Consider the following 144,179-nt stretch of genomic DNA (forward strand, 5'->3'; position numbering starts at 1 on the left):
TTTCATGTTTTGAATGGCTTGTTCAATTTCTTGGCATGTTATTTTACTGTTCAGGAGAGATCTATTTTCTTGTGACAACTTTTTGAGTCCATTTTTCTCCAAAAATTGTTTAATCTCGACCTCATTCTGCGGCCCTTGGGTGTATAATTTTTTGAAATATTTCCAAAAACACTTTCTAATCTCCGTGGGGTTCTGAATATTTCTTCCTTCAATTTCCAAATTTGTAACTGTATTCAATTTTTGTCTCTTCTTCAACTGCCAGGCTAGCAGTTTCCCACATTTATTTGCCGATTCAAAGGTTTTTTGTTTCATTAATTTAATCTTCCACTCTATTTCCTGATTTATCAGTTTAGAGTACTGTGCTTGATAGAGTTTGATTTCTCTCAAGATCGGCAGGGACTTCGGGTTTGATCTTAGCTTCTTCTCTAATTCTTTTATTTTCTCCAATATCTTATCTTTTCTGTCATTTTGTGTCCTCTTCCTTGCAGCATTCTGTTGTATCAAGAACCCCCTCATCACAGCTTTACTTGCATCCCAAATAGTTCTTTTTTCCACCGTAGTGTTCATATTTATCTCAAAGTAGTCCTTCAATGCTTTCTGGGCCTTCTTAATAATCTCCTGATCTCTGAACAAGTTGTCATTCATCTTCCATCTAAAGGATCCAGTTGGTAATAGTATCATGTCCATTTTCAGTGCATTATGGTCGGAGCAGGTTTTTGGGCAGATTTCCACCTTTCTGACCTTCGGTGCCAGACCTCTAGTTATCCATATTTGGTCGATTCTTGTCCAAGTCAGCTGAGCTTCAGAGAAGAATGTTCCTTCTTTTCCCAAGGGGTTCTTCGTTCTCCAAATGTCAATCCAGTCCATATTGTCAGTCAGTTCAAAAAAGGTCTTTGGTAGTCTGCCATCTTTTGTAACATTCTGGCTTTGTGACTTATCCATGTTAGTTGATACGACCCCGTTCATGTCTCCCATCATGATGATGTTGTCATAATCCAGATGTTCCAGCATAGTCTCATGCAACTTCTTGAAAAATTCCGACTTCCCTTCATTTGGTGCATAAATTCCTAATATCAAAATCTTTTCTCCTTGATGTTGTATTTCAATAGCCAAAATTCTTCCATATTCATCTTTAAATAAGAATTTAGGTGACAGGCTCTCTTTTGCATATATCACCACGCCTCTCTTCTTTACTTTGTCTGAAGATATAAATTCCTGACCAAGTCTTTTGTTTATTAATACTTTCCTGTGGAGCCTAGTCACATGTGTTTCTTGTAAGCAAATAATGTCCAATTGTTCCTTTTTCAATATATGAAAAATTTTCCTTCTTTTTTCCGGAATGTTACAGCCATTTATATTCCAACTCAAAAGTTGCAGAGACATCCTGGATAAGTCTGGTTATTTTTCTGGGGGTAGTACCTTGTTCGCTGGGTCTTCAGAATCCGAGGGTGCAGGCACCTCTGGTACTACAGGCCCCGAGGGTAGTTCCAATCCTTTTTGGAGGTCCTCTCCGTGCGCAGTCAGAAATTTGTCTCTATCTTCCAGTGATCTGATTTTAATCTTCTTCCCTCTAAAAGTAAAAGATAATCCTTGAGGAAAATCCCACCTGAAGATAATTGTATTGCTCCTTAACAATCTTGCTAGTTCCAAATAGTCAGATCCAAGGTCCAACAGTTGTTTAGGAATATCCTTAAAAATTTCGATTCTTTTGTCCAGAATATCCAGTGACTTTCCGTAATGTAGACCCAAAATCTTGTCCCTTTCCTCCTTTGATCTCAGTATTATTAAACAATCTCTGGGCTTCTCTCTCTTTATAAGTCTTCCAAGTCTGAAGGCTGATACAATTTTAAAGTCTTTTTCCTCTAAGTTCCAAAACTTGGAAAATTCTTTGGTCAGGAACTCAGCTAGGTTGCCTTCTTCCACCTCTGGTACCGACCTTATCCTTAAATTGGTCTGTCTATTCTGTAGTTCTAACATAGAAAGATAGGTCTGATGTTCACCTACTTGTTTACTGAGTGGTCTTACCTCTTTCTCTAAATTTCCCAATCTTTGGCTGGTATCTTCAGCCAATTTCCGATTTTCACCTGCAGTCTCCTTCAGTTCTCCAATTGCTTGCACATTCTGTGCAACTTGTCCAGTTAGTCTATTTAGACATTCAGTATTATGATCAATTTTAGCTGTTTGCTGATCAGCTTTTTTATCCAAAGATTCCACTTTTTTATCCAAAGATTCCAATTTTTCAAGAATTTTCTCTAAAGTGGAACTGATTTCTCCTGAGGCCATCTCTTCCGATTGAAATTCCTCAGTTTCTGCCCGTGGCAGAGAAGCAGCTTCTTTCTCAGAAGTCAGAGTAGGCAAAGTAAGCACAGTAGGCACGGATGATCTGCGTGATCTCCTCTTCCATTATTACCCAACCTCTCATCTTCCTCTGAGCTGTGACCTCCCTCAAACCCCTGCTGTAATTCTGAACTGTTTTTTTCTTCTCTGGAAGGGCTCAGGCTGGGGAGGCGGTCTCCACCATTCCTCCTCTGCCTAGTCCCTGACACCACCCCAGTGGTCAGGTTCCCTGCCTGATCAGCCATATACCACCCTCTGCCCTCAAAAGGGACTAGTGGACCTCACCTATACACAGCTGCAAGGCTCCACCTCCTGAGTCTGAAGGGGGTGGGGCTCTTGGAGTGAGTTCTTAATCCTTGAAGGACAGGTAGCAACTGGCTAACTGTTGTGGAGGTGCTGTCCATCCCACAAGAGCTCAGGGTTGGGCTGTGGACCCTAAGGCAATAGATAACTTACGCTCCAAATCAAAAGCTACTAATAAAGCAGAAGATAGAATTTTATTTATCATATGCACCTCTCATAACTTTATTTTATTACAGTTACGAATTTCCTATAAAACAACTCAAAACGATTTAACAATAAAAACAATCTCATGTTTGGTGCCTCAGTGAAACCTGTTTGATTTATGTGGCACAATGGCTCTTGTCATTGAAAGACCTTTTTAGTATTTATCATGAAACATCTTTATAAGACACTTAGTGGAGGGGCAGGCAGAGGGATGAATTAAAACGTCTGGTCGTCGTCCCCCTCCAGTATGCTGCACAAGTAAATATTGTCAGTATACACAGTACTAATTTTTGCTGGAATTACTGACAGAAAACTAGTCAGAGATTAATCAGTCAATCGGTACTACAAAATAGAAAACACCTTATACACTGAGTCACTTGTCACATATTTCTACTGTAGGGTAGAAAGAATAGTTTAAGCAAAAAAATATACAGCATTCTAAATCCACTAAGAATGCTTGTTTTCAATATACTGATATAAAAACACAACATAAATTATGAAGTTAAACCTGTACCATGCTCATCCTAAAACTGAAAAAGACCCATTCTTGTCTTCTTCATATATACAGCTTATCTTAATCATTGCTTCAAATTATGGTGCACTTTAATAGCAGCAAATTTGGGAATTATTATGTAAAATATATTGAGGAGACCGAACTGGTTTTATAGCAGGATGTAATATGTGAATTAATATCAAACGATTGATAAATATTATAGAAAACTTCCAATGAAATAAGAAAAAAACACTAGTCTGTGTTTAGATGCCGGAAAGGCTTTTGACAGAATTGAATGTCAATTCGGTGGAAATATATTACAAGCTTTTGGTACTTAGGTAAGCTTCATAAACTGAGTCAGAAGAATTTATAATGCCCTGTGTACAAAGATATTAGTAAATGGAAATATCTCTGATCCAGTTACTTTAAGCCAAGGAGCTAGGCAAGGTTGTTCCCTCACCATTACTATCTACACAAAACCCCTCAGTACAACAGTTAGAATTAATATGCATATCAAGGGTATAATCTTGGGTCAATGTAAAAGAAAAAATCTTTATGCAGATGATGTGACCATCACCTTACTTCAGTCTGAAAGTTCTATATCTGGTGTTTGGTTTTTTTTTTTACTTGTATAAGATAAAAGTTATAAAAACACAATGGATGAACTTGCAATCTTTGGAAATAGAAACCTTACAGGATAGAATCCCTAGTACAGAATTTTTCTTGATATAACTCAGAAGTTTCCCAATTCTGAGACTAAACAGGACATGGGTGCTTTAATTCCTAGAGATGAGTGGATTCGAATTTATTAAAATGTTAAAACCTACTACCAATTAAAATGAAATAAATGATTATAAAATACAGTATTAGTGAAAAAAATTGCAATCGCCAACAGGATATACTGGTATGTGAGATATATTGGAATTCAGTTGCATTCATATATTTTGGCATCGTACACAAATCAAGCCCTTTCAGCAGGAGATGTTAAATAAAACAAATGGCATAACTGGATGTAATATAGCTTTAAATCCAAAGCAAATCCTCCTTGGCTGCCTAAAAGGAGCTGTTAATGACAGAGACCTAGAACTAAACAATGGTGTTATTAATAGCCAAGAAACTAGTAAGAGCAGATAACTGGAAATCTCCTGGTAGACCAGATAAAAAGCAACGGCATATGGAAATCTGGTATATAACTTTCTTTTTCTTCTTCTTACTAAATTAATATGTTATAGAAGGAGGAAAGATGGATGTGCTGATAGCGTATGTATGGAGAGCTTATCCATTAATTACTGGACCTTAAAATGTCACAATAATATTCAATCACATGTTTCGTTTTATATAATTTGATATTTGAAGTGTGAGATCTCACAATGGCTGGAGTGACGCAGTACATTGATTGATGCATTAACAGGAAGTTACTGAAGGATTGTTAAGGTAAACAGTGGAAATGGTTTTTCTTTTTTCTCAAAAAAGCACAACATCCTGAATTTGCTCAGTACATTCAACTGAGATTTTTAAAAATAAACTACATAATGATTATAAATAAATAAATAAAACAGAACATTTTCCTGCTGCTTTATCACATCTTTAATAAAAAGGACTGGTGGGTGGGGGATCAGGAATCGCAGAAAACACTCTGTTCATCTATTGCACATGTCTGGTTTTTTTGCTGCTCGGCTGCGAGAAGCAATACCGCTTTTTTGACGGCATCTAGCAACCACAGGGACACGGGTGGCGCTGTGGGTTAAACCACAGAGCCTAGGGCTTGCCGTTCAGAAGGTCGGTGTTTCGAATCCTTGTGATGGGTGAGCTCCCATTGCTCGGTCCCTGCTCCTGCCAACCTAGCAGTTCAAAAGCACATCAAAGTGCAAGTAGATAAATAGGTACCGCTCTGGCGGGAAGGTAAACGGCGTTTCCATGTGCTGCTCTGGCTCGCCAGAAGCGGCTTAGTCATGCTGGCCACATGACCCGGAAGCTGTACGCCGGCTCCCTCGGCCAATAAAGCGAGATGAGATGAGCGCCACAACTCCAGAGTCATCCGTGACTGGACGTAACGGTCAGGGGTCCCTTTACCCTTTACCTAGCAACCACAGATCAGCTTAACACAAACCAGACTACTGCAAATGCATTGCACCCACAAAGCAATAAAAAAAGTTGCATGTATAGGTGATGGAATCATTCTGCAGGCAGACCAGAGGAATGTGGGTATGGCTTGACGCAACTTTATTTTTCAGACCTTCCTAAGGCAAATTTGTGCAGCGGCCTTCAGGCCTTTGGAACTGCCTTGTCCTATGACGTTAGGGCAAGTCCTCAAGGTACCAAGTTCTTAATACGAAGGAACTATCCCTAAATGATAAACACAGTCTTTACAGGTGACTTTTCCCTTTCCACCTCACATTCCTTATCCCTTTCTGCCTCATGGCACTATCCTTGCACCCTGTGCTTTTCTTCCTTCTGTTCTTCATTACAAGGTAGTGATGGCAACAGCAGATTCCAAGGGTGGCCTTGGAGGAGGAAGGTGGCCAACAGTGGCATGGACCAGCCTGGAGATCTGGAGGCTGGCAGCTTTAGGAGTCCTGGCTGTCCCTCTGCAATTCACCTGGGATGCCCACTTGTGACCTCTGTAGTCTGCAGCACTGCCTGTCAGCAGCCAAGCAAACTACAGCGTGACAACAACCTTACTTTTTATTATATAGAAAGATATAGCAGCTATTCGACACTCTTCTGAGTTGACATGTGTATGTGTCATTTTGAAACTGAGGACTTGATCCCAGCATGGATTATTGAGGGAGCGCTCTAACTGAAACCCACAAGCTCTACCCCTTGACCTCCCCTCCTCCCAGTTTTAGCCAAATCATGACTTTCTGAGAACAGTTGCTAAGAAGCCACCATCCCTCTGCCCTCTTCCCACCCCCACAAGCAATTTGAACACTTCTTGAGAATTTCACCTCATTTTCTAACACGGTTCTGGATTAATTTAGCTCTTTGTGTTGCCTCAGTGCGCTCAGTTAATTACTTTGAAGGTTGTTCCATTCTGCCTTCACCTTAATTACTCCTGGGACCACACGAGCCTCTTGCTTGTGTTTCTCTAATATGGATTGAGTTTTTGATATGCCTCCCATGTGGGATGCTGCTCCTTGCAGTTTACCGTGTCATGGATACACAGACAGGGCCCTGATGTAATTTTAGTTCCTGCTGACCTTACACAGCTTTACATAATTGGCTGGTGTTCAGCAGGGAACGTGGTGCATTTGGGGAGTAACCAGCTGCAACTTGCATCTATCTGAGCCAAAAGCAGCGACTTAGTGTGGTCTCCCATAGGCTTGCCAGTTTGACTGTCCCAGACAGGAAGCAAAACGAAGAGGGGCCACCTTCTTTTTTCAGTCCCAAGGGTGCTATTAACGGTCAGCCACCCCTACTAGGGAGAAGTAGCCAATGTAAATGAATGTGCCCACGCACATAAAGACCTTCTTTTATACCCAACAGATCACTCCTGCCTTCTGAAGGAGAGGGCATCCTGCAGATACCATTTTATTAGGAGATTCATTCCACACCATATCAGAACTGGTCCTTTAGGGTGCTGGAACCTGCCTTTTAGAACTGCTTCCCATTCTGTGTTCCTCCTCTATTGTCTTTTTGGAACCTGCTACAGATGTTCCTCTTTCAACAAGCCTTCTAAATGGAGATTTGCATTGGATTCACAGTGATTTTATTTACGTGTGTTGTTGTTTTATTTATTTATTTTTTAATAATTTTTATTAACTGGCCAATCACATCAAATTAAATCACATCGCATAAATTCCAAATTACAAAGCCAAATTTTTAAATTTTGTTGGGGGAACCCATACTTCAAGATCCAAAGGGGGATTCAGATCATCTTCTTATTACTGTGTTAATGTCCATACGTGTGTTGTTGTTTTAAACTGTTTTCACACACATCGGGTGTTTTATTTGTTTTTTGTTTTAAATGTTTTTATATATGCAGATATATCTGTTTTCAGATATGTTATATGTTATATATATGCAGCTATATCTGTTTTCAGATATGTTACTGTTATGGATTCGTTTTTATTATATTGCAAATTGCTCCAGGGTGCCTTACGGAAGGCGATTTGTAAGCACACAAATAAACGAATAAAAGACATGCAATATACTTACAGCACACAAGCACACGTGCAGATTCCCCCGCCCCCAGCATTTTAAGCCACTCATTGCAGTGCAGGAATTGGGTTAGCTGGGAACACTGCCTTTTGCTCTGTAGAGAACAGGGTGTTTGGGCTAGCATCTGGGAGACCAGGGTTTGAACCCCTACTCAGCATTGAAGTTCACTGGGTGGCCTTGGGGTGGCGTCTCTCTCTCTCTGTCTCTCCTACCTCACAATGTAGTTGTGAAGATGAAATGGAGAAACAGAGAACTATGTATGCCACCTTGATCTTCTTGGGGCAAAGAAGAAGAGTTTGGATTTGATATCCCGCCTTTCACTCCCTTTAAGGAGTCTCAAAGCGGCTAACATTCTCCTTTCCCTTCCTCCCCCACAACAAACACTCTGTGAGGTGAGTGGGGCTGAGAGACTTCAAAGAAGTGTGACTGGCCCAAGGTCACCCAGCAGCTGCATGTGGAGGAGTGGAGATGCAAACCCGATTCCCCAGATAACAAGACTACCGTTCTTAACCACTACACCATACTGGCTCTCAAAGGTGGGATATAAATATGTTTTGAAGCTCAACATCACAAAACCCGAAGATCATGGCCACTGGTGCCATCACCTGCTGGCAAATAGAAGGGGAAGAAATGGAGGCAGTGAGAGATTTTACTTTCTTGGGCTCCATGATCATTGCAGATGGTGACAGCAGCCACGAAATTAAAAGACGCCTGCTCCTTGGGAGAAAAGCAATGACAAACCTAGACAGCATCTTAAAAAGCAGAGACATCACCTTGCCAACAAAGGTCCGTATAGTTAAAGCTATGGTTTTCCCAGTAGTGATGTATGGAAGTGAGAGCTGGACCATCAAGAAGGCTGATCGCCAAAGAATTGATGCTTTTGAATTATGGTGCTGGAGGAGACTCTTGAGAGTCCCATGGACTGCAAGAAGATCCAACCTATTCATTCTGAAGGAAATCAGCCCTGAGTGCTCACTGGAAGGACAGATCCCGAAGCTGAGGCTCCAGTACTTTGGCCACCTCATGAGAAGAGAAGACTCCCTGGAAGAGACCCTGATGTTGGGAAAGATGGAGGGCACAAGGAGAAGGGGACGGCAGAGGACGAGATGGTTGGACAGTGTTCTCGAAGCTACCAACATGAGTTTGACCAAACTGCGGGAAGCAGTGGAAGACAGGAGTGCCTGGCGTGCTCTGGTCCATGGGGTCAGGAAGAGTCGGACACGACTAAATGACTAAACAACAACAACAAATGTGATGACGATGAGGAGGATGACTTGGGATGTTTTGGTGGGTCAAAATTAAAACCACGACCAGCTTCTATTCAAGCCCCGCCCCCATCTTGCTGAACATGTAGCATGACACTAGCATGGGCTGCACGCATGTCATCTGGGAACCTAATCTATCCACCCCTTGTTTCAAGAATGTTATTTCTGTCCCTCTGTTCTGGTGGCTGTGAGCTGCACAGCCAGATCCTATGTACGACCGCTCTGCACTCAGCTGGTTCCGTTATCAGACGTTAGTCCATGTTAGCACCTGCAGCAGAGAAACTGTTAGGAGCCCAGAGCTACAAATTACAATGTTACCTATGGAGAGGTGTATCATCATACATGTGCAATTTCATCCTCCTACAATAACCAGAAGTGGGTCAGGGGAAATCATCATTATCATTATTATCATCATCATTATTAATTAATTTCAGCATAACAAATTATCAAAACATATCATCTTCATTATTTCCCCCTGTTTTTCCCCCTCCTCCCTTGCCAAGAAAAACCCTCCCCCCCGACTTCCCTCAGCTCCTTTCTCTGATTTTTCAATACATGTTATTCTCTGCATATTGTAAAACTGTAAAGATACTTAAATTATCTGTCTGTTATGTTAACAATCAATAAATTTGTGTATGTTTATTCAAAACCTGCCAAGGAGTCCAATTCATTTTGTTGTTTTTTTAAAGTAGTTTGTAAAAAGGTTCCCATTCTACTTTAAAGTCACAGTTGTCCTCATCTCGCAGTTTGTATGTCAATTTCGCCAATTCTGCATAATCCACCAATTTCTCTTGCCACTGTTCTTTTGTCGGGATTTCCTCATTCTTCCATAGGGGAAATCTTTAATGAGTGACCCTCGTACCTTTCCTCAAAACCAAGCCCTGCTGAGTTCAATAGGACTTTTATTCCCAGGGAAACACGGTGGGATAGCTGCCCTGGCCTAAGCAGCTTGCCAGTCCCCCCCTGCCAGCCCCCCTTGTTTCTCTGCCGTTGACCCAGAAGTTGTAACCGTGAATCTCTTTGTCTTTGTCCTGTGGGAGGCACCTGTCAAAACTGCAAGGTGACCTTCCTTCTTGTATCTGAGCCAAGGCTATATAGCGTGAGCCTTGAAACTCAATGACATGGTTCTCGCGATGGGCCAAATTGCCTTTCCTCTCATTATTCAAACCTAACGCTCCCTTGTGAAAGATTGTTTCCTGGATGAGCTTAAACAAACTTGGACGGGAACAACGAGCAGGGAGGCGGTGGAGGTGGAGGTGCTACCTGCTTCTTGTGCTTTGCTGAGTGTGTTTCTGGAATGTTCTACAGCTAGAGCATGGGCGGAAATGACACTAACTTCGGTGAGCAAAAAGATTCCTGCACTGCAGGGGGTTGGACTAGATAACCCTCGTGGTCCCTTTCAACACTACAGTTCTATGATTCTATGATTGCAGATGCTGCCTGCTGAAAGCGAGACGCTCCGGGAGTGGGGGAGTATTTCACCCCAGCTTTTAGGATGAGCTTAAGTTGGGGAGACAGCAGTAGAGGCGAGAGTGCTATTGCTTCCTACAAAAGCATACAGTGGTACTTCTGGATGTGAACTGGATCCGTTCCGGAGCCCCGTTCGCATCCTGAAGCAAACGCAACCCACGTCCGCGCGTCTGCGCAGGTCGCGATTCGCCGCTTCTGTGCATGCGCACGACGTCATTTTGAGCTTCTGCGCATGTGTGAGTGGTGAAACCCGGAAATAACGCGCTCCGTTACTTCTGGGTCGCCGCGGAGTGCAACCTGAAAATTCTTAACCTGAAGCTACTTCAACCCGAGGTATGACTGTACTGCATATTTGGTGGGGAGGGGGGACAACTGGTTGTATTCCTGTATTTTGGATCTGCTCGTGGTTATCGTGGCACCCATATATTAGTTGTTTCAGTTTATGATGATGTCTTAAGAGGGTGTATAATCGATCTGTACTGCTTTAAAATATGGATTTGTAAATTGTATTTATTTGTGGTGTTTTTACGATGCCGTAAACCACTCAGAGATTTGTTGGAAATATTCTTATTAATTTATTAACCACCTTCCTCAAGAGCCCCAAGGTGAAGACAAGATGCAGTAAAAACAGCCCAGTAACCCACACCAAAAATAACAGCATATAAATTTAAAAAGAATACTGAGCAGAGACCAATTTGTCTAGCTGGGAAAGTTTACCGGAACAAAAAAGTCTTTAGTTGTTTCCGGAAGGTGCCAATAGTGGATGCCTGTCCTGTCTCAAAATATGAAAGACGAGGAACAAAACCAGTCTGTTTCCCAGACTACCATTTGGGGAATAGTACTGAACCGATCTTTTGAGATGTGATATGGGCTTCTGGGAAAGCACACTCCTTATCACCAGGACTACAATTTCAGACTCTAAGGGACTTCCTGAGGGTGGGGAGAGGGTCTCTCTTTAAATGGTAATGTGCAGAAGTACAGGGTTCAGATCACGGGAAGTAATAGTCCCGCTCTATGTTGCCTTGGTATAGTCCATGCCTGGCGTTCTGTGTCCAGTTCTGGGCACCACAATTTAAGAAGGGTTTTGACAAGGTGGAATGTGTGCAGAGGAGGGCGACCAAGATGATCAAGAGTCTGGAAACCAAGCCTGATGAAGAACAGTTGAAGGAGCTGGGTACATTTAGCCTGGAAAAGAGGAGATATGATAACCATCTTCAAATATGTTAAGGGCTATCATATGGAAGATGGAGCAAGCTTGTTTTCTCCTGCCTCAAACCAGTGGCTTTAAGTTACAAGAAAAGAGATTCTGACTCAACATCAGGAAGAGCTTTCTGAAAAGTAGGATCTGTTCGACAGTGGAGAGGACTCCCTGGGGAGGTTGCAGACTCTCCATTCTTGGAGGTTTTTAAGCAGAGGTTGGATGACCACCTGTCATGTATGATCTTGTTGAGATTCCTGCATTACCAGGGGGTAGATATGACCTTTGGGGTCCCTTCCAATTCTATGATTCTGTGATTACTTCCCTTCCTTCAACATGCGGCAAGCTAGCCTTGCTCGGTCTGGAGGTCCTCCTGTTTATTCTGCTTAGCAGGACACGAGACATGTGCCCTAAAGATTTACCCTGGCAATGCCATCGCTACACCTTTCCCCATCATTGCCTTCTTCCCAGGCAATGATTTGGGTTGATTCAACCTGCATTCACGTGAGCCAGTGTGGTGTAGTGGTTAAGAGCGGTGGACTCGTAATCTGGTGAACTGGGTTCGCGTCTCCGCTCCTCCACATGCAGCTGCTGGGTGACCTTGGGCCAGTCACACTTCTTTGAAGTCTCTCAGCCCCACTCACCTCACAGAGTGTTTGTTGTGGGGGAGGAAGGGAAAGGAGGATGTTAGCCGCTTTGAGACTTTTTGGGTAGTGATAAAGCGGGATATCAAATCCAAACTCTTCTTCTTCACGTGGTATGTAATTTTTTATCATCTGTTTCCAATGTGCAAATAGTTTTGTTTAAGTGGTATGTAAATCTTGGTAACTAAATATATTACATTCACTGTTTCTAAAGCCTGCTTTGAACAATGTTTTATATCATTCTATGTAAACAGAAGACCCTGGAAAAGACCCTGATGTTGGGAAAGATGGAGGGCACAAGGAGAAGGGGACGACAGAGGATGAGATGGTTGGATAATGTTCTCGAAGCTACCAGCATGAGTTTGACCAAACTGCGGGAGGCAGTGGAAGACGGGAGTGCCTGGTGTGCTCTGGTCCATGGGGTCACGAAGAGTCGGACACGACTAAATGACTAAACAACAGCAACATGTAAAGAGAGACAGTGCACGGTAGTGGTTAGAGTGTTGGACTGGGACCTGGGAGGTAAAGGTAAAGGGACCCCTGACCATTAGGTCCAGTCGTGACCGACTCTGGGGTTGCGGCGCTCATCTCGCTTTAATGGCCGAGGGAGCTGGTGTACAGCTTCCGGGTCATGTGGCCAGCATGACTAAGCCACTTCTGGCAAACCAGAGCAGTGCCCGGAAACGCCGTTTACCTTCCCGCCAGAGTGGTACCTATTTATCTACTTGCACTTGGACATGCTTTTGAACTGCTAGGTTGGCAGGAGCAGGGACAAAGCAACGGGAGCTCACCCCATCATGGGGATTCGAACCGCCGACCTTCCAATCGGCAAGCCCAAGAGGCTCAGTGGTTTAGACCACAGCGCCACCTGCATCCCTTGGGACCTGGGAGACCAGGGTTCAAATCCTCACTCAGTCATGAAGCTCACTGGGTAACCTTGGGCCAGTGACTGCCTCTCTGCCTAACCTACCTCGCAGTGTTGTTGTGGTGAACAAATGAGGATTGGGAGAACCATGTATGCCAAGTTAAGCTCCTGGGGGGGGGGGGAGGAAGGTAGGATATGAAAGCAATATAAAAAACAAACTGCTTTGGAATTATTATTATTATGCAATATATATATGTAAATAAGCATATAATGTCTGCTATTTTAAAGTCTGTTTTAACTGCTTTTAAAAGTGTATGACATTTTATGATAACCACTTAGATATTTTTTTAAAAAATATATATGCAGTATATAAATCTTACTAGAAAAATATAATGGGCGGAAATCGGAATGCAGTGTTGCACTCTTCTAATCATTCCCTCTGCGCAAGCATTTCAGCTTTCCAGATCCAACGATTTTCTCTCTCCTCCCTGCACTGTGTTCCTGTTTCTGGGGGTTGTCCTCACCCCGTCGCAGCCGATTTCAGGGGACTCAGGGAGCACGTGGTTGGATGCGAGGGGTGTTCGTGCAAAGCTAAGTTGGACGAGCAGAAATCCTTGCTCAGGGTATCTGCTGATGGGGCTGGTCATGTGAATTCCACCCATTACGTCTCCTATTTTCAAAGCTTTCTTGCTATTTTAAGAATAATTTTGAAAATACCAATTTCATGTAAACAGGATTTTAAAAAAAATAATATTGGTAGATAAATCTGTTAAATAAATAAATGTGAGGAAAAATAAATACACCTGAACACATCCACCCGCCCATCGTAATGCCCTCTCCCCCTTTCCTTATTCCACAAGCCAAGCCAAGCCCACTTTTCCTGCATTACCAGGGTTGGACTGGATGACCTTTGGGAGACCCTTTCTACTGGTTCTGCCTCGCTGGCTCCATCCCCACAACTAACCAGCCCCTCCCCTCCCTCCCGCCTCCCACCGTTTCTGCGCTCCCACTGGGCTGGGGGCCGAGTGTGCTCCCCCCTAAAAAAAACCTCCTTCCCCACCTCTCGAGCATCTCAGCAGGACATTCGGCGAGGGCCCTCTCGAGCCGCTCCGGAGATGCTGCGAGAGCGTCACCGCCTCTTAGCAACTCGCCTAGCAACGAGCCCAACATCTTTTCCCTCTGGACCAATCCGGGAAGGAAGGGAACATCTGGGCGACCGCCTCCCTGCTTCTGGGGAGAGAGGGAGGCGATGAGCTCGACAGTGACTGGAGGGACCCGCAGGAGCTGGGCTGTCTTGTTGCAGCCACGGGAGAGGCTATTTTTTTGCCGAAGGGAGCGTGGGAAATAGGAGGCAACCGCCCCAGCCAGCACCCCGCACCTCTTTGGCATGTGCGCTCCTACAGCGACTGGGAAGGTAAACCGGGCGATCCCGATTCCTTTTCTCCCCGTTTTCTTGTTCTGAGCTTTAGGCTAGGACTTTGCCTGCTCAGTCCTCACCAGGACCGAGTCTCCTCCGTCTGCTTCCTCCTGCGCCCCCGGAGCTCGGCGCTGGCGAGGGTGCTTCTGAGCATGCACAGAGAGACTTCCCCAAGCTCCGCCGAGGAAGCGCGCAACGCGGGGCAAAGCTTCCAGGCGCCCGAGGGTGGGGAAAGTATGGAGGCGAAGAAATGGAGCTAGTTTGTGCCTAACTGGGCTACTGGACTGCTCAAACCCAGTTTGGGCTCACTCAGTTTAGCGACCCTTTACCCTGGTACCTGATATCTGTTAGGATAGGATAGGGACCGAACCTGGGACAGGTGTGTGCTCTTCTCCTCACCAAGGCCGAAGCATCCCCCAGCTAAGAACAGGGGGGCTTCATCAGTCCAATAACCTCTCAGAGTCATTGTCCAAGGATGTATCTTCAAGTCAGCTTTGACCAGGGCTAGCCCATGCATGAGGCCAGGTGAGCAACCGCCTCGGGAGGCAGATCCCCAGGGGCAGCAGATCACAGTGTTGATCTCCCTCCTGCCTTCTCCCTGATGCCAATCTTCTCTCACCCCTTCTTCCCTAGCAGAGAGGGGGGTGCACCCCAATTTGGGCTTTGCCTTGGGTGCCGGAATGTCTTGGGTCAGCGCTGGCTATGACACCCTGTTACCAGCATCTCAGTCAAAATGAAACCCCTCTTGACAATTGCGGTGGCATTGGTTTTCTCCCTCGTTTTAACCTTGTGGTCTTCCTGTATATGTTTGCTGGAGGGTGTTTGCTTGTTTAAGGATACCACATTTTTTTCAATGAATCCAGGGACACTTTTCAACTTCAGTAGGAATGATAGGATTTTGTATGGGGACTGATTTGTAAATCCGGGGACTGTCCCTGGGAAAGGGGGAGATCTGGTAACCTTATGCTTGATGGCTTGGAGGAAGTTTCCCTCTTTGCCCCCCCCCCCCCCCCGATAGATCCAGTCATATGGGGAAGAAGAACAAGAGGGGTGGTGGCAAGGAGAAGACCAGATTTCAGGAAGAGAAGTGTGTGTGTGTGTGTGTGTGTGTGTGTGTGTAAATTCATACTCACTCCGGAGCCAATTTGCAGCTCCTCACTCACCCCACCCGGATACTCATATTTTTTGTTCTGGAGAATCCCCAACACAACCCCACCTTGTAAGCCTCGAGTGTTCGAAACTCTGAAAAGTAACCATAGAAACACTACTAAAAGTTCTCCTCCATGTGAACCAGCCTCCTCCCTGGATGAAATAACTGTCTATATATAGAGAGCTCATATACGTGCCAATATGGAGGGATTAGGCGCAGATCAAAATACCCGTTTTGTGACTGGAGCTGAGGCTCATTCTCTGGCATTGTTTAGAGATGATGTCTATTATCCAAGCAGTGCGTTCGGTTCCTTAATATTTAATCTTTTATTTTATAATTTTAGATTCCACTCATTTCCACTGCGGTCATTTGTTGCCGTTGTCCTTGCTTTGCTGCACATGCCACTTTTAAAATATATATATAAACTAGAAAGGTTCGCCATAACACTTTGCAGCGAATTAATGAAAAATAAGCTGTCTGTCTGCAGTTTTTCTCTTGGCGCCTTTGAATCGACACTATCCAGTGTTTCTGTGCTTTCTCCATTCAGCAGACATTCTCCGCACTTGTACATAATGATCTATCTATACCTACACGAGAAATTAGATAGATAGAGCAATTGTGATTTAGTGCCTTAGAGTGTGTGACTTATCGGGGAACGGCTGTAGCTTAGCAAAAAAGCATCTGTGTTGATGCAGAAGGTTCTAACTTCAGTCCTGGGCATCTTCAGGTGGGACTGGGAATGCCTGGGAGAGCCACTGCCAGTGTACAAAATAATAAGCTAGATGGACCCAATGGTTTGACATGGTATAAGACAGCTTCCTATGAGCTAGGAAGTCCCCTCAGCAATTAATCATAGAACTGTAGAGTTGGAAGGGACCCCAAGGGTCATCTAGTCCAACCCCCGGCAATGCAGGAATCTCAACTTAGCCAAACCTTCATTCCTCAGACCCTCATTTGCAATAGGAGAATAATGCTAACCTACCTTGCAGTGTTCTTGTGAGGATTACTGAAGATAATGCATGTGAAGTGCTTTAAACATTCAATTTCATCAATATTGCTTTTTGATCAGTTGATTAAGCAATAGTTAATCAATTATACACAAAATGCAAAGGCTGGGTGTGAGCAATCCATCAAGACCTTCTGCAGCATGGTGCATGAATAAAATCATTCAAAAACTCAGCAAATTTTCCAAGTTATCATTCATCTTTTGCCGCTGGAGTCCTTCATTGGTGCCTCTTAATTGTTTTGAATTTTGGCAGGTATCAATTATGAAGTTTCATCAGGTGTCAAATGCAAAATGCCATTCTATTTTGTGTGATAAATACTGTCAGATACTAAATTCTACTGCAAACCATCAATCAAAAACAAAATGCACCTGCATTTTGACTCTCGGAGGCAATCAGAAATAAAATATGCTGTGATTTCAATCTTCACATCCTATCAAGTTTCAAATGTTGAAATAAAAACAAACCATCTTAGCAAATGCAGATATCTGGGGCTTGATCCCGCTAGGGCAGGGTTCAGCAAGCTTTTTCAGCCGTGGGCTGGTCCACTATCCCTCAGACCATGTGGTGGGCCGGACTATATTTTGAAGGAAAAAAACAAACGCATTCCTATGCCCCACAAATAACCCAGAGATGCATTTTAAATAAAAGGACACATTCTGCTCATGGAAAAACACGCTGATTCCCGGACTGTCTGCGGGCCAGATTTAGAAGGCGATTGGGCTGCATCCGGCCCCTGGGCCTTAGGTTGCCTACCCCTGCTCTAGGGGCATAGTTTTGACATGCTTATCTGTAGCTGCATGGATGAGAGGCTGCATGCACAACTAAATGTTGTTTGGCATGCAACCAACAGTGTGGGACTCCTTATGAAAAACACTCAAATCCCACTGTTGGGTTGCTGGAGGAGGCTGGGGGTGGGGAGTGTCTGGATTCAGCCCTTCCCATTCTCCTTTCCTGAGCAAACAGCTGATTGGCAGGATTTTAAGCATTTAAAAATGGGCTCGTCATTAGCAGCATGCGCCAATTGGGATGATCAGGTTTCCTGAGTATATCCAGCAATTTCTCCAAAAGTGAAGAGGGTGCCTGCCCTGTGCTCCACATCAAAGTTTGCAGAGGGTAGAATTCCGATGTATTTTTAAGCAGAGGTTGGACAGCCATCTGTCGTGGATGCTTTAGCTGAGATTCCTGCACTGCAGGGGGTTGGCCTAGATGACCCTCAGGGTCCCCTCCCAACTCTACCATTCTATGATTCTGTGAGATACTTTGGAAGGAAATGTGCCTTGGCAATCAATGTACAGAGCGGCTTCATTGTGAAGGCATGCTGGTGCGCTTAAGAAATCCAGACTTTTAAATATTGTTTTAAGAGACCGTGCTAGTAAAGGAAAACACGTTGCGATGCTTTTGTCTGGATGGTCAATGCAGGGAATCAGCTGAGGGTCTTATATTAGCCTGGCAGAGATCAGTAGGCCCATCAACCAGCTCATCACAGAATAATATAACTGTAAGGTCTGCGACTGGACTTAACTGTCAGGCGTCCTTTACCTTTTACCTTTAAGGCTGGAAATATCCCCCATACCTGTCTGAGGGGAAAGTGCATTTGGCAGCACCACATCTCAGAGCACCCAGATCTTTTTTTTAAAAAATATTTTTTATTAGGGATTTCAACATAACAGTTTATCAAAAACATATCATCCTCATTTCCCTCCATATTTTTCCCTTGCCCTTCCCCAAGAGAAAAACAACAACCCCTCCCCCCCAGACTTCCTTCAGCTCCTCTCTCTGGTTTTTCAGCACGTGTTATTCTCTGCGTATTATAAAATTGTAAAGATCCTTAATTTATCTATCTATATGTTACCAATAATAAATTTGTGTATGTTTATTCAAAACCTGCCAGTTCATTTTGTCGTTTCTTCAAGTACTTTGTAAAAGGTTCCCATTCTTCTTTAAAGTCACAGTTGCCCTTATCACGTAGTTTGTGTGTCAATTTCGCCAATTCTGCATAGTCCATCGGTTTCTCTTGCCACAGTTCTTTGGTCGGGATTTCTTCATTCCTCCATCCTTGTGCTATCAAGACTCTTGCCACCTTTGTCGCGTACATGAAAATGTTTTTTAATAGAGCACCCAGATCTTTAATCCATCTTCTGACAATGTCTCCTGAACACGAGTGGCGGCACTATGGTCCTCATCCGATACTTTGGAGGTGTTTAATAGACTCCCCCAAATTGTCCTCTCCAGCAGAAGAACAAGAGATGGATTGTGGAGCAGGGTCTTCCAGGGCCCTCTGCAATTAGGATTAATTATGCATATGCAGCATTCTGCCCCCCCCGCCCCCAGCTGATTTCCTAACCACACTTAAGTGGTGCCATCGAAATCAATGGGACTTCCTTTCAGATCAATAGGTTTGAGGTTGAAGAGTTCATCCGCCAAGCACTTTTGCAAAGCTCCCTTTGCACAGTTACCCTGTGAGGGACCAGGCCCGGCTATGCTCCCTTTTAGAGCTGGGGTCGGGTGGGGTGGGGTTTGGGGTTTAGGAGACCTGCCTGAGGCCGATTCCTGCCTGAGGTCACATTTGAACCCAGGTCCAGGTTTGTAAAAGAGTCGTGCCGGGGTGTAGTGAGGGAGAGAAATCAACGCTGAAGACCAGTGTGAAGTTTGGGATGCACCATGTCGAAAACACCCTGCTCTTCCTGTTTGGAACTTGGTCAACTGATGGGTTTGGGGGCTTGTCTGGTTTGGCAAATGTAAGGGAGTTTTTGAGCATCTCTCGGGCCAGATGGGGCCAGCTTTGTATGCAAACACAGCCTTCGTATCTTGAAAGATACCTGTCCTTATGAACCCGAAATGGCACGTCCCATGCAGAAGATGAAGGTTTTAGAGGAACCCTGTGGGTTGCAGAGAAAATGGATGAATACTGGGCATGCTCAGTAGCCACGGAATGCTGAGCATGGGGGTGGAAAATGGGGGGAGGAAGTGGAATGCAATGGAGTATCTTGAGCCAGGGCATGGCTGGCTGGCGCTAGAGTAATTGCATGCCCTGCTTTGCGGAGGACACTTCTTTCTCTGAAAGAATCCTGTATTTGAAAGGCTGTCTACTATGAGTTTGGCTTAAGCCGATAGGGAAAAAGAAACCAAAGGAGTGAGAAATGGGGGCAGGGACTTGAACTTGCCTATTAACAGTTAGCAGCACCCGGAGAGGTGAGTTGAATTGTGTTGCTATTTATTTATTTATTTTAATATAATTTTTTTATTAGTTTTTTTGACATATCGTTTTCAACAGTAATTAAACATACTTTCATATCTTACACCATTTTTTTTTACTTCCATCAATCACATCTGAAAATTTTCCAATTTATTCAATAAATATACATTTCTTACTTCCACAATTACATTTAACTCATAACTAATATCTCTATTCTTTCTCTACTTTGCAATGCTTCATACATTTCTCCTTACAAAACTTCTTGCCGTCCTACTAGCGTAATTTGTTGATATTACAGTTGCTATCCAAATAGTTCATATATTTCTTCCAATCTTCTGTAAATCTCTGGTCCTGCAGGTTTCAAATCCTTCCTGTCATTTTATCTAATTCTGCGTAGTCCATTAACTTTGTCTGCCATTCTTCTTTCGTCGGAATTGCATTGCATTGCCATTTAAATCCTAGAACCCCTGTTTCTAAATTTGCATCCAAATGCATAAATTAGCACAGGCAGCCTCCATAGAATCACAGAACTGTAGGGTTGGAAAGGACCCACCAGGGGTCATTTAGTCCAGATTCCTGCAATGTAGAATCACTGCTAAAGAATCCCTGACAGATGGACACCCAAGCCTCTGTTTATAAACTTCCAATGAAACAGGGTCCACCACTTTCCAAGGTTATCCGTTCCACTGTCAAACAGTTCTTGCTGTCAGGAAGATCTTCCTAATGTTGAGTCAGAATCTCCTTTCTCATCACTGGACTCCTTTGAGTCGGGCCCTACCCTCCAGAGCAGTTGAAAACCAGCTTGCTCCATCTCCCATGGGACAGCCCTTGAGATATTTGAGATAGGCTATCCTATCGCCTCTCAGTGCCCTCTTTCCCAGGCTAAACACACCCAGCTCCTTCAACAGTTCCTCATAGGGCTTGGTCTCCAGACCCTTGATCGTCTTGGGTTCCAGCTTGTCAACTTTTTGCCAATTAGAATCATAGAATCATAGAAGAGTTGGAAGAGACCACAAGGGCCATCAAGTCCAACCCCCTGCCAAGCAGGAAACACCATCAGAGCACTCCTGACATATGGTTGTCAAGCCTCTGCTTAAAGACCTCCAAAGAAGGAGACTCCACCACACTCCTTGGCAGCAAATTCCACTGTTGAACAGCTCTTACTGTCAGGAAGTTCTTCCTAATGTTTAGGTGGAATCTTCTTTCTTGTAGTTTGGATCCATTGCTCCGTGTCCGCTTCTCTGGAGCAGCAGAAAACAACCTTTCTCCCTTCTCTATGTGACATCCTTTTATATATTTGAACATGGCTATCATATCACCCCTTAACCTCCTCTTCTCCAGGCTAAACATGCCCAGCTCCCTTAGCCGTTCCTCATAAGGCATCGTTTCCAGGCCTTTGACCATTTTGGTTGCCCTCCTCTGGACACGTTCCAGTTTGTCCGTGTCCTTCTTGAACTGTGGTGCCCAGAACTGGACACAGTACTCCAGGTGAGGTCTGACCAGAGCAGAATACAGTGGCACTATTACTTCCCTTGATCTAGATGCTATACTCCTATTGATGCAGCCCAGAATTGCATTGGCTTTTTTAGCTGCTGGAAGACTCTTCTGGTTCCTATACGTGGCAAGCATTTCTCTCTCTCTCGGCCTCATTTTGCCATTTTTGTGGGAGAGTTGGAGTTTTAGAAACTCCTGTGCACTCTAATTACTTGGGGTTCTGCCCCATGGCCTGGGACTTGAGAAGCTAAATCGCCAGGTGAGCTAAATCTTCGCGAACTTCGACAGCAGTCTTGAAACTTGCATGTCTGATGATGGAGAACTTCCCGTCACACATAAACCGCATGGGATTCTTCAGTTTTCTTCTGAGACTTGAATGCCATGCAGAGGTGCCACCAAAAGCCAACCCTGAAGGCTCCAGGGACAGTGTGGCTTCTGGACCATCCTAGAAGAAGAAGAAGAAGAAGAAGAAGAAGAAGAAGAAGAAGAAGAAGAGGAGTTTGGATTTGATATCCCGCCTTTCACTCCCCTTCAGGAGTCTCAAAGCGGCTCACATTCTCCTTTCCCTTCCTCCCCGACAACAAACACTCTGTGAGGTGAGTGGGGCTGAGAGACTTCAGAGAAGTGTGACTGGCCCAAGGTCACCCAGCAGCTGCATGTGGAGGAGCGGAGATGCGAACCTGGTTCCCCAGATTACGAGTCTACCGCTCTTAACCACTACACCACACTGGCTCTCATACAGGCCCACAGCTGAAGTTCTTCTACTGTTTCAAAGAAAGATCTCCACAATTCCTAAACTAGCCTGCGCTGGCAAGGGGAAAGCTTGAGGGCAGTACATTTTTAATCCAGCGCATAGAACTATGGAATTTGCACCTGCAAGATGAAGGGCTGGCTATCAGGTTGGATGGCTTTAAAAGCAGATGGGGCAAATTCACGGAGAAAAAGGCTATCAATGGCTACTAGCCACAATGGCTGTGCTCCACTGCTGGAGGCAGGATGCTCTTAAAGGCGCAGACACCTGAATAGCAGGCATTTTCAGGGTATTTCTTTCCAGAATGTGGCAGCCAGACTGGTGACTGGAAGCGGCCGCCAGGACCATAAAACACCAGTCCTGAAAGACCTACATTGGCTCCCAGTACGTTTCCAAGCACAATTCAAAGTGTTTGTGCTGACCTTCACAGCCCTAAATGGCCTCAGCCCAGTATACCTGAAGGAGCGTCTCCACCCCATTGTTCAGCCTGGACACTGAGGTCCACCTCCGAGGGCCTTCTGGCGGTTCCCTCACTGCAAAAATTGAAATTACAGGGAACCAGGCAGAGGGCTTTCTTGGCAGTGGCGCCCGCCCTGTGGAACGCCCTTCCACCAGATGTCCAGGAAATAAACAACTACAATGGTACCTCAGGTTACAGACGCTTCAGGTTACAGACTCCGCTAGCCCAGAAATAGTACCTCGGGTTAAGAACTTTGCTTCAGAATGAGAACCGAAATTGTGCGGCAATGATGTAGCGGCAGCAGGAGGACCCAGTAGCTAAAGTGGAACCTCAGGTTAAGAATAGTTTCTAGTTAAGAACAGACCTCCAGAATGAATTAAGCCCTTAACCCGAGGTACCACTGTATCTGACTTTTAGAAGACATCTGAAGGCAGCCCGTTTGATGTTTTATCGTGCTTTTAATATTCTTTTGGAAGCCGCCCAGAGTAGCTGGGGAGACCTGGCCAGATAGGCTGAGTATGTAATAAATTATTATTATTATTATTATTATTATTATTATTATTATTATTACAAAGACAAGAGTTTGTTCTGGGCTGATGCAACACATCCAGGTGTGTGCTCTGACATGCTTCCGTCTCTTTCTCTCCTTCTCCCCTTTCTATCCTCTCCCCTGCTTCTCCCTCTCTCCTCGATTCAATCGAACAGGTGTTTGTTCAGCAGAACTGCGTGGGAAGCGATGCGAGCAGAGCCTGTGTGGAGGGAGAAACTCATCAGGGCTGCTGAAAACACCGTAGAGAGGCCCTCTGTGGACTGATTCGGCATTACGAGGTACGACAAATTGCTTTAATGAAAGCGCAACGCTGCAGAGCGACAACACTGTAACCAGCTGTGCTGTAGACAAGACTCCAGTCTCAGGCCTCAGCTTCCACATGATGGTCTCATCTCAGCTGCTCTGCAGTGCCACCACTGCAGATGGGCACACGGTGGTACTGCAGGCTGTACCCCAGCTGTGATCAAGTGACGCAGGAGAGCCAATAAGGTGCCACCCGCCCCTTTAACGTGACCGACTCTATCCTGGCTCCTCAGTTTGTAGGGCTTGTTTGTATATTTATAAACACTTTCTTACTTACAACACAGGAAACTGCTGCCTTGTGTCCAGTCAGAGCATTAGCCTATCTTGCTTAGTAGTCTCCACTTTTAAATTAATATTATATTCAATGCTCCAATAAGCTATGAAAAAGTGCCAACTATTAATTGAATTGGTTTTTCTCAGTCGTCCTCCCCAAAGTTCACAAATAAATCACGGCGGTTTAGCTTAAATTCAGAGCATCCCGAAGCCTTCTGAACCCACTCCTATAAAAAGGCCCTCTTCCGCTGCCAATTTTTGTGGTGGTGACGTGATTAGGTTAAAAATAGTTCAGATATCCTTGCATGCCACCCCTTTTAAAATCTGGATAGAAAGAGCAAGTCAGGGAAACAGCCCACCGCCAGACCAATCTTAGGCATTTCTGCTCAGACATAAACCCACGCCGAGCTGTTGTGGTGGTTCTTTTTGTTAAAATTTGTATTTCGATAGATCTCGGGGTGGTTCACAAAATGAAATTACAACATAGGAAGCTCAAAATACATAATAAGGAACAAAAAACAAACAAATAATCCCCCCTCCCACAAAACATTTGAAAGGGCATTGGCTGTCAACCAGACAAATATCTGGTTGAAGAGGAATGTTTTTGTCTAGAGCCTAAAGGTTTGCGTGGCAAGTTCCTGCCCCCCACCAGGATAAATAAAGACACGAGACACCATAATTAAGATTAATTGGGCGAATTAGGCCACAACTTTATTGAATTCAGGATTGAGAGGCATTGGCTTAGGCGTTGGTCCTATCGACTATCCGGCTCCAGCCCATTTGCTGGAGACACAGGGAAGGGTTAACAGTTTATCGGGGGAGTCTCCTGCCAAGGCACGTCGACTAGGAGCTCCCACGGGTCACCGCTCGGGGGCGTGCCTTTGGCCCACACCTCCATAGGCTTCGGACAGGGCCGCGCCCCCCAGAGTCCTTTAACGGACCACCCTTCGCTCACTGGGGGGAGGTGATGGCGTTCCTCCCCCCCCACATCCTCTTAACCCCTTCTTACCAATGCCTACCGCCAATGCCGAAAAGTTGTGACGAGTTGCTACGAGGTAGGCGAAAAACCAAGAGGCTATAAATTGCCAATTGCGAAAAATTCCTACCATGCCCCTTGCGGCGACAGGCCGAAGTCCATAGCAAAGTCAAAGACCTACCTAAAGCATACCTAAAGGGAGGGAGGGAGGGTGGGAAAACGTGAGGGCTAGCCGGTGAAAAGAGGGCGAGCCCCCTCTGCACTGGCCCTAAATAGAGCAGACGTGGCCGGGATTCCCCTGTTCTTGCGGGGGCTGAAACCAGCCCCTGCTCACGTGGGGGTGGGCATGAAGCCCGCAACCCCACCTCCTGGGCAGGCCGGAAGTGGCTTTATAATGAAGGTGCCAGGTGAGCTGCCTTAAGGAGAACATTCCACAAATGGGGAGCCACCATAGAAGATGCCCATTCTTGTGTTGCCAACATCTGGACCTCTTGCAGAGGAGACACACAAAGAAGGGCTTCAGAGGATGATCTCAGGGCCCATGTAGGTTCATATGAAGAGAGGCAGTCCTTCGTATGGACCTACCTGGTTCAATGGGGCTCGCTCCCAGAATATAGCAGGGTGAATGGCTGTTATGTACTGAGTTGAATAGGATCCAAAAAGCAGCGGTCTGATCGGTCCTAGAAAAATAGGATTCAGAATGCAGCAGTCTAATTGGCCCTAGAACAATAGGATTCAGAATGCAACAGTCTGATTGGTCCACAGGAGCCACCCAATCCAGCTCCAGGTGGAAGTGAATCCGCAACCTGATTGGCCTACAGGAGAATCCTGGAATTAGCCAATCATGTGGGGCCCATTGTGTAAATAACGTATATAAAGCAGACATTCTGGGGGAACTTCCATTCCTCCTCACCACTATGAGCTGAATAAAGAGCATGAAATCCACTCTCAACTCCGAGTATATTTCAGTGGCAGAGGCAGGTTAGACTCTGTTGCCCTGTAGATGTTGTTGGACTACAATCTCCCATCTTCCCTGGTCATTGACCATGCTGGTTGGGTCTGATAGGAGTCAAAGTTTTCCTCCCATTCTCCTACTCCCTGCTGAGTTCTTCAAGGGGCAACACAGAGACCAAGGAGGAAGAAGCTGGCAGCCTGTGTCAGACTGGTCCAGACTGGTTATCAGAAGGCAGACAGGCTGGGGCATGCTAAAGATGGTGGGGCCATTTCCTGTTTGCGCTACTAGATCAGCCTTCATTACCAGGGCTGGATCTAGACAGATATAAAAAAACACTATCAAAGGTCCCAGAGCAATTTACCATTCACTTTGGATTCCAGCTCTACAGCGCCATCTTGTGTCACATTTTTATAACGCAGTTATAACATTATAATTGACCCGTGTAGCTGAGTCCCAGATGTCTCAGGACCACAATACCTCAAGGACCACCTCTTTCCATATGAACCTACCCAGACCCTGAGATCATCTTCTGAGGCCCTTCTTCATGTGCCTCCTCCTCAAGAGGCCCAGAGGGTGGCAACATGAGAACAGGGCCTTCTCTGCAGTGGCTCCCTGTCTGTGGAATGCTCTTCTCAGGGAAGTTTGCTTGGTGCCTTCACTATACCCCTTTAGGCACCAGGCAAAAGCATTCCTTTTTAACCAGGGCTTTGGTTGATCTGATTGACATCCTATGCCCTTTTAAAATGTGGCTTTTTGTGGGGGGGGGGGAGGGAGGGAGGGCTATTGGGTTGTTGCTTTTATTTTTATTATGTATTTTGTGGTTTTATCTTTTGCTTTTATTTTGGGAACTGCCCTGAGACCCCTGGGTATAGGGCGGTATATTATTATTATTATTATTATTATTATTATTAATAATGTGTGTGTGTGTGCCTCACACAGTTCAAATATTAATGGTAAAGGAAAACGTTTGTTGACTTTTCCTTCAAAAATCTGGCTTCTGCACATGGATTCTGACAAGAGGCCCTGAGGCCAAATGAGCAAAGACAGAAAATAGAACCCCAGTCCAACCATTTTAACCCTGGTCATTTGGCAACCTTACTGTTCATGCATCAGAGCAGGTTTCATCTTTGCTCTATACCTCCCGCCCCAAGGGAGACTGAAAATGCAGAAGTGTAACAAAGACGGATGGCTGGCAACAGATTCGACGGCAAGGGCACACTCTGTAAGTGCACACACTTCACTTTAGGTTATGAAGCTTAGGCTGCCAAGAACATCACCATATATCCCATGATGTCAGCCTTGTTTTGCCTCCTGAAAATCAATGTCAATTTCAGCTTGGCTCCAAGCCCTCCGGATTTGGTTTGTAAGAAGCTGCCTCTCGCTTCTTCGCTCCACCTTATCTGGTTGCATATTGATTGTTTTTAAAGACAGAGATAGTAAAAACGAAAACAAAAAAACAAAAACAAAACAGGAGATAGTTGCCTTGGCCTTTCTAGGAATCCCAAAAAAACAGAGAGCGAGATAGCAAGCAAATTCCATTTCTGGAACTCTGTTGGGGGGTGGGAGAAAAATCCCAATAAAGACAGATTTATTATTGCAGAGTGTCAGGTGCTTCAGAAATGCAGCACAAAGCACTTTGCAAGACTTAATCTTGGCGCCTGGGAAGACAGAGCTGTTCCACCTGGCCTTTGGTTTGGACTCAGTCTGACCCTTATGTTTCCCTCCCCTTATGGTTTTGATCTATGGGCTACTTTTTAAACGAGGCTGCATTTTAAATTGCATTTTAACTTGTATTTTAAATTGGTTTCCCCCCCTATTATGATTTTACTGGAATTTTACTGGTATTAGCCGCCCTGAGCCCAGCTCTGGCTGGGGAGGGTGGGGTATAAATAAAATTTATTATTATTATTATTATTATTATTATTGAGTACTTTGCATGATGCTTCCCAGTGCCCCATAACCAGCTGATTGTCTGGTGTTTTTTTTCGGGGGAAGTGTCACACAAGAGGCTTTTCAAACCCCCATTGTCAGCACATCCCTTAAGCAGTAAAAGGGACCCCTGACCATTAGGTCCAGTCATGGCCGGCTCTGGGGTTGCGGCGCGCATCTTGCTTTATTGGCTGAGGGAGCTGGTGTACAGCTTCCGGGTCATGTGGCCAGCATGACTAAGCCGCTTTCTAGAGCAGCGCACGGAAACGCCGTTTACCTTCCCGCCGGAGATGCAACAGATCAATAAAGACCAAGCTTACTAGCCGCTTTGCTTCTCTATATTCTCTGGTTGGCCTCTGTTATTTTCTCCTACCAACAGGGAACCTATGTAAGGACTCTATATGGGCTCTTGGATACCCCATAAGGGGAAAAGGGCAGATTTTGTTTACAACCTACCCCCTGGCCCCAGGTAAAGGTAAAGGTAAAGGGACCCCTGACCATTAGGTCTAGTTGTGACCGACTCTGGGGTTGCGGCGCTCATCTCGCTTTATTGGCCGAGGAAGCCGGCGTACAGCTTCCGGGTCATGTGGCGAGCATGACTAAGCCGCTTCTGGCAAACCAAAGCAGCGCATGGAAACGCCGTTTACCTTCCCGCCGGAGCGGTACCTATTTATTTACTTGCACTTTGACGTGCTTTTGAAGTGCTAGGTTGGCAGGAGCAGGGACCGAGCAACGGGAGCTCACCCCATCGCGGGGATTCGAACCGCCGACCTTCTGATTGGCAAGTCCTAGGCTCTGTGGTTTAACCCGCAGCACCACCCACATCCCTTAAGCAGAGGCTTCTCAAATGCTCGACAACCAGCTTCCGAAAGCACTCTGAGACTAGGATCTGCTCCCATCTCTGAGATGCTATGCTCCTTTGCTGCCATTGTATTGAGAAAATTCTGCTCAAAAGGACAAAAGGAAGCACCGTTGAATGCTAAATGTTTTATTGAATTTTTAAAATAAAAAAATAAAGTAGCTAAACTCAATGTGACCTCGAGAGAAAATACTTTTATTTTGGTTTTGGATGGAACAGCTACTTAGGTTTTTCAGTGTGTCAACACTGCCACCTTGTGCCGAAAGGGAAATCTATCTTTTAAAACCTACAGCTGTGAGGTAAGTCATCTGTGCATCCCATAATTGCATTGCCTGAGGTGGGTTTTTGGTGATTCTGCTTTCCTGGCGATAGCATGGTCCTCTCTCCTGTTGCCTCCCAATCCTTTCTTCTCCTCTCTTCCCCTCCCCAGCATTAGACAGGGCAGTACTAGTGGTTTCTCGCCCGACACCTCCCCCTCCTTTTTGCTTTTATATATCCATTTCTTACATTAATATGTCACCTTTTTTTCCTCCAAGGAGCTTAGAGCAGTAGACAGTGGTACCTTGGTTCTCAAACTTAATCTCTTCTGGAAGTCCATTCCAAAACCAAAGCGTTACGAAACCAAGATGCGCTTTCCTACAGAAAGTAATGCAAAAATGGATTGGTCTATTCCAGACTTTTAAAAACAACCCCTAAAACAGCAATTTAACATGAATTTTACTATCCAACAAGACCACCGGTCCATAAAATGAAAGCAATAAACAATGTACTGCAGTCACACAATCAGTCAATCAGTAGCTGAACTGACTGGGTTCCACACAGCCACAAAAACAAAGCAAAGCAAAACAAAACAAAATGAGCCGCAAAAACAAAAACGCAAAATAAATAGTGAAAAGAGACAGACCTCAGCGTAATACTCAAAACGGAAGCGTAGCACTCAAAATGGAGCATGTTCGGCTTCCGAAAAATGTTCACAAACCAGACCACTTATTTCTGGGGTTGGAGTGTTTGGGTTCCAAGTTGTTTGAGTACCAAGGCTTTTGAGAACCAAGGTTCTCAATGTACCAAGGTACATTGTTCTTCCCTTTCTCTGTTTAATCCCCCCAACAAGCCTGTGAGAGGGCGGGGGGGGGGGGCGGTCTTGTTAATTCCCCCAGTGCTCCAGCAGATGACATTCCATTTCCTCTGGAAAAAGACCTGGGGTGGAACTCCCGTAATATATACCGTATTTTTTGCTCTATAAGACACACTTTTTCCCTCCTAAAAAGTAAAGGGAAATGTGTATGCGTCTTATGGAGCGAATGCAGGCTGCGCAGCTATCCCAGAAGCCAGAACAGCAAGAGGGATTGCTGCTTTCACTGCGCAGCAATCCCTCTTGCTGTTCTGGCCTCTGAGATTCAGAATATTTTTTTTCTTGTTTTCCTCCTCCAAAAACTAGGTGCGTTTTGTGGTCTGGTGCGTCTTATAGAGCGAAAAATACGGTACTTCCTCCACTGTTCTGCTGGGCTCCATACATAGAGCTGATCATGGTGCAATTGCTTGCAAATGGATGTCATGTGACTGTAGAAAATTGCAGCCAAATGCAACAAAAATTGATTTTACTTCTGAAAACAAAAACAAACCATATTTCTTTCTTTAGAATATCTATAACCTTCTTTATCAAAAATGTTTCCTAACACAATAAAGCTGGGAATAAAACACAACTGAAGTCGACAGTCCAATGGAATCAGGCATACGGAAAGCCAACAGCATGATTCCTAATGACAACTCCTCCTTGTTTGCACAGCAGGTCCCAGCCAAGTATCAACAAATACCTTAACAACGTCGAAAGTAGCCTATTTTAAGAGGAAATATGCAGAAGAAGAAGAAGATTTACATCAGGATTACCAGGGGTATTTTCCAAAAGTGAGTATGCTTCTGAGATCAAAAAGAATTGACCTCCCCTCCCCCGCCCCTGAAAAATAATAACTCTCTGATAATAGATTTTGACAAACAAACAAAGAGAGCCAGTGTGGTGTAGTGGTTAAGAGCGGTAGTCTTGTAATCAGGTGAACCGGGTTCGCGTCTCCGCTCCTCCACATGCAGCTGCTGGGTGACCTTGGGCCAGTCACACTTCTTTGAAGTCTCTCAGCCCCACTCACCTCACAGAATGTTTGTTGTGGGGGAGGAAGGGAAAGGAGAATGTTAGCCGCTTTGAGACTCCTTAAAGGGAGTGAAAGGCGGGATATCAAATCCAAACTCTTCTTCTTCTAACTTACGACATTGCTGTAGAGACCTAATTTCAATCCAATAGGTAAAGGTAAAGGGACCCCTGACCATTAGGTCCAATTGTGACCAACTCTGGGGTTGCGGCGCTCATCTCGCTTTATTGGCTGAGGGAGCCGGCGTACAACTTCCGGGTCATGTGGCCAGCATGACTAAGCCGCTTCTGGCGAACCAGAGCAGCGCACGAAAACACTGTTTACCTTCTCGCTGGAGTGGTACCTATTTATCTACTTGCACTTTGTGCTTTCGAACTGCTAGGTTGGCAGGAGCAGGGACCGAGTAACGGGATTCGAACCGCCGACCTTCTGATCAGCAAGTCCTAGGCTCTTGCTGATCAGCGTCGCTTCAATCCAATACAGAGGCCAAATTTATTTATTTATTTGATGCTTTTATATACTATTTTCTGTCACAAAGTGACCTCTAAGTGGTTTGCACAGAGCAGGCAAAACAATAAAAACACAAGTTCTGAAATGCCTTTGTTACTCATAGCATTTGTTTCCCAGTGAATTCAGAAGGGCCCCGTTTGCTTTAATTTTTCATTCCGTCTGAAGTCGAAATCCAAAGTCCCATGGCCTTTCCCAAGCCGGTGCCCTCTAGAAGTTGTAGAACTTTATCTCCTATCATCCTCATTCCACCTGCCCAGTGATCAGGGATGATGGGAGATTCGGAGTAGGGCAACCAAAATGATTAAGGAGGTGGGTCAACTCTCCTACATGGAAAGGTTGCAGCATTTTGGGCCTTTGTGGTTTAGAGAAAATGGTGACACGGTGAAAGTTTGTAAAATTAGGCATGGCATGTAGAATGTGGATGGGAGCAATGGTTTCTTCCTCTCTCATAACACTAAAACTCATGGAAACCAGAGAGGCTGAATATTGGAAGCCTCAGGACAGAGAAAAGGAAGGTTTTTGGGCCAGATAACCCTAACGGTCCTTTCCATCTCATGAGGCAGTTCAACGGAGGGAGAATCGGGTGCAACTTTGGCCCACCTTTGTACAGGTTTTGAATCCAGTCTTCTTCACCATCTTGCAGGAATGTTGTGGGTAGCAGGAGAGGATATATTGATGAAATATTATCCTTCCTAACTCACACTAGTGAGTTTATTCATATAGCAGAGTACATTCCCCTCTCCACACAGCAGGAAGCTAGTTGCAGATTGGTTAGAATCTCTTAAGTTCTATTATCCCTGGTAAGACCCCTTTGATCCCTCCCTAAAAGAAAACAGACACAACAGTCTTCTTTTAAAAGTAATAAGACATTTACTCACATTCAGTTCACAGTTGGATCCCTGAAGGCAGCCTTTAGCTTAGAGTTACAGAAGAGGGTTTGAGTTAATCCCATATGGGAACTCATCCCACATGCAGTCCAAGACAAGAAAAGGCATCAAAAGAGGAAGGTGGCAGCATGACTGGACCTTTTGTTAGGTCTGGAAGGGTCACGCCAACCTACCTGGTCACATGCAAAGGACGGATGCTCCATACCAGGTGTAACAGGAAGTTCAACTGGCTGGACCAACATTCCCCTGCATGTCCACTCTAGGCAAACAGGAAATGTTGTATTTGACTGCTTATGTTGCATCCCACACACCTGATATTTCTGTTATGTACTAAACCAGTTTTCTGCACTGTTCTCTATTTATCCTTTGAACTCACCTCAGCACCTGATCCTGCCCGAAGACCGGACTTGTATCTTGAAACTTTCTCTGCAGAAGCTCCAGTTCCTTGAGGATCCTGAGATCTACCTCCGCCGGTCCGTCTTGATCAACAACCTGCTGCGGAAGATTCACCTGGAAACGGAGAGGGAACGCTATGAATACTTTAAGGGGAGTCCGTGCTGCCGGACTGCCTATGCGGATGCACGAAAACGGCTGAAGTTCATGGTCCAAGAATGCCGTTCTCAATCCCTTTATTACGAAGAGCTGCATTCGTATCATATCGTGCCTTACCCTACGGAGAATGCCATTTATGGAGTGGGCTACACAAGTGGCCATCTGGAGCAGAATTCTCAGTTGCTTATTTATAAGATGGAGTAAAGGCCGTGCTTTCTTTTCTTGTAGACCTGCCGGTTGTTTTGCTTCTGAGCGGCTAGGAGGGCTTCTTAGCCTGCTACGGCGAGGCGCTAGCTGCAACCGTAGGGAGAGGTCCAAGGTTAGTGCGTCATCTTAGGCTGCAATGATGGTTGCTCTGGGCGAGCTTTGGCCAGCTTGGTTGCAAACATTGCTTGGAACTGGTGCAATAGGGAGGTTCCTCAGAAGCAGAGAGAGATCTTGTGCTCAGCGATCAGTGGCTTTTCAATTTGTCCGTTATGTATATAGATGAATTAACATTAGCAGCTTAACTAGACCACCCTTGCTTAGGAAACGTAAACTGGCGACAGGAGACTAATCCGTTAGTGAGGTTTTTGGTGAGAATCAGAAAGGGTGGGTGGGATTGACTTCTCAGAAGGGTCAAGAAACAAGCTTTCATTTTAAGGGAGTCCTTCGGCACCGAAGGGTTCTCTGCCGTTACAAATATCGATTCCTTTTCATGCTTTTTTTTGCTTAGGATATTCCACGCTATTAACTGTTCTGAGATTGTTCTGCTTAGCCATTCATTTGCTGACTCGCTGACTTTGCCAGCACGCATGGTTCTTTGTTTTGGTTGGCACTTCTGACTTTGTGTAACTTCAGTGAATTTGGTGAGCCGGAAAAACGCATTCGCCCCGTGATGTCTGCTTTCTAAGCGATCCTCTTTGAGTTCCTGTCAAACTGATACGACGGTTCAGTGGCAGGGTGCTTATCAGTATTAATGCTTTGGCAGGTCATTGTGTTTGTGTGTGTGTGTGTGTGTGTGTGATTTGGGGGACAAATATATGTTTGATTCAGTGAACCATACGAGGCAGTTGTCCCAGTGTTCACAGTTGATGAAGGCCTCCAGCTGAAGCTTAGGAAATGTCTTCTACGACCCTTGAGCATGTCACGCAAAGGAAGATGGCTAATAGATCAACAAAGTTTGGTGAGAATGCCATTGCTGCCCATGTTGTGTGGTGAAATTGCCAAAGAGAAGTATTAGATAGGAGGGTGCAGGAGGCCGCAGAACCCAAATCGAGGAATGCACCAAGTCCCGATTGACACTACAAGCTCATGGCAGATTTGTACCAATTTTTACTCTGGACTTCTGCTAAAGTATCTTGGGAACTATAGTTTGCTGAGGTTTTTGCTATCAGTTCCTACTACAATTCCCGCAGTTCCCTAGGGAGGCAGAGTCAGTAGGAGGCGGTAACAGAACCTTTCCTTTGGGCTTACATCAAAATTAAACTTGGAGAAGAAGTGAAGGCCAAATCCACACCACAAATTTAAAGCGCATTTATACCACTTTAACAGTCCCAAGAAATCCTGGGAAGTGTAGTTTGTTAAGGGTGCTGCGAGTTCCTAGGAGGCCCTTGTTTCCCCCTGCAGAGTTATAAATCCCATAGTTCCCTGGGAAGAGGGCTTGACGGTTAAACCACTCAGGGAATTGCAGTTCAGAATAGGGGTCTCAGTACCTTCAGCAAACTACACTTCCCAAGATTCCTTTGGGGAAAGCTGTGGCTGTTCAAAGAGATCTGAGAGTGCTTTAAATGTGTGGTGCAGATGTGGCCTACACCTGCAGTTTGGGTGTGCCTTCCAATCTAGGGAAGCTTCTATTTGAACCTTTGAAAGTTGCATCATTCAGCATTAAACGACACAACATTTTCCTGAAGATGCACTGCCGAGATGAAGTCCGTATTGTGCTGTTCCGTGGCTCCTACTGAATTTCCTTCGTATTTAGGTGGGAGAACAATCCAAAGGGTTGGGCCCTAATGGGATGCCATCATTTGCAAGCATTTGGATCTCTTTGTTTGCATTTGTACATTGTAACTTTATTTTATTTTTATTTTAAAGAAAGCTTAAGTTCAAGAAGGACTAATGCTGACAGATGTTATACGAGGGTGTCCTCTTAACTTCCGCAAGCAAAGCCATCGTTCTTATGCAAGGGGCAGTTAAAGCCGTCTCTGAATGTTTCTTTTCTAGGGGGACAAGTAAGAAAAATCTTTCGCGAAGTCTAGCAAAGGGGTGGGGAGGGAGGGGACCATCATTCTGAGCCAACTTAAAATGCCTCGTTTTTGCCTGTGTTTTTGCTCGTTTTTGCACACACATCACTGCTAACTCTAGCAGTGCTTGTGAGGATTCCCAGCTGATCATGCGAATGGACCTCATTGTGTGTCTCTGGTGCTTGGCGATGTGGAAATCCTATTTTGTGATGCTCGCTCACACCTGAATGCTACAGCCAGCGAAGGATGAATGTGCTTGAGTACCAGGGCTGGCGCCGACCCACGCACTTGCGTATTGCTTGTTTCACAACATTTGTATGGCACTCGGTTGTAAGAAAACTCCAAAGCAGTTTGCAAATGTCGAGGTCCATTGAGAGCCAGGGGCAGAATCATAGAATTGTAGAGTTGGAAGGGGCCCTGAGGATCATCTAGTCCAACCCCCTGAAAATACAGGAATATGCAGCTGTACCATCGTCAGCACCATGCTCTAACCAACGGAGCTCTCCAGGGTAGCCAACTCCAGATACTGGCTCCTCTGTGCACTGTTAGCCTTAACTGACCTTAGATTTCTCGTGCTTTGATGCCGCCTCGTGAGAATAGCTTTGCACAGAGGCTGCCTCTGTACTGCCTCTGCACAACTCAATAATAATGTTGCGCACCGCGCTTTAGGCATCTGAGAGTGTATAAACAGTTTGCCATCTCGGCTGGGGGCATTGGAGACTGACGTGTGCCTAGGAGGAAAGTGGCTATTTAGCGTTCAGTGGAATGTTGCATGTTTTTCCTGCTTTTTTTTTTTAAAAAAATAATGACTTGTAAATAAGAAATTTGAGGACATCAGCCTTTTTCCTACTGATCACAATGTGTTTGGAATATTGGTAATCCCAATGTAGTTACAGTCAGCAGTCAAATTCACGGTGGCAGCAATCAGCCCTGGTGGTTTCCCTTTTTACCACTGAATCAGCAGAGGCTGGTTTACTTAGGGCAAATGGGGCACTGCCCCACCAACCTTAGAGAGCCCACAGCCAACCCCCACCAGCCTGCCTTCTTGCCTACAACCAGTCTAGGGGGGTGGCTCTGGCTTTCTGCTTCCTCCTCTGTGTTGCTCCTTCTTCAGCTCAGCAGACAGGAGGAGGGGGACAAAACATAGAATGGCTCTGCCTGCCATTGGCTCTGGCGCCACCTGCTGTTAGTCTCCTTGCCTTCCGCCCTACCAGTCCCAATGGACATCAGCCATCATTGCATTGAATGTATCTGTTGGCAGCTCTGGCACATTCCAAGGAAAATTAAATGAAGTGTCCCAAGTTGTTCGGCTTACATTGCTATTACCGTTGTTTTCATCCCAGTTCCCAACTGGTGAGAGATTCCAGGGGTTCCAATGCTTACCCAGGTTTCGGTTTCCTTGGAATGAAGGTCCATGGAGGTGATGATGTCTTTGGGATGAATGGCTTTATTTACACATATATACAACCTGTGCATGGCATGGAACAGCTCACAGCAGCAACAACCCAGCATATCTTGCTCCTCCATTAGGTTTCCAGGGAGCCGTGAGCCACAGCTTTGGGACCAGCACAGATCAAGACAAGTCTCTGTGTCTCCAGCTTCCAGCATCAGCCAAAACTCTGTCCTGATCCACAGGCCCAACAGAGGGACTGTGTGCATGGTTTGGTGCAGGGATGTCAAAGAAGGCTATCGAAAACACCAGAAGGGTCAATTCTAGTGCTTTATTATAAGAGGTCTAAACCGACAACACAGCCTGCAAAGTCTCGCTGCTGTTACAGACACAGGGCAAGCACCAGAGCAGTAAGAGGCCATCATGAATTGTCTGCAAAGTTAAGTATTATTTATACACAAAGCAAGCTATGTAGGCTGGCATCAATAGCCCTATTAACTCACCCCTGGCTTAGAGGACCCTTCCACCTCTCAGATAAAGGAGTAGCCAGCTTGAGAAGCTCCATTATCACCACTAACTGAACGAAACAAAGGCTCCCAAGCTCCCAAGCAGATAAGCATTTGTGAGATATTCTTGCAGCAAATAACAGTTAGTCCCCAGCTTAGCTTGACTACCAAGATGGTGTTTGCAGACCTTCTGACACAGATTCCCCAGTGGTCCTACCCAAACTCACAAGCAGAAACACATGGTCACCCTTCGCCTATTGTTCTCCCTTCTAGAAGGATGTGGCATCCAATTAGGTGATGTGGGAAAACACTCACCCATTCATGGAAGCAGGGCAGCCACTTTGGACATGTAAATGGAGGTACTTAACTGGCCAGATAAGCTCCTTAACAAAGGAGCAGGTTTGGCTGGTTCAGCAGGTTTCCTGTTACTCTTTCTGACCTTACAGGTCACAGGTTTGGAAGGGACCTGCAGGTGTCATTCATACCCCACAAACCTATTATTATTAAGCAACTTGAAGCCATTTCACTATACAATAAAACATACATAAAACAATTGCGAATATAAAAACAGCTGGACCAACTGCATAGCCACCTCCTCTCTCCAATCATTATAAGATAACCCTTTAGAGTGGCTATCCATCCCAAGTTGTTGTGAATGGGTAGCACGTTGCCATCAGAATTGCATCCAAAATAAAATAGTCTGGCAGAACAGTTAAGGGTTCCAGCCAACATTAATCCTACTCACTGAAATCAATGGGCGCGGCTAACTTAGGTACATGGATTTCAGTGGGTCTACTCTGAGTATAAATCATAGTCTCATGGAATGCCTAAAAAACTAGGTGCAATTTCTCAGAGGGGTGTTTGCATGCCTGCAGGATGTCATCTGCAATGGAACTTGAAGCCCTTCTGGCAGTTCTTCCTTAGGGGAAACATCTGAAGAGCTTCAAGGAAAGCAAAAATAGTTTCAAGAGGACTAGTGACATGTCTCCTTAGGGTAGTGCTAGGTTTTCTTCCAAGTTGCCATTCTACAGCTCTCTTTAGCATTGCCATCTTAGAGTGCTGGTCTGTGGGTTAGTCAAAAAGCAGTAACCTGTTCACAGGGAGTTTGGCCCCAGCTCACATCACCTTGAGCAGGGGTGGGAACCTCTGGTCCTCCAGAGGTTGCTGAACTACAACTCCCATCAGCCCCAGCATGCATGGCCAATGGTCAGGGGTGATGGGAATTGTAGAGGTAGGAGATTGCAGTTTCCCTTACTTTGTGTGAGAAGAGGCATGGATTTTCCCTAAGGGTGACTATTACACAGACCAAAGTCCATTCTTTGGTCCACAGAAGTTGAGACTACCAGGACATTTTGGGGGAGGGGAGAAGACACATGCCAAATTTGCCAGTTTGGAAAGGTGGACGCTATCAACATATCTGCTTTGCTCTGTGGCAATGCAAAAGTCGTCAGTGTGGTGAATCTTGTTACGCCTCAGTTTCAGGTTGGAAGCTATGAATGAGCTGTTATTCTAGAAAACCTGTATCTTACTCACTCTTTTTTTTCTTTCTTTCGCTCTTTGCTGTGGTTGCTGAATGTGTGTGGTTGAGTATATGGAATATTGTGCCTTAAAGTTCCCTTATCATGTGAGCCTTCAATTCTTCTCTGTGATAACTGTAAAAAGCGTGCTACAGCCGAGGATGATTTGATGCTCTGTGAAGATCCATGCTTGGTCCTTGGGTCTACCCTAAAAAGCCATTGTTCTGTACAAAACTCTGATAGGACTTCAGACTGTAATCAGAGCAGACCTGGACCCAAAACTCCGCATACATATTGAGACCTAGGCCACATTCACACCATGCCTGGATTATGATACTGCTTTAAACAGTCACTGCTTTCCCCAAATAATTCTGGGAGCTGTGGTTCGTTAAGGGTGCTGAGAACTGTTAGGAGACCCCTGTTCCCTTCGTGGATCTACAGTTCCCAGAGTGGTTTCGCAATCAATCCCTCTTCCCAGGGAATTGTAGCTCTGGGAGTGGAATTGAGGTCTCGTGACAACTGTCAGCAGCCTTAGGAAATGACAGCTCCCAGAATTCCTTGGGGGAAGCCATGTTTGTTTAAAATGGTCTCATAGTGCTTTAAATTTATGGTTTGAGTGTGGCCCTATTCTGTTTTACTTTTTGCATTTCTGCTACCATTTTGCAACTTCAGCTGTAGCTGTAGCTTCCACGTACAATGGGCAAGAACTGAAATTTAATTTGGCCAGGAAACACAGGATCTGCTTTATGTTCCTTTTCTTTTATGAGCTGCTTGCATTCATGGGAACTGTGTCTGTTTGCCTGTACCTTTGCCAGAGCCACTGATTCCTGGAGATTAAAATGGTTATCTCATTTTTAAATCTCCTAGGTGTTGCCCCTTCCTCACCACAAACCACAGCTGCAGAAAACAGCCTTTGTAAGCGGTGTCAAAGATATCACCGGCAATTTGATAGGAGTCGGGCTGTGGATAATGCCACAAACAAACATCTTAGCCTCTAAGGTGCCACAAGGCTCCTGCTAAAATGGCTTGTGACCCCGTTTGTCAATCAATCACCCCGTTAGCTTATTAAGAAGTTGCAGCCCTGGATGGTATCAGAAATGCAATAATGTACTTGCTAGTTAACAGAAAGAATAGGCCTTGAATTCAGATGTCGAGGAGGTGTGGGTTGGGTTTGATTTTTTTATGGCACTTTGCTGGAGTGACTTTTTGTGTGTGTTGTACAATCAACATTTTGGACCTACTTGAGATCTACCGGAAAGGTTTTTATGCTTTTCTTCTTATTTTCTCTCTCTCTCTCTCTCTTTTTTAAGTGAACGGTGGGGTGGGGGGAAATAGATGTATTTTAAAATATAAATAAATAAATGAATATATATAAATACATGTATATGTGCATGGTCTTACTAATAAAGTTCTATTTCTATTGAAACAAGTGCGTGTTCATTATGCATTTCATTTAAAATGTTGGACTCTGTTTCTCTTTATCAATGTGGCTGACTCTCTCTAATAGATAAAAGAACAATGACGCTGTGCAAAAGGCAATGGGTCACATGACATCTACCTGCGAACCCACCAACTGGAGGGATTTCCTTTCCCTCTTCCTCTTCTCCATCCTGCAACCTCACATGCAGTCCCCTCCAAAAAATAGAGCAGCCCTCTGGAGCCAATTTGAGGTAGGGAGGAGACGAAAGGAGTGAGAAGCCCTGTTGCTGCAGCAGAAGTCTCCCCAGAAGCATGATTAAAGATACCCACAGTTTAAGAAACATAGGATCAGTCCAATGGCCCATTTAGGCCAGCATCACCGAGAAGAGAGGGAGTTCCATCAATGGGATGCCACCACAGAGGAGGCCCTGTCAACCCAGAAGCTGGAATGGAACGGAAACCACGCTGCATGCAAATGTATACAAGGAAGAATGGAACAGAAAACAGAGGGAGCAAAAGTTCAGGAAGGCAGGATAAAAGCACTGGGTTGCATCCCATGTATAGTGGTACCTTGGGTTAAGTACTTAATTTGCTCCGGAGGTCCGTTCTTAACCTGAAACTGTTCTTAACCTGAAGCACCACTTTAGCTAATGGGGCCTCCCACTGCTGCCACACCGCCGGAGCACAATTTCTGTTCTCATCCTGAAGCAAAGTTCTTAACCCGAGGTACTATTTCTGGGTTAGCAGAGTCTGTAACCTGAAGCGTCTGTAACCTGAAGCGTATGTCATGTATGTATTGCTAAGGTGAATGTTCCACCAATACAAGGTTTTCTCCTTGTGCAACAGAATATTCTAGCCCTCTCCTCCCTCCTGTGCTACCCTAAATACCGGTATGTTCTGGAGGTTTTCCCAATCCTCTGGAGCAGATTTAGGGACCATCTTGGGTGTGCACAGGAGGAGAAAGAGATAGAGATAGATAAATAATGTGGCACTATAGGGGAATGACAGGGGCTCAGGGAGAGTGGCAGCTACCTTGCTTAATGCTAGGACTGGCTCTGGCCAAATGAAATTTCTGCTTATCTTAGAAAGGTGTTCATACAAAATGGCCACAGGTATTTGAAACCATAAATCTATGCCAGTTTATTGTGATGCAGCTGTTTACAGTAACTATGGATGTAAGAAGGCAGCTTTTTCGATTATGTCCGGCGCTTGTCACATGCATCGCTGTTTCCGTTCTGCTGTTCGCCTTCTGCCAAAACCGGCGTTATTTCTCACGCCATCCACTGTGGCAAAAATGATGTAACTTATGTAATTAATTACTCAAATAACATTGCCAATACACTACTCCACCCCATTCATGTCAATGCAAAGGAAATGCAATGCACACTGAATTGTAGAGTTGGAAAAGGAGCACGAGGGTAATCTAATTCTACCCCCAGTGATGCTGGAAGAGTCTCATGCCCTACTGACTGAGCTATCCCAGCTACGATGGGGCAGGGGGAGCAATCAGTTATGTACAGTGCCGGATTTACGTATAAGCTAAACAAGCTATAGATCAGGGCCTCACTCTCTTGGGGCCCCCCAAAAAATGTAAAGGGAAAAAACACCTGGATGTACATTTCCAAAATATATGGTAAAAGGTAAAGGGACTCCTGACCATTAGGTCCAGTCATGGCCGACTCTGGGGTTGTGGGACTCATCTCGCTTTAGTGGCCGAGGGAGCTGGCGTACAGCTTCCGGGTCATGTGGCCAGCATGACTAAGCCGCTTCTGGTGAACCAGAGCAGCGCATGGAAACGCTGTTTACCTTCCCACTGGAGCGGTGCCTATTTATCTACTTGCACTTTGATGTGCTTTTGAACTGCTAGGTTGGCAGGAGCAGGGACCGAGCAACGGGAGCTCACCCCGTGGCGGGGATTCAAACCGCCGACCTTTTGATCGGCAAGCCCAAGAGGCTCAGTGATTTAACCCACAGCGCCACCTGCATCCCATATGATAAAAAACAAATAAAATAAAACCTACATACAACAACAGTGTTTTGTGTTGTGTAGGCTCCTATGATGTAAATAATGGGCCCTGCCTGCTAGCCTGCTCCTAATATATCACTGGTTTGCTCATTTCTATATATAGGGTGCCTACATTCTGCATGGACTGGTTGCACAGCAACATGTGCCAATGGCTTTAGATCCCTATTAGGGTCATAAATTACCATATAGCATATATTCAACACAAAAAAACAGCGACAATTTGTTGTTGACAAAGGGCAGCTGGACATGTAAAGGGTGCCATTACCTTCAGTAGCTTAGGGCCTCATCAAACCTCAATCCGGCCCTGGTTATGTATCATTTGCAGACTGAAAGCAAGAACCACATTAAACACCAAACACATTCACCACATCAATTTCTGCTCCAGAGACGGGATAAATAAGCGAACCTCAGCAACTTCCAAGCCCATTTCCATTTCTGATGAATTCCCTTTAAAGCGAAACACTCCCCTCCGCACAATTGCATTGAGTCAAAATCCCCTTTCCGCACCTTCCTTGCTGTAGATGGAGCTGTTGCACCAGGAGGCTTCGAGAACTCAGACTGTGAATCCTTTCGTTCATGGCACTAAATGCTGTGCGCTTTCGCTTTCCTCTCCAGGGGACAAAAAAAGGCAGTGTGCGACTGACTGTCCGCGGACTGTGAGGAAGAGAAAACTCATCATTGTTAGCTAACCGTAAAGCCTCTTAAAGTTTTTTCGCTCCAGGCATGGCTGCAAGGGCAACAGTTCCTGGCCTTTATGCCAGCAGAACTCGCCTTGCCACTCAGCTGTCGCAGGTGGTCATCCAAGGTTGCATTTCAAGGGATTAGTAGTTCTTCTACAGCAGGAGATGGAAGGGACTTTTCCTACTAATATTTATTTCTCCAGTTTACAAAACTCTAAACTATGGAATCTGCAAAATGCAAGAGGTAGAAAAAGAGAAGCACAGAAGGACTGGGGAGCAGGAGGGTGGAAAGCACTCAGTGAGGTCAGTTACAAAATTGGAAGCTGCAGTTAGTGCCAAATGCTGCAGCATGATCGCTGCCAGAGGCAGGCTTAGCCAGCATAAAACACCCATGCTCTTTTATTGTTGTTGTTGTTTAGTCGTTTAGTCGTGTCCGACTCTTCGTGACCCCATGGACCAGAGCACGCCAGGCACTCCTGTCTTCCACTGCCTCCCGCAGTTTGGTCAAACTCATGCTGGTAGCTTCGAGAACACTGTCCAGCCATCTCAGCCTCTGTCGTCCCCTTCTCCTTGTGCCCTCCATCTTTCCCAACATCAGGGTCTTTTCCAGGGAGTCTTCTCTTCTCATGAGGTGGCCAAAGTATTGGAGCCTCAGCTTCAGGATCTGTCCTTCCAGTGAGCACTCAGGGCTGATTTCCTTAAGAATGGATAAGTTTGATCTTCTTGCAGTCCATGGGACTCTTCAAGAGTCTCCTCCAGCACCATTCTTTCCCTTTAAAGGTACAGGTAAAGGGACCCCTGACCATTAGGTCCAGTCATGGCCGACTCTGGGGTTGCGGCACTCATCTCGCTTTATTGGCCAAGGGAGCTGGAGTACAGCTTCCGTGTCATGTGGACAGCATGACTAAGCCGCTCCTGGCGAACCAAAGCAGCACATGGAAATGCCGTTTACCTTCCCACCGGTGTGGTACCTATTTATCTACTTGTACTTTGTGCTTTTGAACTGCTAGGTTGGCAGGATCCAACCTAGAAAGGATCCAACCTAGATCCAACCTAGAAAGAAATCGCTTCTTTCCCTTTAGGTGGCAGCAAAGCTCAGGACATAAAAACGCATAATAGGTCCTAATTCCAATATTAGCTTTTTGCCTGCGGCAAGTCCAAGTTGTACGTAGTAATTACTAGAGCTGTCACCCAATTAAAGAAATCTTAGCCAATTAATCATGCGATTTTTTAAAATAGCACAATCCTAGCAGCAGTGTTAGCTGGTAAAATGCGGGCTGGCTGATGCGACCATTAGGTGGATTTGTGGCTGGTTGGTTGCTTCCATCTAGTCTGTCCACATTTTGCGGGAGCGATTCAAGCATGCACTGGCCGGCGCTTTGGGCTTGTGCAATTAGTGCATTAAAGTGCTCTGCTATCCTAGCTCAACATCAATTAATCGACCCGATTGACTAAATGTTGCTCTTCTAATAATTACTAATGTTCTTCCATCTTGTTTATTCTCTGGCCATCGTCTTCTAGAAAGCTAAACACAAACAATTCTAATTAGATCAGCAGCAAAAAAAAATCAAAAAAAAAAAAATCTGGGAAACAATAAATGCTCTGATCTTGCAAATGGGACATAAACTTCAACGTAAAATTTGCCAATTTAGCAACGTTTTGTAAATGGTTAATATGAATGAAATTAGTAAATGGTTAATATGAATGAAATTAGTATGAAATTAGCACAATATTTTAGATGTGCCCCATTTGCGAGCTGTGAAGGATGTGATACACTTTCAGCCCATTCCAGGGTGGGGTTGGGGGCTTAAATATTTCCTCCAGACAGGCAGGTTTATTTTTGCAGGGCCCCAGTATCATTCAGAGCTTTCTTCTTTTAAGATGGTCTCACTCTTTTGGTCTTGCTTGTAAACACGTGTTCTTCCCCACAGGGCTATTTCTCTGGAGAAAGAGGTGCCAGAACTCACCATGAACTCATCCCTTGCAAACCTTTGTCCTGGGTCATCCTCCTCTCTCCTGCATGTGAGGGGAGCACCCTGTTGCAACTGTTTTAATAAAGATCAGGCTTACCATGCCCAACCATGGGCATGGTCGGCCAATTGGTGCAAAGGGAGGATAGAACTTTTTTTATGTACGCTACAACAGCAGCAAGAATACTCATCGCAAAGTATTGGAAGACACAAGAATTACCCACCTGAGAAGAATGGCAGACGAAAGTGATGGACTATATGGAATTGGCTGAGATGACTGGCAGAATCCGGGACCAAGGAGAAGAGTCGGTGGAAGAAGATTGGAAAAAATTTAAAGTATATCTTCAAAAATATTGTAAAATTAAGGACTGTTAGAAAGATGTTGGAAAAAGAAAATTAGGTGGTTTTGGTAGAAATAACATAAAGGATTAAGTAAAAATGAGTTGATGAAATTGATGAAAGAGAGGACATTAAATTAAATTAAATTAAATTAAATTAAATTAAATTAAAATGAAAATAAGGTTGGAAGGATTTGCTGAAATAACGATTTGAACTAGAATACAAAATTGGGAGGTGTGAGGAGGTCAAGAAAATAAGTAAAGGAAGAAAGTTATGTAAAGGTTTAATCTGTTTTTTTTTTCTTTTTTAAGTGAATGTATTTTTATATTTTTTTTCTGTTGCTGTTGTATTCTTTTTGTTTTTTGTTTTTTGTATTGTTCTTTTTTCTTTTTGTAACTTTTAAACTCCGAATAAATATTATTTAAAAAAAAATAAAAAAATATAGATCAGGCTTACTAGCTGCTTTGCTTCTCAATATTCTCTGGTTGGCCTTTGTTATTTTCTCCTACTGATAGGGAACCCACTTAAGGACTCTATACAGGCTCTTGGGTACCCCATAAGGGAAAAAGGGCAGATTTTGTTTACAACATCTTTATGAGTAGGTTTTGGGTGCAGTTCTTGCTTGTCTGTTTCTCCCTCACCTCATGAAACCAAAACCAAATGCTAGTCGAGAGTTTTACTATTATTATTATCTGTTAAATTTGTATGCCACCCTTCACCTGAAGATCACAGGGCTGTTCCCAACATAAAAACACAAAACAAGAACACAAAATACGTAATAAAACAAGAACAAACCACTATCCCTCGGCCCACAAACGCATTTAGAAGGCCATAAAATGACAATCAACCAAACAACTGGTTGAAGAGAAAGGAACGGTATGTAATAAAGGTTCCAGGAGAGCCTAAACTTCAGTGACAAAAATTGGTTATACACCCCCATTTTATTGGGTGTTCTGTTTGCATGGTGATTGAATAGGACAGAGAGGAGAGTAAAATCCTACATGTTGAGGTCTAGAAACTTTACAGGATTTCATCTCTCCTGAATGAAATGGCACTTTTTGCATGCAGAACAGGTGATCTTCCGCTGAGCTTTTCTGTTGAAAACAAGAAGCCGGATTCAATGGATTTTTGGTCTGATCCACCAGGAATCTCCTGATTCTCACTTGCCCCCTCATATGATGTGTATGCAAAGAAATAAAATCCAATATTTGCTGGCATCTGACCCCAGCGCTGCGCTTAAGGAGCCTTCCCTTTTCAGAAGCGCTGGCCTTCCAGACCTTTCTTTCTCTCTCATCCTTGTCAAAGGGAAAGGAATCTGCCTTGCCAGGGGTGGAAACACTGGAATGAAAGAGGCTTCTGACAATGCGTGTGGGGAGAGAGGATGTATTTCCGAGGGCATCTTAGCTGCTGTTTTGAAGCTGCCGGTTCTCTGCCCTGCAGTGAGTGACTAACGCTTTCCCCATTGCTCACTTACAATACCAGCAGCCCCAAAGCAGGAATAAAAAGGCACAAGGATGGGGGTGGCAATGGTTAGCAATGAAAACAGTGTACTCCACCTGGAGGGCATTGCTTATGTGTATGTGTGCGTGTGCGCGCACTCAGGCACACTACAGGATATTGATCGCTATAGCATCTTTGAGCTTTGTTTTCGCATCCTGCACCCTCCCCTTCTAAAAAAACCAAGTGCTGCCAATTCATTGAGGCTTCATTCAGCTGTGATGGTCCTTTAGTGTCTCACTGCCATTGCAAAACCTTTCTGCCCAAGTTGTGTCTGAATGGCTCTCTCTCTCTCTCTCTCTCTCTCTCTCTCTCTCTCTCTCTCAGTGTTTGAACTCTTTGGCGTTATGTAAAGGCAGCATGGCCAGTTGCTGGAAGTTGCCCTTCCAGATGATGAGAAAAGCTGGAGGATGTGTTTTGCGTGCGTGTAATGCGATGGATTCACCTTAAGACACATTGTGCAGCAGCCCACCGTTCCTTTCTACCTCCTTGCCTTGTTTACTGAAGGTGACTGGGAAAGAAACAGCAAGCTGAAGACAGGAGGAAATATACTGAGCGACGAATTGCTGGAATATTTACAGGGCACAGAGTACGCAATCCCACTCCTGGCAATATCAATAATTCAGCTGTCTTGTTGGTTTTCTGACTGCAAGCTGAGTGTCCTGGTTTTAAGAAACATCCTAACAGATGGGTTTAATATTGCTGCTGCTTTTGTGCAGAAGTTTTTTTTTTGTGTGTGTGTGTGATCCAAAGAAGAGGTAGTTTTTTTGTACATTTAAAAAACAGCAATTCTACTTTCCTGTTCCCTTTATTTATTTATTTTAAAATCTTTATTAATTTTCACATAGACCAATATACATAACATATAATACAAAAAAGGGTACGAAAGAATAAAAACAATAGAGTAAGAAAAGATAAAGAAACAAACAAGTACACTATATTACATTTACATAACAAATTAAAATATGTAACTTCCAGTAATTCTCATTATGCTACTTATATTATCTGTATTCCTTGCACAGATTCATATTATTTTATTTTGTATATAGATATACAATCCACTATTATATTTTTATTAATTCTTCTTATCAGTATCTCTCTATATCTGCAAGCATCTTATTGTTCGTACAATACATTTTCGAATATTCTTTAAATATTTTCCATTCCCTAAGTCCCTTTTGGTTTGATATTGACTCTAATTGACTGGAAAATTTCCTGTTCCCTTTAAGTTAAGAACAGAAGAATGTGAGCAGAGCCTGCTGGATCAGGGCCCTGGACCGTCTAGTCCAGCACCCTGTTCTTGCAGTGGACAGCCAGAACCCTTCAAGCAGGATTTGAGCACAAGAGAAATTCTCTCCTTCTGTGGTTTACAGCAGCTTTCATTCAGAAGCATCCCTGGCTCCAATGGCAGAGGCAGAGCTGAGCCCCCATGGCTAGCAGCCTTCAATGGCGCTGTCAGGCAAAGAATGTCCTGAGAGAGGAATTAACTCTTTATTGTCAAGAGTTACGCTTCATTTACATTCAGTATAAGGGACACGGGTGGCGCTGTTGGTTAAACCACAGAGCCTAGGACGCTGATCAGAAGGTTGGCGGTTTGAATCCCCGCAACGGGATAAGCTCCCTTTGTTCGGTCCCTGCTCCTGCCAACCTAGCAGTTTGAAAGCACGTCAAAGTGCAAGTAGATAAATAGGTACCGCTCTGGCGGGAAGGTAAACGGCGTTTCCGTGTGCTGCTCTGGTTTGCCAGAAGCGGCTTAGTCATGCTGGCCACATGACCTGGAAGCTGTACGCTGGCTCCCTTGGCCAATAAAGCGAGATGAGCACCGCAACCCCAGAGTCGGTCACAACTGGACCTAATGGTCAGGGGTCCCTTTACCTTTTTACATTCAGTATGAGACACTGTTGTCATATGCATTGTGGGGTTGGGGGGGGGAAGGGAGAGGAGACAAAGAGGAGGGGAGAGAGATGCAAGGGGAGCAATAATGATCTTTCATTCTATTGCATAGGTTTTTTTTGCAGGGTTTTTTTTTTTAAAAAAAATTTTATTAACCGGCCAATCAAATCAAATCAAATCACATCACATCACATAAATTCCAAATTACAAAGCCGAATTTTAAATTTTGTTGAGGGGACCCATATTTCAAGATCCGAAGGGGGATTCTGATCATCTTCTTGCTACTGCGTTAATGTCCAAATCAGTCCAAACAAAGTTCATAATTCTATCCAGTCTTATCTTGCTGTTTCCACATCACATCTTGTTCATATATTTTCTCTTTTTTCTTTATGATCTCTTCTGATAGTCTCCTTAAACCGATAAACACCAATAATAATCCTGTGTGAATTTTTCTGTTCTTCCAATCCTCAAATCGAGATGGTTTCCATATATCATCGCCTTCATAGATAACATCGCTCTTTCCATCATTAATTACAGAACTGTTGCTCTTAAGTCCCTCTGAGGAGTTTCACCCACAATATAAAAACAGCTCTATTTCTCTATTTCTCCTCCCAGACTTAAGTCCTCCGACAGAACGTCCCAATATGGTGACGGCACTTTTAACTGTGTCATTCCAAAGCCCTTATACATTCCACGCTCTTTTTAAAACATGCTTTGGTTCAAAAGTTTATCTCCACACAGCCTTAAATCCACAGCTTAAGTCCTTAAAACGACATTTCTGACTTGTGTTGGGGGGGGGGATTCTTGTTTAATCACATAAAGGAAAGAAAGGAAAGTTTTCCCCCCTCCCCCATCAGTCCCTTTGCCATACCGAGTCTTGGCGTATCTTCTCATGATTTATACTTGTTCCTCCGACTCGTCTTGTTTTATCAGAGATCTCTTCTGTTAGCAGTCTTTACTCCCCCTCCTTCCTTGAAATATGTGCATTCGCTTCATCCAAATTGTTTCTTTTGAAGTTCTTGCAGCTAGTGGCACGGATCAGAGACGGCGTCCAGGAGTGCCGAAATCCCACAGGAGGGCATTGTGCCTAGTGCCCCCATCCCCACAAATTCGGGGGTGGTATAGGGCACAGCAGGCAAGGGCAGTCCTCCCCCACAATCCTGGGGGGGGGGTAGGGAGGCTATTTACTCCCATCACAGCCTCCAAATTACCTCGTGTGGGTCGGAGAGATGTTATTGTCAGCCATCTTCTGATGCGCCCCTAGTGGCCCCTCTTTTTTGCAGGGTTTTTGTGTCAGTCCTTTACTCTCTCTCTCTTTCATATATATCTATGTCAGGAGTTCGGCCTACACTCGAGTAGGACCCTGGCACAGACACATGTCCGACTGGCATGTTCTCTCCCTCCTGCTCAATCATTCAGGAGCTTCGAAAGCTTTCTTCATCCCGAACATCACAGCGACCGATGCCAACCGACACTGGCACAGTTAGGGATCCACAGAGTTTGCGCAGTTGCGTAACAGACCTCAGCAACTCAGCATTTTGGCTAATCTACTTTATTTACATATAAACACACACGGAGCACTGCAACATGGCTCCCTCTCTGTCTAGCATCAGACAGCAAAGAGAAAAAGAACAAAGGACAATAGTCCCACTTCATGGAACACAGTAATACAAACATCCTGTCTCCTTCACATCCCATTCTGTCATGTGAAAGATAACAACACCATGACTGCAAGCATGGAACAGGAATTCTAACTATATATATATATATATATATATATATATATATATAGGCATTGCGAGAGATTGGAGGGTCCAGACCTTGGCTGGTTGCATTCAGTTGGTTGCAGTGGGGTTCAAGGGGGAGGGCCTAGGTTGTTGGATCAGCTTAGCCATATTGATTTGGGTGCTGTTGGAGCGAATACGTTTTTGTCCTGTTTTGCTGCATATGTGATTAAGGGGGAAACACACCAGGGTAAAGTCACCCTCCTTTGCTTGTCCCTGTGCTAGTTTAAATTTGCTGGTTAACTTTTCTAATAGGGCGGTTTTCCATATTTTTTGGTACCGGTGATCTATATTCACCCGGGATAGGCCTTTCCAGGGTCTAGTTATCATGTTTTTAGCTGCTGGGTGTAAGTGGCTTATTAATTCTTTGCCGTGTGAATGTGTGTTGTTTTCCTGGAAGACTCTAGGGCTGGATCTACACACAGGGAAAAAACCACCACTATAAATAAGTCCTAAATTAGATCATTATAACAAAAGAAAAAAAAACCTTTGTAAAATCGCATAGACCAAGTTTTTTGCTCTACAGCACCATCTGGTGTTGCATCTTTATAACAGAGTTACAGCGATATAACTGAGTGTAGCTGAAAGTGGAGATGCTATATGCACTTTTCTTGTTTCTTTGTTACTCAAGAAAATCCTTAATTATAAACTAATTTTTTAAAAGTCCACCTACAAGCTAAAAAATGCATGTCCACCAGTCCTGCATTTCTCAGCTACTCCTAGGTGTGCACCCAATGAGGCAGTTGCCACAACAGAGAGACCTCAGCTTACGTATCTGTCAGGCTTCGGGGAATCAGATCTCTCCCCCCGGTGGCAGCCCAGAATAAGAGAAACGACAAAAGTTCTTACCAATCAATTTATTCAGTAATTCACAGAGAATGATGAAGGAATGCAGCCTTCCCTAATAATGGTGTTGCTCCAAGTAAAGTCCCACTCCTCTATGTCCCCCTTATTCGAAGTCACTCCTGCGTCGGTGAATCTGAGCTTTCTGCCTCTGAGCTCTCTGTTCTGATACCCTCAATGCCCTCTTGGTCCTGGGAGGGGTGGGTCAGGAATGCTTTCCAAGGACACTGAGTCTGTCAGCTGTCTCTCCCCTGGTGCTTCTTCTTCTTCCTGCTGTTCCTCTTCCAATATTTCCCAGCTTCTGCCCTTTACAGCCTCTGAACTGTGCCCTTCTGCAAACCACTGTTCTAAATCTATACTGTCCTCCTGTTCAGGGATGGTCCAGGGGAAGGGGGAGGGAACTGTCCCCACCATTCCTCCTCAGTCCAGCCCTTGAGAGTATCTCCTCCACAGGAGCTGCATGCCAGCAGGCGTAGACTCTCCCTGCATGCAACCTGCTTCTGCTCCTCCGTCTTCCATCTTCTTCTGGTCCTGGGAGACAGTGGAGCAGGAGAGGTTGGGGAAGAAGGAAGAGGTGTGGAAGCCCTTGACTCCACACAAGCCCAACTTCTCCCTCCTTCCTCATGCTCTTGTTCTCCTGTCAGGAATGAGCCAGATCCAAGAGAAGTTATGCAGCCAACTGCATAAAGCAGCCAGGAACAGAGAGACTTTAGTCATACAGGGGAGAGCTGACAGATGCAGACTCTGCCTCTGCCTGACCTTGACATGCCGGCTGATGAAGCAGTGGATGAGAGCAGACTGGAACAAAGCCAAAGTTCTCTGGAAGAGCAAATAAGCACAAACAGACACACAGAGAGATTATCGGAAACGGAAGGGGTTGGAGACCCCTTCAGTCCAAGAAGTCCAAGAAGTCGGCGAATGGGAGGGCTTCTAGACAGGAAGCAAAACAAAAGGCGTAAGGTGAGAAAGTTCAATATATTCTGTAGACACAGGAAGCAGTCTTCAGAAGGGTCATCTTGAGTGATAATGCCGCCGGCTGCGTTAGAGATGTCCGGAGCTATCTGTTTGTTTTTGCACAAATCCTCACTTTTAATTACCTATGCTTACTGTGTTATCAAGCGGGGAACTTGGTCTCCTGACATCTCCACTCTCCAGTCCTGCAGTTTCTCCTGCCTCTGACGCTCATCTCCCAGCTGTTACAGGATCCCCCAGACAACTGACAGCTTCTTCCAAGTCAGTCTCCAACCCCCATCTGCTTTAGATGTCTGGTGTGGATCTGATACCCCGATACCAAGGAGGAGGAAGCTGTGAGGGAGTCTCAGTTCCTGGATTGGTTGTAAGGAAGCAAGTGGGGTGAGGGGGCTGGCTGGCTGGGATTGGTGAAGGAGTGCCTCATTTGCCCAGATGGACCAGCCATCCCTGCTGCCTCTTCCATTTGCCTACAAACAGGCCTTCTTGCCAGAGGCAAAGCAGAACCCAAGGTCAGGAGAAGTTTAGGTGAGTTGCAGACATGTCCCCGGGAGTACAGCAAGTTGAAGCTTTCATTTATTCCAGCAGCAGGCTCCCATCAAGCATGAAATAAACCCAAGTACATCTGCCTTGATCTGGTGGAATAAAGCAATGAAGAGGAGAGGAAATGATCAACTGCTTTAGACAGGCATTATATGTATTACTGAGCCTGCAATTGTACGGCCGCTTACCTGAGAGTAAATCCTGCAAAATTCAGCAAGAACTACTTCTAACTAAGCATGCTTAGAAGCTGATCGCCGAAGAATTGATGCTTTTGAATTATGGTGCTGGAGGGGACTCTTGAGAGTCCCATGGACTGCAAGAAGATCAAACCTATCCATTCTTAGGGAAATCAGCCCTGAGTGCTCACTGGAAGGACAGATTGTGAAGCTAAGGCTCCAATACTTTGGCCACCTCATGAGAAGAGAAGACTCCCTGGAAAAGACCCTGATGTTGGGAAAAATTGGAGGGCACAAGGAGAAGGGGACGACAGAGGACGAGATGGTTGGATAGTGTTCTCAAAGCTACCAGCATGAGTTTGACCAAACTGCGGGAGGCAGTGGAAGACAGGAGTGCCTGGCGTGCTCTGGTCCATGGGGTCATGAACTAAACAACTAAACAACAACAAAGCATGCTTAGGGACGTGGGTGGCGCTGTGGGTTAAACCACAGAGCCTAGGACTTGCCAATCAGAAGGTCGGCAGTTCCAATCCCTGCGATGGGGTGAGCTCCCGTTGCTCAGTCCCTGCTCCTGCCAACCTAGCAGTTTGAAAGCACGTCCAAGTGCAAGTAGATAAATAGGTACCACTCCGGCGGGAAGGTAAACGGCATTTCCGTGTGCTGCTCTGGTTTGACAGAAGCGGCTTAGTCATGCTAGCCACATGACCCAGAAGCTGTACGCTGGCTCTCTCGGCCAATAAGGCGAGATGAGCGCCGCAACCCCAGAGTCGGCCATGACTGGACCTAATGGTCAGGGGTCCCTTTACCTTTACAAGCATGCTTAAGGACTGAAGTGTTGGGCTGAAATCCTTTGCGTCTGTACCAGGGAGTAAGCACCGTTGAGCAAAATGGGGTTTACCTCCAAAACTTGGGTTGTCTTCCAGAATGCAGCAGTGACTGTGACTGTGAGTGGCCCCTGAGACCATATAACACCAGTCCTGAAAGACCTACATTGGCTCCCAATACGTTTCCGAGCACAATTCAAAGTGTTGGTGATGACCCTTAAAGCCCTAAACGACCTCGGCCCAGTATACCTGAAGGAGCATCTCCACCCCCATTGTTCAGCCAGGACACTGAGGTCCAGCTCTGAGGGCCTTCTGGCGGTTCCCTCACTGCAAAAAGCGAAACTACAGGGAACTACAGGGTTTGGCCCAGGCAATCCTTCAGACAGAAAAGTCATTCAAATCAGGCCATGCATAAGAGGCCTTGGCAAGGCCACCTAAAAAATATTCAGAGCAGGCCAGGTGGGTTCACCTCTTGGCCGCTCCAATAGACATGTGGACAATTCTGAGGCAAGTTATGGGATGTGCAGTCGCTTCTTTCCCAAAGTATATTTTTTTGCTGCTGGGCTGCAGCTGAGCCTGGCTGTTCTGTTTCCACATTCCCAACACAGCTCCCGTTTTTCTTCTGACATGCACCACTAGAAATGTTTTCTTCTTCCAGTAATCTCGTTGCCTGACATTTTGTCTGATAACCGTGGAGCGCTGTTGAGCCCCAAGATTAAAAGGTTTGCATTGTGTTCCTGTCAGTAACATGAGGAGGGTTTCCCAGAGCCAAACAGCCTCGGCTCATTATTTCTGCTCTCCTCTTTTTTTTTGCCTCTTGTCATAATATTGCCTCAAAAGACTCACTTTAATCCCAGCACCGCCAACATATTACAAGGCTGCAGACTTTGATCGAAGATCTTCTCTCAAGTGGGCATCCCATGCTGGAACAACCAACCTACCGTTCATGCTAGAAGACATCTTATCCTCATAAAAATTATGAGATTCCTCCCTTTTCCTTGACCTCCCTTCCGTTAAAAGAAGATGGTCACTATGCAGAATTTTTGCATAACTCCATACGGTCCAACATTTCTCCGATGAAAACAGGGACGTCCTAAGGAAAAGCGGGACATTCTGGGATCAAATCAGAAACCAGGACGGCTTCTGTAAATCCGGAAAATAAGGGCACTAGGAGGGTCTGGATAAGTCAATAAAATGAATTTGCACACATTTTTCTCATGCATGCAAACATATCCAGAAACAATGGAAATGTCTAAATGATTATTTATATAGACAAGGATTAAATGTAAGGTATTGGTTGTGTTTAGAATAGATTTATGAAAGATTTAGAAAACTTATTGATTAGAATATTTGTGTGAGATTGTATGGGAAAAATACGGAATAACAGATATGATCTTGCTTAAAATGTATATAGGAAGTGCAGTGTAAGAGATGGAAGTCAATCAATGAAATTTTATATTATTTTCATATTGAGATATTTGTAGAATCAATCTGGAAGAAATTCTTCCAGCTTTTCTTCTTCTTCTTCTTCTTTTCGCTTTAGTTTTTCTTCTTGTTTTGTCTTTTGTTCCTTTTTTCATATGTTGTTGTTGTTGTTTAGTCGTTTAGTCGTGTCCGACTCTTCGTGACCCCATGGACCAGAGAAAGCCAGGCACTCCTGTCCTCCACTGCCCCCCGCAGCTTGGTCAGACTCATGCTGGTAACCTCGAAAACACTATCCAACCATCTCATCCTCTGTCGCCCCCTTCTCCTTGTGCCCTCCATCTTTCCCAACATCAGGGTCTTCTCCAGGGAGTCTTCTCTTCTCATGAGGTGGCCAAAGTACTGGAGCCTCAGCTTCACAATCTGTCCTTCCAGTGAGCACTCAGGGCTGATTTCCTTCAGAATGGAGAGGTTTGATCTTCTTGCAGTCCATGGGACTCTCAAGAGTCTCCTCCAGCACCATAATTCAAAAGCATCAATTCTTCGGCGATCAGCCTTCTTTATGGTCCAGCTCTCACTTCCATACATCACTACTGGGAAAACCATAGCTTTAACTATACGGACCTTTGTTGGCAAGGTGATGTCTCTACTTCTCAAGATGCTGTCTAGGCCTGTCATTGCCCTTCTCCCAAGAAGCAGGCGTCTTTTAATTTCGTGGCTGCTGTCACCATCTGCAGTGATCATGGAGCCCAAGAAAGTAAAATCTCTCACTGCCTCCATTTCTTCCCCTTCTATTTGCCAGGAGGTGATGGGACCAGTAGCCATGATCTTCGTTTTTTTGATGTTGAGCTTCAGACCATATTTTGCACTCTCCTCTTTCACCCTCAATAAAAGGTTCTTTAATTCCTCCTCACTTTCTGCCATCAATGTTGTGTCATCTGCATATCTGAGGTTGTTGATATTTCTTCCGGCAATCTTAATATCGGCTAGGGATTCATCCAGCCCAGCCTTTCGCATGATGAATTCTGCATATAAGTTAAATAAGCAGGGAGACAAAATGCAGCCTTGCCGTACTCCTTTCCCAATTTTGAACCAGTCAGTTGTTCCATATCCAGTTCTAACTGTAGCTTCTTGTCCCACATAGAGATTTCTCAGGAGACAGATGAGGTGATCAGGCACTCCCATTTCTTTAAGAACTTGCCATAGTTTGCCATGGTCGACACAGTCAAAGGCTTTTGCATAGTCAATGAAGCAGAAGTAAATGTCTTTCTGGAACTCTCTAGCTTTCTCCATAATCCAGCGCATGTTTGCAATTTGGTCTCTGGTTCCTCTGCCTCTTCTAAATCCAGCTTGCACTTCTGGGAGTTCTCGGTCCACATACTGCTTGAGCCTTCCTTGTAGAATTTTAAGCATAACCTTGCTAGCGTGAGAAATTAGTGCAATTGTGCGATAGTTGGAGCATTCTTTGGCACTGCCCTTCTTTGGGATTGGGATGTAGACTGATCTTCTCCAATCTTCTGGCCACTGCTGAGTTTTCCAAACTTGCTGGCATATTGAGTGGCATATTGAGTGTTTTTCATATATATGTGCTTATTTGAAATATATATGTATGTATGTATGTATGTATTTGCAATATTTTGCTTATATTTTGTAACAATTATGTTAAATAAATTAATTTTTTTTAAAAAAATATATACTGTTAGCTTCATTTGGAGAGTTGGCATCAGGTTTTAAGCAGTCCTGGTTTATCAGAGATTGCATCTCTAGGAAAAGGTAAAAGGTAAAGGACCCCTGGATGGTTAAGTCCAGTCAAAAGCCACTATGGGGCACGGCACTCATCTCACTTTCAGGCCGAGGGAGCTGGTGTTTGTCCACAGACAGCTTTCCGGATCATGTGGCCAGCATGACTAAACTGCTTCTGGCGCAACAGAACACCGTGATGGAAGCCAAAGCGCACGGAAATGCTGTTTCCCTTCCCGCTACAGTGGTACCTATTTATCTACTTGCACTGGCATGCTTTCGAACTGCTAGGTTGGCAGGAGCTAGGACAGAGCAATAGGAGCTCACTCAGTAGTGGGGATTCGAACCGCCGTCCTTCTGATCAGCAAGCCCAAGAGGCTCAGTGGTTTAGACCACAGTACCACTTGTGTCCCTATGTCTCTAGGAATATAAGATGTGCACTCACACCACTGGCCCACCAAGCTCAGGGTTGTCTACTCTGACTTACAGCAGCTCTTCCAGATTTCTGACAGGGGGGTACTCCCAGTCCCACCTGGAGATTCTGGGGCTTGATCCTGGCACCTTCTGCATGCAAAGGAGATGCCGTGCCCCTGAGCAAAAGCCCTCCCCCATGTTCCTCACTGGCAGTGGCTGGGGAAACCTTCCACCAACTGGAGTTCCCAGTAAATAAAAGGAAAGTAGCAGCAGAACTGAGTCAAGGCTCTTTGGTGGGCAGGTGGATATGTGTAAGATTTGCTAGAAACAAAATAAATGAAAGACTTTGAGGTTGGGATACCACTGGAGGCATCTCCTGATGGTTGCTTTATCCAAGGCTGGAGAGCCTTACTTCTTTCCTGAGATGCAAACTTCCACGAAAGGGGAAATCATACAGTAAGTGGGATGTAATAATAATAATAATAATAATAATAATAATAATAATAATAATAATTTATTATTTATACCCCGCCCATCTGGCTGGGCTTCCCAGACTTATTCAGGGACAGCCCCATGGAGGCCATGCTTTCCACGAAGTCCCGAGCAGCCCCTTGTAAGGTCGTGTCGGCATGGATATTAAAATCCCCTAGGACAACCAAACTAGGTGTCTCCAGGAGAACAGTAAGAGCTGTTCGACAGTGGAATTTGCTGCCAAGGAGTGTGGTGGAGTCTCCTTCTTTGGAGGTCTTTAAGCAGAGGCTTGACAACTATATGTCAGGAGTGCTCTGATGGTGTTTCCTGCTTGGCAGGGGGTTGGACTTGATGGCCCTTGTGGTCTCTTCCAACTCTATGATTCTATGATTCTATGATCCACCATGACCTGAAGCAGCTCGGGCAGGGAATCCTTGGTGCAGCGGGGAGGTCGTTACACCAAAAGGAATCCTGTACTGCCCCTATTGCCCAACTCCCAGAACATGCACTCAGAGAACTGGGTCTTCCCAATAGGACGCCTGGTGCAAACTAATGACTTCCTAAAAATCACTGCAACCCCCCCTCCCCGCCCACAAGGCCTGGGTTGCTGTGCGTAAGAGAAACCTGGTGGACAAGCAGCGGCAAGGACAGGCCCATTTGCTTCATCCAACCAAGTCTCTGTTACACATGCCATGTTAATGCTGAATGCTGAATGCTGACATAATGAAATGTGGACGATGTCTGCTGTTCCTGCTCTTCCCAGGTGCAAACCCTGTGAGAATTGGCTGGCCTGGGAATCTCCCAGGAAACCCTTGCTAACTTTTTTTTTAGAGTAAGCATTCACAATATTACCAAGGCTAGTTTGGGAAAGAGAGAGAAAGGCTCATAAAATCTCCCATCTCATCAACTAATAGCAGGTGAAATTATCGAAGCAGAAAGCTTGGGACATTTCCCAAGCTAATCATTCTGCAAAAAAGAAATCATTTCTTGTATGCAAGTGTGAGATTTATAGTGTAATGCCATATAAAGATTTAAAGGTGGTTATTGCATCTGCACAGTTCCCAGCATGCTAATGCAACCCAATGGTTGAATGTCCAGAGAATGCATCAAATCTAAGCATGATACTTCAAGTTAGGAGCGAGCCAGCAGTAAATCACAATGTATAAGTTGGAGTTAACATTTTATTAGTGAAAGCATGATTGACACAGGCGTGTCAGGCCAAATGAGCATAGCAACTCATCCCCAATAGGTCTTCCCCCGTGGATCAGTTGCCGAGACTGAAAGTCCCTGCCTCTCCACAGCCATCTAAGACTCCTCCTCTCCAGGGTTTCCCCAAGAAGTCAGAGACTGTGTGTGATGGCCTGGGATTCGGACTCAGAGGCTGAACCTGAGGGATCCCAGCCTGCACAGGATTCTCCGCCTCCAGAACCAGCTGAGCCGGGGCTGGGGCCTGAGCCTGAAGGGTCCTCACCTGTGCTGGATCCTCAGGTGCAGGCACCAGCTGAGTCTGCTCTGGCTCCTGAGGTGATGGAGGACCCATTGCCTGCAGGTGCTCCACTCTCAGCCCCGTCAGAGGAAGCTGAGGTTGCCTCTGGGTCCGGGGACCCTCCAGCCTCTCCTGAGCTGCAGAGGCTCAGGGCAGAGAGGCAGAGGGAACTAAGTTCCCACAGGAGGAGTGCTCGCCTCCAGGCCAGGAGAGGTGAGTCACCAGAGGATCGGGGCTGCCCTATGCCTCAGGGCAGATAAAAGCTGGCCAGCCTGAGCCCCAAGTTGTGGGAGCAACATTGTTGGTTGCTAGTTCCTGCCTGAACTCTGTCCTGCTTCCCTGCCTGAGCTCCTGACCCGCCCTGGCTCCCTGCTTGCATGCCTGTTCCTGACTCCCTGCCCTGCACCCAGCTTCAGCTACTATGGACTGCCTCCACGTTGCACCTTTGACCATGGACTGGACTTGGACCTCGCCTCTCGGGTAACCCACGGGACCAGCACACTGTGTCTGTGTGTCGCCAATTTCTCCTCCCTCTCTTCATGCCTCTTCTGGTTCTGGGAGACAATGTGGATGGAAGCTTGTTGCAGCAGAAGAGGAGACCCTCATCACTCTTCACCAGGCTGACTCATCTCTGCCTCTTGGTCTCCCTCCTCTCCTGCTTCAGCTTCTGACTCTGATTCTGGACTCCTCTCTGCCACAGACTCTCCCAGCTCACAAAGACCTGTTACCTCTTCAGTTTCTAACACCACCTCCTCTCAGTCTGCCCCCTCTTCTCCCTCGAACCACTCATCATCGTCCCACCACCAATCCCCTGGCTCTGAGCTTTCTTCCCCTGTCTGCTCCCTTCCACTGGTCCTCTGCACCCAGCCAGTCTATGACAGTCAGGGACCTCAATTGTGTGAAGTTTTCACCTTGCAAACATGAGTAGAAGCCCCCCTGCAGACCTTCCAGTGCAGAGAGCCAGTGTGGTGTAGTGGTTAAGAGCAGTGGACTTGTAATCTGGTGAACCGGGTTTGATTCCCTGCTCCTCCACATGCAGCTGCTGGGTGACCTTGGGCTAGTCACGCTTCTCTGAAGTCTCTCAGCCTCACTCACCTCACAGAGTGTTTGTTGTGGGGGAGGAAGGGAAAGGAGATTGTTAGCCGCTTTGAGACTCCTTAAAGGTAAAGGTAAAGGGACCCCTGACCCTTAGGTCCAATCGTGGCCGACTCTGGGGTTGCGGCGCTCATCTCACTTTATTGGTTGAGGGAGTCTGTGTACAGCTTCTGGGTCATGTGGCCAGCATGACTAAGCCGCTTCTGGTGAACAAGAGCAGCGCACGGAAACACCGTTTACCTTCCCACCGGTGTGGTACCTATTTATCTACTTGCACTTTGACGTGCTTTCGAACTGCTAAGTTGGCAGGAGTAGGGACCGAGCAACAGGAGCTCACCCTGTCGCGGGGATTCGAATCGCCGACCTTCTGATCGGCAAGTCCTAGGCTCTGTGGTTTAACCCACAGCGCCACCCGCCAGTGGCGTAGCATGGGTTGTCAGCACCCGGGGCAAGGCAAGTAATTTGCGCCCCCTAACCCGTGGATTTGCGCCCCCTAACCCTACCCCTACCCCTAACCCCCAGATGTTGCGCCCAGTGCGGCTGGCCCCCCTGCACCCCCCACGCCACGCCACTGCCTCCCGCGTCCCCTTGAGACTCCTTAGGGGAGTGATAAAATGGGATATCCTTAGGGGAGTGATAAAATGGGATATCAAATCCACACTCCTCCTCCTCCTCCTCCTCCTCCTCCTCCTCCTCCTCTTCTGTGATCAAGATGGTGATGATCAAGGACTGAGGGTGTGTGTGACATAATTCTTGAGGACATCGTGAGGTGTGGCTTGTGTGCCTGCCCATGTTCCTCTGTACATTTGGAACCTTTGCATGTTCAGGCAAACATCTGAACACACCTCCCGCCCCTCTGTAACTCACCCACACACCCAAACTTTCTCACTCTCTCATGGTACATGATGATGGTCATGTCTTTAAGAAAGAAATTTCCCCAGTTAATCAGCACTGAGTGCGCAAAGCACATTTATCTGAGAAGGAAGCACAAGTTCTGCATCTCCTGCAGACAGGAAGTTGTTATCTCCAATCAATAGACATTATTTCCTCCCCACATGAAACTGTCGCTGCCAATTCAGCAGATACATATGATCATTAGTGCATCCTGCTCTTCTTACCGGCTTGAAGTTATATGTCAATTAAGAAAACTGTTTTAAAAACAGTAGATGGATTGACTCCATGGTTTCAGTCTCAAGGCACTCTGTACAACAGTTTATATTGCTGTTTGAGAGAATTTTTATTGCACCCCCCACCCACATTTGACGTTTATCTGTGATATTTTTAGTGTGTTGTAAAGTGCTCGTGGATTCCTTTGAAATAGGAAGAAGACTCATAAAATCATAGAATTGTAGAGTTGGACGGGACCCTGAGGGTCATCTAGCCCAACCCCCTGCAAGGCAGGAATCTCAGCTAAAGTCATCCAGCTTTGCTTCATCACTTTTATAGTCAGTAGGCAGAACTGGCTATAAAAGAGTGCTTTACAATACGTTTTCCACCACCCACATTTTCTCATTATTATAATTTTTATGAAATTTTATTTTATATTTTAGAATATTCACTGAAGCAACCTTAAAATATCAATGACTTCCCTCCCTCTCTTTCCATGGTTCATTTTGCACAACATAAATCCCCACATATTTTATATAAACTGAACCATTCTGTATTCCATGATAACATCCATCAAAACTTATTTACACTGTTGAATTTATCTGCTGGTGCTGGAGGAGACTCTTGAGAGTCCCAAGAAGATCCAACCTATCCATTCTGAAGGAAATCAGCCCTGAGTGCTCACTGGAAGGACAGATCCTGAAGCTGAGACTCCAAGACTTTGGCCACCTCATGAGAAGAGAAGACTCCCTGGAAAAGACCCTGATGTTGGGGAAGATGGAGGGCACAAGGAGAAGGGGACGACAGAGGACGAGATGGTTGGACAGTGTTCTCAAAGCTACCAGCATGAGTTTGACCAAACTGTGGGAGGCAGTGGAAGACAGGAGTGCCTGGTGTGCTCTGGTCCATGGGGTCACGAAGAGTCGGACACAACTAAACGACTGAACAACAACAACGTGGATTAAAATAGCACGCAAAACAGTCAAAGATCAGAACATCTGGAGTGATATTATTTCTTTGCGTTCTGACACAATGGGTCCAAAGCTTTTGGAGTATCTTGACAACACAAACATGGATGGAGTTCATAGAAGCCACAGAAATCCCCCAGCCGGCCTAAGAAAGGGAAGCTTGGCAGCTGGAGGCTGGATCTATTTTTTTGTTTCGTGTTGGTGCTTGACAGGTTCAGCCTCATCAGGTAGCTGAAGGTTTGCGCCTTGGAGGGAAGCTGTTGATTTCTTGCAATGTGCACAGCCTGCGGAATCAGACGGAGCAAGGAAACGGACTTTAAGCCTGAATCAACATGGCGTAGGGCAGAGGACTCAGCTACACTACTTAAAAAGCAGCATTTTAAATGCATTATGCAACACCAGATGGCGCTGTAGAGCACAAAACCTTTCTATGAGATTTTATATAACGTTTCCCCCCATTTGTTATAACAATTTAATTTCTGTCTTATTTATAGTGACTTTTTCTCTCCACTGTGTGTAGATCCATCCAGAGTGGGAACTGATATAATACTGGATGGAATCCTTCCTGGTGCCATCTCCAGAATTTTGAGAGGTTTTCGGGAAAGGCATTCCCAACCCCTTAAATGTAAAAATGGAGGAATGCAAGCCATGTTGCCTTCAACCTTTTTGAGTGCAAAATGAGAATACCTGTTAGCAAAATCACTTCAATAACAGAGTCCAGAGAGAAAGGAAATCCTGATAACATTTTACTGAGGAAATGAAAACAGTACAGTGGAACCTCGGTTTTTGAACATCTTGGAAGTTGAACGTTTTGGCTTTTGAATGCCGAAAACCCAGAAGTAAATGCTTTGGTTTTTGAATGCTTTTTGGAAGTCGAACATGCCACTCAGCTTCTGTATTGAGTTTTTCGGATGTAAATGCTTCTGGAAATGCATGTTTGGATTTCAAATGTTTTGAAAGTTGAATGGTCTTCTGGAACGGATTACGTTTGAAAACCGAGGTACCACTGTACATCATTTGAAGAGGAAGGATCAGAAAGGTTTTGCCTTCCTTTGCCCTTGTTCATAGCAGGGAGACATACAACCAAAGATATAGAAGAAAACTCCCTCAGAACTACACAGGGCATCAGATCGCATGGTACCTCAGCAAAGATCATACCACCTAGCCTGGTTGCTAAGCAACGCCCCCTCCCAGTTTGCTGTCTTACTGAATACATAATTAACTCTTCAGTTACACAATGAATGATCTCTGCTGTTAAACTTTCAGCAGTACCATTAGGGCAGAAATTCCCCATCAATGATAAGAGAGGCCATAGCTCAGTAGCAGAGCACTTGCTGTGCAGGCACAGGGTCCCAGGTCCAATTCCTGGTATCTCAAAAGGATCAAGTAGCAGGAGATGGGAAAGACATCTTCTGCCTGCGATCCCAGACAACCGTTGATAGCTGCAAAATGTCTTGGGTCAGCTTAGAGGCTATTCCAGAAATGCTGGAAGGTTTCACTCATATTCGAGGTGTATTGCTAAAGCTACAGATACTTAAGGTAAAGGTAAAGGGACCCCTGACCATTAGGTCCAGTCGTGGCCGACTCTGGGGTTGCGTTGCTTATCTCGCTTTATTGGCCAAGGGAGCCGGCGTACAGCTTCCGGGTCATGTGGCCAGCATGACTAAGCTGCTTCTGGCGAACCAGAGCAGCGCATGGAAACGCCGTTTACCTTCCCGCTGGAGTGCTACCTGTTTATCTACTTGCACTTTGATGTGCTTCCAAACTGCTAGGTTGGCAGGAGCTGGGACCGAGCAACGGAAGCTCACCCTGTCACGGGGATTCAAACTGCCAACCTTCTGATCGGCAAGTCCTAGGCTCTGTGGTTTAACCCACAGCGCCACCTGCGTCCCAACAGATACTTTCCATACCATTATTGTGTCAGATCCATTCTGGGCAGGTGACACTGGAACAAAGCATAATGACTTCGGGTTTCTGTTGTTACATAATATGGGACAGGTTGGGGTTAATGATGCCAAGCAAGCCATTTGTCTCTTGGAGCACACTGAACAGCATGAAGTCTCAGTGACACAACTTTGCTCGCATGAAGACTGTGAAATGCTTTGCTTGTTCAAACACAAGCTGCTTTTATTAAATTTGCATTAACATTGATGGGGGGGGGAGGGAATGTAAATCTCTGCTATTATTAATGGAAGCAAAAGAAAACCTATCTAATTGCTTCTAGTGTATAATTGAGCTGAGCAAAAATGCCCCCCTCTGTCATTTGACATGTCTTTTGCAAATTTGGGGTATGGCATTCCACTGGCTCTTTTTAAAAGAGAAAAAAACAACGGAAACAGTTCATAAGTTTTGGTGACACAGCAATGCAATCTGGTTCACTCAAGTCCTCTAGGCAATTATTAATCTGGCAGCAGTTAACAAATGGGAAATAAGATTGTTATTAGGTATTCCTTGGCATTTCTTAAAGGAAAACAATATAAGAGTGCTATTTTGGGGCCTGACTGGACCAGGTATTTCATAATCTGGTTTATGGTCTGAATCCCCCCCCCCCCAGGTAATAATCTTTGGACAGCACCACCACATGTGTCACAGTGATTCAGGAAGTGTGCAGTCTTGCCAGCATAATGGAGAGCTATTTTGCCTGATTTTATGCAAATTTGCAGGGTGCAGGTACCACTGGTGTACCACCGGTGTACATCCCCTACAGCAGTGATGGCCAAACTTGGCCCTCCAGCTGTTTTGGGACTACAACTCCCATCATCCCTAGCTAACAGGACCCAGTGGTCAGGGATGATGGGAACCGTAGTCCCAAAACAACTGGAGGGCCAAGTTTGGCCATCACTGCCCTACAGGGTTTAAGTCAAGCTTCCTCAACCTCATCCCTCCAGATGTTTTTAGGCTACAGTTCCCATCATCCCTGACCACTGGTCCTGCTAGCATGGGAGTTGTAGGCCAAAAACATCTGGAGGGCCGAGGCTGAGGAAGCCTGGTTTAAGTCCTACTGAACACCTGTGATTTTTTCCTGAGTAGACCTTCTGAGGACTGTGAAATGGGATAGAGGGTGCTTCCATATTAATGGTTTTTTGTGTGGATTGGGGGCTTGGATGTTTTCCACAATGCCCACATGGCATCATTGGCCCTAAATGGCCTTGGCCCAGTATACCTAAAGGAGCATCTCCACCCACATCATTCAGCCTAGACACTTGAGGTCCTCCTCTGAGGGCCTTCTGGTGGTTCCCTCATTGCGAGATGTGAGGTTACAGGGAACTAGGCAGAGGGCCTTCTCGGTGGTGGTGCCCTCCCTGTGGAAAACCCTCCCTTTAGGTGTCAAGGAAATAAACAACTCTCTGACTTTTAGAAGACACCCGAAGGCAGCCCTTAGGGAAATTTTTAATGTTTGATGTTTTATTGTATTGCGGGGTATAAATAATAATAATAATAATAATAATAATAATAATAATAATAATGTTATTAAAATGCCAAACTGTTTATTTTTTGCATCCAGATTTCCCCTTGCCACGGAAAAAAAGATCAGTAAAAATAATCCTATACATCTGTGGAAGCTCCTTAACACATTTGTGTTTGTGTGTGTGTGTGTGTGTGTGTGTGTTAGTGGCGGTCTGACAGTGAAGTCATCCACAGAAATGCCACACCTGAAGGCTCAAGGCAGGTAATGAGTGGATAATCAGCAAGGCAGAATTTGCTTCCATCTCACTTGCCAGCAGTTCCCCTGACCCTTTCCCAGAAATCCTGAGCTTCCACAGCCAGCTGAAACTTCTCTCCCCAAAGATGCTCAAGTCTGGGCTTGGAGAAGTAGAAAGGAGATCCATAACAAAGGTATCCCTTCGTGTCCCACCTGATTTAACCTCATGCAGAGATGGCATATTTTAAAGCCAAGTCCTTGGTTATTACGATGCTGCGTCTTAAGGGAGTGGATACGATGTGCTGTCCTTTTCATTACTTCATGGCATACCTGAGGTGTGTCAAGCTCAGGTTAGAAGGCTGCCATTTCTTATTTCTTAATTGCATAGCCAGAGGCACGGCTGACTTTAAGGATACTCTTTACTCCTAGCCAGAATACATCTTTAATCTTGTCAGAACAAATGCATCTCGCAGCCCAAATGGGAAGCTTGAACCAACCTGTCATTTTGTTCCCCTAATGAGCCCTGGGCTTCAGTCAATTTAGCTGATTCTTCAGCAGCCCAAATTTTGTGGAGATAATTTCATATCTATGGTGTTAGTTTGCATTGGGACTGAACAGAAACTACTATTTCTCTCTCTCTCTCTCTCTCTCTCTCTCTCTCTCTCTCTCTCTCTCTCTCTCTCACACACACACACACACACACACACACTTTACATGGGTTAAAAAAAAATTTTCCCAACAATTTTTGGACACCCTGTGCAAAAACAGAGTTGTTTACTTTGTCCCCACTTGCACTCACTTTCACTTGCTTCCTCTCATCCTGGCTAGATCGACACTGCTATAAAAAATGCTTTGAATACGCCCTGCAAAAAACAAACAAACAAAAAACCCGCCGTAAAGCTCACAATTGAAAATACAGTGGAAACTTGGTTTTTGAACGTAATCCATTCCAGAAGACCGTTTGACTTCCGCAACATTTGAAAACTGAGGATCAATGGGCGGTTGGCAAAATCCACTGAAAAAATGGAGAACTGTGCCTCAGAAGCCATTCGCCTTCTGAGGCGCATTCGAAGATGGAAGCAATTACTTCTGGGCTTTTGGCGTTCGGGTTCCGAATTGTTCAGCTTCCAAGACGCTTCAAAACCGAGGTTCCACTGTATCATTGAGTTGCGATTTCGGCTCTACAGCGCCCTTTGGTATCACAGTGCTATAACGCATTTATAACGCTGTATTTTGACTAATGTAGCTGAGTCCCCTATTGAGATATCACCTCGTCTATACTTCTTCCTCTTCCAAATAACCAGTGACGGCCCACCCATGAGACAGACTGAAGCAGCTGCCTCGGGAGGCAGAACGCCCCTGGGGTGCTACTCCCTCGGGCGACCCACCTGCTGCCACCGCCACTGCAACGTTGGCTTCCAAGTTCTGGGAAGATCTTGCTGGAACCCAGAAGCTGCTACTGCATCTCTTGTGATGGTGGAGCCCCCACCGGTGGAACCAGGAGGCTCCAGTATTTGTGGGGTGGGGGAGCCTTTGGCTAGGGATGAGTGGCCGAGGCAGCAGTGGCTGGGTGTGGCAGCTCCTCAGGTGGCAAAATGGGACGCACTGCCACTGCAACAAACAGCAATGAAAGTGCTTCTTTGATTAAGGTTACCAGATTTTTTTCAAAGAATCCAGGGACACTTTTTTTTTTTTTGAAAAGATTATATATATATATATATATATATATATATATATATGAAGTAATATCTTCTCTTCTGTGGTCTCTGTCGTGCGGCCTTCCTCTGGGCCCCAGCCTGCCCTCTTGGAGTGCTAGCCGCCATGGAGTAAGCTCGGGTCGGGCCTGGGCTTGGCCACGTGTCCTTGCCCTCCCGGTGCTCTCCTACCTCTCCTCCTCAGTGGCAGCAGTACGGCAAGGTCAGGGCGCCCCTTTTTTTTCTCCTTCCTCTTCCTCTCTCTTCCTTTTCCTTCTCCTCTCCTCCTTCTCCCTGCATTGGCTCTGGGGTTTTTACTGGCCCCGGAGCGCTGCTGGCACTCTGCTGCAGGCACTCTTGCTCCTGGTTTGATTTGGGTCACAGGGCGGGAGGTGTGTGTCCGTGGTTTCTCCACGCGCCAGGCACCCCCGGTTCCCCTGTGGCGGTGGTGACAGCGGCAGTCTCAGCAGCCCGGAGCCAGCCTGGTAGCACAGTTGGCTCTGGCTGGCTTCAGGAGCTGTTCGCTGCCGTGGTGCCCACCATTTTGCCTCACCGGAAGTCCCCATATGATGTGTCTTGTGCCGTTGAACCAATCACACAATATTCATTCCCTACTTATAAATCTACAACACTTAATATATAAACCCGGGGACATTAAATGAAATCTGGGGACATTCCGGGGATGGATTTGTAAATCCGGGGATTGTCCCCGGAAAATGGGGATGTCTGGTAACCATATCTTTGATGGGCTTTTTTTGTGAGGAAGGTTTGGTGCATCAGGGAGTTGTTCTCCTCATTCAGCCCCTCCTTCCTGGAGGTTGCATAATGGATTGCTTCTGCCTATAAAGCCCTTTCATTTGATGCATTTATTTCTTTGCTCCATGGAAATATTCATGTATTTTTAATCATGCGCGTCCTCTCGGGGGTCTCGTTCACATGTTTAAGATTGTACGCTAATGCCTTGCTCCCTGTTACTTCGGCCCCATCTGCAGAGTTAGGAACACTCGAATCCTCAAAAGGTAAATGCTTCTCAACTGAACCAGACAACTCACCTGTCACATCAGAAACTTGTCTCCTGCACTTCACTTCCCTCTGCTTCATTGACTATTCCTTCTGCAAGCTTTACTTGTGCCCGATTCATCAGGAGTCACAAAGAGAACAACTTGCATTTGAAGAAAAGCCCCCATTATTTTTTCATAAAGGACAACAGAGCTTCACCTTAGATTAGGATGCACATTGCTGCCTCTTTGCAATTAAGCAAAACGTGTTTCCACCGAAAGGCTGGACAAGAACAGCAGAACCTACTTTTGTCCTCCGGTTAATAGGAGCATGATGCAGTTTCCTTCGCGAACCACGATGCTCAGAAGATTTCCCATCTTTTATTAGCAACTCAATCCACCATGGCCAAATTCTGGAAGAACTTTACACAGCAGTTTCTGGGCCAAGTGCGAGGGAAGCCCCACACAGACCACTCTGCAGTAATACAGTAAGTAAAGCTTGCTTCTGTGGTAGAGAATCTCTGACCTGCGAGGTCATTTTGGGTGAGTCATGCTCAACTTATCACATGCCCAATATCAGCTGTAGGGAAGTTCAAGCAATGAAAGAATGGGAAGCCCTTTAAAAAGTGGCAAATTCAAGCTGTTGCTGCAAACAAATAATCATTTTAGAGCAGGGCTTCCCAAACTTGGGTCTCTGGCTGTTTTTGGGCTACAACTCCCACCATCCCTAGCTAGCAGGACCAGTGGTCAAGGATGGTGGGAACTGTAGTCCAAAAACAACTGGCAACCGCAATTTCGAAAACACTGGCTTAGGAGTCTTCCTTTGAGAGCCAGTGTGGTGTAGTGGTTAAGAGCGGTGGACTCGTAATCTGGTGAACCGGGTTCGCTTTCCCAATCCTCCACATGCAGCTGCTGGGTGACCTTGGGCGAATCACACTTCTTTGAAGTCTCTCAGAGGGAAGAAGGGAAAGGAGAATGTTAGCCGCTTTGAGACTCCTCCGGAAGCGGGATACCAAATCCAAACTCCTCCTCCTCCTCTTCTTCTTCTTCTTCTTTGCAACCATGGCTCAAAGTCATGCACCTAAAGTCATACAATCATAGAATCATACAGTTTGAAGGGACCATGAGGTTCATCTAGTCCAGGCACCCCAAAACTCGGCCCTCCAGCTGTTTTGGGACTAGAACTCCCATCATCCCTGACCACTGGTCCAACCCCCTGCAGTGCAGGAATCTTTTGCCAATGTGGAGCTCAAATAATAATAATAATAATAATAATAATAATAATAATAATTTATTTATACCCCTCCCATCTGCCTGGGTTTCCCCAGCCACTCTGGGCTGCTTCGAACAAAGTATGACCCTGAGATTAAGAGTCTCAAGCTCTACTGACTGAGCTAGCCATCATGCCATATGCTTTGGGTGACTGCAGCATGGGGGAAAAAATGTGATTTTTTAAAACAGGAAATTTGCATTATTCAGATGAATCTTCTTGAGGTGTTTTTTTTTTTTTTTAAAGCAAATTGCTGCAGAAATGTGGAGAACTGAATTGAAGAATGGAAAAATGAGAAAGCAAAATGGGCAGGCTCACCCATCCCTACCTTGATCCAAACACCTCCCTACCTTGGAGAAAAGGTGAATGAGAGGTGACATGATAGAAGTTTATAAAATCGTGCAGAACTCCAGAACTCGTGGACATCCAGTGAAGTGGAATGTTGGGCAGATTTGGGATGGACAAAAGAAAACCCTCCTTTGTGCATTGCATAGTTAAACTGTGGAGGAAGTGATGGGTACCAACCTAAAGGAAAAAAAGTAAATGAAATATACTTGGAGTCGAGACTGGATTTCATGCTCTTTATTCAGCTCACAGTGGTGAGGAGGAATCGAAGTTCCCCCAGAATGTCTGCTTTATATACGTTATTTACACAATGGGCCCCACGTGATTGGCTAATTCCAGGATTCTCCTGTAGGCCAATCAGGTTGCGGATTCACTTCCACCTGGAGCTGGATTGGGTGGCTCCTGTGGACCAATCAGACTGCTGCATTCTGGATCCTATTGTTCTAGGACCAATCAGACTGCTGCCTTTTGTATCCTATTCAACTCAGTACATAACAGTAAAGGACCCCTGGACAGTTAAGTCCAGTCAAAAGCGACTATGGGGTTGCGGCGCTCATCTCGCTTCAGGCCGAGAGAGCTGGCATTTGGCCACAGAGAGCTTTCTGGGTCATGTGGCCAGCATGACTAAACTGCTACTGGTGTAACGGAACACAGTGACGAAAGCCAGAGTGCATGGAAACGGCATTTACCTTCCTGCTGGAGTGGTACCTATTTATCTACTTGCACTGGTGTGCTTTTGAACTGCTAGGTTGGCAGGAGCTGGGACAGAGCAACGGGAGCTTACCCCATAGTGGAGATTTGAACCGCCGACCTTCCGATCAGCAGGCCCAAGAGGCTAGGTGGTTTAGACCACAGCGCTAGCCATGTCCCTAGATGGCTTTAAAAGAGGATTGGACAAATTCATTCCGGATAAGGCTATCAGTGGCTACTAACAATGATGCCTCTGTTCTGCCTCCACAATCAGAGGCAGTAAAGATTATGAATCCCAGTTGCTGGAAAGCCCAGGGAAGCGAGCTTGCTCCTGTGCTTGGGTCTGGTTTGTAGGCTTCCCTACAATATCTGGTTGGCCACTGTGGAAACAGGATGCTGGAGAAGATGGACCACTGGCTTGATCCAACAGGCTATTCTTACTTGCTTCTACCTGACTGGCTAATATCACAGATTTAAAGAGACATCAACATTTTTAAAAAACACTTTATTTAAGGTAGATAAGGACAAGATGAAATTATACAATTGAATATAAATATAGATGCGAAACAGCTATGTATTGTGAGTACTTATCTACTTTCAAAATTTTTCACTTATGATCTTTTTCTTTTACTTCTTTATTCTTTCTTTGTTCTTTTTTCGTTTTTCTGATATCTTATCTTTCATTTCACTGCTTTATTGTGAATAGCATTTTATAGAGGTATAAATAACTGTAAATATGAAAAGAGACAAAAGATTCTCTAATTTTTCCGCCTTGGTTAGATGTATTTTCTTTTTCTTTTGTATTTTCTTTTGTTGTGAATATGTATGTTTTCTAATTTGTACTTAATAAAAATATTAATAAAAATTTTGAAAAAGAGACATCAACATTGTGTGTCTATTGAAATTATGGTCCCTGAATCATTTCTATTTTGCATTGTGTGCAGGCAAGGAGGGGGACACACACATCTTCTTCAAAACTGTATTTAAATAGTTCCTGGTATTGGTAGCCTTCAGGTTTCAGCCCCCTCCTCTAGAAGTCCCTTGTCTTGGGGTGGGAGTATGGATGCAGGCTGCTCTTTCATGTGCTGCAGCTGGCAAGTTCGTTTTGAGCTGTTGATGACATATTATAGGACAATTATGTATTTCTGGTGTCTCTTTTAATCATAAATACCCACCCCTTTTTTCCCTTTTGCCTTTCTATCAATGCAGGCCAGGCTACCACTGAGCGAATTAATATGGCGCACAGCAGGCAGAGTGGAAGCTAACGTGTAATTGTGTGCCTGTGTGGGTGGGCGAAGGAACAAGTAAACAAATGTGCACATCTGGAGCAGCCCAGACTTCCCATGGGGAGCGCTGCTTTGCTGGGAGGTGCATCTCATTGTTCCCCCATTGGCCCGTTGTGCAGGCATGCACCTGACACAGGTGTGGGTCCCTGGGCCCCATCTCTAAATTTGTGTGAGCAATGAGATGGAATGGGTCTGGCCTGCAGCAAAAGCTCACAACAAAATGGTGCTTCGTAGCTTCAGCCAGCCATGCCATTTTCCAGGATCATTCTGTTCCATTTCCCCTCTCCGCAGCTTTCGGTTTCCCTTTCCTCTCGACAGTTAGCCATCAGTCCCTGCGCTTGGAGCATGCTCAGTCTCTCTGGGCTGAGAGGTCCCCAACTGACACCTCACACTTTCCCATAGATGACGTCACTTTGGCTACAGAAGGATCGGCTCTTAGAGAACGAGTTTGCTGTTAAAATGCAGCAGGGATATGCATAGGCCCCAGGATCAACCGTATAACTGAAATTTGTAAAAGAAATTCTGATCTGTTTCTAAATTGCTTTGTTCTCTCTCTGCTTCTGCTTTTAATTCAGGTTTCTTGCCGCTCTGAATAAAATGAAGCTCTACATTCCCTATTTCGCTATAAAGGGCAATTGCTACAATCCTTCCCCATTATTTTGGCCAAAGTGGACTAAATTTACAGGCAGAGGACCCTCTCCAGAGCAGGGTAAGCCTATCTAACTGCAGATAAGTAGCAAAGCCTTCCTGATGAAAGCCCTCCCCTGTCAGAAGGTAATGCTGCAGCCAGGGGCACCGACTTGCCCCCCACATTGAGGGGCCCCGGCGTCACGTGACCTCACACAATGACATCATACACCCACCCGCCCTTCCTGCCCCTGCCCGGTGCATGAGCACTCACTAGGTGGTGGGGTGCACTCTGCATGGAGGAGATGACTATCAGTGGCTTCAAGCCATCATGCTTATGCTCAGCCTCTGCAGTTGAAGGCAGTAATGCTTTTGAACACCAGTTGCTGGAAACCACAGAGCGCTCTTGCGCTCAGGTTTTGCTTATATATTCCATTCTGGTTGACTACTATGGGTGAGATGGGCCGTTGGGCTGATGCAACAGGCTGTTCTTATGTTCCTAGCTCATGTGCTCAATTCTGAGTTCATAGTACGACTCATGCAACATGTTGGTGACTAATATACATACAGTAATTCCCAAAATAATTATACATTCTTTATCAATCTTCTGAGAAAAATACAAGCCACAGAGACTTATGAACTACCCAACTTAAGATGAACTTATAATGCCTGGTTTCAATGGATTTTTCAAATGCTTAACTCAGTCTTTTGTTTTCTTTATCTTTATCTTTTTAGGTAAGTTCATGAAGATACCAACAAAGGATACCGTATTTTTCGCTCTTAGGACGCACCCGACCATAGAATGCACCTTGTTTTAGAGGGGGAGAACAAGAAAAAAAAAATCCCCCCTCTCTGCTCAGCGCCCCTTCAGCGAAGTGGCATGAGAAACAGAGCCCCTTCCATTTCTCCTCCCGCTTGGTTGAAGGGGCACTGTGCAGCTCTCCCTCTCTGCTGAAGCCAGGAGAGTCTTGCTCTCCCGGCTTCAGCAAAAGGAACCCGAAGCCTTCGGAGCACAACGCGAGTTCCCACTGTGCTCCAAAGGCTTCAGGCGGCTATCCCTGAAGCCTGGAGAGCAAGAGGGGTCGGTGCGCACCGACCCCTCTCGTTCTCCAGGCTTCAGCGAAAGCAACACAAAGCCTCCGGAGCGCGGAGGGAGCGCTCCCTCTGCGCTTTGGAGGCTTCGCGTTGCTATTGCTGAAGCCAAGGAGCCTGCATTTGCTCCATAGGATGCACACACATTTCCCCTTCATTTTTGGAGGGGAAAAAGTGTGTCCCATAGAGCGAAAAATATGGTAAGTTTGGTGTTGTTCACAATACTGAGAGCTGCTAGTGAAGTTGTAGATGGATGTTATTTATTTATTTATTTATTTATTTATTTATTTTTACAACAGGAAAAAAACACACACAAAAAACCCCCACAAATACCAAATTACACACAAATTACAAAAATAACCATAGCCACATAATTTTCTTGGCAAATAATAAAACACCTATTAGTCTTAACACTAAAGACCCAACTTCCCGTCTATTCCATATTTCAAATTCATATTACTTACTGCCAATACACATTTTTTCCCCCATAATTAAACTTATTTTCAATAAATCTAATTTCTTCCATCTACCTAGCAGCTATTACTGAAGTTCCTCGAATGCTGCAACAGAATTTAAACTACTATATTTGTTTTTCAGATATTCTTTGAAAACCTCCCAGTTAGAAACAAATCCCTGTTTTGATTTATTCTTTATCTTTTCCGATAAACCAAGTTGTAGATGGATGTTAATGAAGTTGTAAACGGGGTGCCGGCATTTTGCACCTGTTTCACCCTAGCAGTCCAAGTAATCAAGAGGCCGCCGTTCGCCCCCGATGGGGCCCTTTTACTGGGGCTTGCAGGTAGCACACTCCCATGGTAGTTTTCCAGGCTTCTTCAGTTGTCTAATCTCAAAGCCTTGATACGTATATTGATATTCAGTTTCATAAAGAATACTATTTCTTGGCTTAAGCTTAAGAGACTGAACAGCAGCCCTTAATGTATAATTATTTTGGTACCGTATTCTTCGCTCTATAAGACGCACCAGACCACAAGACGCACCTAGTTTTTAGAGGAGGAAAACAAGAAAAAAAAATATTCTGAATCTCAGAAGCCAGAACAGCAAGAGGGATAGCTGTGCAGTGAAAGCAGCAATCCCTCTTGCTGTTCTGGCTTCTGGGATAGCTGCGCAGCCTGCATTCTCTCCATAAGAAGCACACACATTTCCCCTTACTTTTTAGGAGGGAAAAAGTGAGTCTTAAAGAGCAATAAATACTGTATATATTCAGTTTCATAAAGAATACTATTTCTTGGCTTAAGCTTAACAGCGGCCCTTAATGTATAATTATTTTGGTAATTATTGTATGTATATTAGTCGCCAATGTGTTGCATGAGTCATACCACTTCTACCAGCCGCACAGGTTGCATTTTTCTAACAATTCTGAGTTCATGGCTTTTAACCACTGATTAGGAGAAAACTAACTGATTAGAAGGGACGCGGGTGGCGCTGTGGGTAAAAGCCTCAGCGCCTAGGGCTTGCCGATCGAAAGGTCGGTGGTTCGAATCCCCGCGGCGGGGTGCGCTCCCGCTGCTCGGTCCCAGCGCCTGCCAACCTAGCAGTTCGAAAGCACCTCCGGGTGCAAGTAGATAAATAGGGACCGCTTACCAGCGGGAAGGTAAACGGCGTTTCTGTGTGCGGCTCTGGCTCGCCAGAGCAGCGATGTCACGCTGGCCACGTGACCCGGAAGTGTCTCCGGACAGCGCTGGCCCCTGGCCTCTTAAGTGAGATGGGCGCACAACCCCAGAGTCTGTCAAGACTGGCCCGTACGGGCAGGGGTACCTTTACCTTTACCTTTAGGAGAAAACACCATATGAATCCTTTGAAGCCCCAACCTGTATGCCTTATTTACTATCGCTCAGCTAACCTCTGCAAAGCAAAAGCACAAAGGCATTTGCTCCTGCTCATTCTGGATTCAGAAACTGCTATAAATACCTACTTGGCAGCATTACTTTTTTATAAAGGACAGAGGCGTGTATCTTGAAAATGCAGTTTATTATTGATGTTTGCCTCTAAAGAAAAGGCTTGCAGGGTTCCCATTAAGAGAATTTCACATTGATGCCTCCACTTCAAAGACTTGGGCTAACCAACTGAGGGGAAAGGGTGAGTTATTTTTTGTTGTTATTTTTAAAAACCTTCATAATGAAGCTTCGGAACTGACTTATGTCATGTTTCATGGTGCCCATGAACAGCAGAGTGTTGGACTAGGACCATGGAATCATAGAACTGTAGAGTTGGAAGGGACCCTGAGGGTCATCTAGTCCAACCCCTCTGCAGTGCAGGAATCTCTTCTAGATCATCCATGACAGATGGTCACCTAACCTCTGTTTAGAAACCTCCAAGGAAGGAGAGTCCACCACCTCTCATGGGAGTCTGTTCCACTGCCGAACGGCTCTTACTGTCAGAAAGTTTTTCCAAATATTTAGTCGGAATCTCCTTTCTTGTAACTTGAAGCCATTGGTTCCAGCCCTACCCACCAGAGCAGGAGTAAGCAAGTTTGTTCTCTCTCCCATGTGACAGCCCTTCTGATATTTGAAAATGGCTATCCTATCTCCTCTTAGTCTCCTCTTTTCCAGGCTAAACGTACTCAGATCCTTCAAGGGCTCCTCATAAGGTTTAGTTTCCAGACCCTTGATCATCTTGGTCGCCCTCCTCTGCACACGTTCCACCTTGTCAACATCCTTCTTAAATTGTGACACCCAGAATTGGACACAGTATTCCAGGTGTGGTCTGACCAAGGCAGAATAGTGGTACTTCCCTTGTTCTGGACACTAGACTTCTGTTGATGCAGCCTAGAATAGTATTAGCTCTTTTTGCTGCTGCATCACACTGTTGACCAAGACCCCTAGGTCCTTTTCATATGTACTATGAGTAAGCCAGGTGTCCCCCATTCTATATTTGTGCATCTGGTTCTTCCTGCCTAAGTGTACAACCTTACATTTGTCCCTATTGAAATTCATTTTATTAGCTTGAACCCAGTTCTCCAACCTGTTAAGGTCATTTTGAATTCTGATTCTGTCTTCTGCGGTGTTAGCTACCCCTCCCAGTTTAGTGTCATTTGCAAATTTGATGAGCACTCCCTCAATACCTTCATCCAAGTCATTGGTAAAGACGTTGAACAACAACAGGTCCATGACAGAACCCTGCGGCACCCCACTTGTCATTTTTCTCCAGTTCTAGTTTCAGATTTTGGAGGACTTGGGCAAGATGCAAATCAGGGATCATGTAGAGCACAGGTTTTAAAACATGGTGCCCTTCAGATATTGCTGGACTACAACACCTATCATCCATATCCATTGGCCATCCTGGGTGGGGCTGATGGGAGTTGTAGTCCAAAACACCTGGCCTGAAGTAAGCTCTAGAACAGGCATAGGCAAACTCAGCCCTCCAGATGTTTTGGGACTACAACTCCCATCATCCCCACCCAGGATGGCCAATGGATATGGAAGATAGGTGTTGTAGTCCAGCAATATCTTGACCTGTTAGCCAGGGATGATGGGATTTGTAGTCCCAAAACATCTGGAGGGCCGAGATTGTCTATGCCTGCTCTAGAATGAGCTCCAAAGTCTAGCTTGGTTGGAGGGACACCAACCCAGGCAGTAAGGTAGCACTCTCAGCATTCCTTTGCTCCTAATAAGCTTCCCCATGAAAGCCCAGAGAACAATACTTTCTTTGCTGAGCCACTTAGTCTTCTGATGCGGATTGTTATTTGAATTGGCCCCCTGGACTACCTAGGCCATTTCACAGAGGGAAAATCATGCTGTTGCCCAGGCTGTGCAAAAGCCATTTTGAGCAAGGCTCTCCCTTTGTAATCTTATGCTGCACAGGGGGTGATTATAATGGATTTTCATTTGTCTCTGAAGAACCTGACCAACAGTAGCTGCTGTACTTTTGCAAAATGACAGTGTTTTCATGTGTGCCTGTCAACCAGGCCAAGGGAAACCATTTTATGGGCAATTAGGCCCCTGCTAAAATGGCAGCAGGGCATTCCTTTTCAGAAAATGGGTTGGCACGTGGAGGTTGGATTAACTCTGCTTCTCTTGGAAAGGAAATAAAGATAAAGGTAGCCACATTTCTGCTTATTGTCTTGGACTTGTCCTGAAGACCTGGGTTAAAAATGTTAGAATTCCTGCTCCACGACTGCAGTCATAAGATTGTTGTCTATGACATGACGGTGTATGTTTTGACTCCACAGAGTGGGAAGTGACGGAGACAGGATGTTTGTGTTACTGTGTTCCGTGAAGTGGGACTATTGTCCTTTGGTCTTTTTCTCTTTGCTGTCTGATGCTAGAGAGGGAGGGAGCCATGTTGCAGTGCTCTGTGTGTGTTTATATGTAAATAAAGTAGATTAGCCAAAATGCTGAGTTGCTGAGGTCTGTCACGCATGATGCGCAAACTCTGCGGATCCCTAAGTGTGCCAGTGTCAGTTGGCATCGGTCGCTGTGATGTTTGGGCAGAAGAAAGCTTTTGAAGCTCCCGAACAATCGACCAGGAGGGAGAGAACATGCCATTCGGACGTGTGTCTCTGCCAGGGTCCTACTCGAGTGTAGGCTGAACTCCTGACAAAAAATCCCTACAGTGGGCACCACACTCAGATATGATCATCATTTAATTCATCTCCTTCCCTTTGCCAAGCGATCCCAGAGGGAGTTGCAACAAAATTCAATATTGTTGTTGTTTAGTCGTTTAGTCGTGTCCAACTCTTCGTGACCCCATGGACCAGAGCACGCCAGGCACTCCTGTCTTCCACTGCCTCCTGCAGTTTGGTCAAACTCATGCTGGTAGCTTCGAGAACACTGTCCAACCATCTCGTCCTCTGTCGTCCCCTTCTCCTTGTGCCCTCCATCTTTCCCAACATCAGAGTCTTTTCCAGGGAGTCTTCTCTTCTCATGAGGTGGCCAAAGTATTGGAGCCTCAGCTTCAGGATCTGTCCTTCCTGTGAGCACTCAGGGCTGATTTCCTTCAGGATGGAGAGGTTTGATCTTCTTGCAGTCCATGGGACTCTCCAGAGTCTCCTCCAGCACCGTAATTCAAAAGCATCAATTCTTTGGCGGTCAGCCTTCTTTATGGTCCAGCTCTCACTTCCATACATCACTACTGGGAAAACCCTAGCTTTTCCAAAATGACCTTTGTTGGCAAGGTGATGTCTCTACCTTTTAAGATGCTGTCAATATTAAAAACAGTTAACACAAGTTATAGGAACAAGGCGCGTCCTGAACACACAGGTGTCAGGTGTCAAAGGCAGGGTAAAGAGGTGTGTTTTCAGCATTTGCCAGAATGAATGCACCTCTGCGGGGAGGAAATTCTATGACTTAGGGGCTGCCACAGAAAATGCCCTTTTGCATCCACCCCAAACTTCTGAGGGCAGCAGAATGACCTCTTTGCTCTTCTCAACATCCAAGAGTATCTGTAGGAAAGGAGGCAGTCTCTCAGATCTCTGCAAACTAAGTTGTTTAGGGCTTCCAACACTAGCCTGTGTGCCTTAAATTGGACCCAGAAACAAACTGGTAACCAATGGAGCTGTTTTAAAACAGAGATGATATGAGTTTTAAGGCAAACCCAGCCAGTGATCTCGCCATTGCGTTTTAAACCAGCAGTTGGTAGAGCATGAGACTTTTAATCTCAGGGTTGTGGGTTCAAGCGCCACATTGGAAAAAAAGATTCCTGCATTGCTGGGAATTCCCTTCTGACTCGACAATTCTAGAAGTTTCTGAGTCGTCTTCAGAGGCAGCCTGATGTAGAAGGCAGTCCAAGAATCCAATCTGGAAGTTGCCAGAGCGATGGAAAAACATATCAAAATATTACCAGAGCAACAGAAAAATAGGAAAACAGAAAAACTCCTAACCATCTGTGCCTCAGGGTACAATGTTGGATCCAGGAGTGACCCCAAGCTATCAACCTGCTACTTTTAGGGCAGTACAGCCCCATCCAGACCAGGCCATCTTCGCTCCTCTTGGATTTGAGAATGGGAAACACATAACACCTCTGCCTTTTCGGGATTCAATTTCAGTTCCATCTGGTATTGAGTTCAATGAGGCATTCCAACCAGAGAAAAACACTAAATTGGGTGTGTGATGGAAAGCTGTTGAGGGAAACAGCCTAGGGAGAGTTATGAGGGTTAGATAGAGAAGATATATTTTTTTGGATGCATCCCTTTATAGAGTAACCATAGTTCAGCTGTAAAGCACATACAGTGGTACCTCTGGATGCGAACGGGATCCGTTCCGGAGCCCCGTTCACATCCAGAAGTGAATGCAACCTGCATCTGTGTGTCTGCGTGTGCGCGGTTCGCGATTCGCCGCTTCTGTGTGACATCATTTTGACCGTCTGCGCATGCACGAGTGGTGAAACCCAGAAGTAACACGCTCCGTTACTTCCGGGTCGCTGCAGCGCGCAACCCGGAAATACTTATCCCGAAGCTACTTCAACCTGAGGTATGACTGTACTTTGCTTGGGGAGGGTCCCAGATTCAGCCGCCGGTTAAGAGACTTGTTCCTTGAGATCCAGAGAGTCACTGCCGGTCAGAGTGTAGCCTTATTAGACTTTACCGATTGGTAAGGTGAGCGTTGCTCCCAGAACAGGGAGGAAGGAGTCAAATGACACCAAGGTTGGTTCAGAGAAAGAGTTTATTCTGCTCTCCGGATAGCAGAAGGCACTGCGTGAATCGGTGAAGCACAAAAGCAAGAGAAATTGCATACAGTATATATATCCTCCAGGCACCCTATCCCCCCTTCCCCAGGAATCCAGCCACATAAGCTTATACACGTAAGTTGACATCACAGATGTTCCTGCTCCTGTACTCTTAACCATAAAAGGGTGTTCCTGTGCTCTTGACCATAAAAGGGTGTTCCTGTGCTCTTGACCATAAAAGGGTGTTCCTGTTCCTGTATTCCTTATCTTGGGGTAAGAAGGTCACCAACTCTAAGAGCACTCCTGGCGCTGTTCTCGGGGGGCTGACAAGGTCTGTGCGTCATTGTTGTCAGGAAGTAAGATAAGACCCAGATGTGTCATCCCTGCTCCACTTTGGAACTGGCAAGGCCATTCATTAGGCCCCACGGACTGATAAAGGAGAGAGCTTTCTTTATACAGTTGTGTTCTTGTTATACATTTGCTCAAGAGCTCAAGTTAATGGTTTTTAGCTAATGCACCCTTGGAGAAGGAAAAATGGGATTTGGGGGCCTGTTTCAGACTGACTGCACAGTCAGATTTTAGAATGGGAAACCCATTCCTTCAAGAGTAGACCATTCTGGACTACAGTGGTGCCTCGCAAGACGAAAAGAATCCGTTCCACGAGTCTCTTCGTCTTGCGGTTTTTTCGTCTTGCGAAGCAAGCCCATTAGCGGCTTAGCGGATTAGCGCTATTAGCGGCTTAGCGGCTTAGCGGATCAGCTGATAAGCGGCTTAGCGGATTAGCGGATCAGCTGATAAGCGGCTTAGCGGATCAGCTGTTAAGCGGCTTAGTGGATCAGCTGTTAAGCGGCTTAGCGGCCTAGCGGATCAGCTGATAAGCGGCTTAGTGGCTTAGAAAAGGGGGGGGGGAAACCCGCAGGAACTCGCAAGACATTTTCGTCTTGCAAAGCAAGCCCATAGGAAATTCGTTTTGCGAAGCACCTCCAAAACGGAAAACCCTTTCGTCTAGCGGGTTTTCCGTCCTGCGAGGCATTCGTCTTGCGGGGCACCACTGTACATTGAGAAGACTGAAGGGCCACATTGAAAGGCCAGACGCAAGCTTCCTCATACCTGGTAAAGACACATATTACAATAGCCAAAGTTTGGTTTAAAGTTCCAAACTTCCTGACCGTACAGTTCTGCTACTGGACCTCTGCTGTCACTTGGCAATTCTGTCCAGGTCCTCACAAAAGGTACAGCTTCCCCACTTAACATTAATATAATCTGTTTTACAGCAGAGGAAAAACCCACACTGTACCATTAGCCCGAGATCAAGAGAGAAATTCTACGCCACTGTTCTTTGACATCCTTCCGCTTCTGTAATGAATGGGGGCAGCTGCCCAGCTCATTCATCTTGCAAGCGGCCGACAAAAGAAGTGGATGGACATCTCTAGACATGATGCTGTTGGACAAAATACTGTATTTTTTGCACCATAACACTCACTTTTTTCCTCCTAGAAAGTAAGGGGAAATGTCTGTGCGTGCTATGGAGTGAATGCCTACGGGTGGCGGGGGGGGGGGATCTGCTGCAGTCGTGAGCAGAGGATCCATGGTTCCCCTTCCCTCTTCCATGGCTCGCTTTGAAACAGCAAAGCGGAAGAAGAGCCACTGAGTGGGGAGGAGAGAGGGACAGAGAGCCTGCTTGCTTTAAAGGAGCAAAGCGGCAGAGGAGAGGAGCCTTCTCCCCTTATACCCCTCTTCTTCATTATTAGCAGCATCCTTCTCCACACACCCCACGCGTGCTCCTTCTCCGCTTAAACCCCTCTTCTGCATTATTAGCAGCATCCTTCTCCACACACCCCACGCGTGCTCCTTCTCCCCTTAAACCCCTCTTCTGCATTGTTAGCAGCCTCCTTCTCCACACACCCCACGCGTGCTCCTTCTCCCCTTAAACCCCTCTTCTGCATTGTTAGCAGCCTCCTTCTCCACACACCCCATGCGTGCTCCTTGTCCCTTGAGTGCTTTTCCTTCCCTCCCCACTTAAAACGTGGTTACAAAGCACGGATCCACATGGATCCTCAGGATTTTTGCACTGGGTCACCCCAAATTCACCATCAGATCACATAGCATGTCCATGGCTACATCTTGCACCAAAAAAATCACGCACCCACTGTTGCCTGGGGCCGCAGTGGTGCAAAAACGTGGTTACAAAGCATGGATCCACATGGATCCTCAGGATTTTTGCATTGGGCTACTCTAAACTCACTGTCAGATCACATGTCTGTGGCCACTGCATGAACCACAAAAATCATACATCCACTGTTTCGTTTAGAATATTTTTTTTTCTTGTTTTCCTCCTCTAAAAACTACGTGCGTGTTATGGTCGGGTGCGTGTTATAGAGCGAAAAATACGGTATGTGGGCGGCACCAACTCCGATCTTGTAATGCACATTTGCATGGCAGTCTTGGAAGAGGCTGCCAGCATCCATTGATGCTTTGGGGGTAAAATAAAACATGAAACCAGGAGTGAAGAGAGGCATAGTATTCAGAAGAACACAGTGTGTTTCTCAGTTGCAAGGCAAACTAATAATAATAATAATAATAATAATAATAATAATAATAATAATAATATATTATTTATACCCTGCCCATCTGGCTGGGTTTCCCCAGCCACTCTGGGCGGCCTCCAGCAGAATATTAAAATACAATAACCTATTAAACATTAAAAGCTTCCCTAAACAGGGCTGCCTTCAGATGTCTTCTGAAAGTCTGGTAGTTGTTTTCCCTTTGACATCTGGTGGGAGGGTGTTCCACATGGCTTCTTTCAACCTGCATTTGTCATCAACAGTGCTGTTTCCATCCTGCTGCGGTTTTATTTCTGCCAAAAACTACATTTTTTGTATTGCTGTCTGCTATTCAGTGTAAGTTGTGTAACTTAGATTGTAAGAGCTCACCCATACTTCTGCTTGTCCCACACTTAGGAAGCCTGGGTCTGAGCAGTTTTCTGTTGGGGGGGGGGGGCAGAACTGACGTGATTGGTCAGTTAGTTATATCTACTGGACGTGGGTGGTGCTGTGGTCTACTCTAAACCACTGAGCCTCTTGGGCTTGCCGATCAGAAGGTCAGCGGTTTGAATCCCCGCAACGGAGTGAGCTCCCGTTGCTCTCTCCCAGCTCCTGCCAACCTAGCAGTTTGAAAGAATACCAGTGCGAGTACAGTGGTACCTTGGGTTACATACGCTTCAGGTTACATACACTTCAGGTTACACACTCCGCTAACCCAGAAATAGTGCTTCAGGTTAAGAACTTTGCTTCAGGATAAGAACAGAAATCGGGCTCTGGCAGTGCGGCAGCAGCAGGAGACCCCATTAGCTAAAGTGGTGCTTCAGGTTAGGAACAGTTTCAGGTTAAGAATGGACCACCAGAACGAATTAAGTACTTAACCCGAGGTACCACTGTATGTACAATAAATATAAATACTGTACCATAGCACACTGTAAGCCTCCAGTGACCTCATTCCAAAGAAGACGAAACCCTGGAAATAATCATAGTTTGGAGAACTGGAGTGGACATAATGATATCATTAATTAATTCTCTGTATCAGGAAATCTAGCATATCAGAGACTTTGGCATGTTAGCTTTCCAGATGCAGAGAGATTCCAATGTGGAGGGAAAAGGTATGACCTCTGGGAGCTCCTTTTTCCCTTTTTCAGTTTTCTCTTCAGAGTGGTGTGCAAGAGCGCTGCACTCGCTGTCAGATCGCCCTTCATGTGACCTCAGCCTCGGGATGAACTTGTAAGGTGTCCTGTAAACAACAGCTAGCTGAGGGGGGAAACCAACTTGGCATGTTTCTCCTGGGTTTCTGTCTCCGTCTAAAAGTGCTCGACCCATTTGCAAGAAGAAAAAAGCATGCACGAGACCCAAAACAAACAAACCAACCAAACAAAAAGCAACCGGCTCAATCATAACCTCTTTGCATTCCTATCTGTGCTAAGTGAATGAGGCAACGCGGAAGTCACAGGGCGTCGAGCTCAGTTTTGCTCCTCTGTCCTCCATTTTGTTTACCGCCACACGAAATACCCCAAAGACAGCTCTCTCTCTCTCTCTCTTCTGAGGGAGCAGAGTTTGGCTGAGTTAAGTCAGCCATCCAGAAAGAAACATGGAGTCCTGTCAGCTCCGATCCGCCTTCAGCTCTTCATTGCAAATCGCATTCACCAGCCTTCGGTGTGGAGAAAAGTACCTCAGAGGATGTGTCGAGGTGAAGACTCGTCAGACATGCTGCATTTCAAGAGTCGCTCTAAATTATGCACCTGAGGTCTGCTCAGTAGCAGGTGCCATGAGGGCTGAACCACAGTCTCCCGAGAGAGGTTTCAGGAAGCAAGTTAGCTGTGCAGGAGAAGGAACTTGAAGCAATCTACTAGGGCTGTGTATGAACACCAGAGGCACCGGCTTGCGCCCAAGCTTGGGTGGTGGCCAGAATTGCGTTGCACGCCTTGGGTTCCCATCTTTGTACAGTCAAACCTCATGTTACGTTTGCTTCATGTTACGATTTTACAGGTTGCGTTCCACGGAAAGGGTTACTTCTGGGTTTCGCCTCTCGCGCATGTGCACAAGCACTAAATCGTGCTTAGCACATGCGCACAAGCACTAAATCATGCTTTGCGCATGCGCACAAGCACCTGCACAAATATGGCGCTTCAGTTTGCAGGCTTTTCATGTTGCGAATGGGCCTCCGGAACGGATCCCGTTTGCAACCAGAGGTACCACTGTATTAACAAAATACAGGAAAGGGCCAGGCGGTTGGGAGCCATTTTTTTCCATCAGGTGCTGAAGTGACTTCAAAGCAATCCGTTCCGATCTACCACAGCCTTACAGGATGGCCCCTCTAGAATTTGTCACACGCACACATGCATACACATGAATTTGTAAAACTGTTTGTGTTAAGTTGTGGGTTGACATAGCAGACGACACAGCGATTTCTCCAAGTAGCCACAAGCGTCCGTCTTCGAGTGCCACCTGGTACGAGCGAGGTCCAGTGACTCCCACTACTGTGGCTGGCACCCAAGGAATGTCCCCCACATAGTTCCGGGCAAAGACCTGGTTTCCTGGGACAAATGACCGTGGCGCGTTGGCACAGCCTGGGGGTTCAGCCACGGCAAAGTCCGGGTGTAGCCGGTCGAGCGGTGACCTGAGGCGGCGGCCCATAAGCAGTTCAGCAGGACTCCTCCCTGTGGCCGCATGAGGGGTGATGTGTTGCACGAACAAGTATTCGGCGACCCGCTCATGCCAGTCTCCCCGGTCCAGGCGCGCCAGTGCCTCTTTTGCCGAGCGCACCATTCTTTCCGCTTGCCCGTTGCTGGATGGATGAAAAGGTGCCGTTAGGGCATGGCGGATGCCCAGTCCCAAAAGATACCGCTCAAATGTGCCTGACGTGAACGGCGGTCCGTTGTCAGAGACAAGGACATCAGGATACCCATGCGTTGCAAACAGGCCTCGCAGCACCCAGATGACAGCTTCGGTAGTGGTGGAGGGCATCAGGGCGACCTCCAGCCATTTGGAATAGGTGTCCACCACTACCATAAAGGTCCGGCCGTGAAAGGGGCCAGCCAGATCGATGTGCACCCTCGACCAGGGTGTCTTTGGCGTCTCCCAGGTGTGTCCCTTAGCTGCCGGTGGTGCAGGCCTCGACTCTTGGCACGCTTGACAGGCGGACACCCAGGCAGTGATGGCATCGTCCATATTAGGCCACCAGACGTAACACCGAGCCAACGCCTTCATTTTGACAATTCCCGGGTGGCCAACGTGCAGAGCCTCCAGGACGCGCTGACGGAGTCCCTGGGGAATCACGACGCGGTCTCCCCACAGCAGACAGCCGCGATGAGCTGAGAGTTCATGTTGTCTGGTTGCGAAGGGCTGGAACTCCAATGCAAAAGGCCCTTGTGGCCACCCCCTCCACACCCAGTTGAGCACCCGGCTGATGGTGCGATCCTGGGCAGACGCGGAGGCCACAGTGGCAGCCGATACAGGCGCTGCCGGAAGATCCTCAATCAGAAGGAGCGATGAAGCTGGAGCCGGGTCTTCCACAAATGCTGGAAGAGGGCAACGGCTGAGGGTGTCGGCATGGCCCATCGATTTCCCCGGGCGATGGATGAGCCGGTAGTGGTAGGCAGCCAGGAAAACAGTCCATCGCAGCATGCGTGGCGAGAGGACCGGTGGAGTTGGACGATCACTGGCGAGGAGGCCCAGGAGTGGCTTGTGGTCAAAGTCCTGCCATAGAGGTATTCATGGAACCTCTTCACTCCAGCCACAAGTGGCAGTGCCTCCTTGTCGAGCTGGCTGTAATTCCGTTCCGTCGGAGATAGCGTCCTGCAAAAGTAGGCGAGCGGTGCTTCTCTTCCGTCTGGAAAACGGTGACTAAGGACAGCACCGATGCCAAAAGGTGAGGCGTCGCAGGCAAGGACCAGCGGCCTGGATTCACTGTACTGTACCAGCACACTGTCTGATGAAAGGAGAGCCTTGACCGCGTTGAAGGCCGCCGTCTCCCGATGACCCCAGGCCCAAGGCGTCTTAGTGCTAAGGAGTCAGTGAAGAGGCTCAGCCACTGTGGCTTTGTGGGGCAGGAACATGTTATAAAAGTTCAGCAGCCCCAGGAACGCCTGCAACTCCGTCTTGTTCTTTGGGGTGGGGGCCTGCTGGATAGCGTGGATCTTGGATGTGGTCGGGTGAAGGACGGAGGCATCGATAAGATAGCCCAGGAACTCTACCTGTGGAACGGCGATCTGGCACTTCTCCCTCTTTACCTTGAGCCCGGCCTCTTGGAACCTGGTCAGCACGGCACGGAGGCGCTCGAACAGCTGCTGGTGTGAGTCTGCAGACACCAAGACGTCATCAAAATATGGTACCACGCCCGGAAGCCCTTGCAGGAGACGCTCCATAAGGCTTTGGAAGATGCCAGGAGCCACACTCACCCCGAACTGCAACCGGCGGCAACGGAATGCCCCCCGGTGGGTGATGATCGTCTGGGCTTCAGCAGTGGCATCATCGACTGGCAGTTGTTGATAGGCTTGGGCAAGGTCCAGCTTAGCGAAGACCTTACCCTCACCCAGGGAATGCAGCAGGTGTTGGACAACAGGAACCGGATAAGCGTGCTGCTGAAGTGCCTTGTTGATCGTGCACTTGTAGTCAGCGCAGATTCTCACCGACCCATCTGGCTTGACAGGCGTGACGATGGGGGTTTCCCACTTGGCGTGGTCAACCGGCTCCAAAACTCCTTGGGCGATCAGTTTGTCCAGTTGTTCATCCACCTTAGCCTTGAGAGCAAAGGGAACCCGGCGTGGCTTTAGCTTGATGGGGGCGACTTGTGGATCAAGGCTAAAGGAGATGGGCGTACCTGTATATTGCCCCAAGGTGCCGTCGAAAACCTCGGCAAAGTCTTTGACCAGACCCTCAGTCTCTGCGTTAGAGATGCAGTTGATGCCGGTGACTTCCAGGCCGAGGGCATCAAACCAGTCTAGCCCTAGGAGGCTTGGCCGCTGACCTTCGACCACCACCAACCGGAGCAGGCCCGAAAAATCCTTGAAGGCGATCCGGAACCGGCCAACGCCTACCACGGGAATGTTGTTTCCCTGGTAGTCTCTCAGGTGTACGCGGTGAGAGTCAAGTTGCCTTTTGGACACTCTGGGTACCAGTCTTTTGATGGTGCTCCATGACACGATGGACAGGGCAGACCCGGTGTCGATCTCCATGTCACATGGAGCTCCTTCAATAAGCACCGTGACGTTCAGCTTGCGTCGCGTAGGCGAGTCGGTTTGGCCAATCGTGGTTCCAGACGGGCAGCGGCAGTTGGTGAGAGCGAAACAACTTTCCTTGGCAGACTGGAGTGAAGACTTGGACTTGCGAGTCGATGAAGGGGGGGTGTCAGACGGAGCCGATCGGCAGACCTTAGCGATGTGGCCCCTTCTGGAACACTTCCTACAGATGGCGTCTCTGAATCGACACTTGGCACGGGAATGGTTGCCTCCGCAGCCGGCACATTCCGGTTGGCCCTTGGACTTCTGTTGGAACTTCCTGCGCTCCCGCTTTGTCTGGTGCACGTCATCGTCTTCACTGGAGGATGCCTCATCACTGCTGGCCTCTTCATGATGCACCGGAACTGGCTCCCTAGCAAGACGCGGGCTGCTGGACTTGCGGATCTCCTGGGCGGAGCGTTCAGCAGCTTCTGAGGCCACAGCCTCCTCAATGGCTTTCTGTAGCGTGAGGTCTGGCTTGGCAAGGAGACGCCGTTGCAGATGGATGTCCCGGACCCCGCAGACGATTCAATCCATCAGGGCATCGTCTAAGTCTCGGAACTCACAGTGCATTGCAGCCTGTCGCAGGGCGGTGGTGTAGTTGTTGATTGACTCCCCCTCTGCCTGGTTCCGGTGGTAGAACGCATGGCGGGCAGCAATCTTGGACGGCTTTGGTGTGTAGTGGTTGCGGAGCTTCTCTTGGATCGTGTCCCATGGTGTTGCCTGGACTGCTTCAGGCGCAACCAATGCTCGGGCCGTCTCAAACACCTCAGGCCCACAGAGGCTGAGGAATAGGCCCCGCTTCCGATCCTTTGATACTGCTGTCAGCTCGTTGGCTTGGAGGTAGCAGTCGAACCGAGCGAGGTAGGAGTCCCATGATTCAGAGGCTGGCGCAAACGGCGGTAGAGGCACAAGTGAAGCCATGATTCCGATGCCGGCGTGAAGGGCGATGGATGGAACACAGTGCTCTTAGCCAGAACAGTCAGCTCTGAATTGGTTCTGTCCAGTGATTTTGCTCTGTGATTTTGCTCTGTGATTCAGCTCAGTTCAGAGGCTGGCCGCATCTGGCTGTGCTCTGATGTCCATCGATCCCACCTTCGTCGCCAGTGTTAAGTTGTGGGTTGACATAGCAGACGACACAGCGATTTCTCCAAGTAGCTTTTTATTTTGTAAGCTGGAATAGAACTGACTGCAAACAGCTCAGCCGGCCTGCTTTTATAGGCAGCCGGCTGTCAACATTGTAGCAACAACAGCCCAGAGTTCCCGCCTAAAATAACTGATGTGGACCTGAGTGAAAACTATCTACAGACCTGAGTGAAAACTATATACAGTATCCCCCTGCTGGCCCAGGGTGAAACTTCACTACATAACAGTCTGTGCTTGGCTACCCAAATACATGACTTTTTACATACCCTTAGAAACATTTGGAGAGGATCCCTAAGTTGACAGAGAGAGAGAGAGTGCAGAAATACAGGACAAAACTGTATCAATGCAGGACGTAGCATGGAAGAACGACAAGATACCAAAGAAAGAAGAATGGCAAGTCAAGCTTATGGAATATGCAGAAATGGCGAAACTGACGGAAAGAATCAGAGACAATGATAGTGAAGAATTTAAAAAAGACTGGGAATCTTTTGTGTTGTATTTACAGACATACTGTAAAGATATGGACTCACTAGCAGGGTTTAATTAAACACTTTCAAGTAAGAAAATAAGATCAAAGGTTTAGTAAGGACAACGTGGAGTGAAATTGACTGTAAGATGTAATCGTGAAGGAAAATTTGGTATAAAACTGATAATAAAGTAAGAGTATTAAGGTATAAGATTATAAAAATAAGATAATAATTAAGCAGAAGTGGTAAATATTTAAAGAACAGAAGGGGAAATTGAGGGAAGTCACGGGGAGGCGGGTGGGTTCTTTTTCTTTTATATGACAATTGTTATATGGTGTTGTTTGACTGAATATAAAACTGTAAAAATCCAATAAAATCTTTTTTAAAAAAGAAAAAAATACAGGACGTAGCATTTTACATTGAAATACAGGACAATCCTGTATCACACATGACAAGGGGCAACCGGGGCAACCCTAGGCATGCCTGTGACATCATGCTCGTGACGCGCATCGCATGCATGTCGTTGGAAGGAGGCGCAATGCAGAGCCAAGCGCTGTGCATCCTCAATGGCTGACCAAAAGTCCAGATGTAGCATTACAGTGGTATCTCTGGTTGCAAACGGGATCTGTTCTGGAAGCCCGTTCGCAACATGAAAAGAACCCAACCCGCAGCTGTGCATCTGCGCACGCACGGGTTGTGATTCGCCGCTTCTGTGCATGCACGTGACGTCATTTTGCGCTTCTGTGTGTGCGTGAGCGGCGAAACCTGGAAGTAACCCTTTCCAGTACTTCCGGGTTGCCGCGGGACGTAACCTGAAAGAACGTAACATGAAGCAGACGTGTAATGAATGTATGGGGGTTGCTTGTGCGTAAGTTGCTACCCTGCCTGGCTAGTTAGCCTGGTCAAACCTTTCCTGCCTGGACAGCCCTTCACTTCGTGGCTGTCTCAGTCGCTAGCAGAATCCGTCAGTGGGCGTTTCTTAAACTTCTTCCAGCACAAAAGCTCTTTGACGCCAAGTCTACGCCTACTTTCTCTGCGCGGAAGTCTTCAGCGCAGGGTGGGTGTGGGCAGAGGAGGACCAGTGCTCTCCCTGCTGGTCTCCAGCGAAGAGTCCTGGAGACCCCTCTCCGATTCCCCCAACCGCCCCCCTTTATCCCTGGTGTTACGCTGATTTCCTTCCCCAGCTGATGAGTTCCCTCTCTCCCTGCTTGCCCCTTCTCCGGCATCGCTTGGGAGCTCTGCCTCCACTCCTGGCTCTGATGTCAGTTCCCTGACAGGACGTAACTGTTGGGATACTGCCAGGGAGACGGAGGCATCAGGCAGGCCTCCAAGTCACCTCCAGACGATCACCGGTCTCCCGTGGAACAGCACCAGTCAATTAGCGACACAAGCCTCAGAGACATTCCAAGACTCGTGCACACCCTTTTCAGCAGTCTTCACAATGGAAGATTCAGACAGGAGAGCATATTTACAGCTTTATTCAACGTAGATCAGAACAAAGGAAAAACATGACTGCTTGCCTGCGTGTTCAGGAAAACAGCTGGAACAAAAGCTATATACAAAACGGAAGTTCCCAGCGAGACAGTGCTGGGAGTAAACAGGCATGTGATACACAACAATCATGCCTGGCCCTTTAAGGTGGAACGGAAATATCCTAACAGTAACATGAGGTATGACTGTATTATCCATTTACAATGGGGTGGAAGGTTCACAGGCTTCGAAGGACTTGCTCACAAAAATATTGACAGATGTACAAGTTATTATAGCTAGGAGGTGGAAGAAGCAAGCAGTATATAAAATGGTATAAAGAGGTTTCTATTAATGATAAATTAGCATGTGCCATTAAGGTAAGATGGGGAACATGCAGGAGAAATGATTTTGAGGGGATATGGAGGGGGTTTGTAGAATTTGTACTGTTAAAACAGAAAGGGGTCAAATCATCGCATGAGGTGTTGAAATTCTGGGAGGTTGGATGGTTACAGTGGAATCGTCTTGGGGGTGGTGTGCACATTTTTATTCTTATTCATTTATGATTATTACTGCTAAAAATATTGAGGGATCTGAAGAAACCTGTGCCCTTAGGATTTGGTGCCTATCATACACCCCCTACATTTAAAGCACACAGGGTGAGATTCAGCTATCCAGCCCCATCAGTGTGGAAGCCCCCCCCAAAGAACTTCCACTTGCACAATGGGGCTTCCCACCTCTGTCCTCCCCCTTGCCCTCCAGAATTGTCTCTGGGGGTTCAGGAGAACCCCTGAATGGGGAGAGGAGAGAGAGGGTGATTGCGTCTGGCAAGCTGGCATGCTTGCACAGAGAGAGCAACGGGGAAAGATGTTGAATCCCACCCATGACCTCCCCCCAGAGATGCCTAGGGACCTTCTACATGCCAAGCAGCTGCCCTCCCACTGCAGCCCTTCCCCAATTCCATATCACCCAGTGCAAACCTGTTTAACGGCTACAAAAATAAACAAAGAGTGCACTTGCATCCATTTTTAATGCCCTTGCATCAACTTGAAGCTACTTTGATGAATTTTAAGGTGCTTTAATGTGCTTTCCCATATATATATACCGTATATAAAAAATAACCTGTGGTATTTTTAGAACCATTTTTAGGATGAGACGACTTAAATAAATGGCAGAAATGTGATAGTATGTGAGCGAGCGGAGCCAAATTAATGTTCCCTTAAGTGGAGGACATAAATCCAAAGGGGAAATCCATTACATGATTAACTTTCATTTGGGCTGCCTTTTCGGTTCCCAGAGTTAAGCCTAACAGAGTTGTGCGTGATGTTTTGGAATGATTTTTAAAGGGTTTTGTTTTTGTTTTTTAAAAGCATTTTATGCAAGCATGACATTCCATTCATTGCAGTTCTAGAGAGTGCCGCATTCGATGAAGTTTGCATCGGTTACATGGCACGGATGTACCTAAGCAAGCTCCAATCTTAGAGCCCATGTTTGAAGCTATCTTTCTATATTTTCTACCCAAGAGTATTCTGCCTGTGTTCTCACTGCTACTGCTTAGATATATGCACGAACCTGACCTTTGGAACATTTTGTAAGTAAAGCATTTTAAACTTTATTTTTTTAAAAAAGTTTGCATCTGATAAAAAATAGTGGCAGGATAATAGCATATTGATGATAGTCCATGTGGTTTGTTTGCAGAAGATTTCAAGTTCAATCCCTGCCATCGCTAGTTAAAACGTGGGGAACCTGTGGCCCTCTGGATGTTGTTAGACTTCTTAACTCCCATCAGCCATAACCAGCATGGCAAATGGTCAGGTGTGATGGGAGTTGGGAGTCTGGCATAATCTGGAGTGTCACAGGATCCCCATTCCTGAATTAAAAGGCACAGGTAGCTTTAAGGTTAAATGATAATGGGGAAGACCTTCTGCCTGAGACCCTGGAGAGTTGCTGCTAAGTAAAGGTGTAGTGGTCATGTAGGATTGCTATGAGGAATTAGGATAAATGAAGCAAGCCATCGTGTCAGCGGTGAAAGCATCGCTTTGACTAGGTTTGGGTCATTGACATAATTTCTGGTCGATCTGCATCTCTGCCCCATTTTCTCTATGCCTGACAGTCACGTATAAAGCATTCTAGCACAGACCAGTTGCTTACCAGGCATCCTGGGTACATAAAAATAAGAAGGTAGCTTTGATGTAGCTTTTGTTAATCTTTAGGTAGATCTTAGGGCCAGGAACAGAGTTCACATGGAGGTGGTAAAATGCCTGTCTTTCTTTATGACCTCCGGGGTTTGGTGATCAGCAGTGGTGGGCAGGCGGTGAGCGATTGGCAGAAGTGACCTCCCCCCCCCCTAAAAAAGCTAAACAACTTATTTTCGTAATTTTGGGTTAAAAAAAATAGGGGTCTTATACATGGGGGCGTCTTATACACGGAAAAATATGGTATAGACTAAATCCTATGCAATTGAGCCCAAGAGAGGGTCTTTTTGCTTTTTGCTTCTAAAACACCTTTGGAGCAGTCCATAAATTATAGCTTGTCTGTCCTCACCAACTCCTCCAGGCAGCATGCTATTGGACTCTCCATACTTGCCAGAACAACGACACAATGGCAGGAAAACCAGCCATCTACAAGCCCCATGCACCCCAGCCAGCTTGGCCAGTAGTCGGGAATTATGGGAGTTACAGTTCACCAGCATCTACAAGACTGCAGCTCTCCCCATCCCTGGCTTAGAGATGATGGGGAACAAGCTTATGCATATACTGTTATATCAGATGTGATGGTAAGCCTTGTGTCCAGCTGCTTGAACGCAAGATGAATGTGGCAACAACGCACCAAGTGTACAAATTCTTTGGCAACCTGCAATGCGCAGCTGAAAAACAACAGGGTCACTTAACGAGCCTCTGTTTTCGGGGAAAGGCCTTCAATATATAAAGCCAGTGAGCTTGCAATATTAAAACGTCCTGTCCTATTATGGTAATGGGAAACAAATGAACCTGGATTTCCAGCAGTGAGCAAACTGTCCTCCCTCAGAAGCTTCACACACATTAAAATGAGAGCAAAATAATTCAGAGCCAATGGTTTGTCCCCGAGGGAATAAACATTTCATCTATGTTTTCTTTTTTTCATTCCTAGGAAAAAGAATGCACACCTTTGTTTAAGTAGGTGAACTGAAGGCTCATGCTACATTAAGTATGCTCATAAATTAAAATGATACCTACCCATGAATATGCATCAACTCCTTTGCAAGTGAGGTTTGTTGCTGGTGCTGTATATAGGAAGAGTGCATCTGATAGCTGGGTCCTGCCGCGTTACTTACAAAGTGTCAGTATTTGATTTTGTTTCACTGTCCCACCAATATTACGGGCTCCACAGGTTTTCTCCCACTGAAATCTTGGAAAGAGCAGAAGCTTATGCAGGGAGAAAATGAGGTGGATTTTTTTGTTTTGTTTTGTTAGGCCAGTGTCATGGACGCAAGAATACAACCTAACTACTAGGGCTGGGCAATATATCAATATATTGTCCAAAGCTGGTTTGAAGTCCATATTTTGATATTGATTTCATAGTTTTTGACCTGGCAATATATATATATATATATATATATATATATATATATATATTGCAAATTGTGATGTGGATGTGCTGTGCAAAAATCACAAAGTGATTTCCCCCCTTGAATTATTATGTTACTTGAGTTATTATTTCTAAAGCCATTGCTCTGCCACTTCTGGTTCCTCATTATGCAGAGGGTAAGGTTCTGGTCCTCCTGTTAACAATGAGCAAGGAAAGCCATTGATTGCTTCTGTAGAATAATCGCAGTCGCATCTTAAAACTGTGCAAGTCAGCCTGCTGGTTTGTTTCCAGGCAGAAAAATGATTGCAGCCCTTGTCTGACAGACATGATTAATAACCCGGCAGTTGCCTTTGAACTAAATGCAGCACTTGCCAAAAAAAAATCGGAAGGAATCGGAGGAGGAGGGGGGTGATTGTGGCAGTGACAGTCATTTTGCAGCCAGACGACTCTTACTTTGTGATTAAAGAACAAACACAATTACATGGAGGACATGCAACAGCAGAAGCACTCTTCCTCTTCCACTTCTGCCTCCCTCTTCATTCCAGACGCTCCTACTTCTTTGAAGCCCATTTAGATATTTGAAGATGACCATCTTATCTCCTCTTGCTCTCATATTTTCCAGGCAAAAAAAATATACCCAACTCCTTCAACTGTTCCTCATCAGGCTTGGTTTCCAGAGCTTTGATTTGATCATCTTGGCTGCCTGCCTTTGCACATCTTCCAGCTTGTCAATGTTGTTGTTTAGTTGTTTAGTCATGTCCGACTCTTTGTGACCCCATGGACCAGAGCACGCCAGGCACTTCTGTCTTCCACTGCCTCAAGCAGTTTAGTCAAACTCAAGCTGGTAGCTTCGAGAACAGTGTCCAACCATCTCGTCCTCTGTCGTCCCCTTCTCCTTGTGCCCTCCATCTTTCCCAGCATCAGGGTCTTTTCCAGGGAGTCTTCTCTTCTCATGAGGTGGCCAAAATATTGGAGCCTCAGCTTCGGGATCTGTCCTTCCAGTGAGCACTCAGGGCTGATTTCCTTCAGAATGGAGAGGTTTAATCTTCTTGGGACTCTCAAGAGTCTCCTCCAGCACCATAATTCAAAAGCATCAATTATTTGGCGATCAGCCTTCTTTATGGTCCAGCTTTCACTTCCATACATCACTACTGGGAAAACCATAGCTTGTCAATAAAAGGTAAAGGTACCCCTGCCCGTACGGGCCAGTCGTGTCCGACTCTAGGGTTGTGCGCTCATCTCACTTAAGAGGCCGGGAGCCAGCGCTGTCCGAAGACACTTCCGGGTCACGTGGCCAGCGTGACGAAGCTGCAACTGGTGAGCCAGCACCAGCACAGCACACGGAAACGCCGTTTACCTTCCCGCTATAAAGCGGTACCTATTTATCTACTTGCACTTAGGGGTGCTTTCGAACTGCTAGGTGGGCAGGAGCTGGGGACCGAAAGACGGGAGCTCACCCCGCCACGGGGATTCGAACCGCCGACCATACGATCGGCAGGTCCTAGGCGCTGAGGTTTTACCCACAGCGCCACCAGCAAGCTTGTCAATAGCCAGCTACAAATCCACGTATTAGTTACTTCATCCAGCTCACACTTTACCAGCTTCTCCTCTAGAATACCATGGGGAACTTAGGTTGAGGGGGTTGGTGGTCATACCTTTTTGCCCTTCCTAAATGCATACCCTAAAAAATAAAATTTATTTATTTATTTATTTATTTAACTATTTATACCCCGCCCGTCCGACTGGGTTGCCCCAGCCACTCTGGGTGGATTCCAGAATACAGTGGACGCTTGGGTTGCGAACGTGATCGGTGCGGGATTCACACTCGCAACCTGCAGTGTTCGCAACCCGCATCTGCGTGTCTGTGGGTTGCGATTCGGTGCTTCTGCGCATGTGCAAAGCGCGATTTAATGCTTCTGCGCATGCATGACCGCCAAAACCCGGAAGTAACCCGTTCCAGTACTTCTGGGTTTCGGTGGTCCGTAACCCAAAAAAACCGCAACCTGAAGCGTCTGTAACCCGAGGTATGACTGTATATAAAAACATAATAAAACATTAAACTTATTTTTTTTTTTAAAAAACTTCTCTATACAGTACAGGGCTGCCTTCAGATGGCTTGGGGTGGGGGTGGGGTGGGGCAGGGTCGGATAACTCCATACTCAGCAACATTTATCTGATGAAAATAGGGACATCCTAAGGAAAAACAGGACATTCTGGGATCAAATGAGAAACCAGGACAGTTTCTGTAAATCCAGGACTGCCCCTGGAAAATAGGGATACTTGGAGGGTCTGTAAATGTCTGCCCTGCTGGTCCCCACTGATTCAGAAAAGCCTTTTTGTTCTCCTCTTGCCAATTTCAGTCCAATCACATTGATACCACCCACAAACACCCTCTAAAATGTCTGCTGGCTGAGCTTGATAAATAAAGAGGCTGTGGAATTTCATAAACCTCCTACTTGCAATTCCCAGCCAGAAGTGGCTGAGGATTTTCCAATCCTCTCAGTTCACCCTGGAGTGGGAGGTTTGGTCCTGTTCAATCAGTGCTAAATTATGACCCTTGCTTGGAGTTTATTCTCGGCATCCTCTCCATACTACTAAGAGCATGATTTTAATGGCTTGCAGCAAGGACCTTTCCCAATAAAGAAATAAGCTTACAAAAGTCCCATAGCTTCTAGTATAAACACAACTTGCCAAAAAGGATCCCTATAGGGCCCAGTGGAGAGGCCCCTTCCCAGACTTTCCCACCTTGATGTGCATGTGCGATAAGCATAATTGATTTAATTGGAGGTTTAAAAATGCAAAATGGCAAAATGTGTATTGCTAACATAGGGATTTGAACTCCTAAATGGGTAAACGATTACCTGTTGATTGTTCTCTAGCTGAATGTAACCTTTGATCATGCGGTGAAGGTATTGAGTTGCAAATCTCCATTTTGAAAGGGAGTTGCCTTTGTGCTTCTGTCTCCCGAAGCCCATGGAGTGAGGGTGTAAATGAAGCTCTCCTGAAGGGAGAATAAACAGCCTAAGGTCAATAGAGGCTGCAATGCAGGCTGTGGGGAAGAGAGAGAGAAACCTCTGTTTCTAGACCTGTTTGGATTATTTCCTGTTTTCTAAATTGCTGAGCCTGTGCTAGACAACACAAGACATTGTGTGAATATTTTGGGATGCATGTTTGATGCTTATGTTCTGTTTTTGAAGTGTTCTGCCAAAGCAATTTCTGAGCTTGGGAGGAGAGGGTGTTGCGGGCAATCCCCTCCCACACACGCGGGGGCTGGCCTTTTGCCCCCCGCGAGAACAGGGAATCCCTGGGTGTGCCTTCGACCCATCCCGCCAATCGGTGGGCTGGGGAGGCGGGGCCTAGCCTATTTAAGGCCAGGCACACCCAGGGACCGCTCTCTTTCCCCTTTCCAGCTGAGCGGTTTTTCCCATCCCACCCACCCTTTAGACTTAGCTAGCTATGACCTTGCTATGGACGCCGCAAGGGGCCTGGTAGGAATTTTTCCAATTTGGCACACTTCTAGCCTTTTGGTTTTTTCGCCTACCTCGTAGCAAACGTCACAACTTCTGCGGTATTGGCGGTTAGGCATTGGCAGGGGGTTAACTGTTATGTCACCTTCCCCCAATGAAAAGGGTAGTCCGGTAGAGGACTCCGGGGGGCGTTGCCTTGTCCGAAACCTAGGGAGGTAAGGGCCTCCGGCACGCCCCTGAGCGGTGACACCCGTGGGATCCTAGTTGGCGGACTTCAACAGGACTCCCATGGCTTGTGGATAACCCTTCCCGGTCTCCATGTCGGGTAGTCGATAGGAGCCAATGCCTAAGGCCAATACCTTTCAATTCTGTAATCAATAAAGTTGTGGCCTTTTTATGCCCATTAACCTTAAATAATGTGTCCAGTGTCTTCATTTCACATGGGGGAGGGGACTTGCCACGCAAGTAATATTTTTATGGGCCTGGATAATGATTTCTTCCAAAAACATGAGTCAGTTCTTATGCTTCCAGTCACTTCACACTGTGCAATATTGATATAGGCAACCATGTGTAGACTGCTCTTCTTAAAGTAAAGAGTACATGTCTTTCCCTGGCCTGTGTATCACAAAACCCAGGAGAACATGATCACTTCCTCCCAAGTTTCCAAGTACTTTCACTTCATCAGGCAGTTCCTCACTGATGGTGAGGACCAGGTCCAGGGTAGATGATCCCCTTCTTACTCCTTTTACCTTCTGAGGAATGAAATTGTCAGTGAGGCAATGGAGAAATTTGTTGGACCTTACATTCTTGGCAGAGTTTGAGTTCCAACAGACATCAGGATAATTGAAGTCTCCCATGACTACTATGTATAATTTTTGAATATACAGGAAAGTCTAGCAATAGGTGTGGGTAGGTTACTGGTGGGGGGGCTGATGCCTTCTCACTCCCCGTCCATTAAGTGCCACCCGTGTTTTCCAGTCAGAGTAATTCTGAAGACCCTACTGACAGGCTGTTCTAACTCCTGAGTGCATCAGATCATGGCAAAGCAGCTTCAGCTCACTGTGTTGTCTTTCGTTTGGGGGTGTGGATGCTAAATTTGCATGCCATTAAAATTACATCATGGCTCAGAGCTCTTGCAGTGCTGCTGCTTTAGACAGTGCCTGTCCTAAAGGCCACTGGAGGAGAGAGACTAAAGCTTGCTTTTATGTCCACCCCCCATCCCACCGTTCTGGTTTCAAACGCTTGTACCAGGTTTTTGTTTACAGAGAGAGAGTCGGGAAGAGGGAGCAACAAGGAGGAGCCTGCTTATGTAACCTGACATGTTTATCTTGGACTTTTTAGCCCTCCTGGCAATTCCCTTTGGAATTCACGTTAATGGCCTGGGTTTGTTTCTGCTGAAATCACCGGCAGCAAATCCATGCCCAAAAGGAACAGCGCCAAACTATTTAAACTCAAGAGACAGCCTCGCTTTTGCCTAATAGTTTCATCAAAGCCAATTAAGCAATTTCTCTTGAAGTCCTCCCCTTCTCAACTCTACTGGCCTTGAACCATAGTTGCAGCTTTGCTTTCTTCTTATTCGGAGAGTCACAAGTGAGCGCGGAGACAAAACAGCCTCTTTCTTCCTCTTTTACATTGGTCCTTAAATGCTGCTTCATAGATGTGTGCAAATGGCGTCAGTCCATGACTGTCTTAGGGACTAGCATCCCATGTGCTAAATGTGAGATAGCTCATCTCTGTGCCCCGTCTGGAGATTTGACTGATGTTCAATTCCAGGCATTTTACAGGTAGGGGGTTGGTAGGATTCCTGCTTGAGAGAGAAACAAAGTGAATGCAATTCAAGGCTGCAATAACAGAAATCTAGTGTCCAGATCAAGGGAAGTAATTGTACTGCTCTATTCTGCCCTGGCCAAATCACACTTGGAGGACTTTGTCCAGTTCTGGGCACCACAATTTAAGAAGGATATTGACAAGCTGGTAGGTGTGCAGAGGAGGGCGACCAGGATGATAAAGGGTCTGGAAACCAAGCCGTATGAGGAACGATTGAAGGAGCTGGGTATGTTCATGCTGGAGAACAGAAGACTGAGAGGTGATATGATAGCTATCTCAGCTACTGGAAGATGGTGCAAGTTTGTTTCCCACTGCTCTATCTGCCTATCTGTCTATTAAAAACAAATAGATTGATAGCACAGCACCATCCCTATATATAAATATAAAACCTACTGAAATCATACAGATAAACATGTAATGAAAACAACACAGCACCAGCCCTTTCATTAAAAGCAGTAAGGGTCTGGATTCACAGAATGCTGTGTGAGATAGTAAGTCTGCAGGCTTGAGTTTGCTAGCTGATGCAACTGGCTGATGCAATCAGCCTGCAATACTTTCTATGGAAGTGCTGGGTCAGAAAAACTCAGCAGCAATGTGCTGACAGTTGATTGGCTGTCATCGGTTTAAAAGGGAAACCTGTCCATCAGTAAGGTGGTGGTTTAGAAGAGTGTGGTCAGAGAGAGATAGAGAGATAGAAAGGTTATCCTATTTGCCTTAAGGTGCAGCCAGGTACTCGGTTTGTGTTAAGTTGTGGGTGAACATATCAGACGGCACAGCGATTCTTCAAACAGCTCTTGTTTATTCATAGCCCAGGACAGAACTGAACTGAAGGGTTCAGTCAGCCTGCTTATATAGAGCTCCAGTACAACGTTACTGTAACAACTTTCTAAAACTATCCAATCACTGAACATCACTTTCGATCCCTTATTTGCATAACTATCTACAGTATCCCCCTGCTGGCCCAGGGTGAGAACTTCAGTACATAACAGTTTGACCGTATGAACTGCTCGTGTATTATAACCTGTAGATTATTGTATATGTTTGTATATACATATAGCTCACAATAAATATACTGCATTGGACTGAAGAACCTGGAACTCTGAGCATTTCTGCTAAAGTGCCATGGAGAATTTGTGACAGTCAGTTCCCCAAAACCAGTTGGAACCAGGAAGTCTTCCCCAGCTGGCGGAAGTACAACAAGGACAGAGCCAGTCTGGCTTCTCTAGGGAGGGAGTTCCAAAGTCTGGGAGCCACCACCGAGAAGGCCCTCTCCTGCCCCCCCCCACAACCAAGTGTCCCTGTGAGGGTGGCGGAACTGAGAGAAGGGCCTCCTTCAAAGATCTCAAAAGGGCAGGTTCATCTGAGGGAATACGGTCTTTCAGATAGCTTGGACTTAAGCCACGTAGGGCTTTATATATCCTAAGCGGAACTTTGAATTGTGGCTGGAAACAGATTGGTAGCAAGGGGAGCTATTGCCACAAGGGTCATCATGTGCTCTCCACAACCAGCCCTGGCCAACTGATCACTTTTCAAATACGAAACCACCCAGGTAAAAGGGGGTGGGGGTGGGGGTGGGAAGGGTTGTCAGAATTACAAGCGCTCCTTTGCAAAGCTCTTGGCGCTCGGGGGGGGGGGTGTGTGGAATCCCATGCCTTCCTTTTTGTTGGAATAACGCAGTCAGCAAAATCTCTCCTGCCACGTCTAATCTCAGATCCATGGCTGTGAAAATATGCCCAAAGGGGGGGGGGGATGCTGAAATTTGCAATAAAATACCCCCAAACACCTTGTGTGGCAGACAGCGGTGACGCTACCAAAGCAATACATACCTTTACAGAGCGCTAGAGGCGAGGAATGAGCGTCTAATAAATCCCCAGCAAAGATCAGACAAGACCTTGCCCTGTCACTTTCAAACAAAAGAGAGTTAGCTCAGGGTACGGAAAACCTGCAACAAAAGTCCCCTTTGGATTTATAAATTCTACCTCTCCGTCTCCACCCCCCACCCAATGGTTTTTCATTCTTAGTATGCTTCATAAGCCACTCATTCTCTCTCACTTCAGGTCTTCCATAACCTCTGCTGGGGGGAGAGAGAGTTTATTGCAGGCTGCACAGGAAGGCGAAGGGAGCTGGGGGGGGGGGAAGAGGGAATTTCACTTTATCAAAGCATTTTTATTGCTTTCCTCCCCTCCCCTGCCTCGCCTTGCTTCCATCCTTCTGAAATTTCATAAAAGCGCACCCTGTCAATCTATGAAGTGCACATACTGAGCTGTGTATGTGTATATATATATATATAAAATATCACAAAGAGAACGTTTCGCTGTTTTTGCTATAATAGCTATTGTTGCTGAATTAGATTCATCCCAGATGAGAAGCATCATAATGCTTTATTCAATGAGCTAGGTTAGACTGCAAACAGCAAAACTCATTAAAAATAATAATATTTTTTTTTACTTAGTACATTTGTTAGGAAACCAGAAGCATTTTTATTAGGAATAATAGGCGAGGAAATACCCAAGAAAGACCAAAAACTGTTTAGGTATGCAACTGTCGCAGCAAGAGTTTTATTAGCACACAGAGGGAAACGACAAGACTTACCAACGATCCACAACTGGCAGACAAAGATGGTGGAATATGCTGAGTTGGCGAAATTGACTGGGAAAATCCGAAACCAGCGGGATCAAACGTTTCAAAAGGACTTTATAGAGTATTTGAAAGATAATCGTAAACAATTAACAGCACTGACAGGACTGATCTAAAGCCTGATAGTTTATAGAAAGCACCGATTTACAATTAATATAATTAAGTGATTAATGGAATTGAATAGAGAGTAAAGGGGGGAAATTGAAATGCAATTTTTAAAAAGATATAATTTAAGGTAATCATGGGCCAGGAGGGAGGGGAGTTGAGTGCTTGTGAGAGTGGAATATAATATGAATTTGAGTGTGTTATATTTATATATAAAATGGAAACTTAATAAAAATGATTATTTTTTTATTAATATTGTTTACTTGGAGCCACCCCTTTAATCCACTACCCCGTTGGAGGTTGCAGACCATAATTTTTTTCCAAGGCATCAGGTTCACTCCAACCATGAGGCATAACTGCCTCAGGTGGCAGGATCCACAGGGACAGCAGATACAGCCTTCAAGGAATCAAGGGTGTAGAAAGGCGGGGTGGAGGGGGCGGTTGCCCCGGGTGTCACTCTGGGAGGGGTGACAAGATGGCCCCTGCCTCCTCCCAGCTGTAGAGCGGCCGAGGGTGCACACAGTCCATATGGGCGTCCATACAGGATGCCGCTTGTGTGGCAGTCTATACAGTCGCCGTGCAAGCGGCAGCCCTTATGGCCTCCATGCACGAGTGGCAGCCCATAGGGACTGCCCATGTGCAGATGTGCCCCGGGTGCCAGAAAGGGTTCCTCCGCCACTGCAAGGAATGTATCGCTTGCTGCTGCAACTGCATGCTCCTTGTAGGCTAGATCTGCTGTCTCCTAGCAGCGGCCCCAGCGCTGCCTCTACAGCAGCATCCTGGCAAACAGGATCTCCTGATCTCCTCCCACCATTGTAGATCTTCACTCACCCGGTCTTCCTTGGTGGAGAGGGAAGGCACTGTTTTGTGGCTTTTGCCTGAGGTGCCAAAATATATTGGGCTGGCCCTGTAAGGTGTCAAGTGGCCTCTCTGCACCAGGGTTTCCCAAACTTGGGTGTAATGGTTCTAGGGGTTGCTTGTGCGTAAGTCGTCGCCACACCTGGCTGAGTTACCTAGGTGAACCCTATTCTGTCCGGACAGCCACTCACCTGTGGCTGTCTCAGTCGCTGGCAGAATCCATCAGTGGGCGTTTCTTGAACTTCTTCCAGCAAAAAAGCTCTTTGACGCCTAGTCTCCGCCTACTCTCCCTGCACGGAAGCCTTCTGCGCAGGGAGGGTGTGGGCAGCAGAGGACCCGTGCTCTCCCCGCTGGTCTCCGGCGAGGAGTCATGGAGCCACCTCGCCGATTCCCCCGTCTGCCCCCCTTCTTCACTGGTGCTACGCTGATTTCCCTCCCCAAAAGATGGGCTGCTTCTCTCCCTCCTGGGACGCTCTCCGTAATCCCTCTGGAGCCCTCCCTCTCCCTCTGGCTCCGATGGCAGTTCCCTGACATTGGGACTCCCGCGGTTTTTCCACTACAACTTCCTCCTCATCCTTCGGCGATCACTCTTAACCGATCAAGATTGTCTTCCATAAACACAGTTATAACAGTGGGTCCGTAAGTGACTGTGGAGGCCAATTCTGGATCCACACGTCCTTCCACTGTGGGGACATAGGTTTCCAGGCGGGAGTTGATCATGGTGAGGGTTTGCCAAGCATGCCTTCCTCTTAGCACATTTCTCCCTTTCATCCTGAGTTCAAGCATCTTCCAAGTACATGACACCTTTGGTAAAGGCTGTTCTCCGCGCTCGCAGGCCAGTGTTCCCCAGTTGTCAGTGATTATTCTACATTTTGAAAGATTTGCCTTGAGAGAGTTTTTAAGGCTCTCCCGTTAACCACCAGCATTACGCTTTCCATTTTTAAGTTGGGAATAGAGTAGTCGCTTTGGAAGACGACAATCAGGCATCTGACCAATCCAATGAAGTTGATGTTGAAGAATCATTGCTTCGACACTGGTGATCCCCAGCTAACAGGACCAGGGGTCAGGGATGATGGGAACTGTAGTCCCAAAACACACATCTGGAAAACCCTGCTCTACCCTATGTGTACCCAAGCTGCATGGGTCCATAGGCACCCCTAGTACTTCTTTCCTTGATTTTGATTTGGGAACCAAGCCAGCGTGCATACAAGCTGTGTGTGAATAGCCTCACTCTGTGTATGGGGGACCTTCCATTTTGCAGGGTTCCGGATCGTGTGCATGCAGCCCAAACACCCACTGTTCTTTTTTTAATTTCCCCAGTGTCTATACTGCCAACATTTAAGAGTGCTAGTCAGCTAAGTTTTACTCAGAGTAGATGCACTGAAAATGATGTACATGACTCAGTTAGACCTATTAATTTGAGTGGGTTTGCTCTGAATCGAACTTAGCTGAGTACCACCCTAAGAGAAGAAAATCATGGTGAGCAGCATGAAATCAACAATAAAATTTCATCCATAAAACTAAATCCAAAATGTATCACAAATCAGTACATCTGATTAATACATCAACATCGCTGGGAAACTCCTCAGGGAAAACCTGGTGTGCACATAAGCTCTGCCTGTTTTCAGATTAATGAGAAGCAGTGGTATGATCCCCATTTTCTCTCCAGATTTTATTTTATTCACCTACGACAGGCACTTAACCAGATATTTTGTGGTGAGAGGGCCTGTCAGGATCCCCCACAGTACCCAGCCAGATACTTCTGGCTGTCCTGGCTCCAACCCCAGACATGACAGCAGAGTCTTTTACTTGTGAGTAAGAGAAATGCCTTTTTAAACAGAGTATGCTGGTATAGCAGTCAGAAATCCAAAGCTCAAAACGCTCATCCCAACAAGTTATCACGCCCAGCCAGCTTTACAACCAAGGTGAGGCACATGCCCTCCTTGCAAGATTTTTTGTTGGCAGTTGTCTGTCTCAAAAGACAATGGAGTGCACCTCTAGGGGTGAAGTCAAACCGCTGGAGAATCACAGCACCTGCTGTGGCAGCAGAGACTGGTAATTAAAAGCAGAAGCAGAGAGTGAACAAAGCAATTTAGAAACAGATCTGTTAAGTTGTGGGTGAACATATCAGACGACACAGCGATTCTTCAAACAGCTCTTGTTTATACACAGGCCAGGACAGAACTGAACTGAAGGGTTCAGTCAGCCTGCTTATATAGAGCTCCAGTAACAATTTTCTAAAACCATCCAATCACTGAACATCACTTTTGATCCCTTATTTGCATAACTATCCACAGTATCCCCCTGCTGGCCCAGGGTGAGAACTTCAGTACATAACAAGATCAGAATCTCTTAAAAAATTCAGTTACAGTGGACGCTCGGGTTGCAAACGTGATCCGTGCGGGAGGCATGTTTGCAACCCGCAGTGTCCACAACCCATAGCACAGTGTCTGTGCATGCACGGGTTGCGATTCGGTGCTTCTGCACATGCACAAAGCGTGATTTAGTGCTTCTGTGCATGCACGAGCGCCGAAACCCGGAAGTAACCGAGTTCCAGGACTTCTGGGTTTCAGTGCATCCATATCCCGAAAACGGATAACCTGAAGCATCTGTAACCTGAGACATGATTGTATAAGGTTGATCCTGGGAACTATGCATATCCCTGCTGTATTTTAACAGCAAATTCATTTTCTAAGAGCCGATCCTTCTGTAGCCAAAATGACGTCATCTATGCATAGCTGTCAAGTGTCCCTTATTTGAAGGGACAGTCCCTTATTCCAGCGCCATGTCCCGCTGCTGTCCCTTATTGATGGATGTCCCTTAAATGTCCCTTAAATGATGTCCCTTAAATTTCAAAGGAAGCAGCTCCTCTCCCTCCCTCCATGCTGGCCAGGAAGGAGGGAGGCTCCAACTGTGTTGCTTGGCTGTGTTGCTCACCCAATAAGAAGTCTAAGAACAACTGGGGGGCGGGGTGGAGCTTGCATGCCTTGTGTGTGGCTAGTTAATGCAAGCTGAGGGGGGTTTTGAATGCTGGACGCCATTTTGTTGCACGTGCTGCTGCAAACTTTGCAGTGCAAAGCCAGGCCAGGGAGCCATCTTAAGTTGAGGCTGCATAGGCCTTGTGGTGCATGTGATTCAGATTCTATTCAGTTGAACCTCTGGTTACAAAGTTGGTTGGACAGTGTTCTCAAAGCTACCAGCATGAGTTTGACCAGATTGCAGGAGGACAGGAAGACTGGAGTGCCTGGAACAGGTGAGGCTGCAGGTCCCTTATTTTGGCTGTTGGTCCCTTATTTCCAAATCTGTAAGTTGACAGCTATGCATCTATGGGAAAGTGTGAGGCATCAGTTGGGGACCTCTCAGCCCAGAGAGACTGAGCATGCTCCAAGCGCAGGGACTGATGGGTAACTGTTGAGAGGAAAGGAAAACCAAAAGCTGCGGAGAGGGGAAATGGAACAGAATGATCCTGGAAAATGGCATGGCTGGCTGAAGCTATGAAGCACCATTTTGTTGTGACCTTTTGCTGCAGGCCAGACTCGTTCCATCTCTTTGCTCACACAAATTTAGAGATGGGGCCCAAGGACCCACACCTGTGTCAGGCACATGTCTGCACAACGGGCCAATGGGGGAACAATGAGATGCACCTCCCAGCAAAGCAGCGCTCCCTGTGGGAAGTCTGGGCTGCTCCAGATGTGCACATTTGTTTACTCGTTCCTTCGCCCACCCACACAGGCACACAATTACACGTTAGCTTCCACTCTGCCTGCTGTGCGCCGTATTAATTCGCTCTGTGGTAGCCTGGCCTGCATTGATAGAGATGCAAAGGAAAGAAAGGGGTTGCGTATTTATGGTTAAAGAGACAACAGAAATACATAATTGTCCTATAATATGTCATCGACAGCTCAAAACGAACTTGCCAGCTGCAGCACATGAAAGAGCAGCCTGCTCTTTCAGGAATAGATGCATCCACACTCCCACCCCAAGACGAGGAACTTCTAGAGGAGGGGGCTGAAACCTGAAGAATCGCAACACATAAACATAAATACCAGGAACTCTTTAAATGCAGTTTTGAAAAAGATCTGTATCCCCGACCTCCTGCCTCCGCACAATGCAAAATAGAGAGGATTCCACGATTCTTTCATTTATTAATCACTTTCCTGCAGCATCTCAAAGCAATTTCACAGAATCATAGAATTGTGGAGTTGGAAGGGACCCTGGGGAGCATCTAGTCCAACCCCCTGCGATGCAGGAATATGCCACTGTTCCATGCGGGGCTTGAACCTACAACCTTGGCATCATCAGCACCATGCTCTAACCCAGGGTTTCCCAGCCTTGGGTCTCCAGCTGTTTTCGGACTACAATTCCCATCATCCCCAACAACTGGTCTTGCTAGCTAAGGATGATGGGAGTTGTGGTCCCGAAACAGCTGGAGACCCAAGGCTGAGAAACATTGCTCTAACCACTGAGTTATCTAGGCTATTTTTGCCCAGTCCTCTGTTAAAGCAATCCCAGTTGTTGGCCATCACCACCACTTGTGGGAGTGAGTCCCATAGTTTAATTCAGATTCACTGGAAGCCCTACACTCCCCCCGCCCAGTCCACTTTCTCCATGCCATCCATAATCTTATAAAGTTCATATTATGCCGCCTCTTGCCATTTTTATCAACTAAATTCACCAACATTTCATTTGAGAGAAATTGCTCCAACCCCTTGATCATTTTGGTTTTCTTCCTGAACCTTTTTCCAAGTCCACAATATCCTTTTTGTGGTGAGGTGACCAGTATTACAAATGCAGTCACCCCTTCCATGTGCATAACAGCATTATAACAGGGGCAGCTTTTATCTTCAGTTCCTTTCCTAATGATCTTTAGCATGGAATTTCACATGGTATGCTGTTGATTTTAGATACATTTTTATTTGTTTTCATCTTTATTTAAAGTATGAATTCTATTTTATTTTATTTTTGCAAACCACTTAGAGGTTTTATTTACAATCAAGCGGCATACAAGGTCTCTTAAATAAATAGGGAGGACTAACAGAAAATTGGGACTGCCCTAGATAAACAGAGTGCTTCATTGACAGCCCATCAGGCATTCCTGCTTTGTAGACTGGTCATTTCCAGTATCTAGAGTCTAAAAACCTTTGGAACATAGGGACACAGGAAGCTGATTTGTACCCATTCAAACATGAGCATCTATTGGACTTCCGGGTTAGCGCCAACGATTAATGGCGGATTCCCTCCGAGCTCCGGAGGGAATCGGCTCTGTAGAGACTGGGTCTTGCCGCTGCGGCGACGCGGGGACCCTTAAAATCACAGGCGCGAAAGCCTGTGAGCATAGAGACTTGGTGGGCACCATCTGCGCCCCCCCAAACTGCGAAGGAGCCTTTTTAAAGGCTCTGGAACGGGGACGGGGTGCGGCGCGGTGCTGAGAGTACTCCTTGATCTACGGAGTGAAGCCGCAAGCCATGATCGGAGAGCGCTGACTTTTTCCTTGGAACAATCAGACTTTAAATCATTAACCCATGAGTAATACGGAAATTGGAACCTTTTGAAGAAAAATTTTGCTGGATTAGGAACGAGCGGGGAAGGGTTAAAAAGGAAGTCCACCCCCCCTCTTAGTAAACAATCTAAAGCAAAGGACCTGTCAGCTAAGGTCGAGAAAATCTTTTTTTGCTTTTTAGTAAAAGACTTTAACTTCACGATTTTGACATTGTAACGCTGGAGGATAAAGGATTAATCTGGGGAGTTGAAGTTCACCCCCCCCTGACCTGGGAACGTCCCGTGAGAAAGCCTATTGATGAAATATTGAAGAGTTTTGACAGCTGTCAAATTGGCTGTCAAGACAGAAAGGAAACTTTGTTTTTGTGCTTCTGCTGGTTATATTTGTTATAATTTGTTGTTGAAAATAAGGAAGGACTGATACAATAACTTGACTTTTGGATTTGAGCTGAAAGGAATCTTTAAGGAACTAAAATCCCCCTAGAGGGGTTTTAGTGACAATACAGGAATGGCTGGAGGAGGGAAAGTCCAAGCTGAACTGGATAGAGCATTGGTTCTCTTGGGAAAGTTACAAGGTCAATTCAATGTTTTGGCTAAAAATGTTACAGCCCTAGCCTTGACAGTAAACAACATTGTTGAGTTTGATGAGGATTTGAAACAGGAAGCTCATTCAACTGAAAAAATAGAAGAAACTGAAAGTTTGGACAATATGGAGAAAGGGACATATGTTGCCCCTGAAGAAGAGGAAGGAGGAGCTGAAACTTCGCAGATGCCAAAGGAGAGCCGCATTTTGAAGCCTGACATGATGACAAAAAAGGGAAACAAAGATTCGATGGGAAAGGCCTGGCCTGAACTGGAGATTGATAAATGGAGAAATCTCCTTATGTGGAGATCTGAAGATCTGAGGATTACAAATTTGCTCAAGGGGAAAGTTGGAGCCTTGGGGTTAAGTGGATTGGAAAGGTATATGAAACAAAATTTGGAGTACCCCATAGGCTTTGTTTTTAAATATGGAGGCCTGGCTGGAAGAAACATGGATCATGTCGGGTCGGAGCCTCTCCGAGATTTGGGGTTTAATATTAAGGACTATCAAAAACACCGGCAGAGAGGAACTGAGAGAGATTTAAAAGCCTCGGACGTGAGATCTCCAGGCTAAATAGTACATAGAGAATGATGGCTACTTGTCGGGGACTGAAACCGGGACAAGGGTGGGTGGAGTTTGGGAATCCAAAGGGTATATAAATATAATTTGCTTTGTTTTTATTTTTTATTTGGTTATTTGTATGGAAATTGGGAAAATCGTGGAAGGGAAATTTTGATCGACTTTAGGAAAAAGGCTTAAGATTAATTAATGAGGTATAAGTATTTATGTGGGACGCAGGTGGCGCTGTGGGTTAAAGCCTCAGCACCTAGGGCTTGCCGATCGAAAGGTCGGCGGTTCGAATCCCTGCGGCGGGGTGCGCTCCCGCTGTTCGGTCCCAGCGCCTGCCAACCTAGCAGTTCGAAAGCACCTCCGGGTGCAAGTAGATAAATAGGGACCGCTTACCAGCGGGAAGGTAAACGGCGTTTCCGTGTGCGGCTCTGGCTCTGGCCAGAGCAGCGATGTCACGCTGGCCACATGACCCGGAAGTGTCTCCGGACAGCGCTGGCCCCTGGCCTCTTAAGTGAGATGGGCGCACAACCCCAGAGTCTGTCAAGACTGGCCCGTATGGGCAGGGGTACCTTTACCTTTACCTTTAAGTATTTATGTGTAAATCTAGACAAGTTAAAATTGGGGTTTAAATTAAATAAAAATAAGGTTTGCAAAGATAAAATGGAAGAAATGGAAGAAAGAAGGAAAGTAAAATAATATTATGTTAGATTAAATTATTAAACTAAAGTGGAGATATATGTTAAGGATTTGCTGTGCTGATAATTTTTAAATGGGAATACTAGAAGGGGAGGTGCGAGGAGGTCTGAGAAATAAGGTAAAAGAAAATAAGTAATTGAAACTTTATGTGTTTTTAATTGTTTTGTATTTTGTATGTTTTTTGTTAATTTTTGTTTAATTTTTGCTTTTTGTTTTGTATATGCTTTTTGAAAACGCCAATAAATATTCATTTTTTTTAAAAAAAACCATGAGCATCTATTTCAGCATTGTACACACATGAGGTGGGGCTCAAATGCAGACCCCCCCAAGTATCCCTATTTTCCAGGGACTGTCCCAGATATACAAAAGCTGTCTCAGTTTCTGATGTGATCCTGGAATGTCCCGCTTTTCCTTGGGACGTCGCTATTTTCATCGGCGAAATGGTAGAGGGTATAGAGTTAGTTGAGCCAAGGAGATAAGGAACTATGTATATGAATAGGGAAGTTTTTTTAAATGTGTAATGTTTTATTATGTTTTTATATATGTTGGAAGGCGCCCAGACCAGATTGGCTGGGGCAACCCGGTCAGATGGGTGGGATATTATTATTATTATTATTATTATTATTATTATTACAGTCGTACCTTGGAAGTTGAATGGAATCCATTCCTTCCAGAAGTCCATTCGACTTCCAAAACCTTCGGAAACCAAAGCGCTGCTTCTGAAACCAAAGCGCTGCTACAGGAAGCTCTTGCATGGAAGCCATGGAAGCCTCATTGGACATTTGGCTTTCAAAAAAAGTTTGAAAACTGGAACACTGACTTCGGGTTTTGGTCATTCAGGTGCCAAAACGTACGAGTACCAAAGCGTTCGACAACCAAGGTAAGACTTTAATAAAATAACAGCAATGATGACCTCTGCCTGGACACTGAGGTCTGGCGGTTCCCTCGCTGCGAGAAACCAAGTTACAGGGAACCAGGAAGAGGGCCTTCTCGGTAGTGGCACCCGCCCTGTGGAAAGCCCTCCCACCAGATGTGAAGGAAATGAACCACTATCTGACTTTTAGAAGACATTTGAAGGCAGCCCTGTTTAGGGAAGCTTTTAATGTTTAATAGGTTATTGTATTTTAATATTCTGTTGGAAGCCACCCAGAGTGGCTGGGGAAACCCAGCCAGATGGGCGGGGTATAAATAAATATTATTATTATTATTATTATTATTATTATTATTATTAATAGGATGTCCCTATTTTCATCGGAGGAATGTTGGAGAGTGGCCCTCCAGGCTTGTCTGTCTGGCCCTCATGAGTTCCCCCAAGCCACACCTTTTCTTCCCCAGACCATGCTGTTCACTGGCCTTGCTTCACACCTTATTTCTTGAGTGTTGCTTGGCTGGAACGTATCCTCCTGCTTGACTTCCTGGAGAACAGAGAGCAGAAGGTGATGGTTTGTAGAAGCTGGATTACTGTGCAAAGATCAAAATTAGATTGGTGCTCCAGCCACTTTCCTTTCTGTCTCCACTGCCATGTGGCCCTCAGAAGTGTTAGTTTCTGTTTCTCACTGAGCAGCTGAGTGGAGTCACAGGACTGTGTTTACATTCTAGTCCAGGCTATTGGAAGTCTCACAGGAGACTAGGGACGGATGTGACGTTACTGTTTCCTGTTTCCTTCGGTCCTTTGTTCAGTTGCTCTCTGCTCTCAGAGAGAGGATGTATATTTCTTAGCTGTCTGCGTAGCTAGAAAATAAAGTATAGCAATGTAGCCATAAATCTCATCACTTCTGCATGCTGTTTTGATGCTCTGCTAGGAGGACATGCCTTGGAGCCTCATCAAAGGCTCGAGGTCGTTAATTAACCATTGGAGGCGATTTCAAAGGCTCCAGCCACTTTCCTTTCTGTCTCCACTCACCACTGCCATGTGGCCCTCAGAAGCTGGCCCGGAAGGGAAGGTGGCCCTTAGCTTCAAAAAAATGTTCTCCACCCCTGCTCTTCACCGACGGGCATTGGCTTGACATTTTGGACAGGAGAAATTCCCAGAGCTCCTGGAAATGCCTGCCATAGGACTTGGGACTTTTGTTCATCAGTATCTCCACCACTGAGCTCAGTTCTTCCTGATGGCTACATTTTGCAGCTCTGCTATTATTATTTTTTAAGTGCTCATTAGAGCAGACGGGGCTAAACTGAGAAGCAAACAGTTCCTACTGCGATATTCCCCATGTTTACCCAAGAACTCCGCTGTCTTCAAGGCCTGTGTAGGTGGAGATTGATGTAAGTCCGAGGCACTTTGGAGAGCGCAAGCGAGCTGTTGATATTGCATCCTGCCAATTCCCCCTTTTAAATGCAGAGAAATGCCTTTTGCTTTACGGCCGTAACAAAGTACTCATGGCTGGCACACTTGCGTTTGGAGAGTTCTGCACATCACAACTTTGCAGGAATTCACCCACCCCAAATGTGAGAGTTATATTTATTTATTTGTGGCATTTGCATCATAAGATGTAGGCCCCTACAAACCCAAACACTGCCGTATACGAAGGAAAATGTTGCCAGTAATTCTAACGCTCTGATATCAGACTTGCTAACATCTGCATATGGGACGCAGGTGGCGCTGTGGGTTAAAGCCTCAGCGCCTAGGACTTGCCGATCGAAAGGTCGGCGGTTCGAATCCCTGCGGCAGGGTGCGCTCCCGCTGCTCGGTCCCAGCGCCTGCCAACCTAGCAGTTCGAAAGCACCTCCGGGTGCAAGTAGATAAATAGGGACCGCTTACCAGCGGGAAGGTAAACGGCGTTTCCGTGTGCGGCTCTGGCTCGCCAGAGCAGCGATGTCACGCTGGCCACGTGACCCGGAAGTGTCTCCGGACAGCGCTGGCCCCTGGCCTCTTGAGTGAGATGGGCGCACAACCCCAGAGTCTGACAAGACTGGCCCGTACGGGCAGGGGTACCTTTACCTTTACCTTTACCTAACATCTGCATAATGCACATGAATATGCTTTTTGGGGGGGACCCCCCCCCCCAAATACTCTCCCACATTACGGGAGCCGTTATTGAAATTGGTGGACGTGCTGGAAAGATAAATTTGCTGAAGCTGGTTGCAGAGGACAGAGAATATGCCGATCAGCAAATTTGGCGGGTAAGTGGCTGCGATTTGTTATGTATTGGAATCAATTTTGTCCCCAAAGTACTATCCAGCTATTTGTGTAATCTTTCAGTTTTCATCCTAAACAGTGTGTGTATTTAAAGCATTTGTATTTTGGGTAAGGTAAAGGTAAAGGGACCCCTGACCATTAGGTCCAGTCGTGGCCGATTCTGGGGTTGCAGCGCTCATCTCACTTTATTGGCCGAGGGAGCCGGCGTACAGCTTCTGGGTCATGTGGCCAGCATGACTAAGCCACTTCTGGCGAACCAGAGCAGCACACGGTAATGCCGTTTACCTTCCTGCTGGAGCGGTACCTATTTATCTACTTGCACTTTTTTGGGGGGGCGTGCTTTCGAACTGCTAGGTTGGCAGGAGCAGGGACCGAGCAATGGGAGCTCACCCCGTTGCAGGGATTTTAACCGCCGACCTTGGTTTAACCCACAGCGCCACCTGTGTCCCCCATGTATTTTGAGTACAATGCACTAAATCTAGTAAAAAAATAAATAAATCAAATATAGCAGGGGAAGCTTTTGGGAATACAGAAAGGTGCCTTATACCAAACACTGGCCCAGTGGCCCAGAGCTTCATCCACTGGCCTGAAACATACCCCAGCCTAACTTGCTATCCTATGCTTTTAACAGCTGCTGGCTCTGCAAGAATTAGCAGGTGAAGCTTTTCAAGACCTGCAGATAAAAACACAATCATTTACTAATGCCAGCAGATCAAGCTGCCTTTAAAGGCACAGCAGCAAGGGTCAACGAGAAAAGCTAGCAACCCTCCTCCTTGCTTCTCTGCTGGTAGTGATAAATCACTGATTATATCTGTGGAGTGGGTGGTATAGCCTTGCAGATAATTTTGCTCCTTTGCAAGCTGTTCAAAACAATGTTTCACTGGTAGCCCTCATTTGCAGAGCAACGAGTCCTCAGGTAATTGCAGTGCTTTAACTTTTAAAACAAATGAACTATTTTTATTTAATCGTCTAATAAGACACTTCTCGTTATCAGATGAGTGGCTCTTCATAAAGGTAAAGGTACCCCTGCCCGTACGGGCCAGTCGTGTCCGACTCTGGGGTTGCGCGCCCATCTCGCTTAAGAGGCTGGGGGCCAGCACTGTCTGAAGACACTTCTGGGTCACGTGGGCAGCGTGACAAGCTGCATCTGGCAAGCCAGCACAGCACACAGAAACGCCGTTTACCTTCCCGCTAGTAAGCGGTCCCTATTTATCTACTTGCACCCGGGGGTGCTTTCGAACTGCTAGGTTGGCAGGCGCTGGGACCAAGCAACGGGAGCACACCCCGCCACGGGGATTCAAACCGCCGACCTGACAATCGGCAGGTCCTAGGCGCTGAGGTTTTACTCACAGCTCCACCCGCATGGCTCTTCATAGCTTTCCCTATTAAGCTTGCTCCTACAAGGGCACGGAATTATTTTTCTCAACTCAGGTTTGTGAAATTGCACCCACAGACAAAATGGGTCACTTTTGCATTCTTAGCAGATCCTTAAAAATGTTTGATTCCCCCCGAAGGAAATGGAAGATAAGTAGCAAAGCTGCCAGGGGCGTAGAAAGATTGCTATGCAATGGGAGCAGGAAACGAAATATGCAGAATCACATGAAAGACGCAGTAAATCACGAGAAATGCCATAAACTGATGATGCGAACAATCAGCTGCTAGGAGAAACTATAAATAGACAAGTTTATAAATTCAGGGTGGATATAGGTGGCATTATTCTTTTTTTTTTTAAAAAAAAAAATCTGTATACCTAGGAACACATTATGCAAGCACACACACACAAAGTGAAAATTGGATAGAGAGGTAAGAGATGAATTCAGCTGCCTTCTCCTGAGTCATAGTGAGAGTCCATCCGTCTATTCTGACAGACAAAGTGCTCTCTAAGATTCCCAGCAAAAGGATTTCTCAACCAGATGGCTCACAGAAGCAGATGAAGGTAAAGGACCCCTGGACGGTTAAGTCTAGTCAAAGGTGACTATGGGGTTGCGGCATTCATCTTGCTTTCAGGTCGAGGGAGCTGGCATTTGTCCACAGCTTTCCTGGTCATGTGGCCAGCATGACTAAACCTCTTCTGGCACAATGGAACACTGTGATGGAAACCAGAGCGCACAGAAATGCCATTTACTTTCCCGCTGGAGTGGTACCTATTTATCTACTTGCACTAGCGTGCTTTCGAACTGCTAGGTTGCCAGGAGCTGGGACAGAGCAACGGGAGCTCACTCTGTCGCAGGGATTCGAACCACCAACCTTCCAATCAGCAAGCCCAAGAGGCTCAGTGGTTTAGACCACAGAGCCACCTCATCCCTTATCCTCAATTGCTGAGAACATAAGAAGAGCCTGCTGGATCAGGTTGATGGACCATCAACATTCTGTTCTCACGATAGCTACCAAGATGCCTGTAGGAAACCAGGGAGCAGAACATAAGGACATAAGTGAGCAGACCTACTGGGAAGACTTGCTGTGATCACTAGGCCTGCACTGCTTCAGTTTCTTTGAATGAAGAGTTAACTTCACTGACACTGGGTGTTTTATTGTTAACTTACTCCTGACTCTAGCTCCTGAAAATTGACTCCAGTAAATTGGCAGTCTCTACTTGGGGGCTGAGGGACGCAGGTGGCGCTGTGGGTTAAACCACAGAGCCTAGGACTTGCCTATCAGAAGGTCAGTGGTTTGAATCCCCGCGACGGGGTGAGCTCCCGTTGCTCGGTCCCAGCTCCTGCCCACCTAGCAGTTCGAAAGCACGTCAAAGTGCAAGTACATAAATAGGTACTGCTCCGGCGGGAAGGTAAGTAAACCACGTTTCCGTGCGCTGCTCTGGTTCACCAGAGGCAGCTTAGTCATGCTGGCCACATGACCTGGAAGCTGTATGCCGGCTCCCTTGGCCAGTAAAGCAAGATGAGCGCCGCAACCCCAGAGTTGGCCACGACTGGACTTAATGGTCAGGGGTCCCTTTACTTTTACCTTACTTTGGGGCAGGGGGTAGCAGACCCTTCAAGTGTCCTTATTTTCAAGGGGTAGTCCCAGATTTACAAAACCCATCCCAGTTCCTGATTTGATCCTGGAATGTCCTGCTTTTCCTCAAGACGTACCTATTTTCCTCAGGATGGAGAAATATCGGGGGGCATGGAGTTATGCAACCCCACGAGCCAAGGAGATAAGTAACTATAATAGGGTTGCCCTACTTCCAGGCAAACCCAGAGATGTCCTCTTTTGGGGGGCAACATGACCATCCGGGCAGATCTCTACATTTTAAAGGAAATGTCCATTTTGGGGGGCTTGGGCCCTGGCTGCTGCTAGCCTGAGCTGGGGAAAGAGGTGCTCAGGGGCCGCCTTTCCTCAGCTCGGGCTGGCAGAAGCTTCGGCTGTCCTCTTTTTTGGTCTTCAAGATATGGCAGCCCTACTATAGGGCAGCTCTCTGCACAGAAGGTTTTTATGTTTAATTTTGTTTATGTTTTTATATATGTTGGAAGCTGCCCATAGTGGCTGGGAGAACCCAGTCAGATGGGCGAGGTAGAAGAAGAAGAAGAAGAAGAAGAAGAAGAAGAAGAAGAAGAAGAAGAAGAGTAGTAGTAGTAGTTTGGATTTGGTATCCCGCTTTATCACTACCCAAAGAAGTCTCAAAGCGGCTAACATTCTCCTTTCCCTTCCTCCCCCACAACAAACACTCTGTGAGGTGAGTGGGGCTGAGAGACTTCAAAGAAGCGTGACTGGCCCAAGGTCACCCAGCAGCTGCATGTGGAGGAGCCGGGAAGCGAACCCAGTTCACCAGATTACAAGTCCACTGCTCTTAACCATTACACCACATTGGCTCTCAAATGTAACAAAATGATTATGATAGAATAGAACATCCCTAATTTCATTGGAGAAATATTGGAGGATATGAAGAAATGAACCTGCATTTTTTTTCTCAGTATCAAACAGAGGGAGGAATAAAGCAGACTTGAATGTACTTTGAGATGAATTGGGTACATTTCCGAGCACAATTTAAAGTGTTGGTGCTGACCTTTAAAGCCTTAAACGGCCTCGGCCCAGTATACCTGAAGGAGCGTCTCCACCCCCATCGTTCAGCCCGGACACTGAGGTCCAGCGCCGAGGGCCTTCTGGCGGTTCCCTCACTGCGAGAAGCCAAGTTACAGGGAACCAGGCACAGGGCCTTCTCTGTAGTGGCACCCGCCCTGTGGAACGCCCTCCCACCAGACGTCAAGGAAATAAACAACTCTCTGACTTTTAGAAGACATCTGAAGGCAGCCCTGTTTAGGGAAGTTTTAAATGTTTGAAGTTTTAGCGTGTTTCTAATATTCTGTTGAGAGCCACCCAGAGTGGCTGGGGAAACCCAGCCAGATGGGCGGGGTATAAATAATAAATTATTATTATTATTAATATTATTATGGGTAGTCTCTGAAGCACTTTGGACTGAGGGCAGCTGCTTCCTGACGTGACAAAGTAGGGTAAATATCAGATCTTTGGTTGATACACATATCCCTATTCAATAGATATCTTAAAAAGTATCTACTTATGAAATGCGCGTTTCTAGATGTATTTTCTCTCCACAGTACACAATTCCCAACACATTGTCTCTTAAAATATGCATTTTGGCCCGCATCCCGGTGTGTGTTTTTTGAGCTGGAAACTGTGTCAGATCATTTAGAGAGTAAAAATCACCTGTCAATCTGAGAGATGAAGAGCCGATCTGTCCATATAGAAATTTGCCAAAAAAGAAAGAAAAGAAAAAAGGAATTCCTCAAGCATTCCTAACTTATTTAGGCTCCTGTCAGAAGCATGACACATTAGGCCAACTGTGCATGCAATACCCAATGATAATTCAGGTCTCCCTGCATTTATACTGGGCATCGCCTCTTTGAATGGGAACATGATGCACAGTTAAGTCAATTGGGCATGTGATGCACAGTGGTGCTTCAAATCCTTACTCCAGGCTATGGAGTGTGTGCGGTACCGTAGATGATAGCAATGAGCATGGCATTGATTCACTTCCAGTTTGCAAAGATCCCATTTCTGCTTCAGCAGAGAAGTGCTCTGAATGAGTGACGCCAGCAGAAAAGAACGAAACGTTTCTGAAAAGAGTTCCAACACGTTGCTAGCGGTCTGTTTTGAAGTTGTGCATTTCAAACCTCGGTCTTGGCATTTAGTGTCACTTTTGGGGTCCTACTCTGGTGAAAACGAAGCCCGAGGCATCAAAATACAGCGCAGCACATCGTAGCAATTCCCCGACACGGTCATAAGATGTGTAACAGCCGACATTTATGTGCCCTAAAGGTGCGGGAACCCCAGGGAGGGAAAAGCCTCCTGGAATTTGTGTAAACAAGTCGACGGAGGGGAAAATACATTTCTGTGAAATGGGGTATTGTGGCGTAAATGGCAACCTGCATGTTTAGGGTGGGGTTTTAAAAGCACCTCTGTCTTCAGGACCACAGGTGTTTGGGGTTTTCAGAATTGTGCTTTGTAATTAATAGCAACACATGCTGTTTATGGGTGGAAGGTTGTAGGGAAGTGTGGTGTAGTGGTTAAAGTGTCTGCCTGGGACCCAGAGGACCACGGTTCAAATTCTCACTCAGCCACAAAGCTCACTGGGTGACTTTTTGCTGGTCACCTGTTCTCAGCTGAACCAACCTCACAGGGTTGTTGCGAAGTTAAATTGGGAAGGAGGAGAACGATACAGGCCACCTTGAGCTTCGTGGAGGAAAGGTAGGATACAAATGCAATGTAAAATGCATCTAGGGATGGAGGAGGAGGAGTTTGGATTTGATATCCCGCTTTAACACTACCCGAAGGAGTCTCAAAGCAGCTAACAATCTCCTTTCCCTTCCTCCCCCACAACAAACACCCTGTGAGGTGAGTGGGGCTGAGAGACTTCAGAGAAGTGTGACTGGCCCATAGTCACCCAGCAGCTGCATGTGGAGGAGCAGGGAAGCGAACCCGGTTCACCAGATTATGAGTCCACCACACTTGATTGAATCTAGGACCCCCTGCATGCAATGCCGTCTCTCTAGGACTGAGCTACAGCCCCTCTCTCAAATGTACGGTTTAGTATTGTAAAGATCAAGGGAAGTAATACAGTGGTACCTCGGGTTAAGAACTTAATTCATTCTGGAGGTCCGTTCTTAACCTGAAACTGTTCTTAACCTGAGGTACCACTTTAGCTGATGGGGCCTCCCACTGCTGCCACCGCATGATTTCTGTTCTCATCCTGAAAGTTCTTAACCCAAGGTACTATTTCTGGGTTAGGGAAGTGTGTAACCTGAAGCGTCTGTAACCTGAAGCGTCTGTTACCCAAGGTACCACTGTAATACCAGTCTATTTTGCTTTGGTCAGATCGCCCCTGGAATACTGTGTCCAATTCTGGGCACCACAATTTAGGAAGGATGTTGGCAAGCTGGAATGTGTGCAGAGGAGGGCAACCAAGATGATCAAGGGTGTGGAAACCAAGCCTTATGAGGAGCGCTTGAAGGAACTGGATACATTTGGCCTGGAAAAGAGGAGACTGAGAGGAGATATGGTAGCCCTCTTCAAATATCTGAAGAGCTGTCACATGGAAGAGGGAGCAAACTTGTTTTCTCCTGCTCTGGAGTGTAGGACACAAACCAATGGCTTCAAGTTACAAGAAAGGAGATTCCGACTAAGCATCAGGAAGAACTTTCTGACAGTACGAGCTGTTCAGCAGTGGAGCAGACTCCCAGGAGAGGTTGTGGGCTCTCCTTCTTTGGAGGATTTTAAGCAGAGGTTGGATGGTCGTCTTTCATGGATGCTTGAGCTGAGATTCCTGCATTGCAAGCGGTTGGGCTAGATGACCCTTGGGATCTCTTCCAACTTTGGAATTCTACAATTCTATGAAATTGCTTTGAGATGCTGCAGGGAAGTGATTCATAAATGAAATAATAGTGGAAATTGCAGTCAAGATTACCTGGTGGGCACCTACCTGGTGGGTAGCCTAGGACAAGCCATAGCTGTCGATAGGGGACCTTGAGTTGTGAAATGTGAAATTTAAATATTCTGTCTGCCCCCTCCATGACTATATTACAGTGACTTCAAAGCAAAGCAAAGCATTTTCCTAGAGTCCTGCATTAGTCTGTACTTCAATTCTATCTAATATGATTTATTGAATCATTAAAGCCAACTGTCATAGAGTCTCTTTCATTATTCCAGAAACCAAGCCATGTAATAGTTGAGGAAACTGGTTGCAGAATGGGTTTTTTTATTTATTTTGGGGTGTGTGTGTGTGTGTGTGTGTGTGTGTGTGTGTGACAATACCGTGGTATTAAATCAAAGCATATTAAATGCGGAAGCGCTGTAAACCGTTTTTTCTCCTAATTATGGGCATTAACACACTTTGTAATCTCATTAAGCTAATTGTATTGCTTCAGAATGGGCCTTTCAAATGCGAGATGCGAAAACAGCTCAGCTAAACGAACTGGATATTTGATTCAATAAAAAGAAAATTACCACGCGAGTGCAAACAGCTGCAACAAAGGGGCCAACTTAAATAAAATATGTGGGGGCCCAGGAAAGCCCCGCTCTACACAATCGATCACATGGCACAGTGTGCACACACCATTTGAATGGGAATGCCCATTAACTTTGTGGGGGGACCAGATGATGTTAGGTTTTCATGCTTCCTGATGCTGTTTTTTTATGATTGGTATAATTCCCAAGCCTGTCTGAGTAGAGCCTGAGAAAGGAAGACCGTCTTATCTCCCTTCCGATGTGAGACTGTGAAACTGTACAGTGGTACCTCGGGTTTAGTACTTAATTCGTTCCGGATGTCCATTCTTAACCTGAAACTGTTCTTAACTTGAAGACCACTTTAGCTGATGGGGCCTCCTGTTGCTGCCGTGCCGCCGGAGCACGATTTTTGTTTTCACCCTGCAGCAAAGTTCTTAACCCGAGGTACTATTTCTGGGTTAGCAGAGTCTGTAACCTGAAGCGTCTGTAACCCGAGGTACCACTTTTACATCGTTTTTTTCTGTTCTCAGAACCAGAGAGCTGGAGAGAACAGACGCCATAATGCTGTTGTCTGTAAATATTCTGTAAATAAATAGTAGTTTAGAACTATGATGCCTCTTTCTTTTGCTGTGTCAAGAGAGAAGGCTAGTGTGCATAAATCAAGCTGGTTTATGTTGCTGGAGCACCCTGAAGAAGAAGGGGTTGCCTTTTCCAGAGCTATGCTCACCGGACGATGCTTGGAGATAGCCCAGAGCGCTCTCCCAACAGATGAGTCTCTTGCTACAACAGCTCTGCTGGCTACCAGTCTGTTACCAGGCACTGTCCAAAGTGCTGAAAGACAGTATGGGTTTTGAGATCTTTGCAGGAGAGGGCCTTCTTGGTGGCTGCTCCCAGACTTTGGAACTCCCTCCGTAGAGAAGCCAGACTGGCTCCCTCCTTGTTGTCCTTCTGCCGGCAGCCGAAGACATTCTTGTTGCAACAGGCTTTTGGGAATGGACTACTTTTAATGAACGGGTTGGTGCAGTATTGTTTTTATTTTTTGCTTATCTGCGTGTTTTTAATAGATCTTATATTTTTATATATTTTAAATTCCACTACTGTTCATTTTGTAACAATTGGGTTTCCCCCTATGTTCTTAGCTGTTCTTATTTTATCGGTAAGATGCCTTGCCAGGACGAAAGGTGGGGTACAAATAAATAAATACCGTATTTTTCTGTGTAGAAGACTAGGATTTTTTTTACCAAAAAATTAGGTTTTAAATTGGGGCTCGTCTTATACACAGGTACTGCTGAGGAGTGTTTTCTTAATGTGGAGTCCCCAAAAATAGGGGGGTGTCTTATACATGGGGGTGTCCTATACATAGAAAAATATGGTATATACTACTACTACTAGGGACGCGGGTGGCGCTGTGGGTAAAACCTCAGTGCCTAGGACTTGCTGATCGTAAGGTCGGCGGTTCGAATCCCCGCAGCGGGGTGAACTCCCGTCGTTTGATCCCAGCTCCTGCCCACCTAGCAGTTCTAAAGCACCCCTAAGTGCAAGTAGATAAATAGGTACCGCTTTATAGCGGGAAGGTAAACGGCATTTCCGTGTGCTGCTCTGGTGCTGGCTTGCCAGTTGCAGCTTCGTCACACTGGCCACGTGACCCGGAAGTGTCTCCGGACAGCGCTGGCCCCCGGCCTCTTAAGTGAGATGAGCGCGCAACCCTAGAGTCGGTCATGACTGGCCCGTACGGGCAGGGGTACCTTTACCTTTACCTTTATTACTACTACTACTACTACTAATAATAATAATCAGTTTTTTTCTGGGGTACCCAAAGGTATGCAGTACTGGCACCTTTTTTGCTTTCTCAAATGTTAAATGTGTGACACTTCATGGTGAGTACTGGCACTTTCCCCCCTTAAAACAACAACAACAACAACAACAACATAATAATAATAATAATAGACAGACTAACCACCCGAGACATGGAGACATCCAGAAATGATTCCCATCCTGGTTCTGGTCTAGCTCATCAACACTATGGCAAATGCACTCCCCTGTATGTATGACGCCTGTTCCAGTCTTTAAATTCGATTTTGGAGACATGGTCTACCATCAGAGTTGCTGCCAGGAGATGTAGATGCCCAGAGAAGGCAGGAAAAGGTGAGTGCTTGCTAAGAACAGCAAGCCTTCTCCTGCATACAGTGGTACCTCGGTTTATATACGCTTCAGGTTACATACGCTTCAGGTTACAGACTCTGTTAACCCAGAAATAATGCTTCTGGTTAAGAACTTTGCTTCAGGATGAGAACAGAAATCGTGCTCCGGTGGTGCAGCGGCAGCGGGAGGCCCCATTAGCTAAAGTGGTGCTTCAGGTTAAGAACAGTTTCAGGTTAAGAACAAACCTCCAGAATGAATTAAGTACTTAACCCGAGGTACCACTGTATATAGGTCCTGTGTTTCAGGACAAGAGTTAGAGGCAGATCTCAGGTCTGGACCAGCTGAAGACCACTGGTTTAACGCTTTAAACATTAGTGTGGGCACCTGGAATTGGGCCCGGAAATGAACTGCCAACCCATGCAAGTTATAAAAAGAACGAGCACGATTTGCGTGAATGTGTGGGGAGGGGAGAACCAGCCTTTTACCCCCACACAGCAAAGAATGTGGACTTGAATCATCCTCCTGGATGTCAAAGGATAAAGATAAGAACATCTTGAGGAGCCCCCTTGTAATGTTCTCATTCTTTGAAAATGTCGTCTTCTCTTCTTCCACCCCTTACCTATCTTTAAAGGAAATAAAGGCTCCACAATGAAGATCTTCACAATGAGTTTGGAAGAAACCCTCTTTTGTTGCGGACGGCTAATAATACATTTAAAAACTGCCTTGACAATAAGCGGAATTATATAAAGTGACTGAATAATTAGTAGCTACCAGCCTGACAAAGCTTTATTAAAATAGTGATGGGGGCCTGCTAAAATTATCGTTGTTTATGCATCGAGGAGGAAAAGAAGCAACTAACAATGAACCAGGAACAGGCCTAAGTTGAAACAGGCGATGGGAAACAAAAGGTAGATCCAGGAGATGCCCACACACATCCTCTGGGTGCACATTGTAGATAAAACACAGTGAAAGACAATGGGCCTTCCTCCTCCTCCTCAGCCTCACAGCTGAAGACCCAAACTACATCATACTCCGCAAGTGTCCCGGAAAAACTGGGATATCCCATTCTTAGTGCAAGAGAACGGCGGCCATTTTGTTGCCATGATCTCCCCTAAGCACTTTTTTCCTGGCCTGAGATCTACCTAACCTAGGGCTGCCATATTTCAAAAATATAAGACACAATTGCTCAGCTTTTTCTGGGCAATGGTCCATAAAGCTGTTGAGCTTCTTTTGGACAAAGGCAGTGGCGGATGGCAGGGTGGTGAATGAGCTCCTTTAATTGCCATCTAGAAGGCAACAGGGATCTGACCGCCATGCAGTGCTTCCACTGGCGAATAGACGAAATCCTGGACATTCCCGCCGGGCGCCAATTTAGCTCCCACCTCCTTCCAGATTTTTTTCCGGAAACATATGATGACTCTACCTCACCCTGCTTGAAAATTCTAAGGAAAAAGCAAACAAACCAGTGTAGTTTTGATATCACCAGTTAAAGCCAGTGTAGTTTTGAAAAGATTCAGTTTGCTATCCAATTGTATCCAAACATAGATGGAAATCTGCTCCTTGATTTCAGGAACCACCCTGCAAAATTTGGTTATGAGAGCTTAAGACATGTGCAAATGCAGACCAGACAAATAAAGTACAGTCGTACCTTCGAAGTCGAACGGAATCCATTCCAGAAGTCCATTCAACTTCCAAAATGTTCAGAAACCAAGGCGCGGCTTCCGATTGGCTGCAGGAAGCTCCTGCAGCCAATCGGAAGCCGCGTTGGATGTTTGGGTTCCAAAGAACGTTCGCAAACAGAGACACTCACTTCCGGGTTTGCGGCGTTTGGGAGCCAAACCGTTCGACTCACAAGGCATTCGTCAACCAAGGTACGACTGTGTTCTCCTAATTATGCAAATGAGCTAGGGTCCTTTCCTTTCCTGTTCCTGACTCTCATCCTGCCTATTTGGGCATCCTGCAAGCCCTGTGTCACTTTAGGATATTTGATTTATGTATTTAATCAAATTAACCATAAAAAAACCCTCTGCAACTGATGCTCAGCTTTGATTTCCTCCCCGCACTGAAGGTAGGGATTGCAGTTTAAAAACAAAAATAGCCTAAACTGGTGTGTCCCACAAATGACAGCACTTTGGAGGTCCCAAGTCACAAGGTGGTTAGATTGGTCTCAACTAGGGCCAGGGCCTTTTCAGCACTGGCCCCGACTTGGTGGAACGCTCTGTCACAAGAGACTAGGGCCCTGCAGGACTTGACATCTTTCCACAGGGCCTGCAAGACAGATCTGTTCTGCCTGGCCTTTGGTTTGGACTCAGTCTGACCCTTATGTTTCCCTCCCCTTACGGTTTTGATCTATGGGCTACTTTTAAAATGAGGCTGCATTTTAAATTGCATTTTAACCTGTATTTTAAATTGGTCCCCCCCCCCCATTATGTTTTTACTGTAATTTTACTGGTGTTAGCAATAAGAAAAATGAAATTAGGGAAGGCCCCGGGACCGGATGGGCTGTCTGCCAAATACTATAAGGTTTTGGAGAGTCAACTAACACCAGTGCTTTGTGACACTATGAATAATATCCTTAGAGGAGGAAGAATACCAGAATCCTGGAGAGAGGCCCATATTACGCTAATCCCTAAACCGGATACGGATAAATTGAATATTAAGAATTACAGGCCGATATCATTATTGAATAATGATTATAAAATCTTTGCAGAGGTCATGGCGAATAGATTGAAAAAGTGTTTAATAAATTTAATCCACAAAGATCATGCAGGATTCCTCCCAAATAGGTTTTTGAAAGATAATGTAAGACATGCTATAAATATAATTGAATATTTGGAAACTAAAAATGAAGTACCTGCGGCGTTGATATTCATAGACGCAGAGAAGGCATTTGATAATGTTTCTTGGTCGTTCTTACTAAAAAGTATGGAAAAAGCTGGGATAGAGGGCGAGTTCTTGAAAGGTATAGAGGCAATATATTCGAACCAATCCGCCAAATTGATTATAAATAACAACTTTACAAACACATTTAGAATCGGAAAAGGGACAAGACAGGGATGCCCCCTCTCCCCGCTTCTGTTTATTATGGTATTAGAGGTGATTGCGAATAAAATAAGAACAGTACCAGAGATTCAAGGGATTAAAGTAGGAATAAAAGAATATAAACTAAAAGCCTATGCAGATGATCTGATGCTATCCTTGGAAGAGCCGCAAAAAAGTATTAGCAAAGCGCTGGAAGTATTGGAAGAATATGGCAAACTATCCGGCTTTAAATTGAATAAATCAAAGACAAAAATGATGATTAAGAATCTGGGAAAAGACGAAAGAGAAAAATTAGAGACAAAACATGGAATTAAGGTGACCAAAAAAATAAAATATCTAGGAGTATGGCTTACACCAAAAAACATAAATCTAATTCAAGACAATTATTTAACAACGTGGAAAGAAATAAAAAAAGATCTAGACGTCTGGAACAGAGTTAAACTTTCGTGGATAGGTAGAATGGAGGCAATAAAAATGAATGTACTCCCAAGAATGTTGTTCCTGTTTCAAAACATACCAGTTATTAGAGGTTCCAAAATATTTAAGGATTGGCAGAAAACTCTTTCTAAATTTATATGGCAAAGGAAAAGGCCAAGAATTAGATTCAAATTACTTACAGACCGAAAAGAAAGAGGGGGTTTCTCTGTCCCGAATTTAAAATTATATTTTGAGGCCGCCTGCCTTTGTTGGGTTAAAGATTGGATAACTTTGGAAAACACTGACCTATTAGATTTGGAAGGATTCAACAATAGGTTCGGCTGGCACGCCTACTTATGGTCAAACAAAGAAAAGGTACACAAAGGGTTTTCAAGCCATATTATTAGAGGACCATTATATGAAGTTTGGGAGAAAAACAAAAAAATTCTAGAATGGAAAACACCGTGGTGGTTGTCACCAACAGATATCCTAATAATTAAAAAAACAAATATGGAAGGGCAAAGATTGACTTATGAGGACCTACTGATAAGATCTGAAGGCGGCTGGATATTAAGACCATATGAAGATATGAAAGGAAAACTAACAGGCTGGCTACAATATCATCAAATAAATGCAAGATGGACGGAAGATAAAAAAGTAGGAATAAATGAAAAGAAATCCAAATTTCAAATAGAAATAATTGAAAGCAAAATTAAGTTACTATCTAAAATGTATGACATATTATTGGAATGGGACACTAAAGATGAGGAAGTTAAGGATGTTATGATAAAATGGGCGATGGACCTCGGATATAATATAGAATATGAAAAATGGTCAAAATTATGGAATAATGGGATAAAATTTACGGCGAGTGTTGCAATTAGAGAAAATTTAGAAAAGATGATATATAGGTGGTATATCACGCCAGTAAAATTAGGAAAGATGTACAAAACAGGAAACAAGGCCTGCTGGAAATGTAGAATAAAAGAGGGTAACTTCCTTCATATGTGGTGGACGTGTGAGGAAGTGAAGAAATTTTGGGACTTAATTTATAATGAGTTAAAAAAAAATATTTAAATACACCTTTCCTAAAAGACCAGAAGCCTTTCTATTAGGAATTATTGGGGATGAAATCAGAAAAGAAGACAAAACCTTGTTTCAATATTCAACAGCAGCAGCCAGAATACTAATTGCACAAAATTGGAAAAGTACAAATATTCCAACGGTGAGGGAGTGGCAATCTAAATTATTTGAATTTGTTGAATTAGCAAAAATGACACAAAAAATTAGAAACCAAAAAAATACAAAGTTTATTGGCGACTGGAATAAATTTATGGCATATATAGAAGGAAATCATAGAAACTTAACAACTATAGCAGGTCTGTTATAAAACTTACGATGTACAATCCAGTAACAATACCAGCTGCAGAAAACGGAGTTTTTTAATTAAGAAAACCGAATCCAGCAGGGAAGGAAGTCAGCTTGTATGTTCGAAATGGTTTTTGTCATGCATATCTGTTTTTCTGTCTTTTTTGTTTTGTCTTTTCTTTATTTTTGGTGCCTTTTTAATTTTTTCGCTCTCTATGTATGGGTTTTGATATTTTTGTTGGTTGTAAAGGAAATTCAATAAAAAAGAATTAAAAAAAAAAAAAAGATTGGTCTCAACTAGGGTCAGGGCCTTTTCAGTACTGGCCCCGACTTGGTGGAACGCTATGTCACAAGAGACTGGGGCCCTGTGGGACTTGACATCTTTCCACAGGGCCTGCAAGACAGAGCTGTTCCGCCTGGCCTTTGGTTTGGACTCAGTCTGACCCTTATGTTTCCTTCCCCTTACGGTTTTGATCTATGGGCTACTTTTAAAATGAGGCTGCATTTTAAATTGCATTTTAACCTGTATTTTAAATTGGTCCCCCCCCATTATGTTTTTACTGTAATTTTACTGGTGTTAGCCACCCTGAGCCTGGCTCTGGCCAGGGAGGGTGGGGTATAAATAAAATTTATTATTATTATTATTAAACCACTGGGAAAGTGTGGTGAAAAGAAAAGCTTTAAATAAACAATAAAATGGTAATGAATGATTTACTCGCACATGAAGTATGCATTGAGGCCTACCTATAGAATACTTAAGGAAAGAGCATGAGCATGGGGAACACATAGATGCAACGATGCCTTTCAGTGCCTTCAGACTGACGTTGGGCTCAGCAATCTCCAGAGCAACACATCCTTTGATCTCGTTGGCTTCCTTGGGCACAGGCAGTTCATTCAGAGTCATGTGGACTTTGTTCCAGGCACTACTAGTGACTTGGGAGTCTCTTTTCACGCCTGCTGTGGTTTTGTAGCCTCCGTCCCCCCACCTTTTTGAAACGATCAGCTGAAAGGCATGTTGGTGTTCCTGATGGAAAGAGGCAGCCAAGCGAGAAGGCTAGGGTTTTTAAATTTTTCATGTTGAATTTTCATGTTAAATTTTCATGTGTAAGCTCAGCTTTTTTTTTTTTTTTGCATGCAAATGCTCTTATGTATTTTTTTTTTATTTATTAAATCCCTACACTGCCCCTCGTCCATAGATCTCAGAAACAGCAAGATAAAAACCACAAAGTACAGACTACACACGTGAAACAGATTTTACATTTACGAAAAACAACAGAGGTGAGCTGTGAGAATGGACTAACATCAAGAGAAGAATTAAAGGTAAAGGTAAAGGGACCCCTGAACATTAGGTCCAGTTGTGGCCGACTCTGGGGTTGCAGCGCTCATCTTGCTCTATAGGCCAAGGGAGCCGGCGTACAGCTTCCGGGTCATGTGGCCAGCATGACTAAGCCGCTTCTGGCGAACCAGAGCAGCGCACGGAAACACCGTTTACCTTCTCGCCGGAGAAAGTAATTATTTATCTACTTGCACTTTGACGTGCTTTCGAACTGCTAGGTTGGCAGGAGCAGGGACCGAGCAACAGGAGCTCACCCCGTCGCGGGGATTCAAACCACGACCTTCTGATCAGCAAGTCCTAGGCTCTGTGGTTTAACCCACAGCGCCACCCGCGTCCCTAGAGAAGAATTAAGAGGAGATTAAAGAAGAATGATGTGGCTACTGAAGGAAGTAATGTTTGTAACAGAAGCGTGAAACCTGATTTTTTTTTTAAAAAAAATGTATTAAATTAGTAATAAAAGTAATTGAGTGATTTGGACTGATTTGTAATCATTTGGAAAACCAATATTAATAAAAAACCCCTACAAAATACATAGCACAAATTAAGCAAAACAACAACAAACCAATAACGCCCCTCTTAAAAGGGCATCGGAGGTCAATCATTGTGTGTGTGTATGTAAGCTAGTAGGAGAATTTATTCTCTCTTTCTCATAACACCAAAACTCTTGGACACTGGATGAAACTGGATGTTGAAAGGTCCAACACTGAAAAAAGAAAATACTTCTTTATGCAGTACATGGTTATACTACGGACATTGTGAGGGCCACCAAATTGGATTGCTTTGAAAGAGGAGGAGAGAAATTCGTGGAGAAGGCGATTCACAGCTTTTAGCCATGATGGTTACACTCCACTTCCAAGGTTGTGGGCAGAATTGTCTCTGAATACTAGTTGCTGTGAACAGCTGGAGAAGAGTGTGTTCTTGTGCTCCAGTCCTACTCTGAGGATTTCCCATAGACATCTGGTTGGCTACTGTGGGAACTGAATTTGGTAGCCCTGGCCTGATCCAGCGCGCTATTCTTTTATTAGGATGCTGTCTTATATTGAGTCACTTTGGTTCATCTAGCTCAATACGGTTGGCAGCTTTCCAGGGTTAGGCGTGGGGGCATAGCTGTCAACGTTTCCCTTTTTTAAAGGGAAATTCCCTTATTCTGAATAGGATTCCTCGCAAGAAAAGGGGAAAGTTGACAGCTATGCGCAGGGGACAAATCCCAACTCTACCCGAGAATGCCAGGGACTGAACATGGGACCTTCTGCATGCAAGAAGTTCAAGGTTTCAAAAAAAGATAGGGGATAATTCTGATGAAAATCTCCAGGAGTCAAAAAAGATTATTTACGTATGCCACTACTGTGGCCCGTATTTTGTTAGCCCCAAAATGGAAAACGAGGGAGGTCCCAACTAAAGAAGATTAGCAACTTAAGCTGATGGAATATGCTTAGCTTGCAAACTTAAAATAGAGAATAAGAGAAAAAGAAGAACATTTGTTTAAAGAAGATTGGAAAATGCTTATTATAATATATGGGGGAAATTGTGTACACTTGAAAGCATTGGAAGCATGCAGATAAATTCAACAGTGTAAATAAGTTTTGATGGATGTACAGTGGTACCTCAGGTTACAGACATTTCAGGTTACAGACGCTTCAGGTTACAGACACCACTAACCCAGAAATATTATCTCAGGTTAAGAACTTTGCTTCAGGATGAGAACAAAAATCGTGCTCCAGCGGCGTGGCAGCAGTGGGAGGCCCCATTAGCTAAAGTGGTGCTTCAGGTTAAGTACAGTTTCAGGTTAAGAAGAGACCTCCGGAATGAATTAAGTTCTTAACCCAAGGTACCACTGTAATAATGGAATACTGAATGGTTTAGTTTATGTAAAATATGCAGGGATTTATGATATGCAAAATGAACCATGAAAAGGGAAGAAGGGAAGTCATTGATATTTTAAAGATATTTAAATGAGTATTCAAAATTGTAAAACAGAATATATATATATATATATATATATATATATTTCCCCAAAAAGATGGTTATGCTGTTTATGTATGTAGCAACAGCAGCTAGGATTCTTTATGTGCAAAAATGGAAGGAAGAAGAAGTTCCTACCAAAGAAGAATGCATAAGCAAGGTGATGGACTATGTGGAAAGGGCAAATAAAATAAGAGAACCTAACAATGATTGCTTTGTGGAGGAATAGAAGCCTTTTTCGGACTCCTTAAAGAAATGCTACAGTATGATGAACTCGTGAGCAGGATTTGAACTATGAACAATGGGAGAAATGAGAGATTATAGTACAGTGGTACCTCAGGTTACATACGCTTCAGGTTACATATGCTTCAGGTTACAGACTCCGCTAACCCAGAAATAGTGCTTCAGGTTAAGAACTTTGCTTCAGGATGAGAACAGAAATCGTGCTCCAGTGGCGCGGTGGCAGCGGGAGGCCCAATTAGCTAAAGTGGTGCTTCAGGTTAAGAACAGTTTCAGGTTAAGTATGGACCTCCGGAACGAATTAAGTACTTAACCTGAGGTACCACTGTATTGTTCTGGTATAAGGGATAGAAAATCAGGTGCGGCAATAGGAGGGAAATGAAAGCATCATGGAAAATGGAGTGCGAATTTGACAAAATCAAAAGAAGAAATTACTATGCATTGAAGTAGATATGTTAAACTTTTGAAGTTTAATAAAACATAATTTTTAAAGAAGGCCCTTTCACAGCTGTGCAGTCATACCTCATGTTACATCCGCTTCATGTTATGTTCTTTCAGGTTATGTCCCGTGGTGACCTGGAAGTACCGAAAAGGGTTACTACCGGGTTTCACCTCTCGCGCATGCGCAGAAGTGCAAAATGACACCATGCACATGTGCAGAAGCAGTGAATCGCAAACCGCGCATGCACAGACGCACCGCTGCGGGTTGCGTTCTTTTCATGTTGCGACTGGGCCTCCAGAAAAGATCCGGTTTGCAACCAGAGGTATCCTGACATTGGTTTGCGAGCAGTGGCAAAAAGGCAGAGCTGTGGACCAGGAAGCCTCTCTGTCAAAAACTTAACCAAGCAACATTGCTGTCTTTTCTCACCAGCTGGCAATCTGCAAGAGGAAGAGAATGATTTATATGTGGAGGGCTTTGCTTTTAATGTGTGCACCCTATCCCCCCCCCCAATGCCCTTCCAGCGTGCTGCAGGAGGTCTTTCAGCATGCCAAACTCCTTTGACTGATCTCCGGTTTCGCTCATTCCTGCCTACTTATTCTTCCCGGTGGGAGCCGAGGGCCTGTTTACCCCCCGTGTCTTCGTCCTGCTCTCTGACAAAGGGAGCGTCATCAGAGATGCCGTGGCGGGGGCTCAGTTGGGAAGTTAAATAATGGAGGGCAGGAAGAATTGGGCTGTTTGGTGGCTTTGCCGGGAACAAAAGTGTGTATGTGCGTGTACCGGCAAAAATACTCTACATGCACTCAGACCCACTAATATGTTTCAGACTTCCAGCCTGTTAAATAAAATCCTCTTTATAGCCAGCTTTACCTCTCCTCACAAATGAAGCTGCGTTAAACTGAGGTCAGACCCTCCATGTGTCTCTATTTTCCAGGGACAGTCCCAGATTTACAGCTGTCCCAGTTTCTGATTTAATCCTGCAATGTCCTGCTTTTCCTTAAAGGTAAAGGTAAAGGTACCCCTGCCCGTACGGGCCAGTCTTGACAGACTCTGGGGTTGTGCGCCCATCTCACTTAAGAGGCCAGGGGCCAGCGCTGTCCGGAGACACTTCCGGGTCACGTGGCCAGCGTGACATCGCTGCTCTGGCGAGCCAGAGCCGCACACGGAAACGCCGTTTACCTTCCCGCTGGTAAGCGGTCCCTATTTATCTACTTGCACCCGGAGGTGCTTTCGAACTGCTAGGTTGGCAGGCGCTGGGACCGAGCAGCGGGAGCGCACCCCGCCGCAGGGATTCGAACCGCCGACCTTTCGATCGGCAAGCCCTAGGCGCTGAGGCTTTAACCCACAGCGCCACCTGCGTCCCCCTGCTTTTCCTTAGGACGTCCCTATTTTCATCGGAGAAATGTTGGAGGGTATGGAGTTATGTGACGCCCCCAGCCAAGGAAATAAACAACTATACAACCTTTAGGAGACATCTGAAGGCAGCCCTGTATCGGGAAGTTTTTTATGTTCAATGTTTTATTCTGTTTTTATACATGTTGGAAGCTGCCCAGAAGGTCTGGGGAAACCAAATCAGATAGGCAGGGTATAAATATTATTATTATGGAACAGGATGTCCCTATTTCCATCAGAGAAAAGTTGGAGGGTATGTGAGGTAGGTAGATCATTGCTCTGTCAAATTGAGTGTTGTCTACACCAGGAGCGGGACGATGTTTCAGGCCTGGAGGTTGCAAGTCCAGAGGACTTTTTCCAGGCCATTCCCTTTCCCTCAAGTTGTGACTACACAACCAAGGTGCTGTGCAGATGGGCCCTAAGAATATGAGCTGAGCTCCTGCTTCCAATCTCACTTCAGCCACAAACCCGTTAGGTAGTGGTAGGGAAGCCTCTCTCTCTTTGCCTCAGTTTCACCGTCTGTGCAATGGGAATAATAATACTGAACAGCCTTGCGGCGTTGCTATAGCAGGGCCTTCTGTTGGTGAAGCTGCTTCAACACTCAAAAGGGATATGCAAATAGTTGTTGCTGCTGCTGTTGATTTCCTCAGTGCACTTCCTTCTCCATTCGAATGGCTATAATGACATTCAGCTCTCCCCTACTAGAGGTTTATTTCCTTTCATTTCCTCTGCCTTTTGTAAGGTTTTGATATTTAAAATGACCATCTGGTTCAACAGAGCATCGAGTGAATAATAGATCAAACACTTCTTTGGTGTATTTAATAAATGATGTACCTTTTTGCTTGCCTGGTTCAGAAGAGTGTTACATTTAGAGATTACACTTCATGGACTAGCCAGTGATTAGGTCCCCCCCCCATTCATTCATTCATTGAATCATTTATTATTTTTTTGGTCTAAGGACAGCATTTCTTGGCAGCCAAAGGTATCAAAGGACCCAATTTAAGACAAGTTGAGACTCTCAAATCTTTTGAAACACAAGCCAGGCGACTTGCTGTTGACATTATTCCATTGCTCTCTGATGCCTGCTTCTCTGTCGGTACAAACGTAATCCAGCAAGCAGCGTCCTCAAGACTGGCAGTGCAAGGTTTTACGGAATTTAATAGCAATACAGTGGACGCTCAGGTTGTGAACGTAATCCGTGCAGGATGCACGTTCACAACCCGTAGCGTCTGCAACCCGCAGTGGTGCACCTGTGCACGTGCGGGTTGCAATTTGGCGCTTCTGCACATGCACAAAGCACGATTTAGTGCTCTTTGCATGCACGACTGCTGAAACCCGGAAGTAACCCATTCCGGTACTTCTGGGTTTTGGCGTGTCTGTAACCCAAAAAAAACACCACAGTCTGAAGCATCTGTAACCCAAGGTATGACTGTACTAAAAACTTTCTGACAGTAAGAGCCGTTTGACCGTGGAACGGTCTCCCTTGGGAGGTGGTGGACTCTCCTTCCTTGGAAGTTTTTAAGCAGTGGTTGAATGGCCATCTGTCCTGGATGATCTATCTGAGATTCCAGCATGGCAAGGGGTTGGACTAGAGGATCCTCGAGGTCCCCTCCAACTCTATAATTCTATAGTTCTATTATTCCCAGTCAACAAATACCCACCCACCAAAACATAATAATAATAATAATAATTTATTATTTATACCCCGCCCATCTGGCTGAGTTTCCCCAGCCACTCTGGGCGGCTCCCAATCAGTGTTAAAAACAGTACAGCATTACATATTAAAAACTTCCCTGAACAGGGCTGCCTTAAGATGTCTTCTGAATGTCAGGTAATTCTTTATCTCTTTGACATCTGATGGGAGGGCGTTCCACAGGTTGGGCGCCACTACCGAGAAGGCCCTCTGTCTGGTTCCCTGTAGCCTCACTTCTCGCAATGAGGGAACCGCCAGAAGGCCCTCGGCGCTGGATCTCAGTGTCCGGGCTGAACGATGGGGGTGGAGATGCTCCTTCAGGTATACAGGACCGAGGCCGCTTAGGGCTTTAAAGGTCAGCACCAACACTTTGAATCGTGCTCGGAAACGTACTGGGAGCCAGTGCAGATCTCTCAGAACCGGTGTTATGTGGTCCCGGCGGCCACTCCCAGTCACCAGTCTAGCTGCCGCATTCTGGATTAATTGCAGTTTCCGGGTCACCTTCAAAGGTAGCCCCACGTAGAGCGCGTTGCAGTAGTCCAAGCGTGAGATAACCAGAGCATGCACCACTCTGGCGAGACAGTCCGCGGGGAGGTAGGGTCTTAGCCTGCGTACCAGGTGGAGCTGGTAGACAGCTGCCCTGGACACAGAGTTAACCTGCGCCTCCATGGACAGCTGTGAGTCCAAAATGACTCCCAGGCTGCGCACCTGGTCCTTCAGGGGCACAGTTACCCCATTCAGGACCAGGGAATCCTCCACACCTGCCCGCCTCCTGTCCCCCAAAAACAGCACCAACGAACCATTCAAGGACCACCAAAGAGACCTTTCATAGAATCATAGAATCATAGAGTTGGAAGAGACCACAAGGGCCATCGAGCCCCTGCCAAGCAGGAAACACCATCAGAGCACTCCTGACATATGGTTGTCAAGCCTCTGCTTAAAGACCTCCAAAGAAGGAGACTCCACCACACTCCTTGGCAGCAAATTCCACTGTCGAACAGCTCTTACTGTCAGGAAGTTCTTCCTAATGTTTAGGTGGAATCTTCTTTCTTGTAGTTTGGAGCCATTGCTCCGTGTCCGCTTCTCTGGAGCAGCAGAAAACAACCTTTCTCCCTCCTCTATGTGACATCCTTTTATATATTTGAACATGGCTATCATATCACCCCTTAACCTCCTCTTCTCCAGGCTAAACTTTAAACAGTTTAAACTTTAAACAGTTCAGTGCAGTATAGCGTAGCACAGTATCAAAACAGATGTTTTATTTGCAGCACATGGAAAGAATTTGCAGAACACAAACAGCATCCATGCCTCTCTTCCAGAGAATTGGCTCTTCCCCTGCAGTTCTCCACAGCATAGGAGAGATCAGGAAAGAAAAAGGCTTCTTTGTGTTGATGAGGAGATGAGTTAGTTTGTCTCAAATTAGACCTAATATAAATGAGATTTACCCAGCAAAAGCAAGCTCATACCTCTCCTTGAATTTGCATACATACTTAAGGTACATATGTAAGAGGCTCATTTATGATTATATTATGGGAATGGTTCATGTTCTTGGGCAGCTGCCTTGTGTTATACTTCCTGGTTGTCCCACGATCAATTTATGAAGTAGTTGTGTTCTATGTTATAATATCAAGCACTGCTAGGAGTTGTTGCTTCTTGTTTTTCAACCTATTTCTTATGAAATAAAAAACTTGGGGTGACGTGAGCAAATTTTAATTCTGAAAGCGTGGCCCAGAGAAAAAAGTTGGAGAACCACTTGCCCAACCTATATCTCCTAGGGCTGCTGTAAGGATAAAATTGGGGGGGAGAGACCTTTGTATGCCATTATTATTATTATTATTATTATTATTTAGTTAAAGCTATGGTTTTCCCAGTAGCAATGTATGGAAGTGAGAGCTGGACCATAAAGAAGGCTGATCGCCGAAGAATTGATGCTTTTGAATTATGGTGCTGGAGGAGACTCTTGAGAGTCCCATGGACTGCAAGAAGATCAAACCTATCCATTCTGAAGGAAATCAGCCCTGAGTGCTCACTGGAAAGACAGATCGTGAAGCTGAGGCTCCAAGACTTTGGCCACCTCATGAGAAGAGAAGACTCCCTGGAAAAGATCCTGATGTTGGGAAAGATGGAGGGCACAAGGAGAAGGGGACGACAGAGGACGAGATGGTGGGACAGTGTTCTCAAAGCTACCAGCATGAGTTTGACCAAACTGCGGGAGGCAGTGGAAGACAGGAGTGCCTGGCGTGCTCTGTTCCATGGGGTCACGAAGAGCCGGACACGACTAAACGACTAAACAACAATTATTATTATTATTTCAGCAGGAAAAATAAAGGCAGAGCCAGTTTGTGAAACAATTAGGAGCCAGACATTTTTGCAGGTACACTTCAAATCACCTGGAGATGTAACAGTAGACCCCGGTCTCCTCCAGCCCCACTATGAAGTATTTCCATAATATTTGAGTTCTTTACTCAAATATTTATTTAAGATTTATGTAACGTTTGAGCATTGTGAGGACTCAGGAGGCAGGCAAGGACCCCAAGATGCTTTACACTTCCCAGAGCTCTCTCTTTCTTCCATCTCATCCTGCAGGGAGAAGAAAACATTGTAGAAAGGGAGGGAGGGGGCTTATAATGAAGAAAAAACTGCAAAAACAAGAAGCAGAACAGAGCACCTCTCTTGCCATGGTGAAACCCTCTCTGCTCCCAGCTTGCTAATTCTGGTTGTGACTTCTGGTGATGAAACAAAACAAAACGAAGCACATCGGGGAGGCATTCCTGACCCTAAACTTCCCTCCCCAAATGCTCTAGCATCCTGCATGCAAAGAAACTTATTTTGCAGGGGAGAGCGGTCCAAAAATGACACCCCCCATCTCCCTCCTGTCTGAAGTGGTACAGTCCAAAATTCTACGACCTCCATGCACCATCTCATTAAGCGTAATGTGTAGAGCGGCACTTAAGAGTTAACCCCACCGGGATCATTATTGCTGCCGGCAGTGAACACGAGCTTTTTCGCAGCAGAGCCTGAGCTGCTTCTTTCCATCCTGAAGCCCAGTTGCCTAGCAATCGGAGGATCCTGCGAAACTGAATGTATGAAAATATAATTCACTTTGCAGAAAGAGAAGAGAATGAGGCTCTTTATAATTTCAAAAGAGGCTGCCACAATAATGCACCAACTTCACAGAGGAGAAGCTCGGCAGACGCTCTTTGGGAAATTATTCCGATGTTTTATTTTTCTTGGGCGAGCGCTGTAAGATTGATGGAAGAAGGTACACCGGTGCAAAATTGAGTTAGCATCCTTGATATAAATCATTCCTCTCCCCACTTCAGAACAGACAATATCTCTAACTAGAGCAAAATTACCGAAGATACACACTCTCCCTTCCCTCCCTTCGCCTTCCCTGATGATGTCTTTGACTGGGACGATATTACAGTATCAAAACTAGGATTTAAGATTGACAGCAGGAGTGGGGAACCTCTCAGTGCCCCAGTTCAAGGGCCTTATTCCCTCATGGTAATTTTTTTTGGGGGTGTCACATGCCACTCACTGGTGGGTGGGACAGGAGCCAGTAAGTGGGAGGAGTCACAAACGTGCTTTCAGTGTGAGCCAGTGTAGTGTAGTGGTTAAGAGCAGTGGACTCGTAATCTGGTGAACCAGGTTCGCTTCCCCGCTCCTCCACATGCAGCTGCTGGGTGACCTTGGGCTAGTCACACTTCTCTGAAGTCTCTCAGCCTCATTCACCTCACAGAGTGTTTGTTGTGGGGGAGGAAGGGAAAGGAGAATGCTAGCTGCTTTGAGACTCCTTCAGATAGTGATAAAGCGGGATAGCAAATCCAAACTCCTCCTCCTCCTCCTCTTCTTCTTCTTCTTCTTCTTCTTCTTCTTCTTCTTCTTCTTCTTCTTCAATTTGTAGAGTAGGCTATGTTACGGCCATGCACGTATCTGTGGCTTCTCTAGATGTCAGGACCGGGCAGATGAGGAGAAGTGGTGGAGACCGCCACCCCAAGAGACTTCCAGAGGGGAGGACGTGTTGGGAGAGTGCTCCGGGCTATCCGCAGCCCCCCCCCCCGGATCTCCGAGCATCGTTCAGTAAGCCTAGCTCTGGAAAAGGCATCCCCTTCTTTTCCAGGGCGCTGCAGCGACACAAACCAGCTTGATTTATGCACACTAGCCTTCTCTCTTGACACAGCAAAAGAAAGAGGCATCGTAGTCCTAAATTACTATTTATTTACAGAATATTTACAGACAACAAACAGCATTATGGCGTCTGTTCTCTCCAGCTCCGAGAACAAACACAACAGCGTAAGAGTGAAAGTACAGTTTCACAAACTCTGTTCTCTCTAGCTCCGAGAACAAACACAACAGCGTAAAAGTGAAAGTACAGTTTCACAAACACACACCGGAAGAGAGATAGGACAGTCTTCCTTTCTCACACTCAATTTAGACAGGTGTGTGAATTATACCAATCATAAAATCAGCATCGTGGAGCATGAAATCCTAACAGGAAGGAGGAGAGGGTTGAAATCCTAACAGGAAGGAGGAGAGGGTTGACCTAGGGTTGTGGTTTGAGACAGGACACACCCCAGAGGGAGAGAGGAGCTGGGAAATAATGGGCAATGAAGAACAGGAGCCAGATAGCTGTGAAGAGAGACAGGAGTCAGATGTCAGAATCAGTACAGCAGCCAAGTGACACACTGTCTCTGGAGAGTATGCCAGAGCTCCCTCCTTCCCCCAGGACTAGACATTCTCTGCATGTCTCAGAGCAGGAAACCCCAAAGAGAAATGCCCTTAGCAGCCACCATAGGCAGCAGGAGGGGCTCTGAACACCAGGAACTAACTGCCGAGGGTGTGTGTGTGGAGCGGCACTCTAAGCAACATCGGCTCAAGCGTGAGGGTGTACTTTCGTCTCTTCCTGTGCTCCTGTGTAATAAAAGAATTGAAAAGCTCTCTCTGTGGACTCAGTTTGTTGTTGTTTAGTTGTTTAGTTGTGTCTGACTCTTCATGACCCCATGGACCAGAGCATGCCAGGCACTCCTGTCTTCCACTGCCTCCCGCAGTTTGGTCAAACTCATGCTGGTAGCTTCGAGAACACTGTCCCACCATCTCCTCCTCTGTCGTCCCTGTCTCCTTGTGCCCTCCATCTTTCCCAACATCAGGGTCTTTTCCAGGGAGTCTTCTCTTCTCATGAGGTGGCCAAAGTATTGGAGCCTCAGCTTCAGGATCTGTCCTTCCAGTGAACACTCAGGGCTGATTTCCTTCAGAATGGATAGGTTTGATCTTCTTGCAGTCCATGGGACTTTCAAGAGTCTCCTCCAGCACCATAATTCAAAAGCACCAATTCTTCAGCGATCAGCCTTCTTTATGGTCCAGCTCTCACTTCCATACATCACTACTGGGAAATCCATGGAGTTTTCTTGGCAGGGATACTGGAGTGGCTTGCCGGTTCCTGCTCTAGGTAAGGATCACATTTGGTCAAAACTCTCCACTATGACCTGTCCATCTTGGGTGGCCCTACATGGCATAGCTCAGCTGTACAGCTGCAAATAAAATGTTTTAAGTGTGCTTTAAGTGCAATATACAAGGTGACACTAAATGGCGATGGTGAGCCATATGGAAAATTCAATGTGCAGTGATAACTTGGTTTTTTATATGTGTGTAGATTTCATTTGTATCTCTGATTTTGTTAGGCAGGTCGCCAGTGAGTGGTTGACGCCACCCCTGACAATAGACTTGTGTTTCTAGATCCAGGCAAGAAAGGGATATTATTACAGATACTGTCCAACCAAGCAAAAGCATCTGTGGTGACCAAGGGTCTACCAGCTCCATCTGGTGTGCTGGCTGAGTCCCTACCTGCTTGCGCATTGTCTCTCCAGGGTGGTTCATGCTCTGGTTATCTCCCGCTTGGACTACAGTCATACCTCGGGATGAATACACTTCAGGTTAAGCATTTTCGGGTTGTGCTCCGCGGTGACCCGGAAGTAACGGAACACATTACTTCCGGGTTTCGCTGCTCGCGCATGCGTAGATGCTCAAAATGACGTCACGCGCGTGCACGGAAGCGGTGAAACGCGACCTGCACACGTGCAGTCACACAGTCACGTGTTACGTTCGCTTCAGGGTGCGAGCGGGGCTCCAGAACGGATCCTGTTCACATCCAGAGGTACCACTGTACTGCAATGCACTCTACGTGGGGCTACCTTTGAAGGTGACTCAGAAACTACAGCTAATCCAGACTGCAGCTGTCAGATTGGTGACTGGGAGCAGCCACTGGGACCATATAACACCAGTCCTAAAAGATCAATTTGGTGCTGACCTTTAAAGCCTTAAACGGCTTCAGCCCAGTATACCTGCAGGAGTGTCTCTGACCCCATCATTCAGCCGAGACACTCAGGTCCAGTGCCAAGGGCCTTCTAGCGGTTCCCTCATTGAGAGAAGTGAAGTTACAGGAAATCAGACAGAAGGCCTTCATCTGAGAGAGAGGGAGGCTACAAAACCCTCCCTCTTCCTTCATTCGAAAACTTTGCGGGCACCTTCTCTCTTGATCAAGGAGGCTGGGAAGAGTCTTACGGGACTTTGTCACATTCAAGCACTGCACTTTTTCTTTCTCTCTTGAGGGCAACCTTATCTTTCCATTCTCCTTTTCTACACAGTCATTAAAAGGCACAACCCTTGGAAGCATAAACTCAAAGACCTGCCATCCTGCAGCTGCCCTCTGTGTTTATTAGAAGATGAATGCACACCACCAGGTGATGTGCCTAATTAAGTCTTTCTTAATATGATAAACTTTTTTTCTCTCTGTGTGTCTCATTATCTTGGGAACGACATGACCTTCATTCCATCTCTTCATTCTACATGGGGTTCGCGAAAGGGCGCGAAGGACAAAATAAAAGCTGAATGCTAATAGCTAAAATTTCAATGGGGACATGGCCAATTTGCAGCCATCAGCTATTGAACTCACCGTCTATTGTAACCTAAATAGCAATCTCCCCCGATTCCCTTGGCTGTTCACATACCCGCTGATACACATACATTGTAGAGTCTTGTGAATTGTGCGATGGATGAAGAGAGCACAAGCCTTGGAGGAGGAAGGCCAGTTTCATGTGTCAGGACACTACAAGACACCCACAGAATTGTAGACTTGGAATGGAGCCCAAGGATCATCTAGCCAAACCCCGGGAACAGTCTCCAGCCACTGCCTTGACGATGATGCGATGCCAGCTCCGATCTGCTTTGTGAGTTTTTGTGAGCGCGGCGTGTGCCCTTCCGATAATTCTGATCAGACTGATTGGAAGGGCACATGCCTGTCACATCCTCCTCATGCTGCTCTGCCAGTGCCCTGCAGAAAAAATGAGCCTGAGGCCATTGCCCTGGCAACCCCCCTCCCGTGCTATGCCACTGTACCTTGTACCATTTGTACTGGTCTTGCTCCTATACTTGTGGGGTGGTCTTGCTCCTATACTTGTGGGGTGCCTCAGGGTTCTGTCCTCTCCCCCATGCTTTTCAACATTTACATGCAGCCGCTGGGAGAGATCATCAGGAGGTTTGGGCTGGGTGTTCATCAGTATGCGGATGATACCTAGCTCTACCTCTCTTTTAAATCAGAACCAGTGAAGGCGGTGAAGGTCCTGTGTGAGTCTCTGGAGGCGGTTGGAGGATGGATGGCAGCTAACAGATTGAGGTTGAATCCTGACAAGACAGAAGTACTGTTTTTGGGGGACAGGAGGCGGGCAGGTGTGGAGGATTCCCTGGTCCTGAATGGGGTAACTGTGCCCCTGAAGGACCAGGTGCGCAGCCTGGGAGTCATTTTGGACTCACAGCTGTCCATGGAGGCACAGGTCAAATCTGTGTCCAGGGCAGCTGTTTACCAGCTCCATCTGGTACGTAGGCTGAGACCCTATCTGCCTGCGGACTGTCTCGCCAGAGTGGTGCATGCTCTGGTTATCTCCCTGTTGGACTACTGCAATGCACTCTACGTGGGGCTACCTTTGAAGGTGACTCGGAAACTACAACTAATCCAGAATGCAGCAGCTAGACTGGTGACTGGGGCGGCCGCCGAGACCATATAACACCGGTCTTGACAGACCTACATTGGCTCCCAGTACGTTTCCGAGCACAATTCAAAGTGTTGGTGCTGACCTTTAAAGCCCTAAACGGCCTTGGTCCAGTATACCTGAAGGAGCGTCTCCACCCCCACCATTCTGCCCAGACGCTGAGGTCCAGCGCCGAGGGCCTTCTGACGGTTCCCTCATTGCGAGAAGCAAAGCTACAGGGAACCAGGCAGAGGGCCTTCTCGGTAGTGGCGCCCGCCCTGTGGAATGCCCTTCCAGCAGATGTCAAAGCGATAAACAACTACCTGACATTCAGAAGACATCTTAAGGCAGCCTTGTTCAGGGAAGTTTTTAACGTGTGATATCTTACTGTATTTTTGGTTTCTATGGAAGCCGCCCAGAGTGGCTGGGGAGGCCCAGCCAGATGGGCGGGATATAAATAATAAATTATTATTATTATTATTATTATTATTATTATTATTATTATACTTGTGGTGGGAAACATATATGCCTACTTAGTGCACAGCCCCCAAGACCTGATCTGAAGGAGACCCCTGCAGCCTGATGGTGTATGGAGGGCCTAGGAGCCAACTCCTAGGGGCCGAGTTCCTTTCGGCTGCCCCCACTAAAATATTTGAGGGGACCACCTCCCCCGTAGTCAGTGGGCATTGCCATGCAGGTGGTGTGTTTGAGCTGCATCTTGTGTTCCATTGTGCAGGTTTACCTGGTCCCCGCAATATTTAATTCCGGTTGGCCCCCCTGCTGGAGGGTTCAATCCTGCTCGGGTCTGCTTCCCCATTGCGTGCATTGTAGGGGGAGACTGTTGGTTTCTGTTTTCCTTCACTGTGCAGCGAAATGCTTGTCACGGGACATTTGTTTTGCATTCCATAGTCAGAGTACTGTTGGGTTCCCACGGGAATGGGAGACTGGATGTGACG

General features: G+C 45.9%; 2 long non-coding RNA genes across 2 annotated transcripts; one reads left to right on the forward strand and one right to left on the reverse strand.

The window, feature by feature from the left end:
* Nucleotides 1-14,175: 14,175 nt before the first annotated feature.
* LOC307208785 lies at nucleotides 14,176-34,547 on the forward strand. The gene is made up of 4 exons (XR_013835234.1): nucleotides 14,176-14,354; nucleotides 23,121-23,243; nucleotides 30,047-30,165; nucleotides 32,180-34,547. It is a non-coding gene; the product is annotated as an uncharacterized lncRNA (long non-coding RNA).
* LOC307208892 lies at nucleotides 34,408-107,542 on the reverse strand. Its single transcript, XR_013835260.1, has 2 exons — nucleotides 107,508-107,542; nucleotides 34,408-35,057 (listed from the first exon to the last, which is right to left on the reverse strand). It is a non-coding gene; the product is annotated as an uncharacterized lncRNA (long non-coding RNA).
* Nucleotides 107,543-144,179: the final 36,637 nt, after the last annotated feature.

Source organism: Podarcis cretensis (genome assembly GCF_951804945.1).
Source record: "Podarcis cretensis genome assembly, chromosome: 1".
NCBI lineage: Eukaryota > Metazoa > Chordata > Lepidosauria > Squamata > Lacertidae > Podarcis > Podarcis cretensis.